At 39.3% G+C, this 144,179-nt stretch overlaps 2 long non-coding RNA genes across 2 annotated transcripts in view; both read right to left on the bottom strand.

The window, feature by feature from the left end:
- Nucleotides 1-13,255, bottom strand: part of LOC141423104 (uncharacterized) — a 22,800-nt gene extending 9,545 nt beyond the window's left edge. The window contains exon 1 of the long non-coding RNA XR_012447759.1: nt 13,147-13,255. This is a non-coding gene — a long non-coding RNA (uncharacterized lncRNA). The remainder of the gene's footprint in view (nt 1-13,146) is intronic.
- Nucleotides 13,256-47,824: 34,569 nt separating this feature from the next.
- LOC109674755 (uncharacterized) lies at nt 47,825-137,393 on the bottom strand. The gene is made up of 6 exons (XR_012447758.1): nt 137,287-137,393; nt 130,672-130,761; nt 125,696-125,822; nt 124,799-124,876; nt 111,500-111,590; nt 47,825-51,472 (listed from the first exon to the last, which is right to left on the bottom strand). It is a non-coding gene; the product is annotated as an uncharacterized lncRNA (long non-coding RNA).
- Nucleotides 137,394-144,179: the final 6,786 nt, after the last annotated feature.

The following is a 144,179-nucleotide window of genomic DNA, read 5'->3' as shown; positions in this document are numbered from 1 at the left end:
CTCTGCTACATCAGAGTACATCAATTTGCTCTTCAGTCCTCACCGGAGTATTTTTCTGAATAGACTCATTAGCCTTTGCTCAAATGTATGCATGTGTTCCTAGCAAGTGGCAGCATTCTCCAATCCCCGGCAATATTAAGATAACTCCAGTGCAAACACAGAAATGTCAGTGTTGCTAAGCTTTTTAATTACATAGCCATATTACACTCATGTGACAGAAAATGCCATGTTGCAAAGTTCTACTTCCAGTCGCTTGGGCTGAAAGCAACTGCTTGTAATGAAGACAGTACAGTAGACTCAACACAAAGGTCCATGAGAGTAAAGTGGTGAGATAACTTTGATTTGGTGGGACCCTAAGAATGAAGGGGAGGAGGAACAGCCAACCCCATGATAAGTGTTGTATTCCTCAACAGAGTGGTCCAGAAAGCATCCTATTCCCTACACCTTAACCAAACAGAAGGCAGGAGGCCAGCCACTATGATGCTATGAAGCAAGCATCATAGAACTCACTTTTATAGTCTTTCCTTAAAGAGGAGGCAAGAGACCTGCTGGCATGCATATTTTCTGAGTGAGAAAAAAAACCTATTCTCAATAATATTTATAATTGTTAATTAGTTTTTAATCTTCATGGCTATCAAACACCCCCAAGGAATGCCAAACCCATCCCTCAGCATCTGCTTCCTCTCCTGCCTACTCCCAGTCTCCATATGCAGAAATTTCAAATAGTGCCTACAGTCTTAGAGTACCTTAATACAGGTGCTCCAACTGAGAGCCCTGAGGCTGCCTGCTTTCATTTCCAGCCCAAGTACATGGCTTGCAGGGAACTGTATTTGAAATGTAACCAGTGTGATACAGGAGAAGAGTGAGAGCATTGAACTCATCAGTCTAAGCTTGGCCTTGAATCCTTCACCCTGGACCTCAGATGAGTACTCTACAAGATAGAGCATTAATGCCAGTGCAACAGAGCTGTTGTTAGAAATAAATAAAAATACCTAGCATGACATTTGCCATATTATAGCTGTTTAATAAATCCTAGTCTACTGCCTTCCACTTGAGTATGAGGCAGGCGATTTATTCATCATTGTATCACCACCAGCACAGAGTTTAATATATTGTAAGGAGCTCTCCATTTTTCAAAAAATCTTTTTCGTATTCATTCCCATTATACTCAACCATATCTGCTTCCAATGTGACAGATAAAAACCCAGAAAATGTAGTGGAGTGTTGCTAAGCACCTAAGTGATTCTGGAAGGTAGTAATAAAAGGAATACATAGATAACATCCTTGACATTCAAAGGTGGTGATAGTGATGGCATAATGTCACATGAGCGAAAATATCAAGTCTCATGGAATGCTTAAACTTTCTAGATTACTAAAAATAAAGACTGTTTTCTCTGTTGTGACATAGCCATTCTCTGAAATGTGTACCAATTACCATGACTTGTAGTTTTTAAAAGGCTAGTGGATTGCCCATTTATTTTTCCAGTATTCTATATCTATGTCTCTGAGAGTGAGTGGGGTGTGGAATGGTGCAACACTGTGTGGAACAAAACAATATGCAAATACCACACCACATAGGATGTCAAAGCACCTGCTCCATTGCCCCTAATGTGGCTACACAATTTGACTAATGTAGCTGTTCTAAAGAGATTTAGAACACATCCACAGCTGCCTAGCAGAAACTCTTGGATATTAAGCATGGTAGAAAGAAGCCAGGATTAAAATCAGAAAAGATTATGCAGGACTTCCATACCATCTCCTTATTCTTACAACTGCACGTAAGTGTGCCGGTGAAAAGTATCTTTTAAATTTTTCATGTGCTCTTCACTTTGCCCTTGACTTGTGCTTCTGAAAATGGTGTGCCCACTATTTTAAAACTGAACCAGATTCCTATTGAAAATCTTACAAAACAAAAGTGAGAAGCAATGAAATTCCATAATTTCATTTTCAATGATATCAGTAAACATAATCTGTAGACTAAGAAAAATGCATGCAAGAGCTTCTAAAAGCAGCAGAGTCAAGGCACAAGAAGAAACATGAGAAGAGACTTGGGGTGGGGAAAAAGGCTAAAAACAAAAAACCATTCACTTCCTGAAGATAGATATACATTCTGGAGTAAGCTGTCATCTCTTGTTTGTCATGATGGGTGACACTGGGTAACAAGGCTGGTGGGGAAAAGCCAGCTAGGACTCAATTTTATTTGTAAAGGCAGAGGAAATAAGGCTAAACTAAAAAAATTAATATAAAAAATTCACAGATGAGCTATATTTTTATAACACAGACTGTCTGTGGCAGCAAAGCTTTTTTTAAAAAATCCTTGAATTGTGAAGCCTGGAACACATCTTTGGGCATTCTGTACCTCCCTCCCACCTCCATCAAGGAAGAACATATAACGAGCTCATCCAGAAAAAGAAAGTAGATTAAAACATGAATAACAAAAAGATAAAGATAAAACACTATTCCAAACTTACTTTAAGAAAAAAATGGAAGAATAAGTTACCAATAGATAAAAAGTCTTGCCAAAAAACAAATGCTGCCAGGGAACAGATCAGAATTGTGACCAAGCATTTTACTAGGATTCACATTCAATATTAAAGAAAGGAACACCTCCTTGAATAAGGACTACAGTGCAGATAGTCAGAAATTAAAGGAAAAGATGATAAAGCAAACAGTACTGTCTCCCTGAGTTCCTGTTAAAGAAATTACTTTAAAAAAAAGAAATTAACAGAAGTAGAGACACAGAAGTACAAAGAAAGGAAGGGTTCCCTTAACTTTAATGGCTAATATTAAGCAATAGAGGAAAGAAAGAGGAAGCTTTAAAAAAAAACATGGTCCTATTGCTGTGGATTGCATATGTCCCCTGAAAAATCCAGGAGTTGCCAATGAGTGGTATTAGAAGCTGGGCTTTCAGAAGTGATTAGGCCATGAGGTCTCCTCTCTTGTGAATAGATCTAGCTCCATTATCAACAGACTTCACAGAGAGAGTTTGTTCCTTTTCTCCTCTGCCATCTTCTGCCATGGGAGGACACAGAACTCTTCCCCTACAGAGGACAGGGGGTGCAAGGTTCCACCTTGGAAAAAGAGGACAGAGCAACCTTCATGAACCAACATGCTACACCCTGGTTGAAGACTTTCCACATCCATAATTGTGAGAAAGCAAATTTATTTTTTATAAATTACCCAATCTCAGATACTCTGTTACAGCAGCACAAAATATATAAGATAATATGCTAATTTACTCCTAGTTCATATTTGGGAACTATTACAGGCCTACAAAAGCAGAAGGCCACAGAAAGTTATAATTATGAACTAAACCATTAAAACAAAATTTTAAACCTTTATAAATTACAAACAAAAACCAATTACAAAATGAAAGACTGCTCTAAAAAGAACAAAATGTGAAATAATACAATTCAAACCAAATGAATCTATCACATCAAGAAATGTAGATGTGCTCAACTTTATGTAGTTAAAAAAGATTTTCATATTGACTCATAAAGCAAAACTGAATTCTGTGCCAAAATAATACAGAAATAGCTTTTAAAAGTAATTTTGAGAAGCAGAAAAGCAGGCTGAGTAGTTATACTATGCAATGCAGAGAAATTTTTTAAAGAATCATAGTATTAGTACTAGATCAGGTAGAATTTAGGCTGTAAGCATGAAATAAAACAAAAAGCACTTGGCAACACTAAATTTATTATTCAAATTGAAAGTTTTTTGGATAAGGTATAGTGGTCCACACCTACAATCCAAGCAATTGGGAGGCTGAAGCAAGACTATCTCAAGTTTGAGGCCAGCCTGGACCACAAAATGAGATGACTTTCTCCCATGTATGAGAAAAAAACATACGACTTTTGTCTTTCTGAGCCTGGTTTACTTCTCTTAACATGATGTCCTCCAATTGTATCCATTTACCTTCAAACGACAAGGTTTCATTATTCCTTATGGATGAAAAAAACTCCATTGTATATATGTGCCATATATTCTTTTTTATTATTATTATTATTCATATGTGCATACAAGGCTTGAGTCATTTCTCCCCCTGCCCCCACCCCCTCCCTTACCACTCACTCTGCCCCCTCCCTCCCCCCCCACCCCCTCAATACCCAGCAGAAACTATTTTGCCCTTATTTCTAATTTTGTTGTAGAGAGAGTATAAGCAATAATAGGAAGGAACAAGGGGTTTTGCTGGTTGAGATAAGGATAGCTATACAGGGCATTGACTCACATTGATTTCCTGTGCATGGGTGTTACCTTCTAGGTTAATTCTTCTTGATCTAACCTTTTCTCTAGTTCCTGGTCCCCTTTTCCTATTGGCCTCAGTTGCTTTTAAGGTATATGCTTTAGTTTCTCTGTGTTAAGAGCAACAAATGCTAGCTAATTTTTTAGGTGTCTTACCTATCCTTACCCCTTCCTTGTATGCTCTCGCTTTTATCATGTGCTCATAGTCCAATCGCATTGTTGGGTTTGCCCTTGATCTAATGTCAACTTATGAGGGAGAACATATGAGTTTTGGTCTTTTGGGCCAGGCTAACCTCACTCAGAATGATGTTCTCCAATTCCATCCATTTACCAGCGAATGATAACATTTCGTTCTTCTTCATGGCTGCATAAAATTCCATTGTGTATAGATACCACATTTTCTTAATCCATTCGTCAGTGGTGGGGCATCTTGGCTGTTTCCATAACTTGGCTATTGTGAACAGTGCCACAATAAACATGGGTGTGCAGGTGCCTCTGGAGTAACCTGTGTCACAGTCTTTTGGGTATATCCCCAAGAGTGGTATTGCTAGATCAAATGGTAGATCGATGTCTAGCTTTTTAAGTAGCCTCCAAATTTTTTTCCAGAGTGGTTGTACTAGTTTACATTCCCACCAACAGCGTAAGAGGGTTCCTTATTCCCCGCATCCTCGCCAACACCTGTTGTTGGTGGTGTTGCTAATGATGGCTATTCTAACAGGGGTGAGGTGGAATCTTAGTGTGGTTTTAATTTGCATTTCCTTTATTGCTAGAGATGGTGAGCATTTTTTCATGTGTTTTTTGGCCATTTGAATTTCTTCTTTTGAGAAAGTTCTGTTTAGTTCACTTGCCCATTTCTTTATTGGTTCATTGGTTTTGGGAGAATTTAGTTTTTTAAGTTCCCTATATATTCTGGTTATCAGTCCTTTGTCTGATGTATAGTTGGCAAATATTTTCTCCCACTCTGTGGGTGTTCTCTTCAGTTTAGAGACCATTTCGTTTGATGAACAGAAGCTTTTTAGCTTTATGAGGTCCCATTTATCTATGCTATCTCTTAGTTGCTGTGCTGCTGGGGTTTCATTGAGAAAGTTCTTACCTATACCTACTAACTCCAGAGTATTTCCTACTCTTTCCTGTATCAACTTTAGAGTTTGGGGTCTGATATTAAGATCCTTGATACATTTTGAGTTAATCTTGGTATAAGATGATATACATGGATCTAGTTTCAGTTTTTTGCAGACTGCTAACCAGTTTTCCCAGCAGTTTTTGTTGAAGAGGCTGCTATTTCTCCATCATATATTTTTAGCACCTTTGTCAAAGACAAGTTGGTTATAGTTGTGTGGCTTCATATCTGGGTCCTCTATTCTCTTCCACTGGTCTTCATGTCTGTTTTTGTGCCAGTACCATGCTGTTTTTATTGATATTACTTTGTAATATAGTTTGAAGTCAGGTATTGTGATACCTCCTGCATTGTTCTTTTGACTGAGTATTGCCTTGGCTATTCGTGGCCTCTTGTGTTTGCATATAAATTTAACAGTAGATTTTTCAATCTCTTTAATGAATGTCATTGGAATTTTGATGGGAATTGCATTAAACATGTAGACTACTTTTGGGAGTCTAGACATTTTTACTATGTTGATTCTACCAATCCATGAGCATGGGAGATCTCTCCACTTTCTATAGTATTCCTCAATCTCTTTCTTCAGAAGTGTATAGTTTTCCTTGTAGAGGTCTTTCACATCTTTTGTTAGGTTTACACCTAGGTATTTGATTTTGTTTGAGGCTATTGTAAATGGAATTGTTTTCATACATTCTTTTTCCGTTTGCTCATTGTTAGTGTATAGAAATGCTAATGATTTTTCTATGTTGATTTTATATCCTGCTACCTTGCTATAGCTATTGATGATGTCTAGAAGCTTCTGAGTAGAGATTTTTGGGTCTTTAAGGTATAGGATCATGTCATCTGCAAATAGGGATTTTATGACAGTTTCTTTACCTATTTGTATTGCTTTTATTCCTTCTTCTTGCCTAATTGCTCTGGCTAGGAATTCCAGTACTATGTTGAATAGGAGTGGAGATAGTGGGCATCCTTGTCTGGTTCCTGATTTTAGAGGGAATGGTTTCAGTTTTTCTCCATTAAGTATAATGCTGGCTGTAGGTTTGTCATATGTAGCTTTTATAATGTTGAGGTACTTTCCTTCTATTCCTAGTTTTCTTAGAGCTTTTATCATGAAATGATGTTGGATCTTATCAAAGGCTTTTTCTGCATCTATTGAGATGATCAAGTGGTTTTTGTCTTTGCTTCTGTTAATGTGGTTTATTACGTTTATTGATTTTCGTATGTTGAACCACCCCTGCATTCCTGGGATGAAGCCTACTTGGTCGTGGTGAATAATATTTTTGATGTGTTGCTGAATTCAGTTTGCTGTTATTTTGTTGAGGATTTTTGCATCAATGTTCATTAAGGAGATTGGCCTATAGTTCTCCTTTTTGGAGGTGTCTTTGCCTGGTTTTGGGATAAGTGTAAACATGGCTTCATAAAATGTGTTTGGCAGTTTTCCTTCCCTTTCTATTTTATGGAACAGTTTAAGGAGGGTTGGTATCAGTTCTTCTTTAAAGGTCTGATAGAATTCAGCAGAGAATCCATCAGGTCCTGGACTTTTCTTTTTGGGGAGACTCTTGATTGCTGCTTCAATTTCGTTTTGTGTTATAGGTCTATTCAGGTGATTAATTTCCACTTGGTTCAGTTTTGGATGATCATATGTATCTAGAAATCTGTCCATTTCTTTAAGATTTTCAAATTTATTTGAATGTAGGTTCTCAAAGTAGTCTCTGATGATTTCCTGGACTTCCATGGTGTTTGTTGTTATCTCCCCTTTTGCATTCCTGATTCTACTAATTTGGGTTTTTTCTCTCCTCATTTTAGTCAGGTTTGCCAGGGGTCTATCGATCTTGTTTATTTTTTCAAAGAACCAACTTTTTGTTTCATTAATTCTTTGTATGGTTTTTTTGGTTTCTATTTCGTTGATTTCAGCTCTTATTTTTATTATTTCTCTCCTTCTATTTGTTTTGGGATTTGCTTGTTCTTGTTTTTCTAGGAGTTTGAGATGTATCATTAGGTCATTGATTTGGGATCTTTCATTGTTTTTAATATATGCACTCATGGCTATAAACTTTCCTCTCAAGACTGCCTTAGCTGTGTCCCATAGGTTCCGGTAAGTTGTGTTTTCATTTTCATTGACTTCCAGGTACTTTTTAATTTCCTCTTTTATTTCATTGATGATCCATTCTTCATTAAGTAATGAGTTATTTAGTTTCCACCTGTTTGCATGTTTTTTGTCTTTACTTTTGTTGTTGAGTTCTACTTTTACTGCATTGTGATCAGATAGTATGCACAGTATTATTTCTATTTTCTTATATTTGCTGAGGCTTGCTTTGTGCCCTAGGATATGATCTATTTTGGGGAAGGTTCCATGGGCTGCTGAGAAGAAGGTATATTGTGTAGAGGTTGGATGAAATGTTCTCTAGACATCTACTAGGTCCATTTGATCAATTGCATATTTTAGATCTTGGATTTCTTTATTGAGTTTTTGTTTGGATGACCTATCTATTGATGATAATGGGGTGTTAAAGTCTCCCACAACCACTGTGTTGGCGTTTATATATGCTTTTAGGTCTTTCAGGGTATGTTTGATGAAATTGGGTGCGTTGACATTGGGTGCATACAGATTGATGATTATTATTTCCTTTTGGTCTATTTCCCCTTTTATTGGTATGGAATGTCCTTCTTTATCTCATTTGATCAATGTAGGTTTGAAGTCTACTTTGTCAGAGATAAGTATTGCTACTCCTGCCTGTTTTCGGGGGCCATTGGCTTGGTAAATCTTCTTCCAGCCTTTCATCCTAAGCCTATGCTTATTTCTGTCGGTGAGATAGGTCTCCTGTAAGCAACAAATTGTTGGATCTTCCTTTTTAATCCATTTTGTCAAACGGTGTCTTTTGATGGGTGAATTAAGTCCGTTAACATTAAGCGTTAGTACTGATAGGTATGTGGTGATTCCTGCCATTTAGTTGTCTTAGTTGTTTGAAGGTTTGATTGTGTGTACCTAAGTTGAGGTTACTCTCTACTGTCTTGCTTTTTCTTTTCCTGTGGTTTGGTACTGCCTGCCTTTTCATGGTTAAGTTGCGTATCACTTTCTGTGTGCAGAATCCCTTGCAGAATCTTTTCTAGTGGTGGCTTTGTGGTCACATATTGTTTTAGTTTCTGCTTATCATGGAAGACTTTTATTGCTCCATCTATTTTGAATGATAGCTTTGCTGGGTAGAGTATCCTGGGGTTGAAGTTATTTTCATTCAATGCCCGGAAGATCTCACCCCATGCTCTTCTTGCTTTTAATGTTTCTGTTGGGAAGTCTGCTGTGATTTTGATGGGTTTACCTTTGTATGTTACTTGTTTTTTCTCTCTTACAGCCTTCAATATTCTTTCCTTAGTTTCTGAACTTGTTGTTTTAATGATGCTATGTCGTGGAGTAGTTCTATTTTGATCTGGTCTGTTTGGTGTCCTGGAGGCCTCTTGCATCTGTATGGGAATATCTTTCTCTAGATTTGGCAAATTTTCTGTTATTATTTTGATGAATATATTACGCATTCCCTTCGCTTGCACCTCTTCTCCTTCTTCGATGCCCATGATTCTCAAGTTTGGTCTTTTGATGGAGTCAGTGAGTTCTTGCATTTTCTTTTCACAGGTCTTGAGTTGTTTAATTAATAGTTCTTCAGTTTTTCCTTTAATTACCATTTCATCTTCAAGTTCTGAGATTCTGTCTTCTGTTTGTTCTTCTCTGCTGGATTGGCCTTCCGTTTTGTTTTGCAGTTCTGTGTCATTCTTTTTTCTGAGGTTTTTCCATATCCTGGCAGTTTTCCTCTTTAATGTTGTCTATTTTGGTCCTGAGTTCATTTATCCATTTATTCACTGTGTTCTCTCTTTCACTTTGGTGTTTATACAGTGCTTCTATGGTTTCCTTTATTTCTTCTTTTGCTTTTTCAAATTCTCTATTTTTGTTGCCTTGGAATCTCTTGAGTGTCTCCTGTACATTTTGGTTGACCCTATCCAGTATCATCTCTATAAAATTCTCATTGAGTACTTGTAGTATGTCTTCTTTTAAATTATTCTTGTGGGCTTCATTGTGTCCTTTGGCATAGTTTATATTCATTTTGTTGGAGTCTGGCTCTGAGTTTCTGTTGTCTTCATTCCCCTCTGGTTCCTGTACTAATTTTTTGCTGTGGGGAAACTGGTTTCCCTGTTTTTTCTGTCTTCCCGTCATTGTCTTTGGTGTTGTTACTGTCCCTGTACTGTGTGCAATTGAGTATTTTCTAGCTTGTAATAATAACAATGGTAATATTTAGAATGGAAGGGTGAGCTGAGATGGAAAGCAAGAAGTTAAAGAAAAGGGGAAAACAAATACACAGACAAGAGGGAGAAAGCAGAACAAGGTTTCAGATAAGAAAGTTTCAAAGGTATAAACAGGGAGTGTTAGTGTACTAATCGACAGTAAGCTGAACAGACATTAGAGAGACAGAGAGAGGATTGAAAATCAAAGATAAAAAAATAAAAAATAAGTAAATGAAAGAAATATCTATATATGAAAATGAACTAAAATAAAATGGAAAATAGAAAATTAAAAAAAAAACAAAAACAAAAAAACCTGCAAGTTTATATGCAATGCAGTTTCAGTCTTAATAATTTGGGTGTCCATCTCAGTCTCCAGTCCTGGAGATGGTGCCTCAGATGTTGTTCTGTGGTTGTCTCATCAAAGGGGACGCATAAAATAGAGCAAAACTACACGCACACACACACACACACACACACACACACACACACACACACAAAAAGCCCCACCAAGTGTCCCAAGTTCAAATGCAATACAGTTTCAGTAAGTTTTTTGGCTTGCAGGTGTAATTTGGTTGTTCTCTCATCAAAGGTAGGGAGAAAAAGAAAAAAAAAGAGTCTGGAGACAGTTCTGAGAGTGGTATCTGCAACTGTGGCTTGCCTGCCTGCTGCTCTCAGCCTGTAGCTGGCGGCGTTATTTATGCAGATCTCTGGGGTGAACTTAGCACTCACCTGGTCCCACAGGCTTTGTTTGTTCAGAGTTCTCCTGTGTGGGAGCCTCTGCTACAAGCTTTCCCCTTTCTAAGCACTGGGAAAGGTGACACTGCCCCCACGTTGTCAGGCCTGCGTGTTTATTTACAGTTCATGTGGGAGGTGGGTCTTCCCCCCTCTCCTGTGCCGTTTTCCTCCCACCGCCACTTTCACAAGCTTTCCTGCTCCTGCTTACTGGGCGGTGCTGCTGCTCCTGCCGGCCGCCATGTTTGTTTACAGTTCACGTGGGAAGTGGGTCTTCCCTCCTCTCACAAGCTTTCCTGCTCCTGGTTGCTGGGTGCGCGCCCCGCTCCCGCCAGAGGCTCTCTGGCCAGGCCGGCTTGTTTATTTACAGTCCCGGGAAGGATTCCCTTCCCCCAATCTTCAGCGCTCAGGGCACCCCACCCTCTTTCCAGCGTGTCTTAACTGTTCTTATTGCTTAGTACTCAGTTTCTCTTTTTTTCCCGGGTGGAGGTCAGTCTGTCCAGGGGGCTATGCTGCTCTGGCCCAGGCTTGTCTGTGGGGGTACCACGGTACCGTGAAGCTCACTTGGTCCGCGTCTTCCCAAGCTGTCTGGGCCACTCGCGGCCTGGGGGCCCTCCTCGTTTCTCTGTTTAACGTGAGGTGGAGATTCTCTGTGCCGGCTGGAGATGTGGAGGGGTCAAAGTTATGCCTTTTCTCAGTGATTATGCCTGCAAAGTGTGTCTCCAGCATCTCTCCAAGATTTCACTATAGGAGGGTCGCTTTCTGCTTCCTACCTCTAGCCGCCATCTTGGAATCTCTCGTGCCACATTTTCATGATCCATTCATCAGTTGTAGGGCATCTGGGGTGTTTCTATACCTTTGCTATTGTGAGTAATGTTGCAATAAACATGAATGTGCAGGTGTCTCTGTGGTATCCTGACTTACATTCCTCTGGGTATAACCCTAGGAGTTGTATTGCTGGTTCATACAGCAGTTTTATTTTTAGTTAGACAAAATACAAATACAAGCAATACTATGAAAAACATGTTACACTTAGAAGTCATTAACAGGAGTGAAAGAGTAAAGGAAGTTAAGAAGGTGAATGTGGTTGATGTACTTTCTGTACAAGAAGAATATAGAATTTTTAAACCTATTGAAATCACCATAAGAAGGGGACTAAGGTAGAAAGGAGAAAAATAGAGAGAGTGAACCAAATGTCACAATGAAACTCCCAATATAGCTATCTTAAATAAACAAAGAAGACTTTTTACAAAAACAGAGAACAGGAAGGTAAAACAGGTCCTGTCTGAGGACTTGGTACCAATAGGAGAGCGGAGGATACAAGGAAGAGGGTAGGAGGGTGAATATGGTGGAAATATTGTGAACTCGTGTAGGAAAATGGAAAAATGAGACATGGTAAAACTATTCCAAAATGGGGGTAGTGAGGATAAAAGAGAATGTTAGAGGGGGTGAATTCAACTATGATACACAGTAAGAACTTTTGTAAATGTCACAATGTACCCCAGTACAGCAATAATATGTTAATAAAAAATAAATAAATAAAAGCAAAAATGAGATGCCATCTCAAGAAATGAAATTGAAGATTTCTGAGTTGTAAACATCAATGCAATACAAATGACAATAGCTCACACCTGTAATCCTAGCTACTCAGGAGGCAGAAATCAGGAGGATCACAGTTTGAAGCCAGTCTCAGGCAAATAGTTCATGAGACCCTATTTTGAAAAAATCCATCACAATAAGGGCTGGTAGAGTGGCTCAAGGTGTAGGCCCTGAGTTCAAACCCCAGCAATGCAAAAAAAAAAAGCAAAAAACTATGCACCAAATAACTTAGCAGCAATATTCATAAAGAATAAATCTCACAAGCTATGAAAATAACAAAGTTGCCTTAGTAAGAGAAAATGAGCCATTCTTTCTACCTTCACATCAGGTACACAGAAGGGGAAAAAATGAGCATGGATATAAAAAACCCAAATAACAACTCAAATAATGTGGTCCTCATAGATAGATATCAAATTCAGTGCCCTGAATATTCAGTTTCCATGGACTATTCATGAAAATTAACCTCAGTGGTTTCTGAGAAGTAAAAGTAGAGCAACCTGGGCTACACAGCAATGTCAAGATCTGTCTGGGCTGCATAGCAAGACCTGTCTCAAAAACTGAAAGAAAAAGAAGCAAAAATGGAACCATTTTTTCCAGTCACAATAGAATAAAGCAAAGGGAGAAGAAGAAAGGGTGCTTTCCTCTCTAAATCTTAAGACATTTTTCTCTTAAGCAGCTCTTGGATCTAAAAGGAACTCAACTGAAATTTCTAGAAAGAAAATATCTACTCATCAGGGCTATGAAAATCCACTAAAACTGTTTTAGCAAGTAATTTGTAACTTTAACCACTCACCCAATTAAGAAGAAAAGAATTCATTATACAGACCATTCCCAAAATTAGAGCAGCAAAATAAATCAATGGAAAGAAACAAATGAATATTAACAGAAATTCATGAACTAGAAACTAGGAAAGCTGAAACAATGAAACAAAACATAGCTTTTTATTGTAGGGAAAGGTAGGAGAACAATACATTTTTTGAAGGAAATACAAATTCAAAAAGTAAAAAAAATAAAATGCATAGAAAAAATAATTAAAGAATCATAAGAGAAAACTTTACAAATTTCTATAGAAAATCTAAGTAAAATACATAATTTTCTAGGAAAATACATATATTAACCAAAACCTATCCCAGGAAAAATAGGAGATTTTCCACTGGAGAAATTTTAAAAAGTTGTCAAAGAGCTACCTTTTAACAAAGAATCCAGTCCTGCCTGCTTCCTCATTCAGAGGGAAAAAAGTGAAGTTGTTTCCATATCCACACCACACTGGTTAAATCCCAAATGAAACAGACATCTAAACAAGAAAAGGAAAACACCTTAGATATATATATAACTTTTATTTGTTAATCAATCTTTGATAAAGTTAAGGTAAAAGTAGATAAGATCAGAAAACTGATAAGATAAAACAGAGGAGAAATCCTTTATAATTTTGGCAAGAGGAAAACCTTTCTATATTCAAAATTCAAAACCAGATTAATAAATTTGGCCATAAAAATTTAAATTGTAGGTGGCAAAATCCATTTGATGAGTCAAAAAAGAACTGAAAGCCTAAGGAAAATCTATGCAACTTACTTCATGAATATGAAATACCCAGCATATGGATATCCTAGATATCATAGCATATGATCTCCTAGAAATAAACATGGAAAATGTTCCAGCCCAATAGAAAAATGAGCAAACAATATGAACAGGAAATTCACAAAATGGAAATATAAATAATTCCAAGCCTCCAAATATGAGACCTTTATAATATCTACCTGACAAAAATCCAAATGTTAATATACATCACTGGTGGATGCAATCCCTTTATAAAACAATGTTAATAAATATATCTTACATATATAATATCCTTCATGTTCCCCTTGTCTCAAAAATAATCTCACAGATATAGTTGTACAGTGTTTGAAATGAAATAAGTACAAGGTTAATGACAAGGGTTTGTCACCTACTCCTGCAAAGGTGATGAGTTAAGGAGATTATAGCTTATCCTAACAGTTAGATATCTAGAACACTTCCCATATTGCTAGATGAGAAAATAAGATAAAGAACAGAGAGTGCACCTCTACATGTAAAATGGCAGAGCATGGTTTTCTGAGCTTGCACATGCATACTGATATTCTGGAAGAGGCTGACAAAAACTAATAATAGTATTTTGGGGGAAAATGATAAGGAATTGGGAATGTGGAAATAGCAATTGAAGAAGAATTTTGCTACTTACCTTCTTGATTATTTTTAACACAAAAACTAAGATATCAATGTGGATCATAAGGAAAATATCAAAATAAGTAAATAACATTGGATTGTATACTTGAAGCCCTAAGTCTTTTACTAAGTCATTTCAATAAAATAATATCCCAGTATTGTACAAATCTAAGTTTTCTTATAGTGTCATATCATGGACCAACATTTATTCTAATATAAAGAGCAATTTTCCACCAACTTACTGAAATAAGTAATGCTTGAGACTTTTTATAAATATTCAAACATTTGCATCATTTTCTCAAAGGCTAATTCTTTTTCAAGAACCATATAAAGTTGAGATTTAGTACTTTAACCTTTCTGCACCTTCACTGAAAACCTCATCTTCAAAACTGTTTGTCACTGACAAACTGGCTTGTTTTTAAACTTCAGTTTGAGTTATTTTCTAAAAAAATATTCTCTGCAAAAGAAATGTTTTATGAAATTGTGCAGGACACCTGCTAAGTAAACATAGTGGGACTGTGGAAATCACTGCATTTGGAACCAAGAAACGTGGCTTGAATGAGTGTTATTTACCTTTCCTTTAAGAGTGAGTCTAAGTGAAGTCAGATGTTGAAACTTCCATAGAGTCTTTATTGCTTCTCCATCTAGCCAAACCTCGCCATCTCACACTCATCGTTGCCTTCACAATCTAGGGAAGATTAACTGCTCTTTACTGGTCTGTGCTATGATCTGAATGTTTGTGTTGCTCCAGAATACACTCACAATGTGAAGGTGTCAGGATATGGATGATTAGGAAAATGGTCATGTCAAGAGGAAAAAGCCCTGGTAAACAGGATTAGTACTCTTAAGAACAGCAGCAAAAGAGCCAATTCTTCTCTTCCACCATTTAAGAATGAACTATCTATGATCCAGAAAGTAGGCCCTCATCAGACACAATGTGTTCTGGCACCTTGATCTTGTTGGATTATAAACAACATTTCTGTTGTTTATAATCTCCCAGTCTATGCCCAAACAGACTAATATAACTTCTATATCTTAAAGTAAGATTTCTCAACCTGGGCACTACTGACATTTTACATTTGTTTATTTATTTGGTTTTTTTTGTTTTTGTTTACTGCTGGGGAGAGCTGGCCTTTTTTATTATAGTTATTTTGCAGCTTCCCTGACTTCTACAGGGAACTAGATAACTGGTAGCACCTTCTTCAAAATCAAAAACATCACCAAACATTGTTAAATGTTCCCTGGAGGAAAACTTCTTTCCCAGTTCAAAATTGCGATCTTAGAAGGGTGACATCTGCAAAGATTTCATAAGTAGTTTATTAGAGAGCAAGGTATTTATCATAGAAATTCAATGTGAAAGAATTCCATGAAGATGCCTACACATTTATTCACTAAATGAAGTATAATCATGACTTGGTGAGTGTTTGTCCAAAGATCTCACTAAAGACCCTCTTCTCATTCTTCTGCATCATGAGAATATCTAACCTCTTATATGAAGACATTCTACTTCATGAAAGGCATTTTAATTTAGGAAATGCAACCCCATTCTTCTCCTTACTGTTATGAGTAATAAAAGAGAGATCTTTATTCAAACTCCTTACTAAATTAGATGAGGCACCACACTGGAAATGTAGACTATGCTAAAACAGTCCATCCACATGGCTATAGAAATAAACAAACAAGCAAGAAGAAGCACCAAGAGGGCTAAGGGAATACATATCCAGAATTATTATAATATGTTATCTAAAATGTCCTGTTTTGACAAAAATTTATGAGACGTGCAATGAAACAAGAATATGTATCCCTACATAAGAAAAAAACTTAAGAGGAAAAGACTTTCAATGCACCATTGTATGTTCAAAGGACTAAAGAATAACATATCTAAGAATTAAAGCAGAGGGTAAGAATGATGTCTAACTAAACAGATAATTCCAAGAAAGAGACAGGGAGTGTTACAAAAAAATCAAGTCAGGTTCTAGAGTTGAAAAGTATCATAAATAAAATGAAAAATTCACTAGAAAGTCTCAACACAGCTAGTCTCAACAACTAGCAGAAGAAAGAAAATTTTAAAATGGATGATTGAGATCTTCTAATATAAAAAACAAAATGAAAAAAGGTAAGGAAGAATGGACAGAATCTCCAAGACCCAAGGGATATCATCAAGTGTGCCAATATATGAATAGGAATCTCAGAAGGAAAAGGACAAGCAAATTAGATGGAACATATTTGAAAAAATAACAATTGAAAATGTCCTACATTTAATGAAAAACATTAATCTACATATATAAGAAGCTCAATTAACTCTAAGTAAGATACATTGTAGTAAATCAAAAACACTGTAATTGAAGGACAAAGAGAATATTTCCCCTTCATGAAAACCACAGACATCACAAGATCAGAAAACTACAGACAGATATATCTTTTGAACATAGATAAAATACTCTCAACAAAATGTTACAAACTGAATTCAATCCATTATATATTATACAACACCATGGCAAAGTGGAATTCATCCTAAGAAGTTTAGATTAATATATGAAAATAATATAATACATATCATTGAATTTTAAAAATATGACCACTTCAATAGATGCAGAAAGAGCTTTTGACATATCCAACACTCCTTCATATTAAAAGTACTCAAACTACAAATAGAAGAAAACTTTCTCAACCTAATAAAAGACTTCTATGGGCTGGTGGAGTGTCTCAAGCAGTAAGAGTGCCTGCCTAGCAATTGTGAGGCCCTGAGTTCAAAGCCCAGTGACACCAAAAAAAAAAAGACATCTATGAAAAATCCACAATTTATATCATATTTAGTGGTGAAAGATTGAAAACTTTAAACTTTAAGAACAGGAACAAGATAAGAATATCTACTGTTACCACATCTATCTAATATAGTACTTGAGGTCCTAGCCAGTGAAACAAGAAAAGAAAATTGAATAAGAGGCATCCATGTTAGAAAGGAAGAATCAAAATTACCTCTAATTGTGGATGACATAATCTTATATGTAGAAAATCTAAAATAACTAAAAAAATATTAGAAGCAATGAAAATATGCAGCTAATAGGCAGGATACAAGATCAATAATAAATAAATTATATCTCTGTACACTTACAATGAATAATGTGCAGTCCCAAAAATGAAACAAAAAACAATTCTATTTACAAAAACATTAAGCATTAAAATACTTAATAAATTTAATAAAAGGTTATAAAACCTACTCTGAAAAATAAAAAGTTTTTTTAGTGGGACTGGAGTTTGAACTCAGGACTTAGCACTTGCAAAGTAGTCATTCTACCACTTGAGCCACATCTCCAGTCCATTTTGCTCTGGTTATTTGGGATCTGGACTCTTGTGACCTTTTTGCCCAAGCTGTCCTTGGATTGCATTCCTCCCAATCTCAGCCTCCCAAATAGCTAGAGTTGCAGGTGTGAGCCACAGGTGCGCAGATAAAAAAATATTTTTAAAGACATTGAAAAAGACATAAATAAATGGAATGACATGTCATATTCATAGATCAGAATATTAATTTGGCTAAGATGAAATATTTTCAAAATTGACCTACAGGTTCAATGTAACTCCAATTAAAGTCCCACATGGTTTATTGGCAGAAATTAATAAACTAATTGTAAAAGTCAAGGGACTTAGAGCAATTAAAATGACTGTGAAAAAGAACAGCAGAGTGTGAGGACTCATTAGATCCAATTTCAAATTTTTCCACAAAGCTACAATAATCAATAGAGCATGAATTGTCATAAAGACAGATCCATAGTTCAATAGCACACAATTTAGAATGCAGAAATACACAGGTTTATGGTCAGTTGATTTTTGACAAGTCTGCCAATACCAAGTGTTGACAAAGATGTCTAACAATAGGCTCTCTTACCTACTGCTGGTCAGATTGCGATTTGGTGCAATTTTTTCAGAAAAAAAAACCTCTATAGTGAAAGTTGAAAATAGCACATCCTAGAACCCAGTAATTCTACTCCCAGGTGCACACCCAAAGAATCTCTAGCTAGATTATTCTTACAAATATAGATATACAAAAATGCTCATGGAAACATAGTTTGCAGTTTTAAAAAACACCACTGGAAACATTCAAAATGTCCATTAATAGTAGAATGGAGAGATAAATGATTTATTTGAAAGCAAATATATTTAATATGGCCCCACATGCATAATGTTCAAAAACAGACAATACTAAGCAACATGTTGTTTATGAACATACCATGTGTATAAAACTGTACAGAAAATAATAACCACAGAATCCAGAAAATTGGGGAAAACCATTGTAAAGAACTTCTAGAGTTCTGAAAATGATCATTTCTTAAGGCATATAATGGGCATTTTGTTTTCACTATTAATTCTTTTAGCTATGCATGCATCGTATATATGGAAATATCACAATGGAATCCCTTTGTACAGCTAATATATGCTAATAAAAAAGGAGGAAAAAATAAACCTTTCTAAAAACATGAGCCATCATTAGAAGTGACAGGATGTGTGCTATTGCATACATATCCCAACAAAAAGCAGAAAAGCTATCAGGACAAAAAGCTGGTGTACTACAATTCAGAACAGAATTACTCTTGAAAACAACATAAATGTAAATATTTCAGATACATTGTTCTTTACTTTTAAATAGAGGATAAAATTCCTTGAAACAAAAAATTCAAAGAGACAATATGAAATAAAAAAGGACAGGGTTTTGGCTGCCTGTTCTCAAGAAAGAAAGAAATCAGTTTATATCACTCAAAAATGGAAAATTCATGATTCTTGAAGTAAGAAAGCTTGAATTCAAACCTTAGAACTAGTTGTATGGATCCTGAGCAAGTGAAATCCCTCTCTGAGACTATTTCCTTATCTATAAAATCAAGATATAAATCTATTCAATAGTTTTTAAAAGAAAGTACGCAAAAGAATAACCTAGCCTAATAATATTCTCAGAAAAAGCACTCAATAATATCTCTCCTTTTATCCATCTCCTCACTTGTTTGTCACTGCCTTTTTCAGTCCTCTTCATCTGTCTGTCAGTCTCTCACTTAATTTTTCTCTTTAATAACAACTATATCTAACTCTTGGTTATCTGTGATAAGGGGAAGCAGGTGAATAGGAAGATTTAAAGTATACAAATTATTCAAAAGTCTCCCTAAATCATTTATTTCAATCAACTTTCCCAGCTAGAATTTTTTCACAGTTCACAGAAGAGTCTATGCTGGTGTGCTAAATTGGTTATTCTACAAAGTCAATAAAAGGAAGAAGCAAAGAGAGGAAAAAACCAAAAATCTGTAGACATAAAACATACATTTGGTTTATGGGGAAAATATTCTCAAATAATTGAGTACACATGATTCATTTGTACCAGCTCCAAACAAAGCACCAATAATGTAATGGGATGACCAAAGCAAGAAGGAGGATGGGAAGAATAAAGCATCATGACACATTGCTCTGCAAAATGGACCACTGGCTCCATTGCTAGGTCACATTCTTTCCCTGCTATGTCCTCAACCAATGCTGTCCAATAAAGGAAATGTTCCCTCTCTTGTGCTGTCCAATAGGCTAGTTCCAGAGCCACAAGTGATGACAGCACCAGTCATTACTCATAGTGCTACCAGCACAAATGAGGAACTGAGATTTATTTTATGTTATTTTGACTTATTTAAATACAAACATAAATAGCTACATGTAGATAATGGCTACCATATTGGATGTGGAGAACTGGACTAATGAAGTCATATCATCTGGTGAGTGGAAATAATTTCATTTAGACTCATTTTCTTCAGCTCATTAATGATTGTTATTTCTCTTATCATTAATCATTATCTCTTTCCTGACAGTGAGCAATTCATAATAGAGACAGACCTGTTTCCATTACTCTCTCCTCTCCTGCCCATGCTACCAGACAGCAACAAGTAACCCCAAAATGGCCAAAGGTGGAGGTGTTTTCAATGAGCCACGCTAGACTATCAATGAGGTAACGTGTTCAATAGATTTAATTTTCTCTATTCTTTGCATTAAATGATAAAATACATTCCCAGGCACATTCTCTCCGCAGCCCAGCAAGGTGTTTCCTATAATATTCCTCAGCACAGGCTCATGACTCACCCCACAGGACAAAACTTTGAGGGAGTCATTATTATTCATTCTGGATTCACTGCAATCTTGGGTCTGGAAGGAAATATTTGCATCTCAAAAAAGAAAAAATTAACTACACTTCCTTTATGAAATTCATCATGCAACATTGTTTTTCTCAGTTATGATTCTAATAATGTTTTGGACAGCAGTAAATTATAGAAAGTGCTCCAGGAAAATACTAGAATACAGTCATCTATGCTACCACATGAGTGCAGAGCTGTCCCCCAAAAAGGCAGGTAAATTGAAAATAGGAATCTCTTGGGAACCTGAATATCCTTCATGCCTGAGGGAATAACCTTCTCTCTTCTAGGAGTGAAGAACACTGATTAACTTCTATAACTTGGGTTAATGCCATTTTACACTGCTCTGGACCATCTTTCCCAATGGTAGGACATGCTACCCACTGGCCACAACCCTCTACAATCACACTTGCTTCTATGAATATTTTATCTTGGGATTTAAAGCAAGTGCTCCATGATGGAAGAAACTTTTCTTGTGGTACTGGGGTTTGAACTCAGAACCTCACTCTTGCAAGACAGGTATTCTACCACTTAAGCCATGCCCCAGCCCTTTTTTGCTTTTCTTATTTTTCATGGAGGGTCTCATGTTTTTGCCCAGGCAGATGTCCTACCTATGACCTCTGACATAGTTTGGATAACAGGCTGAACCACCACACTTGGCTTATTGATTGAGATGGAGTCTCACTAACTTTTTGACCAGCCTGGCTTAGAACTGTGAACATCCCAATCTCTGCCTCCTGAGTAGCTATGAATACAGGTGTGAGCCACTGCACCCAGCCATAATGGAAGAAACTATCTTATCCTGTTCATTCATTGTGTCTAGCAATCAACTTGTATATAGTGAATACTTATTAGATATCTATCAGTTACTTAAAGAGAAACAAACCATTATTAGAATGAATAATTCCAACCATGCCATATTACCTTTGAATGATTTAAAAGAAACTTTTAATATAGTAATAGTTAATTTACATAAGCCCTTATAATGCCCATCTTTAGTGAAAATTATATATAACAATTACAGCTTCGCTTCCTGTAGTGTTATCTCTTAGCCAAAATACTTCTTGTAGTGTTATCTCTTAGCCAAAAAAAAGTGCAATGTTAGTCCCTCCTTATATACTTCATTCCCACATCAGGACAGTAAAGACCAGGGCTTTATGGGGACTCAATAAAGGTTACTGGGTTGTTTTTTTAAAAACATTACTTTAAACAATTAAATTAATGACTCTTTTAAAAGGAGCTAAAAACTGTATGGAGTTTAGGAAAAGAGGCACTAAAGAATCAGAGTGTTGCAGTAGTTAACTATCAGAGCAGAATACCTGGTCACTAAAGTGGCATTTTCCCAGCTATGTCCTAAAGAAAATACCCACATGGTCACAATTCCATTCCTTCTGAGTCTATTCACTAATAAACCTTCAGTGTACAAAGTCTACACCACCATTAGCTTAGTACCTCCTCAATACTGGTGTGGTGGCACCAGTATTATTATGGTCAGAGGAAATCAAATTTGAGCTTGTAAATTAATAAACAAATGCCCTACTATAAGCACCTCAGTCCCAAGAGGCTCATCCAATCTGAGGCACTGACAAGTTCAGCTTCTGGTCTCAGAAAGAGAAGACCTTGGATTGCCTTCTACAGCAGTGACATTGCAAACCCTCTCAAGTAGACAGCCAACCCTTCTTTAATACCCTCACTCATTGTCTTCAGTCTCATTATTCTACGTCTGAAAACACTCAACACAGCCCAGTCTTTGGGCTGTACTTGTGAATACATTCTTCTCTCTGTGGGAGACTGAAGAGGCAGTGACAGATGGTCATTTGCCAACTTTCATCAAATGTGAAGAAGAAACTTTCCATGTCTTGGACTTTGCTTTATTTATTTTTAATTTTGAAGAAAAATATCTTCTGAATCAAATGTATCAACACTGTAGAAACCTAACTAATGGAGGGAGAGTATATTTAGTGGCTAAAGAGATATGGTAAAAATAATAGATTCACCATTTGTATTCACTTGCCATAAGAGACTAGTCAAATCCTTAACCTCTATTCCCCTCAGTGTCCTCATCTGTGAAAATAATAATACTTACATCAAGGATTATTATGAGTGTTCAAGAAGACAATATATATTTAAGTATCTGGCACTTAATGAGTATTCAAAAGTATTAAATTTCTTTCCCTCAATATAATCTTCTCTGGTTAATAGCTTTGGCATTCAGTAATATTTGCAGGGTTTGTAACATTTTGCTGAAAGAAATCATTTTAATTTATTTCAGCCACATTTTTTCTGAAATTGCAAGCTATAGTTTATCATCCTGTGTCCAATACTAGTATTATTTAAATCCAAATGCATGTATTTTTATTGTTATGTATAATGAAACATTTTTCCTGTAATCCTTTAAGGACACTTGAATTTACAACATGCATAGTCTATGTTTAGACACCTAGCACAACACTAACCTTTCTTTACAATAATTCCCTTAACAAAGTTGTTAATGTCAAGAAAGGTTGCAAGTTGTTGAGATAGACAGATAGATGATAGATAGATAGATAGATAGATATCTAAGATGACACAAAGGATTTGACCACTCATCAATATTTATTACATTGTTTCCCCTACTAGTTAGTTCCCGAAATCTGTTCTCTACCTCTGATTGAGTTTTTTGTTTCTTCGGTTCGTTTGGTTTGCTTTGGTTTGGGGGAATAGGGTCTCACTATGTAGCTGAGGCTGGTCTTGAATTCACAATCCTCTTGCCTTAGCTTCCTGAGTGCTGGGATCATGGGCACTGCAACCATGCCTGGCTCACAGCTCTGATACTCGATAACCTATGCCAATCTTTGAAATCCAGCTCCAGATTTTGATTTACACCCTATGTTCTTGAACAGAAAGAAGTTAAAGAGTATGATATGCATGATAATCACAGGCAGGAATGCACAGACCCAAGGTCTGGGTAAACATTGGGTCCGTATGAAATTATACTGTGGGCAAACAAATACCATTTTTTACATTAATTTTGGATTTTATCAATCCTTGCTGCCAACTATGTTATTTCTGAGCAAGGCACCAGAATTTGTGAGGAAAGCCACTAAATATTTTACTAGGTTATAAAAATGTTAGCAGACTGAAGGATTCCTTAATTTTACAAAGAGGCCAAAGAATCTGGCTCAAAAGTTTTGTCTCCCAGAAATTAAGTTAGTCTTACTCCTGTATCAGAAAAAATAAGTATAAAGAAACAATCCCAACTGAAGCACAATCTTAAAAAAGAGAAAACATAATCCCAAGATCACCCTGCCATTTATAGACTCAGCTCACCTGTCTCCTGATTCCCAGTTCTAACAGTCAAAGCCCTCCCTCCTCACATCTACATGCTCACAAATTCTATTCCTTTTGTGTCTGTTGCCTTGATTCCCTCCCTCTCTAATTCTATAACACCTTTAGTCCTTTTCCAGTTTCCAGAAGAATGTCAGCATTCAGATGAAGCACCTTAGGGGTTGGGCACAGTGGTACATGACTGCAATCCTACCTACACAGGAGTTAAAAATCAGGAGGACTGTGGTTCAAGCCTAGGCAAAAGGTTAATGAGAGTCCATCTCAACAAATAATATGGGCATGGTAGTGTGCCTATTGTCTCAGCACTTGGGAGGTATAAATAGTAGTATCATGTTCAGAAGCTGCTCAGCAAAAACATGAGACCCTATCTAAGCAATAACTAAAGCAAAAAAAAGGGCTGGAGGAATGGCTCAAGTGACAGAGCACTCGCCTAGCAAGCTCAAGGACCTAAGTTCAAATTCCAATATCACCAAAAAAAAAAATATGAAGCACCTCGGGATTGGAGGTGGCTTCCTGAAGACATGTGGGGAGGGTTTGTTCAGAGAGCTTGAATGCTTCCAGGATCACTTTCAGCATCTCTGGAACAACCAACAGGATTACCTTCATCAGTAACACAAAATAAAGTTAGAATATCCCTGACATCTTGAGGCAGTGGGGTGAGGGGAATCAATAGTACTACTCAAAGTACTTAAAGAATGCTTTCCCACGAAGACACCTTTTTCTTTCTCAGGAATCCCACTGAATATCATTTTCTCCAGATCATGACATGTCTTTCAAAATGTTCCTAAGTTAAGATGGGCTCGAAACATCATGCATGTTCACTGGGTGCCATGCACTTTATGTGCACCTCCTACATCTTCCCAAAGCCAACCCTGTGTGTATGCATCAGATGAAATGGAAAACTTGAGTTCAAAGAGGCTCACTAACACTCCAGGCCTCACAGTCAGTAAATGGTAGAGCCAGGGTTCTAACTGAACTAGGTTAACAGCAAAACCTAAGCCCAATCCTCAACCTCTAACTGCCTTCACACTTCGATTCTCATCAGAGTAGCCTTTCACCCAGTCCACGGAGAATGCCTCAAACATGAGTTACACTGAGGAGCTTTAAAAGTGGCAGAAGTCCAAACCATAGCAAGGGAGAGGGCTCCTGCAACCTTTTCTTTCTCCATAAATTCCTAGTATTTCCTCTGAGCAACAATGCTAATGTCCTGTGGAAAGTTTTCAGATTACTCCAACAAAGAATGTCAAGAAAATCCTATAATGTACTGATTTTTACAGTAGTTAGCAAAAATAGCAAACATGAGCTTTCAAGGGCAGGGAACTGAGCATGGTAGCACATGTCTGTGGTCCAAGCTACTCAGGAGGTGGAGATAGGAGGATCTTGGCTGGAGAGCAACCAAGGCAAAGTTATAGAGACCCTATCTGAAAAAGAAAAAAAACTAAAGCAAAAGGACTGGGGATGTGGCTCAAGTGGTTAAATCCTTGCCTAGCAAGCGTGAAGCCCTGGAGTTCAGTCCCCTTCAAATTAATTAATTAATCAGTTAATTAATTAAAATAAATAAGAGCAGAGAGGGCAGCAGGCTGGGACTTATGTCTTTAGAGTGCACATGTCAGTTTTGTAACTGAGAGTGAAGCCTAACTTCTTAGACAAAAAATACACATTCTTTCACATGGTTCCAATTATATATTTCTGAATTAAAAGCCACTGCAAATTTAATGTGCTAAAACAGGCTCCAGTCTATTACGCTCACGGATACTGTGGTCAGGAATTTGAGCAAAACATAGCATGGATGGCTTGTCTCTGCACCAGAGTGTCTGGAATCTCAGCAAGGGCCACTCAAATGGCTGGGGGAGACACACCTGGAGCCTCCTTCACTCCTACATCTGGTGCTAGGGCAAGGCTCACCTGAAGTCTGGGCTCTACTAATACTGTCAATTGAAGCACCTATGTGGACTTGGACTTCTCACAGCATGGTGACTGAGTTTCACAGGGGAAGGGCCCAAGAATGCTTATTCCAAGGGAACTGGGCAAAACATGCATGGCATCATTTCCATCATATCTTATTGTTCAAAATAGACACGAACCTGTCACAATGAATCCCCCCTGTACAACTAATATATGCTAATAAAAGTGCTTAAAAATAGCTACCAACCACCTAGACTCCCATGTCCCAGGAAATTCATCTGTCTCAAAAAAATAAGGACATTTCATCAGCCTACTTGTGAGGTAACATTAGATAAATTGCTTTTCCTTTATAAAATCCTGTTTCTTCAAATGTAAAAGGACTTTTTAAAATTTACTTGTTGACTTGCAGAAAAAACAATGGAAACTGCTCCTACCCAGTTTCAAAATGAAGAAAGTCCTGTGCAAAATGAGATGTGTGGTTCAACCCAGAAATAGGTTCAATTCTGAGTCTTCAGAACCAAGGACCAAGGACAGGAATTTTTCTTGTTCTTCATAACTGCCCCTGGTACATGCATTGTTTCAACTGGGTTTATTTAGGCTTTTGTTGTTCTACACATGGGTCTGGCTACTTGAGTGAAATAATATGGCTGACTTAGAGCTAAAGAAGAGAATGAGCAAACTAAACGTTAGCAATATTGGCTTGTGCTTTGAAAAACTGCCTTTGAGAGGCTGCATATGCACTCCACTTCTCAAAACATGTTTGGAAATTCCAAAGCTTGGGACTGACTGGTTGTTAGACCTAATTTGTAAGGCCATTCAAGACATGAGGACTCATCAGTTTGCAGTTATATTTTGTGGCCAAATGACCTTTAGTGATTTGCCTCACTTCCCATCTCTTGTTCTTGTAATTTTAGCCAAAACAGAATTTCTTGCCCTCTAGAGAAACTGGGTAGGAGCCCCTTTTTGTGTTGGTCACTCGACTTTGGCTATACAAAGTAAGAGAATGATGCTGTTTCTTCTTCTTCTAGAACCTGATGCTGCCCCAGGTCATAGGAGCCGTTTAAGACCTAGATCCAGTGAAGGTGACTTGGAGAAGGCCCACATTTTAAAAATGTTCCCAATGAGGACTTGCTTTGCACTTTCTTCTTTGCCAAATAAAAGCCTTATTCTTTAGATTTTCACCCTCCCTCCTCCCACCCCAAACAAAAAGTATTAGGAAGAAAAGGAAAGCATAAAAGCTCTGTTTTCAGCAAATTTTGAAAATATTTTCCTTTCAAAAGCTATCAGACACATTTCCTCTTCCTAATGCAAATTAGCAATCAAAGAAGAAAGAAAATGCTTCCAAACTATAACATTAATAGAGAAGACATTAAGCTTCCACAGTCAAAAAGTTGGGTGGTAATAATAACAGAATTTTTCCAATTTATCATTTAATTAAATGTTGCCAAAATTAGCATGTAGGTCCCTCTCTGGCTCAGGAGCACTTGCTCCCCACCCCTCACCCTTCCCCTACTGCCAATCCTACCCTGCCCTCCACACTGTGCCCCCTTCCCTTTATCCTCTCCAAACACCCTACATCTCTTGCACACCTGGAGACAGTAACGCTATGCAGCTTCAAAGGAGCTGAGCCAATGAAAATTCCCTTCCTAAAGGAAGTGCACTAACATATCCACGTTGGCCTTGCGAGACTGACATAATTACCTCCGAGAGGCAGGGCAGGTGGCAGCCTCCCAGCCCCAGGCCTCAGTCAGCAGGCCTCTGCTGAAATGCTCTCCCTGACATTTTGTTCAAGATGTTTCCAGCACACAAAGCCGAGCGCTGGCAACCAGCAAAGGAGCCTGTGGAGTACTCGTTAGCCTGAAATTACAGCCATCGCACACTTCTCCCTGTGGGTCTATGCCACCACTCTTCTGCTCACCTCCACAGTCAGAAGACTGTGGATGTGATCAACAGCCACACACCTCAAGGAACAGCCAGAGCAGGAGCACGTTGGGGGTGGGGGGTCTGGGGGGATGTAGTTCACTAAGGCCCAGCAGAAAAACCAGTTAAAGAATGTGCAGTGCCTGACTCTGGTCCTCCTGGGACATTCTTCTCTTCTGTTTATCATCTGTGAGAGTCATCCAGGGCAGTAGATGCAAGCTGTGTGTCTCTAGACAGATGTTGGGGTTATTACTAAGGAGAACAAAGGAGGATTGAAGCCAGAAACAGCAGAACTCTGATCCAACCAAGAATGGAATGTCTCCCTTCCTTGAGGTCCCACCTTGTCAACACCACACCTTTCAGGAACATCTGTCCATGTCCATAGCAGTCAGGATAATGTGCCAGCTGATGTAACAAACAAGGCCAAACCTCAAAGGCCTAACTTAATAAGGTGGATCTCGCTCAGAGTCATCCCATGCTTAGCCTACTGCAGGGTTTTCAGAGAGTCCCAGGGTGTGGAGTGACTCATATGGAAGAGCAAGAACCACCCAGAAGGGAGCAGGAAGTCCCAGAGGTCATTGTGGAGGAGGGGCTGAGTTCAGATGCCCACCATGTGGGCTAATGGTGGGGAGGGGAAGGCATATCAACAAGCCATCTCCACAGGTTTTCAGAGCTTTCTTCCTGAGACCTCCTTCTTCACCAGCTGCCTCCTGGCCCCCACCTCTGCCCAAGGATGCAGGGAGTTGAGGGAATTGGAGGCAGCAGAGCCCATAGGCAGCAGTTGACTGAAGCAAATTGCAGATTAGGTCTGACTTCAGTCAGACTAGAGGCTAACCAATGTACCAAAGTGATAAATCTACTTAAAAATCTCTCCTAGCTATAAATTAGGGTTATAAAGCCATCTCCTTTTACATTTTTAGACATTCAAATGACAATTGCAACAGGAAAATAACACTGTGCTCAGAAAGGCAGAAGCAGCATCTTAAGGTCACACAGCTGGGAAATGGCAGAGGCAAACTACAAAGTGAAAATGGGAGAATGAGGTATCTGAAATATTTTTCATTTTAGACTGTGCCACATCAAATACATCTCCTTGCTATGTATCTCCCCACTATTTATTTCATTGCATTTTGGTTTGGGTTCCTGGAGTTCTCTTATATCCCCTAGGGCGTATATTTACTCCAACACATAGCACCATTCTTGAAACTTGTTCTCCCCTCAAGAGAATGAAATGAAAGCTAACAAGACCATGTCTTAAGATGCCTTTATCATACAGAAGACAAACTCAAGCAGAAGTTCATATTTTTATAGTGATTATAATGACTATAATGAATACTAGACAACATAATGACAAGAATGCATTGTATGTATAATGCCTAATTAGAGCCATTTTATCATTATTTTTTTCCTAGGCCTAATGATCACAATCATCATTATTAATAACGATCTTAACCACAGGAAGACAATGATGATGATGTTGACAAGCAGTTCAGTGATGTGTTGGTGGTGTACAGAGAAGAGAACTATTTCAGCAGTCTCTTGCTGGTCACAATGACTTTATTAGTTGTGAATGACAGCTTAATTATAACTGACAAGTGGCATGGCATTACAGTGAAGGAAAAAAGGCAGCTCAGCTCAGGCCACCAAGACATCACTGGCAGCACACATACGCACGCACGCGCAGCACACATACACATGCATGCACACACAGCACAATTGATTTGAAAATATATACACAACCATAACCTCTATCACAGCTTCCAAGCAGGCACCATGATTAGTCCACTTATCCAAAAGCTCTTTGGTAGGAAGACCTAGGTCTGAGGTCCCTGTTGCCCCACTGGTATGGCTCCTGGGACCACCACAGGAGCCAGACTTGTGTTAAGACCCAGCATATCTTAACTACCCAGTGGAACAGATATTCTAAGTTTCAACCCATAGATCTAAGAGGGAACAATTAGGGTTAGGAAAAAGATAGTGAAATCTTACGTGTCTTCCCTGAGTCACCCCTAAGCCCCACAAAGGACATTCACAAGTCACCCAAGGGAGAGAAAATGGTGCTTCTTTTGCTGGCAGATGCTACCTAAATTATCATGTGAGTAACAGGAAAGCCATGGTGCTCAGGTTCAGAACTCCACAAAGCTACTCATTTCTTGAAGGATCAAACTTGGGCATCCCCTCTACACTGCTCTTCTTTGCCATCAATTTGCCCTTCCTCCCGTATACAATCCACCCTATGTGAGAGTCCAAGAACTCCTCCTTCTCTTAAGCTTCCTCAAGTGTCTTGCTTTAACTTCTACCTTCTAGCCCTTTTTTCTCACTCAAGTTTTGTCCACCCTTAGAGGCCACAGGTTAGGGCCCACTGCCACACTTAAGAGTAGGCTGAAAGTTTTCAACATCTTGGAAGTAGAGCACCTACAAGTTCTTCCTTGTGTTAACACTGGCCCTTTATTTAGTATAACCTGGATGTATTGCTATAATTCTAGGCCTCTTGTTTTCCAAGAGTGAAAAGTAAAGGAAAGAACAGGGAAAGAAACCACCCATGCCACGCTTGCTTTTGATGAGCTACATAAGTTTTTTTTTTTAACTGAATTCATCGCTAATGGACCCTTCCACACTCAAGACTGTGCACCTTCCAAGTTTCCCAAGGCTGGGGACCCTGGGCCCACATACTATTCAGCTTGCTATCTAAATAGGCTTGGTCCCAAGCTAAGGCTGTGTCACACTACAAGTATGCAACCAGTCACCAACTATCCTTATTCTCCTGAGTGTGTGGGTTCAAATCCCACTTATAATCAGAGAGAAAGAAAAATTTTATGGGAACTTGGAGGCCCGAATCTACACCATTCTGAAATCCTAGGAAACTCTGTCAAACTCTAATCTGAATGAAACAGACTGTTGAGCTCTCCAGAGGGAGAGAAGGAAATATGTGTGAGAAAGACTACAAGAAGTCACATCCACCCAATTCTTCAATTATCATTGATGGTCCTTTTCCTTAGAACACTCCTTTGTATGTTAGTTACTTTTGAATAGCTTTGACTAAATTACTTAAGAGAACAAAGAGGGTCATGATTTACTTTAGCGCATAGTTTCAGAAGATTCAGTCCATGGTTGCTTGGCCCCAGATTCTTAGGCAGAACATGATGGCAGTGGGAGTGTGTGATGGAAGAGCTTGTCCACCTCATGGTGGACAGGAAGCAGAGATAGCCAGGAATGCATAAGGTATAACTTTCAAAGGTATGCCTCCAGTGATGTACTTCCTGCAGCTAGGCCCCACCTATTAAAGTTTTCTAAAATTTCCCAACATAGCACCACCAGCTCATGATCTTGAGGGCACATTTCATATTCAAACCATAGCATCATGTTTAGCAATAATTTAGGCTTGTTCCCTACTGGAAGTCTTCCCTAATTCATTTAGCTCTAAATACTATTACAATAATAGCATATATAATGCATAATATTATAATAGTAATATATAATAAATACTATAATAGTAGCATAATATAACATATAAGATTCGTCTGTTACAAGTTTAGAATATATTGCATGTATTTTTGCTCATATGATTCTCAAAAATATGTTATCAATATTATCATGTTAATCATTATTAACACTTATTTTTCAGCTGAAGCTGAAAATCATGCAATTAGAAAATAGTGGAGCCACAACCTTTTGCTGTCTGTTATAACACTTGACCATTTACCCTCTGTAATAACCACTAGAAAAGATAGCTATTTATCATACAATTTTTTGCGGTACTGGGATTTGAACTCAGGGCCTATACCTTGAACCACTCCACCAGCCCCCTTTATTGTGTGTGATGGATTTTTCAAGATAGGGTCTCATGAACTATTTGCTGGGCTGGCTTCAAGCTGTGATCCTGCTGATCTATACCTCCTGAGTAGCTAGGATTATAGGCGTGAGTCACCAGCACCCAGCTATCATACAAACTTAGAAATATGCAGAACCATATACTTTTGACTTTGATTCTGGGCTCCACTCAATCATCATTAATAACAAACCACTTCCTGTTCCCACCCTAATAGGATACCTGTAGGATAGCAGATGCTCTGTTTTCCCTCATATGTGGAAGCTAGAATTATAATTTAAATGTATATATAAATATATATGTGATCACATATACATATGTATATATGTATATAATGACAGAACAAAATTTTGCTAGAGAGTCTATTTAAGGGGACTATGGGAGGTGGGGGAGGTGAAGAAAATGTTACAGAATGAAAAATATTGAAACAACCCATCTATATATGAATATAATATAATGCACTCACTGTTCTATAAGTTGACTATTAAGGGAACATAGTGATAGAGAATGAGTAAGTAATGGGGAGGGTTAATTTGATTAAAGCATGACATATATATGCTGAAGTACAAAGGTGAAACCCTCTTGGACTATCAATATACATTTAAAATAATGAAGGGCAGGAGGTAACAACAGGGATGGGTACCAGTAGAAAGTAGGTGGGCACAAGGAAAGGAGCAGTGAGAGTGAATATGGTGGATGTATTTTGTATCCACATATGAAAATAAAAGAATGAAACCTGTTGAAATTGTTCTAAGAAGGAGAATGATAGAGGGGGAAAATCCAACTAAGGCATATTGTAAGCACATATCCCAGTGTATCCTCCTGTACAACTATTATATGCTGATAAAATAATTTTTTAAAAAATAGTAGATGCTCAACAAGACTCATCTCTAATTGACCTGCACACAAATTGAGCAGTAGGAAGGAGGCACAATGATTAAGGATAAAAAATTGGGTACGACCTCTGCTTCAAGGAATGGTCTCAGGTGAATCACATTGCTTCTGCTATGCTATTGAAAAGATAAAGCAGCCTGGCTAAATTTTAGGATCAGAAACTAAGCCATACTGGTCCCCAGCCCAAAAGAGACATCTCCAAACAGCTGCAGAAATGTGAATGGGACACCAGTATTGTTGACCCTCCTTGCTCTGCCCTTCACTATTCATGTCAGCAGGAAAGTGAATGTGCATAGCATTACTCCAACTGGCTTTTTAAAGAATAAAGTTCTGAATTAATTTTCTACTGTTACGTAACAAATTTACCTTAGACTCCAGTGGTTTCAGGAGACATCTCTTTCTTCTCTCTGAGTGTCTGTGTCTGGAGTCCAGGTACGGTTCAGCTGTGTTCTCTAACCAGGCCTCGTAGGCTGAAGTCTTGAAGCTGTCCTGGGCTGTGTCTCATCTAGGAGCTCACCAAGGGAAGATTCTGCTTCCAAGCATTCTTGGGTTATTGACAAAACTATTTCTTCATAGTTTTCAGGCTCATGATACCTCACTTCTTCAAAGTAAACAACAGAGTGAGAGTTCTTCTGCTGCTCGGAGTCTCCAAAGAGGCCTATGGCCTCTTTTGAAGGATTAGTCCAGGCTCATCCACAAAAATCACCCTATGATTAGCTCAAATTCAACTGATGAGGGGCCTTAGATATATTTGCAAAACCCCTTTACCTTTGTCATATAATGTAATACTCATGGAAATGGCACTTAGAAGCAGGCCACAGGGAAGAGGATCATATAAACGGGAGGAGATCACTAGGGCCATCTTGAAGTTTTTCCCACTCAAATTTCTTCCATCTTCCCACAGAACTGCTTCTGCTGCCTCAAAATAAGAGAATTTAGACTCAAGTATGGATCAGGCTAATAAAAACTTGTCTCTTTCAGGGAACTCAATTTCCAGGTTAAAGTGTCTTCCTAGTTATTGATTCTATCACTCAGAGACCAACTCTCCCCCATCCTAACCGTCAAGACACAAAAGTGTTTATTTGAGCCCTTATTTTCTTCTTTTCCTTTTCTTTGAAGATGTTCCCATTATTTTCCAATAGTGATTCAGGTCATACTCTTAGTTTCCTTTCCCTCCCTCCTGTTGTTCTAACACAATAACAATAATGACAATGACAGCCCTGCTGATGACAATGTCAGACAATTCTGACAGAAGAGAAGCGCTCTCCCCCACCCCCATCAAAGACTTCCACAATCGCACATCTGTCAGGGGCTGAAGGGAAAACAAACCAAATTAAGTTTAATGTCAAATTGTATCACCTCCTATTTGTGACCTCGCTGTTTCTTTGTCTCGGGGTCTGTTGAACGTGAGGGATAGCAGCAAGTCCCTGCTTAGCATATTTCCTCTTGCCATTTCAGGTGAATGATTTCTCTCCACCAGATTTGAGATTCCAGTCAGATCCTCAATTCCATCTGGCTAGTCATTCTCATTGTCATGCAAATGTCAGCTTTACCTGGAGGCAAGAGCGTTCTTCTTAATATTTAAATTCCATCTCCTTTCCATTGATCTCTAAACAACAGCCCATCTTTGAACTTTCCTTAGAGAACTTTTTAGGGATGAAATGTCCCCCCCCCGAGATTGTTTGGTTCCTTTTTAAAAAATAGATCGAGGTGATTTGGAAACAGATAGATATAAGTGACAGAGAGTGCAATTGCCCCTCCTCTGCTTCTAGAATAGGAGTTTTGAGTGACTTTGGCTGAAGTCTGATAGAGAGTCCACTGCTGCTAGGGAAGAAAACTACTGGCAGACAGGACAAAGTCCTCACACCAGCAAGCTCCTATTTGGAGGACACCACAGGAACCAAAAGGAACCACCTGCCAAGGCACACAGTGCATACTGAGCTGGCAGCAAAAGAGGCTCAACACAGAGTGCTGCCAGCAGGAGGGCAGGCATGGAGACTGTCTTGGAAACCAGAAGTGGAATATGGATTGCTGGTCTCCCTCTCAGTCACTGAGCATCTGGAAGGCAGAGAGTGTTGACACATCAGGGTCCCAGCTAGAACTGGAGCCTGATAAGGAAATTCAATGGCCAAGAGATCCCAGCCATTCTCCCACCAATCATTTTGTCCTCTGTCTTAGTCATGTTTCCCCTCCCCCACTCCTCCACAAAGGTCCTTTACCTCAAGCAGGTATGTCATCCACCTGGCCACCTTTGAACACCTAACAAAACTAAGCCAATTAGATTCCCCAGCAGGAAAAGTGGAATTAGGGATCAGAGACTACTTGGTCTCCCTCTCTACCTGTCTGCTTCTCCCTTTCTCCCCTCTCCTCTTTTTCTTGGCATTTGAAAGATAAGTAGTTTACATAAAAGCAAACCAATAAGTGCATTTTCCAGCCTGTGCCTCTTCTCTCAGGAAAAGTCTGTAAAGTGGGAACAAGGCAAATATACAAAGAGAAGGTAAAGCGTGGGGAGGATGGTTGACCCCTATTGACCCTAAATTCCTACATTATGACTAGTTGGAACATTTGGAACCCAGAGTGACAAAGCTCTATGAAGCACACAGTGCGCGGTTCTAGAGGACAATGGGGACCACTCTTCACCTGCCTCCTTCCACCTATGAACCTCAAAGAGGTTTAGTGGCTGCTTCTAAATGTCATCAGTGGGGCTGGTGGAATGGCTCAAGCAGTAAGAGCACCTGCCTAGAAGCATGATGGTCCTGAGTTCAAACCCCAGTGCCACTAAAAAAAAGAAAATGTCATCAGTGATGGATTCCTTTCTTTCTGCTCTGCCTTTAGCTCCTTAAAACAGACAATAAGGTATTTTTGGAACCCAAAACAAGACCAAAAGATGAAAAGTTTTCTTTTAGTTTTCTAATTTATTGCCAATGTGAAAGTCAGCATTTTAAACTTTTTTATCAGAAAAATGAATGTATTCAAATGTTTGGAGCTACTTTGGACATTTTTAATTTGCCAAACAAAATGACATCAAGCCATCAGTTTCCCCTATCTCAACACTGAAGTATACGAACATAGAAAGGAGAGAAGGATGAGAAATGGAGAAAGAAGAAAAACATCTTATTTACTATGTGCACTGTTCTTAGTGCTTCCCATACATTATTGTTTTAATCCTCTCAACAGCTCCAGGGGTTAGGTACCAAACTCCAGAGGGGTGATAGAATAACAGACAAGAGAAACTCTAGAAATAGCCTGTGTTTGAATATCAGCTCTGCTATTTATTCAACAAATTTTTGCCTCAATTTCCTTGGCTATAAAATGAAGATGATATAAGTAAAACTTAAAGGAGTGAATATACATAACATTCTAAGAACACCCAACCCCTAAAGTGGGCAACCTGTGAAACCTTGGCTATTACGGGTGCTACCACTTTACAGTTGAAGAAAACTAAGGCACAGAAGAGATGTGCTTCTTCTGGGGAAAGTAAGTGGTAGAATCAGAAGTGCACTGCATAAGCACCCTACTCTATAACTTCCCAAGAGTTCTTGCTCTCAGTGCTCCCTTTGGATCTTAGGAAACTGGAGGGCTGTCACATGCTCAAAAAAGAAAGGGCATGAAAAACAGGTGAATACCATCACCTGGTCCTCCCATTGTAAGGTCCTGCCTTATTTTTCTCTACAAAATCATCCTAACATCAAGGATAATGGGAAACAGAAAGCCAAATTCCACCCTCAACAAACTAGAATTGACTTTTGAAACTTGAAATATGACAAAAGACAAAGGCATACAAAATCCATAATGAAGGATGAGATGTGGTTTGAAGACAAATGGATGCAATTGGAAGACATCACATCAAGTGAAGTAAGCCAGGCTCAGAAAACCAAAGGTCACATGTTTTTTCTTATATGTGGGAGATCAACACAATATAAATACAAGCAATATTATGAAAAACAGGTTACTCTAAGTATAGGTAAGTAGCAGGAGAGGGAAGGTAAAAGGAGTTAAGAAGGTCAATATGGTTGAAGTATTTTCTATACAAGAATGAATATAGACTTCTTAAATCTGTTGAAATTACAAGAAGAGGACTAAGCTAGAAAGGAGAAAAACAGAGGGAATGAACCAATTAAGGTTATAATACATATATACGTGGAAATGTCACAATGAAACTCCCTGCATATCTACCTTAAACAAACAAACATGCCTTTTTTTCAAAAATGGAGAACAAGAAGGCAAAACAGGTCCTATCTGGGGGTTGGTACTAGTGGCAGGGGGGAAGGGTATAAGGAAAGAGTTTAGGAAGGTGAATGTAGTGAAAATATTATATACCCATGTATAAAAATGGAAAAATAAGACCTGTTGAAACTATTCCAGGAATTGGAGGAGGGAAAGATAAAAGAGAATGATGAGGTGAGTAAATTCAACTATGATATATTGCAAGAACTTTTGTAAATATCACAATGTACCCCCAGTACAACAATAATATGATAATTTTTTAAAATCCAGGGAAGGAGTTTGTGGAACTTCAGCAGGTGCATATATCAGACAAGACTGTCAGAGCACAGTTGTGCAAACAAGATGGTGCACTCCAGGGAGAAAAATACCCTCTCCTTCTGAGCAGCATGAGGAGATCAGTAGGCTGTCAGTGGGAGTGTTGCAGGGGACAGGGGCTAGGGAGAAAACTTGCTGAACTTGCAGGAAGCATTCAATTACTGATAAAAATGGAAGACAGAGACTCTTAATTTCAAATCACCCCACACTGACAATTGCTTTTGTCTGCAGATAACTAAAAGCTAAAGTAACTCCTTCATTTTCAGTTACAAATAACCCTCAAGATAAAGCCCTTCCTTCCTTGGTAAATCCTAATGGAAAAAATAGACTCATAACGAACTTGCTTCATTCAAAGATTACTTGACAAAAGGATCAACACAGTTTTATGTAAAAGATCCCATGAAACAAAAGCAAGATAGAAATAGTAAAACAAGTAGTAAAAAGTAATCATTGATCAGAAAAAAATTTAATTGTTGACAAAGAGCAGGGAAAAATCATGAACATCACGCATGTGAAAGTGTTGGGGTTTTTTACTCCTCAGTGTAAAACAAAACAGTGGGAAAGTGTTAAAGAATTTAATTTGGTGAGTATTTCTTTTTTGTGACACCAGAAGCACAGACAACTGAAGAAAAAAAGAAGTAAATTGGACTATAATAACATTAAAAATTTATTGGGAGGATTGTGGTTCAAGGCCAACCCAGGCAAATAGTCTGTGAGACACCCATCTCCAAAAATAACCAGAGCAAAATGGGTTGAAGTTGTGGCTAAGCAGTAGAGCATCTGCTTTGAAGACCTAAGTTCAAACCCCAGTACCACAAAAATTTTTAAAAAACAGAAAATAGCAAGAATTGGCAAGGAACATTTGCACAATGTTAGTGAGAATGTAAAATGTTGCATTGGCTATGTCAGGTCACCAAAAATGAAAAATGGAATTAAAATATATCGAGAAATTTTAATTTTTGGAATATACCCAAAACAATTGAAATCAGAGTCTCAAGGAGAAATTTGTGTACCCAGGTTTATAGCAGCATTACTCACAATAGTCAAAAGTAGAAGCAAGTGTCCATACTGGTGAATGGATACATAAAGTGGAGTACATGTTTCCAATGTAGTATCATTCATCCCTAAAAAGGGAGAAAATTCTGACACAAGCTACATGGATGCCTGTTGAGATCATTAAGCTAGATGAGAAAAGCCACTCACACAAAAGACAAATACTGTATGCTTCCATTCATATGAGGTACCTGGAGTAATCAGGTTCATAGAGACAGAAAACACTTGAGTGGTTTCCTGGAACTGGGGCAAGGGTGAATGAGTAGTTGTTATTTAAAGGCTATAGAGTTTAGTTTTTCAAGATGAAAAAGTTAATGTTCTTAACTATATAGAACTGTACACTTAAAATTGGCTAAGATGGTAAATTTCGCTTTGTGTGTATTTTAATACAATTTTTAAAACCATTTTTCTTAACTTCTATATCTACATAAAAACAAAATAGCTCAAAGAAAAACTACAAAGTTTTAGCCAAATATGTAATGAATGATAACAGAAGGAGAAAAACATGCAGTGATGGGGCTCAGGAAATGTATGGGAAACATTGTAGGTCATCACAAATATGAATCTATATTGAAAGGAGCACAACGGAGAAAAGCCAGTGAATCACAGAACAAGACAAGTAGGACCAGGTGACAAAAAATAAGCAAAATTTTAAAGGATTCAAGAAACAATGACAAGGAAAGCAGATAATGGCAAACCAAAATAGGCACAATTGTATTTATCTTGAAGAAAAGAGCCACATAACTGGAAAGCAAAAAATTTAAAGAGTTTTGTAGAAATTTTTTCATTTAAAAAAGAAGACTGAGCCTGTAGATGGAAAGGATTCACTATATCCACAGAGAAGAGTGTTATAAAATGGCCAACACCAAGACATATCCTAAGTATTACACTTCAGAACTAGACATAACTTTGAGCAGCTAGGCAAATGGTCCATTCATCTTAAAGTTAAGAAAACTATTATTTTTCAAACTTTACCTCAACATCACTCAATGAAACACAACCATGAGACAGTGCTCACAAAATCCTCAGAGAAAGTGTGACCCAAGGATTTTTACATCCAATCTTACTTTTGCTTAAAGATAGAATCAATATACAAGCATTTCAAATGTGCAAGAACTCAAGGAATGAATGCTCATGCCCCTTTTTTGAAAAAACAACTATAGATAGAGGTCAAACTTCGATAGCCGAGTGACAAGAGAAATTATTACAAAAGGATGGGAGATGGTACAATGGTTAGTCTTGTTTGTCATCTTGATTGGATTGAGAGATGCCTAAGAGAGTAGCATAGCATGCTTCTGGGTGTGTCTGTGAGGGCATTTCTAGAGATGATTGGCGTGTGGGATATCAATTGAGAGGGGAGGACCCGCCTTGAATGTGGGCAGCACCATCCAATAGGCTGGGCCCAGATAGAACAAAAGAGGAAGAAGGAGGAATCCTGCTAGAGCCAGGTTTGCTCTCTCTGTGCCTCTGCTTCTCAGCTGCCATGAAGTGACCATGGCCTCCATGACCTTCTACTATGGCAGTCTACCCTACCACAGGCCTAGAAATAATGGAGCCCGCTGACCATGATGGTAACTGATGAAATTGTGAGCCAAAATTGTTTTAAATTGTTTCTCTCAGATATTCTGAGACAACAATGAGAAATGACTAACACAAATGAGCATTAACTCATTTCACTGAAGGTCTATAATCAAAAGCTATGGAAATTACACTTAGAGAATAGAATGTACGTATTATACACAATGATAATGTAAAAATATATTATTAAGAAAAATTGGGAAGAGATAGATAATGCAAAGGTAGAAAGTGATATAAGGAGGCTAATTTTGTAACATGCTGTGGTCAAAATATATCATTTAATTAAATCAACTAAGAGTAGGAGATTGAAAAGTATAAACAAAAACCCTGAAAATTGCAGAGGAGAAGAAAACCAACAAAAGTTGGGTACAGGAGGAGGAAAGATGGGAAAAGAAGAATGAAAACAAAGTGATTAGAGCAAAGTCAATAGTCTTTTTTTTATTTTATCATTTTTACATTTACTCATATGTGTACACATGATTTGGGCCACCTCCCCCGACACCTCCAGGCAGAACCTGTTCTGCCCTCTTGTTCTCCAATTTTGTAGAAGACAAAACATAAAAGATAATATGAAAATTTTGCTAGTTTGAGAGAACGATAGCTATACAGGGAGATTCCTAGTGTTGCTTCCATGCACTTGTGTATTACAACCCAAATTGGTTCATCTCTACCAGACCCCTTCACTACTTCCTAGTCCCCTTCCCATAGTGGCCTCTGCAGTTTCAGATTACTATATTCACTTCTATACAATGAGCACATCAGCCACATACAAGTTTTTGGTTTCCTTTCCTTTCCCTATCTTTCCCATGTGTGTTCTCCCCTTAGTGTGTGATCTGTGTCCAATAATATTACTGCATTTGTTTTGGCTCTATAATCTGCATATGATGGAGAACATGTGATTTTTGGCCTTCTGAGCCTAACTAACTTCGCTTAAGATGATGTTCTCCAGTTCCATCCATTTACCTGCAAATGACAAAATTTCATTCTTCTTCGTGGCTGAATAAATAATTCATTTGTCAGTATTGGGACATCTTGGCTATTTCCATAGCTTGGCTATTGTGAATAGTGCTGCAATAAACATGGGTGTTCAGGTACTTTTGTTGTAACCTGAGTCACATTCCTTCCGGTGTATTCCTAGGAATGGTATTGCTGGATTGTATGGCAGATCTATTTTTAGTTTTTTTAAGAAGGTGCCATATTGTTTTCTATAGTGGTTGTACTAGCTTACGTTTCCAGCAGCAGTGTATGAGGGTTACTTTATCCCCACATCCTCACCACCATTTGTTGTTGATGGTGTTCTTGATGCTAGCTATTCTAACAGGAGTGAGGTGGAATCTTAGTGTGGTTTTGATTTGCATTTTCTTATGGCCAGAGATGGTGAGCACTTTTTCATGTAGTTGTTTTTTTTTTTTTTTTTTTGGCCATTTGGACTTCTTCCTTTGAAAAAGTTCTGTCTGTTCAGTTGTCCATTTCTTTATTGGGCATTGATTTTTGGAGAGTTTAGTTTTCTGAGCTCCCTGTATATTCTGGTTTATCAGTCCCTTGTCTAATGTATAGCTAGCAAAGATTTTCTCCCATTCTAGGGGTGGCCTCTTCAATTTAGAGACCATTTGTTTTGTTGTACAGAAGCTTTTAATTTCATGTAGTCCTATTTCAATAGTGTCTATTGATATAAAAGAACAAATGAAGCTGGTGGAGTGGCTCAAGCATGAGGCACTGAGTTCAAATCCCAGTACCACCAAAAAATGCTTACATAAACTAAACTCTACTCTAAAAGATAAATATATACATTTTTGGGGAGTTTGGTTAGTTCAAACAAAAAACTTTGAGAAGTTGGGGCCAGTGGCTCATTCCTATAATTCTAGCTACTCCAGAGGCAGACAGAGATTGTAAGGACTACCCAGGCAAAAAGTTTGTAAGACAGCATCTCAATGGAAAAAGCTAGATATAGTGGTATGCGCCTGTCATCACAGCTACTGCAGGAAATATATATGAACTGTGGTCCAGGCCAGCCCAGGCAAAAAGATAGACCCTATCTCAAAAATAATCTGAGAAAAAAAGGGCTAGAGCTGTGGTTCAAGTGGTAGAGCACTTGCCTAGCAAGTGCAAAGGCCTGAGTTCAAACCCCAGTATCAAAAAAAAAAAAAACACTTTGGGAATAACTTTTCCAAATTTAAAATGAATTAAGGCAAATGGCTGGTAGCAGACATCTGAATGCTGCTGAGTCTCTGGGCAGAGTGGTAGTTTTGAAGAATCACTGGCTCTAGTATACACCCTCCTGCTTGTAGTCTGCTGCTATTCTGTCTGGAAAAAGTACCCCAACCCTCAGGTTACTACCAGTTCACCAGTAGCCTAGGTCATTCTGGGTGCTACCCAACTCTAATCTATTTTTAGAATGACTTATCCTAATGCTGACCTGATACAGATTCAGGGATGAGCCTCAGAGGTAAAGGAGACAGGGTTGAACTGTCTAATTTTGGTTTTGCTTTTGTTTGGGGAAGGACAGCCATTTTAGGGGAATTGGAACTCAGTCTACAAGTGTTTGACCTCCAACTTTGTCCCTTGCAAACTTTGTGAGCATGAATAGGTCAACAAGTCTCCCTGTGACCATTTCATCCTAAGTCTCCAGGTCAAGAGAGATGTCACAACATGGGGCAATTGTTGCTGTGAGGTTGGAGATAATGACTATCAAGTGCCTAGTACAGCACCTGACAAGTGACCGTTTGCTCATCACTACTATCTCAAAGCCTGTCAGGAGCTCCCCAGCTGCAGGGTGGGAGATTATAGACTTGACAGTTGAGCATCTGAGAAAGATGAAAAGCAGTCTGCTCTACTCCTCTAAGGCTCATTTCGCAGCCCAGTGTGTAGGTATACATATGCACATGTGCACACACTTGTGCACACACACACTTTTCTGGTATGTTTCCATTCAGAAACATGGAGTCCTTTCTTTACTTATCAGGGTATGCAGCCAGGGGCTCTCATGGATAGCAAGGACTCATCTTTGAATGAGCACAAACTGCAGATGGCTCTCGGGAACATCTTCTCATTAAATTCCTCATCCTCTGTCTATTTTGCTTTTTATTGACCTACCTCCACAAGGTGTCATGATCTCATCTGCTCTTAAAAACTTTTATTCCAAGTTCTCTGTTAGCCAGTCATGCAGCTGGGACAATGTTTTTGCAAATAAACATGAGCAAAATGTTTACCTAACAAAGTAGAGCTTATTTCAAATGTTTTCAAAGTGAGAAAGTAAATTACCTAGGAATTAATGCAGTATATGGATGAATAATGATGGTATATTTGAGACACGGATAATAAGAATAATTAACATTTATTTACTATGTACGTTAAGTGTTTTATATAATTTATTCCAGCAACTGTTTCCAATAACTTTATTGAGTATATGGACTTTCATGCCAGCAAGTACAAATAGGGAAACTGAGGCTCAGATAGTCCAAATAATATGCTGAATTAACACTCAGGCAGTAGGTATCAAGGCAGACCTTCTGTTGACCACTGATCCTGACTTTTCAATTCTAGGCTGTAAATACAGTGGCCATTGACCCGAACCTGTGTTCCAGATCCTCAAGCCAAGGCTCAGGTGCCTACATAGAAAGCTGCTTGAAGAGTCTCACTGACTCCAAGAACAAGCACAACTGTGTCCCTGTCACAGAAAGGTTTGGGCAGGTTGTGAACAAACTCTAGGAAAATTCTGGACATGCTTTTCCTAACTCAGAGTGTTATTCCAAAACAGAGGAAGAAAACACAAAGAAAGTCCCAAGAAAAGATAAAGTCATCTTCAAAATGTCAAAGTACTGAAACAAATGTCAAGCAAATTCATGATGACAGCTACCTGCTCCCAACATTCCCCCTCAGAGGCAATTCTCTTCCTGCCACTTCTACCCTGATAAAAATGTGTTTTCACACACAGATCTTCCAATCTTCACTTACACCATCACCATCTTCTTTTTAGAAATGCTTTTAAGAGAGCCCTTCCCTTATGCCCACACTCCTACACTGCATCCAGTACAGCTCTGTAAGGAAGTCTAAAGTCTGACTCCCACCATGTTCACAACTTGGGAGGAAGGCAGGCAACCTGCTGGCACAGCCATCTGCCGCATCTGGTGTCTTCCAGTTCCGATCTGGCCTGGCAGCTGAGGCCTTGGCTCGGCCACCCTGAGCCACACTCTCTGACCCTCTGGTCCTCAGATTACTATCTCTTCCTGCTCCAACATGCTATGAAGTAGAGTCTGTTTCAAAAGTCAAGGTTGTACAACACCAATTTTTCTCTTTTCTCCTCTGTATGGCTCTGTGGAGATTTTCTCAGTTGAAGAGTAGATCTGAGCACTTCCCTTGCTCCAGCCTTCTTCGTACTGCAGCTGAAAGGCCAGGACCTCCTGCCAGCCTATGGTCTGAGGTTCTGAGTTCTTCTGAAGTTGACAGTACCTCTATGACCATGCCAGCCATGGTTTCTTGACTTTCCGTAATATGGGAATGGCTTTCTATTATGATTCCCATCACACACACCTCACTGAATAGCCCAATTTGATTGATGAGATTGAGGTTCAAAATATCAATACCCTTTGTTGCATCTAATTTTCAAGCAATAATAATAGCAATAATGAGGGCTGACTCACTAGGACCTGTAGGCTGGTGGCTCACTTCCTGGACCCAGAAAAAGGTTAGGAATAATCTGCATGCCTCTGACAATCACGAGCTACACTGTTGATCATAGAAGTCAATTCTTCCCTCCCACATCCCTCTGGATGCTTCCTATGACAGGAGATGAAAAGAATCTCAGATGTGAGGAAGAAAGGAAAACTGGAATTTCAAGAAAGTCTGCCCAATGCCTGCACTTAGCTGCCTCCTCCCCATCATATGGGATTGAACCTTGCCGACAGAATCTATGTGGGGAACACATACTAAGTAGAAGATGAGCCACAAGTGCAAGCACTACCAAAAGTACTGTGGATCTGATGAGTCATTGCTATTCCAATCCTGTCTGATTCTCATTGGCCAGTCTGGGATCATCAGAGTCCTTCATCTGCAGGAGATAGCTGGTGATGAGACAAAATATCAAGAGGGATCAGCAGAATTCCACAAGATGCATAACAAGAGATTGCTTGGCAAGCCAAATCATCCAGTCTCTTTTTGGCTTCTAAGATAACCCTGTGGATTTGTCCTCCTTCTTATGTAACAAGGGCTTCCTATGGGACAGAAGCTAGAGGATCCAGTGTCAGAACACTGATTTTGATCCTATATGACTATTATTTAGAAGGAATATCAAGTTCCACTATCAATTCTCAAAGCAGGAAATTCTGAGACTTCTCAAGGGTCTATAGGCTGAGATAAGTATTAGCTCAAAAGGTCACAGGTATTTTTAAGGTAAATAAGTCAAAGAGAGTGCCTACCTCCAAAGTACTTCCCCAGAATCAATGTAAAAGGTGAAAACAACTATGAAAACTGAACTGATTGGTGCTTTGTTGATCTTCAAAGGTAGAATGCCTTTTTTAAAGTCTCCATCATGTTAAGAGACTGTCAGATCATGTCCAATCCTCCCTCTACCTCCCCACATTACAAATACAGGACCTGATCCTCTGAGAAATGGCACTACTTCCTCAGCATCAGATGGCTCAGTCAGGCTCTCAGTTGAGGCTGGAAGCAGGCCTCCCATTTCCCAATTCCAAGCTTCTACCTTTGCATCAGGAGCCTGCTTTCAACATGAACAGCAGACTTAGAAGGAAGTAGATTTTAAATTGCAACCTGCTGAAGTAGAAATTAATCAATCATTTGGAGAGTAGGTCTGTGCAGGGTCCCTAAACAGAGCTTTGCCTCTCAACCCCAGGCCCATATGCCACTTCCCTTTGCCAGAGGAGCTCCTGGGGTGCTGGATGTCCTTCTGCTCAGGACATTGAGCAAAGTAGGTCAAATGTAGTATTCAGCAACCTTTCCCAAGCTCTGAAGGTCACATCAGTGCTCAGCACTTTTGTACCTTTTCAAATAAATAATGAAAATGGAGATTTCTCAATATGGCATAGCTGAGCCGATTCCCTAGGAACCGCACTCACACTGCACCACGTATTGCCAGCATATGCTTCTTCTTGTAGAGCGGATGCCAAATTGATCTTACATTAGGGAATACATTTCCATAAAGAATCAAGGACATCAAGCAAGAACTTATTAGAAAATCATTCTGGGTAAGAAAATGGGCAAAGAAAAGTCCCATTAAGAATGACAACACACAACTAAAGGAAGTTTAAGGAGAAGAATTAATGCGATCATACCTCTAAAACTATGAAGGTAGATCTCAAAACGTCACCAGGTGACACAATGAAGATTGAACTACACCTTGCTGATAGATAGGAAAATGAAATATTGCATAAATTCCAATGCTGCCAAGATCTTTTAACAAAATTTCAAATAAAGTCTCAATGCTATTTGTGGTCAGCAGATTAATGGTCCTCCAAATATGTCCATATCTTAATCCTCAGAATCTATGAATATGTTACTTTAAGTGGCAAAATGACTTTGCAGATATGATGAAGAGTGAAGATCATACAGTGGGAGGATTAGTCTGGATGTTCTGGGTATGCCTAGCCTAGTTACATGGGTCCTTAAAATCAGAGAGTCTTTCCAGGCTGTGCTCTCTGACAAAAATGGTCAAAAAGATGCAGCATTGCTGCCTTTGAAGACAGAGGAAGGGCCCACGAACCAAGAAATGTGGGACACTCTGGAGGCTGGAAAGGACAAGGAAATGGATTCACCCCTCATCCTCCACACGCGAACACAAATCCTACTGACACCTTGCTGCTAGCCAAGTAAGGCCACTTCATATTTCTAACCCAAAGAATGATAAGGCAAAAACTGGTGCGGTTTTAAGACATGTTTGTGGTTTTATTTTACAGCAGCAAAAGACAATACCCTATTTTTAAACCTAACTAAATTATGAAATTGAAAAAATCATGAAATTATCCAAAGAAGAGAAAATATTTCAAAATGTTCTCAGATTGAAAAGCATTAAAGGTTAGCATCCTAGTATCATAAAAAATGTGGAAGTAAATAAATGAGCCAGAAATAGACTCTATCATATTAAATGATTTTACTCTTACAGAAAATATCAGTGAAGGAAGAAAAATTTATTTTAGAAGTTGTTTGAGGATATCTGGTTAGCAATTTTTAATTTTTTTGTTGTTTTATTATTCATATGTGCATACAAGGCTTGGGTCATTTCTCCCCCCTGCCCCCACCCCCTCCCTTACCACCAACTCTGCCCTCTACCTCTCCCAACCCCCTCAATACCCAGCATAAACTATTTTGCCCTTATCTCTAATTTTGTTGTAGAGAGAGTATAAGCAATAATAGGAAGGAACAAGGGGTTTTGCTGGTTGAGATAAGGATAGCTATACAGGGAGTTGACGCACATTAATTTCCTGTGCATCTGTGTTACCTTCTAGGTTAGTTCTTCTTGATCTAACCTTTTCTCTAGTTCCTGGTCCCCTTCTCCTATTGGCCTCAGTTGCTTTAAAAGTTTCTCTGCGTTAAGGGCAACAAATGCGAGCTACTTTTTTAGGTGTCTTACCTATCCTCACCCCTCCCTTGTGTGTGCTCACTTTTATCATGTGCTCAAAGTCCAATCCCATTGTTGTGTTTGCCCTTGATCTAATGTCCACATATGAGGGAGAACATACGATTTTTGGTCTTTTGGGCCAGACTAACCTCACTCAGAATGATGTTCTCCAATTCCATCCATTTACCAGCGAATGATAACATTTCGTTCTTCTTCATGGCTGCATAAAATTCCATTGTGTATAGATACCACATTTTCTTAATCCATACGTCAGTGGTGGGGCATCTTGGCTGTTTCCATAACTTGGCTATTGTGAATAGTGCCGCAATAAACATGGGTGTGCAGGTGCCTCTGAAGTAACCTGTGTCACAGTCTTTTGGGTATATCCCCAAGAGTGGTATTGCTGGATCAGATGGTAGATCAATGTTTAGCTTTTTAAGTAGCCTCCAAATATTTTTCCAGAGTGTTTGTACTAGTTTACATTCCCACCAACAGTGTAAGAAGGTTCCTTTTTCCCCGCATCCTCGCCAACACCTGTTGTTCGTGGTGTTGCTAATGATGGCTATTCTAACAGGGGTGAGGTGGAATCTTAGTGTGGTTTTAATTTGCATTTTCTTTATTGGTTAGCAATTTTTTAAAAATTAGTTTATATCTTCAGCTTATAGCACAAATCAAAGTAAATTTGGTATGATCAAGAAAGTAAATATTTTTAAATGAAATATGATAAATAATAAAATTATGTTTTATGTATGCAAGAATTAAAACCTTCTAAGCTTTAATTATTAAGAAAAAATTCAATTTAATTCTATAAAATCTATTTTTAACTTATAAAATATGAAAAGAAATGTTTTAAAAGAAAAACATGACATTAAAATGCCTCTAAAAAAGATAAATTGGTCTGTATTATATAAGATGCACAATTATCATATAAAAATAAGATGCTTAATAGATGTATGAGGAAAGAATAGGATCTGATTATGCAGAAGGAAGTGAGTTTAGTAAACAAACATATGCAAAAATGTTCCACCTTGCTGTGATCAAAGATAAACAAATTAAAATACTCATTAAGTATCATTTCCCACCTATTATATTAGCAAAAATAATGATAAGACTCAAGGCTAGCCAGGTTCTGATTTAGTTTGTGCATTTGTATACTGTTGACTGATCATGTTTGCAAAGCATCTTAGCTATACATATTCAAAACCATAAAATATTAATTTTCTTAGATCCAGTGATGTAGTCACGGGGAAGTTATCCTAAAGAAGTAACCCCTAAAAAGAGGAAAATATCTGTGTGTTTTTTAACTTACAATCGTTAAAAAAACTAGAGATACCAAACAGAATAGGTCTTTTACTTGATGGAACATTAGACATTCGTTAAAGTAGCAAGTATGATGTCTACATAGCAACATAGAAAATGTGAACATTAAGTATTAATTAAAGCCAAAAATATTAATTTGGGCCAGATCAAATTATCATTTTTGTACAAAATGGCCAAAAATTGAAATTTTCATATGATTCAATCTAATTGCTCTGGAATGCGTGCAAATAAGTAAAAATAAGATGTGTACCAGGCCTGTGAGGAAACAAAAGAGAAAAGGAGCTGATAGGATAGTATAGTGAGGATTAACTTAATCTCTCTTAATTGTCATGCTGTGGCAATATTATTTGCACAGTCTATTTTAATTTTAAAACATTAAGGATGCAGTTTCTCAATAGAAAAAGAGATCAGCTGCAATTTTACATCTTCATTTCATTACAAATTCAGCCTGAAATTCTTTTATTCACCAAATAAGGTTGAAGGGATTGGCCTTGCCATAAAGGAAATGCAAGTCAAAACCGCATTAAGATTCCACCTCACTTCTGTTAGAATGGTATCATCAAGAACACAAACAACAACAAATGTTGGTGAGGATATGGGGGAAAAGGAGCCCTCATACACTGCAAGAATGTAAATTAGTACAACCACTAAGGAAAAAAGTATGGAGGCTCCTCAAATAAAATAAACTAAAATAGCACTGCCATATGATCCAGCAATACCACTCCTAGGGATATATCCAAAGGAATGTGACTCAGGTTACAACAAAGGCACCTGCACACCCATGTTTATTGCAGCACTATTCACAATAGCTAAGCTATGGAAACAGCCAAGATGGCTCACTACTGACAAATGGATTAAGAAAGTGTGGTTCCTGTATACAATGGAATTTTATTCAGCCACAAAGAAGAATGAAATTTTGTTGTTTGCCAGTAAATGGATGGAACTGTAGAACATCATCTGAAGTGATATTAGCCAGGCTCAGGAGGCCATAGTCTGCATGTTGTCTCTCATATGTGGAATATAGACCCTATACAAATACAAGCAATATTATATATGCATACAAACCTATATAGAACCTATACCCAAAGTGGGGCTGGCAGAGGAGACCATGGGAGGAGGGAAAGAAGGAAAGAAAGTGAATAATAGTGAAATACATCACATGTTGTAGAAACAAGACTCAATGAAACACACTGAAAACTGTTAAGCAACACAGAATATGGGGGAAAGAGTAAGGAAGTGCAGTGGATGGGGAGGTTACATTGATGTAAGCACAATGCATGTACAGGTACAATACCAAGACAAAAATCCCACTGAACAATGAACAGACACCTAAACAAAGAAGGACAAGAATGAAAAATAGGTCACGCTAAGGGGAGAGAACTAATGGGAGGGAAAGGGCAAAAGAAAGAAGTTAAAAAGGTGAAAACAGTTTATGTACTTCCTATACAAGGATGAATATAGAATATTTAAACCTGATGAAATCATCATAAGAAGGAGACTAAGGCAGAAAGGAGAAAAATGAAGGGATGAGCCAATTTGGATATAATACATATATACATGGAAATGTCATAATGAAACTCCCTGTATAGCCATCTTAAACAAACAAAAATGTCTTTTTTTCAAAAACGAAGGACAGGAAAGTAAAAACAGGTTCTATCTGAGGGTTGGTACCAGTGGGAGGGGGAAGGACAGAAGGAAAGGATGAAGGAGAGTGAATATGGTGGAAATATTATGTACACTTGCATGAAAATGGAAAATGAGATCTGTTGAAAATGTTCTAAGGGGGAAAGGAGGATAAAGGAGAATGATGGAAGGGGTGAGTTTAACTAATATATTTTAAGCCCTTTTGTAAATGTCACAATGTACCCCCAGTACAACAATAATATGCTAATGAAAATAAAATGAAATAAAAAGATTCAAGGGATCAAGCTTCCAACTAGAATAAGAATGTGTTTTGAAAAGACTTAACAAAAAAATGTTAACTTAGAAGTACAGCAACATAGCAGAGAAAGTAAGAAACAGGTTCTGGAGCCAAGTCTCACAATGCTTGTGAGACATTTGAAAAATTACTTCATTTCACCTCAAGTTCTCTTTTCTGTAAAATGGAAACACTAATGGTATTAACATCAGGGCTGTGGTAAAGATAAGTTGAATGATGCATATCAAGTACATAATGGAGTGTCTGGAAAAAATAACTCTTCAATGAACATGAGCAAATACTGCATTATTAATGAAACATTATAAATCTTTAGATGAACAATGAACAGACTTAGAGAATAATGTTCAAGAAAAGTATTTCTATATACATTAGGTTGGAAGTGATTCCAACTTATATAATCTTTTATCTTATCTTTTCTAAAAATATTGCAACAAAACTAGCCCACACTATGGTATATAGAGTCATCTTCAGAATTACAGTGTTAGAAAATATAGATTTAGCAATAAGTGCAAATATAAATCAGAAACAAGTTTCCCTTCCCCATCCTCACCTATAAAATAAGACCAAGTGACCTCAGGTCACAGTTTTTAGAAGTGTTTGCCATAAACTCTTCTCTATTATATCTCACCATTTGTGGATGTGTGTCATATCTCTGGTATAATACAGTTTTAAAGGCTGTATTGACACTGATTACCTCTTTTGTCTGTGTAACAGACAAAAATGTCTGTGGGGACTGCCCCTGCCCACATATGGTGGATCTGTCAGCCACATGATTTCCACTTCCCCCATAGAGGGAAAGTAGAAACCCAGGGTGAATAACAAAAGCACTCTGCCACAAATATCACTTAAAAAGAAAGTATCTCTCCTTCTGAAACAGTGAGGAAAAGGTTCAGGCTAGAACTGCAGGCCCATGTTGATTGATTGAAGCAGATCCTGTGGTAGTCATCTAGTTCTCCTCCTCAGGTCAGCATACTCATTTCCTCAGACATTGGAAGTGCTGGCTGATGATGCTCTCACCAGGAATTGCTCTTTACCACAAGGACATAGTCACCAAAGTTATGCTCCTTCCAGGGAGCAGCCGAGAGTCAACAAGGCATAATAAACTCTTCGCTTCAACTTGGGAACAATTTTTGAAGGTTCCAGAGCTCGCTGTAGGGTCAACAGAGGCACATCAGTTTCTTCCTCTGCCCAATCGTCTTTCTACTTCCTCACAGATATAATTCCCCACTGCTTTTCTCAATGCATTTTATGTAACTTTCCATTCCAGTGATAGAATCTCCTAACAATTAGACAAAAAAAGACAATAAATGGGGAGATTCAAAACTGTAATTTGAAAAAAAAAACTGTAATTTGAACACCTTGATCATGCTACACCTAAGCCAACCCACACCTTGGTCAGTGGAGTCCGTTTTTTTGGTTTTTTTGTTTGTTTTTTTTTTACTTAAGCTAGTTAAAATTAGGTCTTTACTCTTTTATGAATGAAAGGATCCTAACTAGCAGACAAGTGCTATCTCATCTCCTGCAATACTTATCAAAGTGTTATGTACATGAACAGTGATTAACAAATACTTGTTGAACTTAACTACAGCATGATTATATCTGTGTCTCATTAATGACAGCTTTGTAAGGTATTCTACAAAAAAAAAAAGTAGGGGACAGAGTTACACCATGAAATAAATGTGGTAAGTGTTACACACAATACACACTTCCAGGTTTGGAATCTACTACAATATTAAAAACCCTGGGAAGTCTACAATAGTTTTTTTTTTTTAACTTAGAATAAAACCTGATTAACTTTTATTTAGGCAGAGTTTATCCTACCTGTTTCACTTCAGAAGTTTGTAAGCATGAGTATGGGAACAGTGCCCAGATGGTTTAGTTTAGCTTACAGTTTGGAGACCACCAAATTACAAACTTTCTTCAGACTGCTTACTGGCCTTCTGCTGTCCTGGGAGAATAGGCCAGGTTGCATAAGGTTTATTACCAGAGTTAGAACAGAGCAAGATTGCAGAGGAGATCAGGAGTTGAATGATGGTCGGGAAAGGGGCTTCCTAGAGACTTTGACCTACTCCAAGAGTGCTTTGAGATATTGAAGGACATTAAGCAGAGAATGAGATGAAAAAATCACACAAATCTGGTATAAAAAGGAACCCGAGGAAAAAAGTGAACCACAAAAATACAATTGGGATACTATTTCATATTAGGCAAGAGACAACTATGAGCTTGTAGTAGTAGAAACGGCAAAGCGGGTAGAAGTTCATGGTGGTAGGATGAGACGATATTATATGACAGGAGTTGTCAAAGAAGACATGCAGAGGTTCTGAACTAAGCTTATCGAGGGACAATTCACTAGGACAGAGAATATAATAGGAGCACCAAATTGAAATGGAATAGTATGAATTAAGTCATAGACGTGTTATGTCTGAGGAACAAAATTTAAGAGACTGTGCAAATCTGAAGATCAGAAGCAATGTGTTGCCAAGATTTGTAAGTGTGAGTGTTGCCTTCATCCAGTTGGTCATTGAAAACTTAAGAAAATCACTCAATAATTGTATATAGAGTAAGAAAATAAGGCATAGAATGGAAACATTTAATCACTTGTCACTGGAAGATGAGCAAAGGAAACAGAGGAACCTCCAGAGAGAGGTTCCAGGAGACTGGAACCATCAGGAGATACCACCAGGAGACTGTGGTATCCCAGAGCCAAGGTAAAACTATCCTAAGAGTAATACAGTGGTTCACTGTGTTGATCTCTGCTAAAAAGTCTCATAAGGTAAGTGCAGAAAACATCACTGGATTTAGCAATATTGGGGTCACTCCAGCTCCTAGAAAGAGCTACTATGGTGGGTGAGAGGGACAGAAGCCATATTAGGGTGGGTTGCGAAGAGTAGAAAGGAGGTAGAAAATGAAGACAGAGTACACAAAAAAATGCTCCGAAAAGTTCATATGGAAAGGGAAGAGAAGAAATCAGGCTACAGTTGCAGAGGGACAATTGTTTAAAGAAAATTTGGGGAAGAGCATATTTGTTTTGATTTTTCATGAGAGAAATTTGAAAAAACAAGGATTTGTCAAGGAGCCAAAATTTAGGATTCAGGATGGAGGAGAAATAGAAGACAATACATGATTCCTGAGACCAAGCTTGTTCTTAAGAGATTAGTGAGGACTGGAGATGTGAACTCAGAACTGATGATAAAGTTGTAGTGGAAAGTGGCATCACCCATGTGAGCATGAGAAGGACAAGATCAGAGACAATGGTCAAACATAACCTGAAGAGTAGATGAAAGAAAGGAGACTGAGAAACAATGCCATAGAGGTCACATGAGAGAGTGAAAGCTTGAGACCAGGAGTCCTTCTTCCCCTGATATCTGGTTTGCCAAAATCATCTCCTAACTGGTTCCTAACTATTGAATCCCAATTCAATATCCTCTGATTTATCACTTTGACAAGGCAAGTGGGCCAGGAGGTCAGCAAAAGTAAACACAGAGAGATGTTTGATGGGTGAAAATAACAAGCTGAGCATTCACTTAACTCCACCATTTACTTGCTGTGTAAAGCTGGGTAAGCACATTCTTTCCATTTCACCTCTCTCATGTGTAAAATAGGGCTAACATTTTATTTAAAGACTTCATAGGGTTGTCCTAAGAATTGCATGAGTTACTAGCTGTGAGAGCATTCTAAACACTTGTTCACAACCCAGGCATGAGCAATTGTTATTAATCTTGAATCGCTGTTTACTTCATGGTTCATCCTTGCTCAAATAATTCCACCGGCTCTTGATCCCAACTCCCAGCCAGGTAATGGATAGTGCTGTCACCACCCAAACTCTGTTGTCCTTTCCTTTCCAAGTCATTCTAAATCTGAGTCATACTTAAGCAAATATAATGCATTTTGCTAGTAGAGTTGGCAAGATGGGCTCCATTTGCTTTTTGGGACAGTCCTCTAATTGCACTTTGAAGTAAACAGCACACCATAAGGTGAAGATGAGAGTGTAATTTGGAAAAAGAGAACAGAAAGAAAATTGAAATGGATTCAGAAAAACAAGTACATCACACAATAATTTAAAAGAATTTGGAATATATGCAATTTCCTAAGGACATTTGGAGACTGAGCTTGCTTGATAAGTAGACCCACCACATCCTATACTGCTGTGCCTAAATTTTGTGACCCTCCATGATGTGATCCCAATACTAGTCACTGTATCTTTCAGGCAAATCATCTAATTCTCCCCTATCCCCACTAAGGAGGCTATTTCTGTCTCCACACCTGCTTTTCATGAGCCACCCCATTGCTGTACTTCACCTTATTCAGGAAGCCCAATCTCCTTTTCTGAACTTCTGTAGAACTTAAGAGTCCAAACCACAGTTCAACACATCATGAAGTGTCTTTCTGACTTTGTTATATTTCATGTACACTGTCCTGGTCTCTCTAACTAATGCCATTGACATTAAGCACCTGCTATGTTCTGGATGCTATGTATCCACTCTTATTTGAGGCAAATATTCTCCCCATTTTGCATATGAGGAAATTAAGTTTGCAGAGGTAAACTGTTTGCCCAAGGTTGGCTGCTATTAAATCCTACAGAGCACGATCATGCCTTTCAGCCCAGTATTTCTTCTTACAGGTACTGTCTCTCTTTGTTCTCCCTGTACTTCTTGACACAGTGCCAGTAACAGAAGAAACATTTGGGTCTGAAAAGAGAACACCAAAGAAAAAAACAAAACACTGCTAAAAGGAAGATAGGAGGACACCAAAGACCAACATGTCATTTCAAAATTCTACCTCATACAGAGCATACCAACCATATTCCAGGCACCAACACAGTATTCCTAACCCAATTCTTAAATGATGCTTTTCTATTCATCATTGGACAATATTGAATTTGTTAATATTTCTAATGCTGCTTTAATCAGAGCAGAATGTGATTTTTCACAACATTTTAAAACAGAACAATACTTTCTGTATCTTAGAACGTTAGCCTTCAGAAGTGTTATTTGTGTTACTGTGAGCTAACATATGCAGATTCAGCACGATTAGCCATCACCATGGTAATTTTATGTTTTTTTTGTTTTGTTTTGTTTTGTTTTCAGCTTTAGTTGCATAAGCTCATCAAGGAGATTGACACTTTATTGATGAACAAAATTCATTACCTGACTTTGGATTTAAGTGCACCAAATTTAAATAAATGTTTTCAAATCCTGACAACATTCCATTCCTGTCTCATTTCCCCAGGATAAATAAAATGTGCTATCTAGAAACAAGCAAGTACCTTTCTTTCCCTCTTCCCTAAACTGAGAGTGGCATCAAAGGTCATGGAATTCAGTGGGAACATAGGCTCTAAGAGCTGCCAGCCTCCAAGACATGTATAAGCATCAGACATGTACAGAGAGCATCAGACATGGTTTTGCGATCTGTGTATCTCCCAGATGGTGCTAGATGGTACTCAGGCAGATATCTGCAGGTGTCTTCTCAGTGCACTCCCGGTCTCCATCTTCCAGACAGACCACTCAATGCCACCTAGCAACATCATTTACAGGAATACTTTAATTGCTATCCAAATACAGCAGTCCAGATTGGGGTGTTTTCTGAATATGAAGTGATCCAGTTATTTAATATAGATTGTTTTATGGTAGTAATAAAATTTGAGTATTATGGGAAATGCCTTTTAAGAGAACCAGGTCTAAGGCCAAGGTTCTAGAAAGCTTTTAGCTGAAATGTAAATCCACTGGAAATGTGAGACTTGCCAACATTAAGGAGCAGGAGCTGTCCAGCAGAAGGCATAAGACCTAAGGAGCCTAATTTCCTGTCTCCATTTTATCCAGTGAAACTGGACAAAGAACAAAGACTTGGGGTAGAGGTTGGAGGAGGCAGGCCAATGAAAATCCCTGTATAGCTATCTTAAACAAACAAAAATTCTTTTTTTTCAAAATCAGAGAACAGGAAGGTAAAGCAGGTCCAGTCTGTAAGTTAGTACCAGTGGGCGGGGGAGGATATGAGCAAAGAGTGTAGGAGGGTGAGTGTGGTGGAAATACTATGAATTCATGCATGGAAAAAGAAAAATGAGACCTGTTGAAGTTATCCTGGAATGGGGGAAAGGTGGATAAGGAAGAATGATGGAGGGGGTGAATTCAACCATGATATATTGTAAGAACATTTATAAATGTCACAACATTCCCCCATACAACAATAATAAATGAAAAATAAAAAAAGAAGTATCAATGAAAAAGAGAATGCTTCTTGCCTATAACTGAATTCCACTCAAGAAAACTGCAAGGTGAAGGGGGAAGAATCGGAATTTTTTTAAGTGAATGTCAAACTTAGTATCTGACCAGTGATGTGACTGTGGGCAAGTCACTCTCCCTCTCCGAAGTCATTCAAGTACAGATAGTAGTACTTACCTCCCAAAGCTTCCATGAGTACTGGTGAAAGGAGGGGCTGGCTGTGGTGTGCAATGTGAGATACAAAACACCCGTGAGATGTTGTTATTGCCATGAGCATACAGTAGTGACCAAAATGACAGCAATAAAACCAAGTAGGATTCCTTTCTGGAATATTTAGATTTTGCCCACAAATAATGGGTGCTCTCTGACTTAACACACTTCCTAAGAATTAGAAATGAGGACATGTAGACATTCAGTCAGGAAGCAAAAGTCATACCAAACATTTGACAGAGAAAATTTACCAGAATTTATCAAAATTAATCACTGTCATCATGATATAAAATTGTGAACTAGGTGAGGGAGGTAGCAACTGCAAGAAGCAGCTCTCACTCTAAAGTAACTGACCTTTCTTATCTGCCTGGGACTGAGAGATTGCCAGGACATTGGACTTCAGTCTTCCAAACCCTGGAAAGTCCCAAGAAAACCATGACAAGTTGGTCATCCTTTATAAGCCCTGAGGTTGGAAGGATATTTGAATTAATACAACACTAAAATTTTAGAGAGAAGCCCCCCTGACCTGTGATATGGAGGTGACAGCTGGCTGGTGCTAGTGTCTCCAGTGAGATAGACTCTGTGACCATTGGAAAACCTCCCATCTATATTTAGTTGCTGCTATGGGAAGGAACTGGCTCTTCTGGGGAGAGGAAGCATTGCTGAAGCATGCTCACAAGAACATCCTGGAAACCAGGAGCAAATCCCCTCTCCCTCTTGTGCCCCCTACTGGCAAAGCATAAAAGGGAGCCAGTTGGCAAGGCCAAAATGTGGTTTGCAGTCTCAGCATCACTAGACAGAATGGAGGGTGATGGACTTGGAGCTGAGAGACAATAGCTTAATAACTGGCAGATAGGATATCAAACATGTTTAGGGAAGGAAATATCAGTGGTAAAACTTTAACCAAAGAAATTCTCCCTAAACTCCCAAATCTGGCCTACCTAAGCACTCAGGAGGAAGGCAATTCCTATAAAATGCTGTTCTCTCAGCATCTGCCCTCTGTCTCCTCTTCCCTTCCCAGCACTGTGGTACCCACCAAGGAACTATCTAAGACACTAACAGTCAGAGCAGCAACAGACCTGACACTAGGTAATGTCTCCTAGCCTTCTCCCAGGGAACCGTGCTGCCTACTTTGCAAACCTTTAGGCAGATGAACTGAGAGGAGCATTAGGCAGCTTTAAAAATTGATGTGGCTCATTATTCTTTCATGAGACACTGAAATCCAACAGGACAAGGCCAAAGGCATGCATGTGGGAACCACTGCATCACTCTGACCTGTGCCTTCCACACTTGTCCCTCTAAAAGATGACATTGAAAGGACCCAGCAAATACCACACACCACTCACCATCAAAGGAGGTGCCACCAGACAATCAATGGTAGTGAATGTGTGCCTCATTCACATGATTCAAGACACATGCTGGCAGTCCTTTCACCCTCCTCACCCATTACCACTGCCATGTGCACCTTTGCCTTTGCACCAGCCATGGGAGAAAAGACTGATAGCTTGTAGAAGTAGGTGTAATCTCCATTTTTGCTCCTCTGAGAGATGGTGAACCTTTTACCAGGGGTTTCCACTCACTGTATTTTCCAATTAGCACATTATTTGGCCTTAATTCTTCTTGTCCTTCTTCCTATCTTCTAATCTTCATTGTGTTCATCTTTTCTTTTTTCCTTCCCTTTGATTCATTCCTCTGTCAATCTGTCTTTCACTTTGTTCTAGGTCCAGCCTCCCTCAGTCATCTGTTGCAGTCCTTCTCTCCCTTTTCTTTCTGCTTGTCCATCTATTTATGTGCATTTTTGTGTACACATGTGTACATCTACCTGTGTACATCTATATGTGAGTGTACTATGTATTCCTGACAAGCTCCTATGCCTCCTTGTGGTCCCCACTTCTAACCTCTCATAGTAGAAAAAGAGTAAAGAACCTGTCCTCCCCGGGAAAGGGAAAGCTCAAGTTTCATCTCCTCCCTGCCATTGCTAATGAAAAGAGGGAGATGGGAGAAAGATTAGTTCAACTCAGGACACAAATATTGAATCCCAACTCTGTGTGTACTAAAGCATGTGTCAGGGATCCACAGTTCAGTCCAATCCATTTTTATTAAGATGCCAGACCACATACTCATCACTGGGGCCTCCAGAGAAATCAGATGGTGAAATGTGCCACAGGATCCATGTCATGTGGAAGACAGACCTGTGAAAGATGCAGTGTGAAGGTCATCTAAATCAGGTGGTAGCAAGATGGCGGCTAGAGGGAGGAAGCAGAAAGCGAGCCTCCTATAGTGAAATCTTGGAGAGACACTAGAGACACACTTTGCAGACATAATCACTGAGAAGAGGCATAACTTTGACCCCTCCACACCTCCAAATGGCGCAGAGAATCTCCACTTCACGTTAAACGGAGAAAACAGGAGGGCCCCCAGGCGGCCAGTCGCCGGCACCCAGATGGCTTGGGAAGACGCTGACCAGGTGAGCTTTGTGGTACTGCAGTACTCCCACAGACAAGCCTGGGCCAGAGCAGCATAGCCCCCTGGACAGACTGACCTTCCCCCCGGGGAATAAAGAGAAACTGAGTAATAAGCAATAAGAACAATAAAGACATGCAGGAAAGAGGGTAGGGCACACTGAGTGCCAAAGATTGGGGGAAGGGAATCCTTCCCTGGACTGTAAATAAACAAGCCGGTCTGGCTGGAGAGCCTCTGGCGGGAGCGGGGGCGCACACCCAGCAACCAGGAGCGGGAAAGCTTGTGAGAGTGGCAGAGGAAGGAAAACTCCACAGGAGAGGAGGGAAGACCCACTTCCCACGTGAGCTGTAAACAAACATGGCAGCTGGCAGGAGCAGCAGCACCGCCCAGTAATCAGGAGCAGGAAAGCTTGTGAAAGCGGAGGTGGGAGGAGAACTGCACAGGAGAGGGGGGAAGAACCACCTCCCACATGAACTGTAAATAAACACGCAGGCCTGAGAACATGGATGCAGTGTCATCTTTCCCAGTGCATGGAAAGGGGAAAGCTTGTACCAGAGGCTCACACACAGGAGAAATCTGAGCAAACAAAGCCTGCAGAGCCAGGTGAGTGCTAAGCTCACCCCTGAGATCTCCATAAATAATGCCTCCAGCAACAGCAGGCTGACAGCAGCAGGCAGGCAAGCCACAGTTGCAGATACCATTCTCAGAACTGTCTCCAGACTCTTTTTTTTTTTCTTTGTCTCCCTACCTTTGATGAGAGAACAACCGAATTACACCTGCAAATGGAAAAACTTATGGAAATTGTATTGCATTTGAACTTGGGAAACTTGGTGAGAGTTTTTTTGTGCGTGTGTGTGTAGTTTTGTTCTACTTCATGCATCCCCTTTGATGAGACAACTACAGAACAACATCTGAGGCACCATCTCCAGGATTGGAGACTGAGACAGACACCCAAATTATTAAGAATGAAACTTCATTGCATTTGAACTTGGAGACTTTTGGTTTTTTTAAATTTTCTATTTTTTCATTTTATTTTAATACATTTTTATAAATAGATTTTTCTTTCATTTACTTATTTTTTATTTTTATTCCTATCTTTATTTTTTTATTTTTGATTTTCAATCCTCTCTCTGTCTCTCTAATGTCTGTTCAGCTTATGGTCGATTAGTACGCTAAAGCTCCCTGTTTATACCTTTGAAACCTTCTTGTCTGATACCTTTTCTGTTTTCTCCCTCCAGTCTCTGTATTTGTTTTTCCTATTTCTTTAACTTCTTGCTTTCCATCTCAGCTCACCCTTCCATTCTAAATATTACCATTGTTATTATTACAAGCTATAAAATACTTAATTGCACACAGTACAGGGACAGTAACAACACCAAAGACAATGACGGGAAGACAGAAAAAACAGGGAAACCAGTTTCCCCACAGCAAAACATTAGTACAGGAACCAGAGGGTAATGAAGAAAACAGGTACTCAGATCCAGACTCCAACAAAATGAAGATAAACTATGCCAAAGGACCCAATGAAGCCCACAAGAATAATTTAAAAGAAGACATACTGCAGGTACTCAATGAGAATTTTATAGAGATGATACTGGATAGGGTCAACCAAAATGTAGAGGAGACACTCAAGAAATTCCAAGACAACAAAAATAGAGACTTTGAAAAGCAAAGAAGAAATAAAGGAAACCATAGAAGCACTATATAAAACACCAAAGTGAAAGAGAGAACACGATGAATAAACAGATAAGTGAACTCAGGACCAAAATAGACAACATTAAAGAGGAAAACAGCCAGGATATGGCTGCAAAATAAAACAGAAGGCCAATCCAGCAAAATAGAACAAACAGAAGACAGAATCTCAGAACTTGAAGATGAAATGGTAATTAAAGGAAAAACCGAAGAACTATTAATTAAACAACTCAAGACCTGTGAAAAGAAAATGCAAGAACTCACCGACTCCATCAAAAGACCAAACTTGAGAATCATGGGCATTGAAGAAGGAGAAGAGGTGCAAGCAAAGGGTATGCGTAACATATTTAACAAAATAATAACAGATAATTTCCCAAAATTAGAGAAAGATATTCCCATACAGATGCAAGAGGCCTCCAGGACACCAAACAGACCAGATCAAAATAGAACTACCCCACAACATATCATCATTAAAACAACAAGTACAGAAACTAAGGAAAGAATATTGAAGGCTGGAAGAGAGAAAAAACAAGTAACATACAAAGGTAAACCCATCAAAATCACAGCAGACTTCTCAACAGAAACATTAAAAGCAAGAATAGCGTGAGGTGAGATCTTCCGGACACTGAATGAAAACAACTTCAACCCCAGGATACTCTACCCAGCAAAACTATCATTCAAAATAGATGGAGCAATAAGTCTTCCATGATAAGCAGAAACTAAAACAATATGTGACCAAAAAGCCATCACTACAAAGGATTCTTCAAGGGATTCTGCACACAGAAAGTGAAACCCAACATAACCATGAAAAGACAAGCAGCACCAAACCACAGGAAAAGAAAAAGCAAGAAAGTAGAGAGTAACCTCAACTTAGGTACACACAATCAAACCTTCAAACAACTAAGACAACTAAATGGCAGGAATCACCACATACCTATCAGTACTAACGCTTAATGTTAACGGACTTATTCACCCATCAAACGGCACTGTTTGACAAAATGGATTAAAAAGGAAGATCCAACAATTTGATGCTTACAGAAGACCCACCTCATCAACAGAAATAAGCATAGGCTAAGGATGAAACGCTGGAAGAAGATTTACCAAGCCAATGGCCCCCGAAAACAAGCAGGAGTAGCAATACTTATCTCTGACAAAGTAGACTTCAAACCTACATTGATCAAATGAGATAAAGAAGGACATTCCATACTAATAAAAGGGAAAATAGATCAAAAGGAAATAATAATTATCAACCTGTATGCACCCAATGTCAACGTACCCAATTTCATCAAACATACCCTGAAAGACCTAAAAGCATATATTAACTCCAACACAGTGGTCGTGGGAGACTTTAACACTCCATTATCATCAATAGATAGGTCATCCAAACAAAAAATCAATAAAGAAATCCAAGATCTAAAATATGCAATAGATCAAATGGACCTAGTTGATGTCTACAGAACATTTCATCCAACCTCTACACAATATACCTTCTTCTCAGCAGCCCATGGAACCTTCTCCAAAATAGATCATATCCTAGGGCACAAAGCAAGTCTCAGCAAATATAAGAAAATAGAAATTATGCCGTGCATACTATATGATCACAATGCAGTAAAAGTAGAACTCAATAACAAAAGTAAAGACAAAAAACATGCAAACAGCTGGAAACTAAATAACTCATTACTTAATGAACAATGGATCATCGATGAAATAAAAGAGGAAATTAAAAAGTTCCTGGAAGTCAATGAAAATGAAAACACAGCATACCAGAACCTATGGGACACAGCTAAGGCAGTTCTGAGAGGAAAGTTTATAGCCATGAGTGCATATATTAAAAAGATTGAAAGATCCCAAATCAATGACCTAATGATACATCTCAAACTCCTAGAAAAACAAGAACAAGCAAATCCCAAAACAAATAGAAGGAGAGAAATAATAAAAATAAGAGCTGAAATCAATGAAATACAAACCAAAAAAAAGTACAAAGAATTAATGAAACAAAAAGTTGGTTCTTTGAAAAAATAAACAAGATCAATAGATCCCTGCCAAACCTGACTAAAATGAGGAGAGAAAAAACTCAAATTAGTAGAACCAAAAGGGGAAATAACAACAAACACCATGGAAGTCCAGGAAATCATCAGAGACTACTTTGAGAACTTATATTCAAATAAATTTGAAAATCTTAAAGAAATGGACAGATTTCTAGATACATATGACCATCCAAAACTGAACCAAGAGGAAATTAATCACCTGAACAGATCTATATCACAAAATGGAATTGAAGCAGCAATCAAGAGTCTCCCCAAAAAGAAAAGGCCAGGACCTGATGGATTCTCTACTGAATTCTATCAGACCTTTAAAGAAGAACTGATACCAACCCTCCTTAAACTGTTCCATGAAACAGAAAGGGAAGGAAAACTGCCAAACACATTTTATGAAGCCATGTTTACACTTATCCCAAAACCAGGCAAAGACTCCTCCAAAAAGGAACATTGACGCAAAAATCCTCCACAAAATAATGGCAAACCGAATTCAACAACACATCAAAAAGATTATTCACCACGACCAAGTAGGCTTCATCCCAGGGATGCAGGGGTGGTTCAACATACGAAAATCAATAAATGTAATAAACCACATTAACAGAAGCAAAGACAAAAACCACTTGATCATCTCAATAGATGCAGAAAAAGCCTTTGATAAGATCCAACACCATATCATGATAAAAGCTCTAAGAAAACTAGGAATAGAAGGAAAGTACCTCAACATTATAAAAGCTATATATGACAAACCTACAGCCAGCATTATACTTAATGGAGAAAAACTGAAACCATTCCCTCTAAAATCAGGAACCAGACAAGGATGCCCACTATTTCCACTCCTATTCAACATAGTACTGGAATTCCTAGCCAGAGCAATTAGGCAAGAAGAAGGAATAAAAGGAATACAAATAGGTAAAGAAACTGTCAAAATATCCCTATTTGCAGACGACATGATCCTATACCTTAAAGACCCAAAAATCTCTACTCAGAAGCTTCTAGACATCATCAATAGCTACAGCAAGGTGGCAGGATATAAAATCAACATAGAAAAATCATTAGCATTTCTATACACTAACAATGAGCAAACTGAAAAAGAATGTATGAAAACAATTCCATTTACAATAGCCTCAAAACAATCAAATACCTAGATGTAAACCTAACAAAAGATGTGAAAGACCTCTACAAGGAAAACTATACACTTCTGAAGAAAGAGATTGAGGAAGACTATAGAAAGTGGAGAGATCTCCCATGCTCATAGATTGGTAAAATCAACATAGTAAAAATGTCGATACTCCCAAAAGTAATCTACATGTTTAATGCAATTCCCATCAAAATTCCAATGACATTCATTAAAGAGATGGAAAAATCTACTGTTAAATTTATATGGAAACACAAGAGGCCACGAATAGCCAAGGCAATACTCAAGTCAAAAGAACAATGCAGGAGGTATCACAATACCTGACTTCAAACTATATTACAAAGTAATAACAATAAAAACAGCATGGTACTGGCACAAAAACAGACATGAAGACCAGTGGAACAGAACAGAGGACCCAGATATGAAGCCACACAACTATAACCAACTTGTCTTTGACAAAGGAGCTAAAAATATATGATGGAGAAATAGCAGCCTCTTCAACAAAAACTGCTGGGAAAACTGGTTAGCAGTCTGCAAAAAACTGAAACTAGATCCATGTTTATCACCCTATGCCAGTATTAACTCAAAATGGATCAAGGATCTTAATATCATTCCACAAACTCTAAAGTTGATACAGGAAAGAGTAGGAAATACTCTGGAGTTAGTAGGTATAGGTAAGAACTTTCTCAACAAAACCCCAGCAGCACAGCAACTAAGAGATAGCATAGATAAATGGGACCTCAAAAAACTAAAAAGCTTCTGTTCATCAAACGAAATGGTCTCTAAATTGAAGAGAACACCCACAGAGTGGGAGAAAATATTTGCCAACTATACATCAGACAAAGGACTGATAACCAGAATATATAGGGAACTTAAAAAACTAAATTCTCCCAAAACTAATGAACCAATAAAGAAATGGGCAAGTGAACTAAACAGAACTTTCTCAAAAGAAGAAATTCAAATGGCAAAAAACACATGAAAAAATGCTCACCATCTCTAGCAATAAAGGAAATGCAAATTAAAACCACGCTAAGATTCCACCTCACCCCTGTTAGAATAGCCATCATTAGCAACACCACGAACAACAGGTGTTGGCGAGGATGCGGGGAAAAAGGAACCCTCTTACACTGTTGGTGGGAATGTAAACTAGTACAAACACTCTGGAAAAATATTTGGAGGTTACTTAAAAAGCTGGACATTGATCTACCATTTGATCTAGCAATACCACTCTTGGGGATATACCCAAAAGACTGTGACACAGGTTACTCCAGAGGCAACTGCACACCCATGTTTATTGCAGCACTATTCACAATAGCCAAGTTATGGAAATAGCCAAGATGCCCCAGCACTGACGAATGGATTAAGAAAATGTGGTATCTATACACAATGGAATTTTATGCAGCCATGAAGAAGAACGAAATGTCATCATTCACTGGTAAATGGATGGAATTGGAGAACATCATTCTGAGTGAGGTTAGCCTGGCCCAAAAGACCAAAAATCGTATGTTCTCCCTCATATGTGGACATTAGATCAAGGGCAAACACAACAATGGGATTGGACTTTGAGCACATGATAAAAGCGAGAGCACACAAGGGAGGGGTGAGGATAGGTAAGACACCTAAAAAATTAGTTAGCATTTGTTGCCATTAACGCAGAGAAACTAAAGCAGATACCTTAAAAGCAACTGAGGCCAATAGGAAAAGGGGACCAGGAACTAGAGAAAAGGAGAGATCAAAAAGAATTAACCTAGAAGGTAACACCCACACACAGGAAATCAATGTGAGTCAATGCCCTGTATAGCTATCCTTATCTCAACCAGCAAAAACCCTTGTTCCTTCCTATTATTACTTATACTCTCTCTTCAACAAAATTAGAAATAAGGGCAAAATAGTTTCTGCTGGGTATTGAGGGGGTAGGCGGGAGGGGGAGGGGGCAGAGTGGGTGGTAAGGGAGGGTTGGGGGCAGGGGGGGAGAAATGACCTAAGCCTTTAATGCACATATAAATAATAAATAAATAAATAAAATAAATCCGGTGGTAAAGGAGGCTGTCAAGAAATGCCTCCTGGAGGAGGTGATGCTACATCTTGAAGAAGGTGGTGTTAACAAGGAGTAGGAGAGACAGAAAAGCAAATAACATACAGGCAAAAAGCAGCTCCAAGTACATAGGGACACAAAAAGCAGGACTCAACTACTGGAGCACCCAGACTGGCATGGGTAGTGGAGGGAGGGGCTGCAGAGTTGGGGGTGTGCAGGCCATGCAGGACCTCAGAGTTGGGCTGTGGGGTGCCACCAACAACCATCCCATCCCCTGCAGCACTCCTTCCATAGCAAGCACCTTCCTTAATGCGCCTGCCACCCAATGCCTGAAGGCAGCCTCTGGCCACAGCTCTTGCTTAGGCTTTATGCAGGGAGACCAGAGCAGCAGGTAATTAGCACCCCTGGGAACACACTCAGCCAATGATTAATGGGAGAAACCTGGATTTATAATCCCTTGAGCATCATTGCTGAGGCACCTCTATACTATCTGTGGAGACACAGTTGAGGACTGAGCTCCTACTGCCAAGGTGGTAATATGTTCACCAGCACACCCCATATTGGCCGCCTGTCCCTTCTCAGCGCATGTACCCAACACCCTCCCAAATAAACTCAATGATTTTCCTAGCATCTGTTTCTACTACAACTCAACCTCCTACATGCATGAGGGTGCTCATGAAAACCTGAACAGAAGAGCAGTCAGTTGGATTTATGCTGTAGAAAGACACTCCAGGGGTCAGTTTGGAGAACAGATGTGAAGCACAAGATGAAGAGAACTATTTAAGAGCCTTCCCCAACATTCTAGGCTAGACATGTGGAGGAGCTCAGTGGGATGAGGACAGCAGGAGAACAGAGGAAGGGGCAGGTTTCGCATACAGAGAAAGAGATGGGTTTAAGGTTGAAAGGTTGCAGTCCCTTCCTTTAAGAAGTCAACAGATTCCCATAACGCAGTATGGTAACAATCAAGAAAAAGATGAATTCTTGCACCAAAGAGCCCCATACAAACTGCCTAATCAAGACAGGGGGTTGAGAAGGCAACATGGAAAGTGTCCTTGAGATGGCAGTGAAAAATGAGGAAGTAAAAAATGAGGAAGAGTTAGCAAGAAAGGGGGAAAGGGGCTTCAGGGTGGGTCAGGGACAGATGTTAAGGGACCAGGAATAGTCAAGATGGTCCAGGTGCAAAATAAAGGATGAAGAAACCCTGAGGAGGGCCTGGAACCCACGCCAAGCCTCCAGTCTCCTTCTCTTGGTGACCTTGCCTTCACTGGGCTCCACCTGGGCACAGGTCCAATCATGAGAGTTGAGTAGGGGACCCACAGGCCAGAATCCCAGAGAAGCCAAGGGCCCCCAGCAGTCTTGTGAAAGGAAATTTGCATCTGGACTGTGGGGCTGGATCCTTGCCACCTCCAGGTTGGCAGCCCCCTGCTGCCAACCCCTTGCTCCACCCCCTGGTCTGTTGGGATACTGGTGTCAGCAAATGTCAGAGAATTTCAGACAGCTCCTGATGGAGATATGGAAGAACATCAATAATGGAATCCCACATAGTCCAAAACTGTTTAGGCAAAGACTCAGCTCATGTTCAATGAGCTTCCCCTCAGGAAGTCTGAAATACAGCACTGTTGGTTTAGTGGTTTGTTGCCCCTAGCTTCCCTGCTTAGCTTCTATGCAAGAAGTAATGGACAAAACAATGGCCAGGAAAAGACAGCAATGAGAAGGCAGGTGTCAGATGAATCAAGAGTGCAGAAGTCAACCCCAGAGGAAACTCCCTAGGAGCACCTGGGCTGTCTTCTGCCCTCCATTGATGTTCTACCAAATGGCTCTTTACATGTTCACCAGCATTCAAAGATAGGAAAGAACGGGCATTTGTGGACAGCTTTCTGTATGACACAATTGTCAACTGTGCAAAGTGGGCATTCTAGTGCCTGTGATACAGGTAAGGAAAACACTGCAAAAAGGTTCAGGAATTTGCCTGAGGCCACTCAACTTATAAATAGCAATCAGAATTCAAATTCAGATCTGATTCAGTCAGTTCACATCTTTTTTTACCAGTAAGAATCAATTTGATTTGTCATGGATTTGGAACATTCTCCACTATCTTTCTGACTTTCTATTTAAAATTGCTGTGTAAACCAGCTCAGTGGTTAGTGGACATTACAAAAATTTTTGTCTTTTTTTTTTTTTTGCAGTTTTGGAATGGAACCCAGGGCCTTGTGCATGCAACATAAGCACTCTACCACTGAGATATACTCCCAGCTCAGTCTTTGGTGTTTTTTTTTAAAGAAACAAATGTTAAGAAGTACTTCAAGGGAGGGTAAGTGTGGTAGGATTCATCTGTAATCCCATCTACTCAGAAGGTAAAGGGAGGAGAATTGAGAGCTAACCTTGGACCAGGCAATATTAATGACACCCTATTTGAAAAACAAGCTAGCCAGAGGGTGGCTCAAGCAGTAGAGCACTTACCTAGTAAGCACATGCCCTGAGTTCAAATTCCAGGACCACCAAAAAAATAAAATCAGGCCAGGCACTGTTGGCTCATGCCTATAATCCTAGTTACTTGGGAGTGAAATATGGAGAATCACATCTCCAGGCCAACCTAGGCAAAAAAGTTCATGAGACCCATCTCAACTGAAAAAAGCTGGCCATGGTGGCACATACCTGTCATCCTAGCTACAGTAGAAATCAAAATAAGGAGAATCACAGTCCAGGCTGCCCTGGACAAGCAAAAACTGAGGCCCTAAATAAATAACCAAAATAACCAAAGTGAAAAGGGCTGGAGGTCTGCCACACAAATCTGAAGCCCTGAGTTTAAACCCCAGTACCACCAAAAAGATTAAAACAAACATAAAAAGTAAAAGGGCAGAAGGTGTGTCTCAAGTGGTAGTGTGCTAGTGGGTGGTCCTGAATTCCCAGTACTGCAAAAGAAGAAAGAAGAGAAGGAGGAGGAGGAGGAAGAGGAGGAGGAGAAGGAATAGCAGGAAGAGGAGGCAGAGGAGGAAGAAGTAGTTGTTCAAAGGCATTCCTCACTTTAAAAAGATGGAAAGTGTGTGCTCCTGACTTCTACCTATTTACTTATCTCCTAGTGTCCTCCTTATGGGAATCGTCTAAGAATTTGTTCTAAACCCCTCATTCCTTTCCAGATGCATTCTAGGCAAAGTGTGACTTCAGAGTCAGACCTGAACATGACATTGGCTCTGCCACATAATAAGTATGTGACACATTGGACAAGTCCCTCGCCCACTCTGAGCTTCAGTGTCCTCATGTGTAAGTCCAGTACTTCACGAGGTTTGTTACAAGGATTAAATGAAGTGACATAGTATGGTGTGGATGATGAACCATTAATCCCTTCCTGTCCTTCCCACTTGCCTCCTCATGACTACCCTCTCTGTCACTGCCTTCAGGAACCAACAGTCTCGGAACAAAGACAATGTATCTCTTGATTTGCTTGTCCAGAAATTGAAGTTCTTAGCTCATTTCCATCTGTGTTTCAATGTGCCTAGAAGGTGTTCCTTAAGTTCTGCTTGGGTTACAGAAAAGCAGATGTCAGTCTTGTGAGAGGGGAATCCCCTTTGCAGAAATTGTACCTTCCCAGGGGCCACGCTGAGGTACAAAGTTCAAGAAATAAGCATGTTTTGATTAAAACAGAAAATGAATCACATAATTCTGCACCACACAGTGAAGTCTAATAGAGAAAGTTTTAATTTGGGAATTGGTTAAATCCTGCTCGATTAAGTCATGTAATGAAGTTGAGTCAAAGAAAGGAAGGTCTCAGGAGAGGCACCTTAGGCCTGGGGGGAAAGGTGGTGGGTGAGTGCTGGTCTTGCTCTGGTAGGCAGAGCTTGGGGTGCACTCTAAGAGGGCTGAACCCATCAGGGCTGAGGCTGCTGCTGGGTCCATCGAACTTGTGTGAAGAAATGATTTGAGACTCAGTATAACCCAGGTAACTTTCCTCCAAAACTGGCCAAAACTTAGGAATCTGGCAGCTTACAGTTCATAGTCTAAGAGGGTCCCTATTCCACACACAAAACTTGGAAACACCTAAATTGAGTCACAATTAAGAAAATGAGAAGAGCAATAACAAAGGACTATTATAATTCCCTTTCTATCTGCACTAACTAAGTGACCAGGCCTTTGTCCTGCTCTTGGCATAAGCCAGATGGACAGTGCTGGCAGGCTGCAGGTGGAGGGACAGCCCAGACTATCTGAATCTGCAACTTCCCCATCCTCTCATGCACCAGCCATGCCTCTCTCAGAAGGCATCTCTGGCTGCATGGCTGCATGTTGTAGATATCCACGCCTATCCATCAAAGTACCCTTTCTCCATCATTTCAAATGAAGAAACTGCTAGGTAAAGGCAAAATCAGAGAGCAGAAAAATGCAACTTTGGGAACCAGGAAGACCTGAGTTGAAATCTCAGACCTGGAACCTCCTATCTTATAACTATAGGCCAGTCAACCTTAGTGTGATCAACTGTTTCACCAAGACCAAAGGAGCTCCCAGGAGGCTACTAGGAAAGTCCTAGGAGCCAGGATGTGCTGGTTATCCTCCTTTCTACTGTAAGCATGCTCCAAGAAAACCTATAAAGGACTAGAGAGTGGAAACTAGAGGACCTTGTTAAATTCTTGTCACTCTGTCCTGGATGCTCTCCTTTGTTTTAAAAAAGTCAACAATGACAAGGGAAAGAAAAATCAGCAGGAAAGCAATAGATATGGTGGAAGAAAAGATGAACCATGGGGATGGGAAGGCAGAGGCAGGAACCACAGCCCACAGAGCCCCCGTTGTAAGGTTCATCAGAACCTTGCAAAAATCCAGCCCAGCATTATGATGATTTGTGAGGTGTGTGGCAGAGTGACAGAATGAAAACAGCTCCTTCTCTGGGCACTCAGCTCAGAAATCACCAGAAGCAATGCTCAGGGCACCGTCTGTTCTATGGCCTTCTTTTCATCCTGTTCCCTAAATACTGACAAGCCGTCCCCTCCCTACTGCATATTTTTGAGAGCTGGCAGGAGGACAGGGCCTGCATAATGTCGATTGCACCAAACCTCCTGGAGCAGGAACCATTGCAATGACAACATTTAAGTCAAGGTGTCCTTGCAGGTGACATCCACACAGCATATTCTTGCTCTCTGCCTGTGCCTGACAGGCATAAGTTTTTGCTATAACTGCATACTTGCCAGATACCGTCAGGTGGAGATTTCCACTGCTCCTTTTTGAAAGAGACTTAATTGTTGCTACCCAAGTGTCAAGTGCATCTCTCTGTGCAGAAGGGAAATGAGGGAAACTACACTGTTCAGATATGAAACAGGTTCCATCCAAATGAGGTGTCTCAACAGGGTATCAGCAGCCAGGAGGGTAGTTCTTATAATCACCCAAGGGATGAAGAGGTCCAATAGGTTTGACACTGAACGTCAAGAATTTCAGAGGACATGTTGGCAGGAACCTGAGGAAGAGACTGAACCAGAAATTAAGTGGCCCAAATTCTAGTGCATTCCTGGCTCTGTTCTCTGCATGACTGTATGACCTTAAGGAGTCACTGAAATTCTGTGTGATGGTTTGTCTTCCGAAACAAAATGAAGACATGCATGCAAATATCCTTCTTATCTAGTATACAGGCTTCTTATGAGGAAGCAGGTATAAAAATCAGTTTATAGACACTAAGGTGGTTCTGGAAACATTAAGGTGGCCAAAAACTGGAAGCAATCCAATAACAGTAGAATGGATAAATTATGGTATATTCATATAATTGAGTACTAAACACAAATTTTAAAAGAACAAACTGCTGCCACATATCGTACATGGGTAGAGTTTGCACACAAAATAAAAGAGGCCAGAGAGGAAACACTACATATTGTCTGATTCCACCTATCTGAGGATCAAGAACAGAAAAACAAACCTATGGTGATAGAAATCAGAAGACTGGAAGTTGAGGGAAAAAACAAGAATTGCCTGGGAAGGAACAAAAGAACCCTCTGGATATTAGAATGTTCTGTATCATGATCTGGACAGTAGTTACATGGGCACTCCAATATGTAAAAATGTAGAAGCTGTATACTTGATATCTGAGCACCATACTGTATTTACGTAATACCTCAATTTAAAAGTCTAAAGAAGTAGACAAAAACCAGAAGCCCTCTGTGTGGTAGATTCACAGTTAGGAAATTAGTTCTGTGCTGATTCATCCTTCTCTGTATCCCCAACAATTCTTGAAAATTAAAGTGCAAAATATATGGCATTTCAAAACGGGAGGCACGGCCATGTACCATTTAAAAGCAAAATGTACACGTGTGCTCTCACACAAATGCAAAAGACACTGCCAGCCCCTGGCTACTAACAGAGATGAAAATCTCTAAATGATCCACTGCCAGGCTCCATCACGCTGATTTGTTTCTGATCCAAGCGGAAGGAAAGCAGAGACTCTGCAGTAAGACTGAAAGTGCTGCTCTGCTTGACAGAGGAAAATATGATTAGAATGCACTGAGGTGGAAATAATGACTCTCCTCCCCCCAGGACCAGCCGGCCCTCCCACCTGCACCCACCACAAGCCTTGCATTGCTAACTGTGGGGCATTGGGAGGCCAGTGGCATCTTAAATCCATCCTGACTCATCATGCAATCAGATAATATACAACCTAAAAACCCCAAACACTTCCAGAAGAATGACACATTTGAGCATGCAGCACAGACATCTCCGTGCCCCCCAGTAACTAGCAGGAATCCTAAAGTCAGCTTTCCTAGAAGCAGCTGAGGCAGAGATTAGGGGGAGAGGAGTGTCAGGGGGTGGAGCTTATTGAGAGGATGCTCTCATGAAAAACCCATAGAGATTGAGGTTAAGTAGAGGAATCCCACAGAAAGTTCTGGAACATGAACCAGGCCGCAGTTCATCCTTCAGTGTTCACTTCCTGGCAGGACAGAGGTGAGTATGTTCTTTTATCTACCAGCAGAGGTCCGTTCTCCTGAGTGGGGCACTGGGACCCATGAGCAACCAATGCTCACAGCAGCTGGGGTTGCCCTGTAGCTATCAATCAAGGAGATCCTGGCTAGGCACCAGCAGGCCTTAAACACCACCTGTGTGCTGATACTCCAAGTTCCTATCTCCAGCCAGACCTCTCCTCTCAACTTCAGACTCATACATCTGCTGCATTTGTTCCACGCTGAGTGCCTCTGCATCTTCCTTTTGCCTGCAAATGGTCAATCTGAGTCCTCCAACTGTTCAGCCTGATTTCTTTGACTCTCTCTCCAGCCCATCAGCAAATCCTGTTGGCTCTCCCTTCAAAATATGTCAGAATTGGACAACCTCTCTTTACTCTCACCACCATCCTTATCCAAGCCACCATGCTATCTTCCCTAGAATGTTCCAATAGCCTCCTAGCAGGTCTCCTTGACTTATCTTTAGTCCCCCCAAGACCTGTCTTCAACACAGCTGCTGAGTGAGACTTCTGGGGAAACAGAATGGCATCATTCTTCTGTGCAAAGACCTCAAATGGCCCTTGTCTCATGCAGAGAAAAGCCAATGCCCACACCACACCCCTGAAGGCTCTGTGAGACCTATGCCCCACCCATGTGCCCCATGTCTCATTGATCTCCACTTAATTCACCCACTCCCTCTTGCTATTCCTCACACACTTCAGGCATGGGCCCCTCTAAGCTTTTGTACCTGCTGACTCCCCTACCCAGAATGCACTTCACCAGCCTTATGACCCCTTACTGCCATCAGGTCTCAACCTGATGATCATCTCAATGATGATTTCCCTTTCACCCCAAAGCCTCCCCTACCCCAGCATCTCACACTCCCCTTTCCTGATTTAGCATTTTTATCTTTAGTACTTATCATTACCACCTAAAATGCTGCATATATTTTACTTATTTTTCCCTATGATCTGTTTCTCCCAATAGAAGTGAGAATGGAGATCTTTGGGGGATTTTCCCTTATTACTATAACTCCAGTGTCTAGAACAGTGACTGGCATAGAGAAGGTACTCAATAAATGTTAGTTGAATGAGTGAATTTGAATGAATCAATGAATGAGTGAATGAAATACATAAATGCATATATGAAATATTTGGAGAAACTATGTCAGTGGTATTATGCATATTTTATCATCTTAGTTTAACTGTCTCTGAGGATTTTTCTAAATTTTCTACAATCAAATTTAATTACATATGTGATTTCTATGTTTATATGATGCTTTTGAACCCCTTTTCCAGAGTCCTCACCTTCCAATACTTCACTGGTTAACCAGGAAATCCTATTCCCAAAACAGTCCCTGAGATGTGCCAAAGAGCAGATTAGTCTGCTTCATTCTCAGCACTAGGAAATCCAGAGTGAGAAACATGAGGGTGACAGGCAGGAGATGGGCCCAGGTGCCCTGAGGAATCCTGTTATCTAACACAGGGCTTCTGATCCTGCCTCAGCTGGGAATGTGGTAGGAAAGGCAAATTCTTGATCCCCATCTCAGACCAACTGAATCAAACCCTGGGAAAGAACCCAGTAAGCATGTTCTAAGGAAGCTTCCAGATGATTCTGATGTGCACTGAGCTTTGAAATCAACATACATAAGTCATTCAAAGCAGAATTCCAGGCAGAAACTGGGTGGTGGGAATCAATTTGGTGTCTCTAAGCCTGGGACAGTATAAAGAGAGAGGAATCAAGGATGTCATTGGTTCAGGCAAAGGAAATATGGTGACTGTCAGGAATGTAATAGATTTGTCCAATTATAAAATAACCCCAGTCTGTATTTGCTCATTTCATCTACCTTCTGTCTGACACAGAGCCTGCCACACATTAAATATTTGTTGACTGAATTAAAAGTAAATGTATTTGTGAATTAGCCACATAAATTATGTAATATGTCATGGTTCTATTTGTGCTACAATGGTAAAAAAATGTACAATTTTCCTCAAGATAGAAATCCCTGGAAAAACTCTGAGCACGGTCTTGCCAAATGACCCATGACTAGGCTGTCTAATGCTCTGTGCTGTCCTCAGCCTTTTCAGTCCTGAGATGTCTGCAGACTAAGTTGCCAGATAAAATACAAGATGTCCAGTAAAGTTTGAATTTCAGGTAAAGTACAATAAATCTTTAGTTTAAGTATATATCAAATATTGCAAAGGGCCTGCTGATACTAAAAAAAATCATTATTTACCTAAAATTCAAATATAAATGTCATTTGCTCAGTCCAACAAGGCTAAGTAGACTAAATTTTGTCCTTGGAACAAACCAATAAATGTCTCCCTATATCCCAACACCTGAGGGGAAGAGAGGCTCTCCCTTCACTTCTGGAAGGCATGCATACCTCATGGGCACCAGGCTTTGCTCCCTTGGACAGTGTGCTCACATTCTCCCAGGTCTACAGACTTTTCTATTTTCCTTAGATTCTTGTTTCCATCCCGAATTCCAGCCTTCCAACACTTTTTAAGTACAGTTTGTCCTTCAAGCCTCATTACCTCTCTGTGGAAACCTTCTGTGAAAAGATACACACACACACACACACACACACACACACACCTCTCCTGAGCATTCTGCCCAGTAGATGGCTTTCAAAAGTGTTTTATAAAAAGTGAATGAATGAATAAATGAATGAATACATGCAGAGTAACTTCCCTGGGAGGAAAGGGGAAGTGTTCAAATCCTTGGAAAGCAACCTAGGGTACACTCAAACTAGTGGGGAAAGGAAGAGTCCTACATCTTTCTGGATTTAAAAATCTCTCTCCCTCAGGGCACATCAGTAGCCAGGGAGAACATGACTTAGGAGGGCAAACATGCCCCCATCTTGCAGCATGGAGGCTAACAAAACACTTGGTAGACAGAGTGGAACTTGGGTACATTCTCCAAGGCCAGACTGTGAACCTGGCCAGACTTGACCCCCAATTCTGTCCACACATGTGGATGTGGTTTTTCTCTCTCCATTTTCTAGGTTCCACAATTCACTCTACTAAACGTGGTTTAACAAGAGCCAAGTTCTTCACTTGCTGAGCCTCCTCCTGACTCCCAGGTTGGAGGTTATCTCTTTGTTGGATGATAACCTGTATTTCCCTCCTAATTTCAGCATGAATTCTGAACACCTGTTCTTAATGATATTCCATGAAATGTTCCCCAATTAAAGCCTAAGAGAACAATGAAAATCAAAGACCATCTGCAAATGGAGAATTATACATTCAACAGCAACAGCAACACTAGGTGATGGGATGGGTTGTTAAATCACCAAACATATATATCCAGTGCAGAATAAAAAAGCACACCTCTGAAACATTTATGGCTGAGATTTAGAACTACTAGAGCTGAGACATTCGGAGATAAGTGTCCCAGGATAGCTTTCACCTGGCTCTGAGGCCTCAGCTCAGAGCCAAGGAAGGCAGCTTTCATAGCTCTCCAGGTAATACCCAGGAAAGCAATTTGTCTCAAGAGATGCTAGAGGAATCTGTGTGGCTTCAAGACAAGGCTAAGGAAGAAGAGAATATTTCAATGAGTATAGTTGCTTCCTCTTCTAAACTTTCCATATTAATTCTAGAGGAAGAGGAAGGGCCCACTTATCAGTAAGGTAAAACTCTGACCTTCTTTTGTGTCTGCACTACATTTGGAACTTGGTATCAGAAAGGAGGTCTTGCTGTGGAGGGTGGCTCTATTCAACTGAGGGAGTTGTTTGCACTCTCTGTAGGTGAAAGCTTGGTCCCTAGCTTAAACAATGTGACATCCACTTTCTAGTCACTTTACTTTATCACTAGAACCATTTAGCAGTGCTCTACCATCTTTTGTCATGGCATGTCTCTATCTTTTCACTGACATGCACAAATCACGGAAAGCCAAAATTTATTTGCTTGAAGATGCAAGATAAGAGAAGGTGAATCCAAGCATTAGCATTGATGGCAAGAAGTCCAGCAAAGCCCTCCAGTGCTGGAGTGTGCCAAAAACAGAGACACTCATGTGGGAGGAAACAGGGAGACTTCAGACCTCTGACCTCTAGGCAAAAGCTTCTCCCCTCCCCCCAATAAGCCAGCAGATTTCCACAGATGGGGAAGGACTAAAATTAGTTACCACAAAGAAACTCACAAAGAAGCCAACAAGAGAAGAATCCTTCTCTTTCTTACCCAAGTCTTGTTCAGACTGTGTGATAGGGTGACCAGGGTAGAAGCAGCCAGTACCCCAGTTCCATGTTCTGGTCAGTATGAAGACCTTAGTAAAGTTCCTAAGAACCTATTTGCTAGCTGAGTCCTTCCTTTCCTCTTCTCCTGAAGATTTCAAGACCCAAAAATCTCACAACTGCTTAAAAAAAAAAGAAGGGTTGCTTAAACCAGTCCCCCTTATTTGTGAGTCTTGCAAGAAAAATCCCTCAAGCCATGTCTGGCTTTAGAATTGGAAATTTCCTGCCATTCTGGAATGCTCCAAATAAGACAAAGGCCAAGGGCTTTCTTGTAAGCTTCATTTTCCAGTAAAAGCAAAAGAGCTAAGAAATGTAAATCTCCACAAATGACTCAACGCCTCAAGCTGAAGACAATTCGGATATGGGCCTTTGTTTTCACCCACAATGAACTATAAAATTGCTTCAAATCTCCATTTCACTTTCTCCTCAGGGATATGTGCTACTTTTGCTCAAGGTTTTGAGGATGGAGAGCCAGCCTTCTCATGGTTATAGGCTGAGAGAAGAAAAATGGCCACAATTGCCTCATCCCCAAGCACCCCTCCCCATTCCTCCTCATCTTTACATTCAGCAAAGCACCAGACATGCAGTTTACTCTACCAGTCAACCAGAGAAGTATTTTGTGTTTCCCTGGACAGGGGGTCATGGGGAGATCATCTCCACAGAGCACCAACAATGTGCCTATCTGTGTGCTCATACTTTACTCCTATACCTACAAAATATCAAAGTGATGCTAAGATATGAAACTTATTGTCCTGTTTACAAATGAGAAAACAGCCAATGTCTTCCATCTCCCTCCAGCTCAAAGTGGAAGACAGATCACAGTGGTGGTCTGGGGCAGCCAGGGCTGGAATGTAAAGATATCTCCTTCTGGATGGTTTAAACTTGTTTTGCAGTTTTCTAAAACTCACTTAAACTCCCTGTTGGAACTATTAATATTATCAGTTCTCCTAAATTGGAATAATCTTGTCTATTCATCCCCTCCCTCTTTCCTGTTTCCTTGTCCTGTGGTGCTGCTGAATTAGATAATGTCTGGAAAGCTCTCTGAGTTCCTTGAAGGGAAGTTTCAATAAACACAAGTTATTAACCTTCATAGTACCCAGAGTTTTGAATGAAGAAGTTATAGAAATTATCATAAGTCCTGCTGGGGTTTGATAATGAATAGAAGCTTTACTGAATCTTCAAATACTTCCTTTTCTTCCCAGGAGCAAAGGTGAGCCCCTCCAGCTAGAATGGGCTTTAATTCCAATGCGAGTTTCAGGCTCTTCATTCTTCTGATGTAAAGGAAGGTCAAGTGCCTCCATCCAGAGCCTTCACGGTGACTTCATGGAGGATCTGAGTGACAGGGGCCAGAGGCTTCTGAACAGCACACCTCCATCATTCTTTGGATCTGACTCCCACGGTAGGCAAACAATGGTCTCACAGTGCCTGGCAGAATAGAAGATGCCACTGCTGAGAAGTCACAGACCTGGACACTCAGTTTTCAGAGGGTCTCATTCTTCACCACTCCTGTTCTCTCTTACCAAGAGTGTGATTATCATGGGTCAGAGAAGGACCTGTCTTTGCCCACCCAAGGCACACAGCAAGTGGGAATTAAGCTGTGCCTCTCCTCTTGAGACTGTACTGTGAGTGAAGACTGTACTGAGAGTGAAAGAGAGATAGAATAGAGACCTCCTCTCCTGGGTCTGGATCATTCAAATGAAAACCAAGAGCAAGAATGGAAGAATGGAAGATGTTGTATTAGGTATTCTTCCTGCCACTGTGACCTGACAGAACAATTTAAAAGGAGGAATTATTTATTTTGATCATTGTGTCAGAGGGTTCAGTCCATGGTCACTCGGCCCCATGCATTTGTGCATAACATCATGGCAGCATCTGTGTGTGGTAGATGAGCTTCTTCTCCTCATGATGGAAGAAAGCACAAAGAGACCAGACAGGCCAGACACAAGGTAAATCCAAAGAACATCCCCCAGTGACCTACCTCCTTCTTCTCCTAAAGTTTCTAGAACCTCCAGCTATGGGACCAAGCTCCTAATACATGAGCTTTTCTGGGGGGACAATTCATATCCAAACTGCAACAGGTATGGCAGTCCAATGGCAAAGTTCTCATCTTATTATCAATGACCTCCCACCATTCTCCTTACCTTACCCTTCATTCAGCTTTACTCTGGGTTCACAATGCACCAACATGGACAGTAGTTGCTGGACATCTCCACACCATCCATTGTTCAAGACTGCAGTCCTGAAAGGATTCTTCCCTTCCTTCATGTTCTGTTATTCCTACTAAAATCATAAATTTAGGGGATGATGGAATGGTTCAAGTAGTAGAGTGCCTGCTTAGCAAGTGTGAGGCCGATTTCAAAGCCCAGTACCACCACCAAAATAAAAAACAAAAGCATTAAAATCATAAACTTAGAGTGAGGATATGCAGAAACACATCTGATCACCACACTGGACTTGATGGGTCTGACCTACCAGCATTAACTGCCAAAAATCTTATTTATGAAGAACCTGGATGTCCTCTGGGAAGAATTGTGATGTATAGTTTGAGATGAACCCCAAAAGTCTGGAGTGGAGACTTGAGATAAGGCAAACATATCTCCTGTCTCTGGAGAAACATATGTAGGAGAGGGAGGTTCTTTGAAGGGAGGGAATACCTGAATTGAAGGACTGGGCTCTTTTCTGAAGCACTGGTTTGAGGCTGGTAGAGTGTCCACTTTTGACGGCAGTATTTGCGTTTTGTTTGTTTTGTTTTGCTTTGATTTTGAATCAAGGTCTAGCTACGCTGCCCAGGCTGGTCTCAAACTCCTGGGCTCAAGTGCTCCTCTCACTTCATCCTCCAGAGTAGCTGAAAACATAGGTGTGCATCCTGGCACTCAACTTGAGGACAGTATTTGTAAGTTTCTCCTGATCCCATCCCAGGACCAAGTTCCTTGAGGCAGAAGAAATAAGAAAATCTAAAGATCTAAGACTTTCCCTTTAGAAGCTATCACACTTGAGGGCAGCAAAGCCTTTGCCAATCATAGGCCAACTAGACCTTCCATGGTCCCCACCAAATGGAGTCCCTACACCCTGTCATAGAGATCTGCACCCCCAGCAGCTATAGGAAAGCTTTTCTGTTATCCAGTGAAATTGCTGGAGCCTTAGAAACAGACAGGCCTGGAGGCCCCAGTCATTCCCTGGGAAGGCCTCAAAAGCAATTGTACTAAGCTTTGTAGTGTGCTGGCATGTATTGTGCTATGTGCTCCAAAAGCAAAAGACTTATTTTTATTACCATTATGATTATTGTTCATCCTTGACCATGTTGTCTAAGTGCCAAGAATTTTGTAATCACACAGATGTGAATCCAAATGTTTACATGCCCTTTAGCAAAGTACCTAACCTCTGCTTCCTCATCTGATAAGTGGGGTAGTAAGGGCACCTACTTACAGTAATGTTGTGAGATTTGACTTTGTTAATGGCATGTGAACTGCTCAGTAGAGTGTCTGGCACATGGTGAGCACCCAACAGCGAACAGCAGCTCTAATTATTGACAAAGTATAAGTAAGACAACACGAACAGTGTGAAGGAATCTGAACAAGGAAGAGACATGATGAATTAGAAAGGTTTCCCTTTCCTAGCTGGGCACCAGTGGCTCATACCTGTAATCCTAGCTACTTGGAAGGCTGAGGTCCAGAGTATTGTGGTTTAAAGCCAGCCCCAGGCAAATAGTTCACAAAACCCCCATCTCTAAAATAACCTGAACAAAATGGACTGGAGGTGTGGCTCAAGTGGCAGAGTGCCTGCTTTGCAAGTGTAAAGCCCTGAGTTCAAATCCCAACCCCACAAAAAAAAAAGGAAAGAAAGAAAAGAGTTCCCTTTCTTAGGCAACCAGAGCCAAAAGTCAGAAGATATAGCAGTCTGGCTATGTGGAAGATGAACCATGTCAAGAAAGAGAGGTTTAAGCAGGGTGAGAAATAAGACTGTCTTGCAGAAAGGATCTTGAACTTGAGGCATGAGGGTCAGACCAACTACAGTGGGACACATCACACCCCTTCTGGAGTCTAGGATTTTAGCAACTTCACTTATGTTTACCCCTGGACAAGGGCTTACTCCACCATATTCTCTCTGTCCCTCCTGATGGGACACTGGGTTACCTGGGTTGTGATTCACCCAGGAAGAGGAGGACTCTCACCAGGCTGTGGTTAGACCAGGTTCAAATTACTAGCAGAAGTCTTAGATGAGAAAATCTCCGAGTCATTGTTTGGCACCAAAATGCACTCCTAGCTGCCTTTTCTAAACCATCAGACCAGAGAGTGGACATCTTCTCTATTAACTATAGAGCATATCTTGAAAACCCACTCCTGGAGAAACAGCCTATTTTTCTCAACCTCCAATAATGACAGCCTTTGTGTATTAAGAGAAATGTCCTGCAGATGAGGGTACTCAGAAGGGGGTTGCCTTGATTAAAGTAAGTTGTTCTGCCAGAAAGTCTTGAATACGTTCCCTTGGTTTGGGGTGGTTAGTGCAGTGCAAGGCAGCAGGCAACATGAATTGCCTCTTATCTAATTGGAAAACTCCCACCGAGTGTAGAAGTACTCATTTAGACAGGCAGATCAATAAAAGAAACGGAGTGGATGGCCATGGAGATGTTATGGAGACAAGATGCTCCTCTATACAGAGATGCTTAATAAAAATGAGCTCGGCCCAGCTGCAGGAGAAACCTGGAACCCTCTCCCGACTCAAGGAGGCAGCAGTTCCATCCATGTGCAGACATTTCCCATGAGGGATGTGGACTCTTTCCCTTCTCTCTGTCGCCATCCAGGTGCTCTGGTTGAAGGAGGGGAGAGACAGGAAGAGGAATCTTGGAAATTTGACTTAGATTTGTCTAGCATTTCTCAAAATGGCATTCCCCTGTCCTGGACAAAAGTGGAAAAAGCAAAAGGCAGAGATCCACAAGAAATGGTTAGAAAAGCACAGAGAGCTGAAGAAGGAGATCAGCCTCCCTCTCATTCTATTTGTGTCAAACTACTTCATGAGCTTCTGTTTTAAGAAATCCCCAGAAGAAACCCTCATTTCTCCCTACCTCTCTACTTATCACTGAGTTAAGGGTCTAAATTTTCTTCCTATTTCCCCATTGCCACCCTCCCAAGCTTTTATCAATCCCATCCTTGCCGTCGTCCCTGCTTTCTCTCCTACCCTCACTGTACACACAGGAGGCCTTCACAACTGAGCCCATGTCTCCTTTAAAATGTTAAGGAGGCCACGGCACTAAAGCTGATTCCCCTCTAAAGGAAAAATGCTCTGCGCCCATAGGTCCAGACACAGAAGTGAACATAGTATGTGCATGTGTGTGCCTACTTATACAGTAGCAGTTTAGGGGTGTCTCTTTTACACTGGGGAAATTATGAGGAAGCTAGGAACCCTGCTTTTGATTCCTCTGTCCCTCCTTTGACTCTCCTGAAGATGGTCCTGTCTGGACAGAGGCTATGAGAGGGGACCTTCTGGCACTCAGCTTTAATAAAGGCCCTTTCTCTTGCATAGTCATATGGTGAAGGCATGAAGGCACCAGCTCATACCTGGTCCATGTGTCAGTTGCCATGGAAATGACTACAGAGTCGCAAATAAGGCAGTATTATGTTCCCTCAGTAGGACCAGAAAAGAGCTAGAAGCTAGAGAGCAAAAGGAAGAGGAAGAAAGAAAGAGACAGAGCCAAAGAGAGAAAGCAAGTGAGAAAAAGAATAGAAACACTATCTATCAATAGTGATCCTGAAAGGAAACACAAAGAGATAGAGTGCTGTTTAAGAGAAAGTCAATTTCAGACATGATGAAGCAAGAAAAAGGGAGCTGGTATTGTCTTCTTTGAGGAAATTTTATTTTCAAAGAGGGAGGGAGGAAGAGGGTAACCCATTCCCCAGTGACCATTGTACATCTCCCTCCTGTCCACTGACTTCTTTCTCTCCTCTCTCATTGACTAATGATGCAAAAAGCCTAATAAGGGAGGATTGGAGGACACAGTGGTGCAGGAGACAACAGGCAGTAGGAGGCAGGCCAAGCCTCTAAATGCAGAAAGGACTAGCTCTGGTGCTCAGCAGAAAACTTGCAGCCTCTTGGTCCCTGGCTGTTTAACAAGTTTCATACCAAACTTCCACCCTTCTACAAAGCTCTAAACCCTCCAGGATCACTGGAGCTGCTTTCAGTGCCCTTATTAAGATTTCTTTCCCAAGTTGAATGCCACTAGAGGGGAAAATGGCCACATTGTCTTCCTAAGGTCATTTTTTTCATTCAAAGCCTCATTGGTTTCCTTGCTGTAGACAAAAGCCTGAGAATCAAGACCTAGATTCAGACTGTACAAGCACATAAAAAACACAAGCTCATTTACACTAAGCTATAAGCCTTTATGTAGGGCAAGGAATGCTAAAGTTGTTCCTTTTCCATGCTGGCTTTTATGGATGTGTGTATACAGAATTCAAGGTGTACAGTACATTTGAACAACACACAAGTTTCTTGCAATCTTCCAATCCGTTATCAAAATTAACACATTAAATTCAAAATTATTAGTCTCACATGCTCTCTCTCAGCCTCATTTCCTTTACAGTAACCACTACAAATAGTCAGCCTTAGCCTAGAGTCTAGAGTCTGTGCAGTGTGGTTTAAAGCACACTACAAGTCTTACCAAACCAAAATTTCTCCCCAATCGCTTAACATCCATCCCTAAAGCCCCATATGCATGTCTTCAAAATACCTATCTATTCAAAAGCAAAGACATTAGGGCATGCTACCCTAACGTTTCAATATGAATGTGTTTTCAGATTAACTAAGGAAGTTGGACTTCCTAAATTCTGCTGCACATCGTGGAGGACAAGATGTGTGCATCTGTCTCTTTGATGTGGGAAATGTTTTATATAGAATCCAACACATGACTCATAGATTAGCCACTTGAGGGTCACCTTCAAGAAAGAAAATACTCTATATGAATTCACACTGTCATTGCCACATGTTTTGGCCTCAAGTTCCTGTCTAAAATCACTGCCTTGGTAAGTTGGGCTAGACCATATGTCCCCATTTCATTCAAAGAACTTCAGTGCCCTGGACGCAGGCCCATGATTGGTCTGCCTCTTAATCTTCAGCCACTAATCTTGATCCTGGAAGACAAACTCAAGGGAACAATAGCATTTCTCTCTGTGGTGTAAAGGCTCTCAACCTGGGCCTCCCCAGAATGGGTTACTCCCACCCAGGAGCAGCTCAGGCTCCCCACACAGCGTTACCAACATGGCAACTCTGAGCACTGCCAAGCAGGTAAAAGAGCTTGCAGTTCTTTGTCCATCTCTCCAAAGACTCCCTGACATGAGACAATGGCTCCAAACCACCCGTGGTCTTGACTGCAGTTTATTCTTTTTTTCCAGCCCTGTGGAGTGGGAAATGGAGAGACGAGTCTTGAGCTAACTCAAGAAGCCAACCTCAGAGTCAGGGAGAGCAACTCAGGCAGGTGGCCAGCATCCTGCTGAAGGTCTCCCCAAGTACCTGAAGTGATGGGAAGGCATAGAAACTAATTTTCTGATTGGGACTGATAATTATTTGGTTAACCAAAACCTTGGCTAGTATATAGAAAAATCACAAAAAATAAAAATGATGGCTGAGTGTGGCAGCTCATGTCTGCAATCCCAGCTACTTAGGAGATTGAGATTGGGAGGATTGCAGTTCGAGGTCAGACTGGGCAAAAAAGTTAGCAAGACCTCACCTCAACAAAAGAGCTGGCATGGTGGTGGCACACATCAGATATACAGGAGAAATGTGGTCCAGGCCCCCCTGGGCAAAAATCATGAGACCGTATTTGAAAAATAACTAAAGCAAAGAGTGCTCAAGTGATAGAGTACCTGCTAAGCAAGTTCAAGACCTGGGTTCAAAACTCATTACCATAAAAAATAAATAAGTAGGGCCGGTGGAGTGGTTCAGCAGTAGAGTGCCTGCCTAGCGAGTGTAAGATCCTAAGTTCAAACCCCAGTGCCACCAAAAAAAGAAAACTCACAAAAATAAATAAAATGACTCATACTACCCTAGTTTTGTTTTCAAATTTATAGTTTTTTTGAGCAAAAATAGGGCAGCACTTTGGACCAAAGTTCATTCAGAATACTCCCACCTACAAAATGGTGCATTTCTGACCATAAAAACAAGAAATGATGGACAAAAAGTAACTGACTGGCATGGCTGGGCACATGCCTTATTCAGCAGCCTTCAGTCTCAGACTGCCTGAGGCTCAGTTGTTCAGTTACCACACTATCTTCTTAGGTTAAGTTACAACCTCCTTATACACCAAGAAAGAATTGTGGTTCATTGTATATGGAGACCACTTTGAAACAAATTTTATTTCTCAAGTATGGAGGCAGGTTTAGGCCAAATTTATTTCAGTTTAACAATTGCCTCCCTTTTTGTCATCCATTCAACTTTGAGATACTGACAAAAAACAAACATAGACAGTGATTTCATCTTCTGCACCCATCATAACAGATTTACTTGACTTCAGTATATTCTCAGCTTCACGATGTTAGTTAGATGACTCTTATGTTTTGCATTCTTGTTATTCCAACAGTAATGAGATTTTCTGATGTACAAAGGACAACAGTATATGAGTGTTTTAGACTTTTGAGTGAGCACAATACACAATGCCAAGAAAATGAAATACACTTCACCAGGAGTCTCCAGGAATCAAACCAATCAAAATCAAACAATTCAAAATTCAACAGCATCCAAGTCCCATTGGTCATAGTCCTCATTTACCCTCAGTAGTTTACTGTAACTTAAAACTTAAACATGCTTTTTTTCTGCTAACTTTTCAGACAAGGCCAAGGTATTTTCTTTGAATATTATAACATTGATAAAAATTATCCATTATCTTTCTGCTAAAGCCACTTTCATAACTCATTATCTGCAATTTCTAGTTTCTATTTTCTTATAGAAAAGTAAAATGTAAAGTCACTGATGAAGCAATGTGTACAGTCCTCCCACATTTTATTTTTCCACAATCATTTATAGTTGTCTCACCCATACCTAATTCAACAGCAATTTTTAGCAACTTACACTTATTGAATCTTTTCTAAGCATGCAATTTTGTTTTCATAGAATATGCTCGCTTTTCATGCTCAGTGCTTGTTGGTTTACATAGTATGTAATTAACTTGCACAATTACATCAGTTAATCTAGTAAATTGGTTTAGTAGAAATTGTTAACAGAAGTTCAAATTGCTGGGGGTGTTTCTCTGAACTCTCTCAACCTAAGAAGTTTACCTGAAATTGACCTTTAAGAAAAATAAATTTTGAAAATCAGAGTTGAATTGTCATAGATTGAGAACTATTTGTGCAACAATGAAGAAAAATAGTTTGTAAAGATATGAAAGCAGCAGAGGGAAGACTGAAATTCTGGTTTGGAGGAAATAATCATATCCTCTCCCTGAAAATGACTAAAAAACTGGAAAATATTACCAAGACAACCACTCAGGACCTGGAAATCAACTGAAAAGCATTTATTCATGAACTCTGCTGACTTCAGAAAAGAACAGTAGGAATCTGTACCATCTTTGCCTGAGACTGGTCCTATCCACCTGTTCTCACCTCTCAGTTCATTAGTACATTAGTTTACCAGGATGGATGGGCTGTGGATAACCAACAGTTTTATTGCCAAGAGGAGTAACTTGACTTGGAGCTAAATGTCAAAACCTGGTACCCAGCATATGTTAAGTAGCAATTTCAATGATGAGCAAACAGGGAAGGTCAGCATTTACCACAGTCTGAGGTTATGTTCCTATTTGAGGTGTCAGAGTAGAGGACTACCCAGAAATTTCATAGGGAAATATATATATATATTATATATATATAAATAATATATATATAATATATATATATATAAATAATATATATATAAATTATATATATATATGATATATTCATAGAGATACTTGAAGGTCTTCCCCAGGTCCCCCAGAGAGATCCTTACAAAAAGCTGTCTGAACTGTGAATACTCCTGAAACAACATAGATGCATCAGCCTTGGGGAGAAACCTTTCTGACCCAAGGCATATGAACACAGTCTCTGAAAATCACTGGCTGGCCACTAAGCTATGCAGACCAAGGACAAAAAAACAAAAACAAGAAAAAAAATGTTAAGTGGGCAAAGATTTAAAAAATTGAGCGAGAAAAGATACCAGTAGCCACACACCACAAGGTAGAAAGATCATATCAGAAAGGTACTAGACAATGAAAAACCCTCAGAAAGAGAGAGATCACAATCCACATTTTCTACAGTACATTATCTAAAATTTCCAGATACCAAAAATCTATAAGACATAAGAATAAATTAAAAACTATGACTCATATGCAACAACAAAAGAAATTGTCTGGGTGTCCATAGATTTTGCATATTGCAGACAAAAATTACTAAGTAGTTATTATAAGTTCATTCAAAGAATGAGAGAAAATTAAAGAATTAGTGAAAAATATGACAATGACCAAAACATTGAGGATCTCAACACATACAAAATATAAAAGAGTACCAAATAAAAATCTCAACAGTAAAAAGTGTAATAAAAATCTAAAAATTACTGGAGGGGTAAATAGTAGATTTGAGATGGAAGAAGAAAGAATCAAGGAATTTAAAAAGAAAGCAATCAAAATTATTCAATCTGGAGACTAAGGGTATTGCTCAGTGGTAGAGTTCATGCTTAGCATGCATTAGGCCCTGAGTGCAATCTCTAGCACCAAAAACAAACTAACAAACAAAAGAAAAATTCAACCTGGAGGATAAAATAAAGATTTAGAAAAAATTTCTAATTTTTCTAATTTTTTTAGAAAAAATTAACAGAGCCTCAGAAACTCTTGAGGCAACATTAAGACACACTAGCACAAGTGTGATGGAAGTTCCTTCAAAATCAGAGAAAGAAAAAGATAGAAAAAAGATTTTTTTAATAAAACAATGGCACAGTACTTCTCAAAGTTAATTTAGAACATTAACCTGAAGATCCTTGAAGCTCAATAAACTCCAAGAAAGATAAAAATGATAAGATTCATACCTGTACATATTATAACCAAAATGTTGAAATCCAAAGGCAAAAAGAAAAATCTTGAAAGCAGCAATATAAAATCAAATTTAATTTTATATGTAAGGTGCTGAAAACATAAAGCTGTTAACCAAAACTCAAAACTATCCTTCTAAAGAAGTGAAGTAAATACTTACAAATTTATTTTCTAAACAAAAAAGGAAAGAACAAGACAATTCATTGCTACCACATGTGTCCTATAAGAAACACATCTTGGGGGGAGATTCCAAGATGGCAGCTAGAGGGAGGAAGCAGAAAGCGTGCTTCCTAAAGTAAAATCTTGGAGAGACGCTGGAGACACACCTTACAGGAAAAACCACCGAAAAGAGGCAAAACTCTGACACTTCCGCACCCCCAGCCCGCACATAGCATCCCCACTCCACTGTAAACAGAGAAACCAGGAGGGCTCCCGCACCACCAGATGCCAGATCCTACTGGCTCAAGAGAAGCAGACCACCAGGTGAGCTAAGCAGCACACAGTACTCCCACAAATAACCCTGGGCCAGACCAGCATAGCCCCCTGGACAGACTGACCCCCACTCAGGGAAAAAAGAGAAAAAAAACTGAATAATAAAAAACAATAACAAAAAGACATGTAGCAAAGAGGGCGGGGTGCCCTGAGCACTGAAGGAGAGAGGGCAACCCCTCACAGAACTGTAAAAAAACAAGCCAGCCAGAGAAGGCAGGAGTGGCGGCACCCACCCAGCAACCTTGGACAGTAAACTTGTAACAATGTTGTGAGGAGGGTCCCACTGGAGAGGGGGAAGGGGCACTTCCCACGCGATCTGTAAATAAACAAGCCAGCTGGAGAAGACGGGTGTAGTGCCACCTTCCCCAGTGTCCTTGCAGAAGGGAAGGCTTGTAACAGTGGCCGGGCCACCAAGGAGAACTCTAAATAAACAAAGCTTGCGGGGATAAGTGAGTGTAAACCTCACTCCTGAGATCTGCAATCAATAAGCCCTCCAGCAACAGCTGGCTGACAGAAACGGGCAGGTGAGCCATAGCCTCAGATAGACATTCACAAAGCTGTCTCCAGACTCTTTTTTTTTCTTTTTTTCTCTTCCTTTGATGAGACAATGACAGAATTAGAACTGGAAGCTGAAGGACTAACTGAAATTGTATTGCATTTGAACTTGGGATTCTTGTTTTGTTTTGGTTTTGGTTTTTGGTTTTTTGATTGTTTTTTCTGTTTGTCTGATTTGTTTTGTTGCTTTTTCCCCTTTGATAAGACAATGACTGAACCACTTCTGAGACACTATCCCCAGGATTGGAGGCTGAGGGACTAACACCAAAATTATTAAGACTGAAACTTTATTGCATTTGAAATTAGGGATTTTTTTAATCCTCTCTCTGTCTTTCTAATGCTTGTTTAGCTTACCGTTGATTAGCACACTATCTCTCCCTGTTTATTTCTTTGCCACTGGTTTTTTTTTGTTGTTGTTGTTTGTTTTAGTTGCTTAGTTATTTGTTTGTTTTTCCCTTTTCCTTTACCTTCTTTACTTTCCTCTCCTCTCACCCTTCAATTCTAGATATCACCATTGTTATTATTACAAGCTAGACAATACTGAATTACTCACAGAACAGGGACAGTAACAATAGAAAGGGCAATGACAGGAAGACAGAAAAAAGAGGCAAACCAGTTTCCCCCAAGTAATAAAAAAGTACAGAAGCCAGAGGAAAATGAAGAAAACAGATACTCAGATCCAGACTCCAACAAAACAAAGATAAACTATGCCAAAGAACCCAATGAAGCCCACAAGAACAATCTGAAAGAAGAAATAATGCAAGTAATCAATGAGAATTTTATAGAGATGATACTGGATATGGTCAACCAAAATGTACAGGAGACACTCAAGAAATACCAAGACAACAAAAATAGAAATTTGAGAAAGCACAAGAACAAATAAAAGAAACTTTAGAAGCACTGTATAAACACCAAACTGAAACAAAGAACAAGATAAATAAAGAGATAAATGAACTCAGAATGAAAATAGACAATATTACAGAGGAAGAAACTCATAATATGGAAAACCTCAGAAAAAAGAACTAAACAGAAATGCAAAACAAAATGGAAGGCCAATCCAGTAGAACAGAACAAACAGAAGAAAGAATCTCAGAAATCAAAGATGAAATGGTAAATAAAGGAAAAACTGAAGAACTATTAGTTAAACAACTAAAGACATGTGAAAAGAAAATGCAAGAACTCACCGACTCCATCAAAAGAACAAACCTGAGAATCATGGGCATTGAAGAAGGAGAAGAGGTGCAAACAAAGGGAATGCGTAATATATTCAACAAAATAATTAAAGAAAATTTCCCAAATCTAGAAAAATCTATGCCCATACAGCTGCAAGAGGCCTCCAGAACACCAAACAGACCACACCAAAATAGAACTACCCCAAGGCATATTATCATTAAAACAACAAGTACAGAGAAATCCTAGATCTAAAATATACAATAGATCAAATGGACCTAGTTGATGTCTACAGAACATTCCATCCAACTTCTACACAATATACATTCTTCTCAGCAGCCCACGGAACCTTCTCAAAAATAGATCATTTCCTAGAGCACAAAACAAGCCTCAGCAAATATAAGAAAATAGAAATTATACCATGCATTCTATCTGATCACAATGCAATAAAACTAGAACTCAACAACAAAAATAAAGACAAAAAACATGCAAACAGCTGGAAACTGAATAACTCATTCCTTAATGAACAATGAGTCATTGATAAAATAAAAGAGAAAATTAAAAAGTTCCTGGAAGTCAATTAAAATGAAAACATAACATACCGGAACCTATAGGGCACAGCAAAGGCAGTCCTGAGAGGAAAGTTTATAGCCATGGGTGCATATATTAAAAACAATGAAAGATACCAAATCAATGACCTAATGATACATCTCAAACTCCTAGAAAAACAAGAACAAGCAAATCCCAAAACAAATAGAAGGAGAGAAATAAGAAAAATAAGAGTTGATATCAATGAAATAGAAACCACAAAAACCATAAAAAGAATTAATGAAACAAAAAGTTGAAAAAATAAACAAGATCAATACATCCTTGCAAACCAAAATGAGGAGAGAAAAAACCCAAATTAGTAAAATCAGGAATGCAAAAGGGGAGATAACAACAAACACCATGGAAGTCCAGGAAATCATCAGAGACTACTTTGAGAACCTGTATTCAAACAAATTCGAAAATCTTAAAGAAATGGACAGATTTCTACATACTTATGATCATCCAAAACTGAACCAAGAGGACATTAATCACCTGAATAGATGTATAACACAAAATGAAATTGAAGCAGCAATCAAGAGTCTCCCTAAAAGGAAAAGTCTAGGACCTGATGGATTCTCTGCTGAATTCTATCAGACCATTAAAGAAGAACTAATACCAACCCTCCTTAAACTGTTCCATGAAATAGAAAGGGAAGGAAAACTGCCTAACACATTTTATGAAGCCAGTATTACACTTATCCCAAAACCAGGCAAAGACACCTCCAAAAAGGAGAACTATAGGCCAATCTCCTTAATGAACACTGATGCAAAAATCCTCAATAAAATAATGGCAAACCAAACTCAACAACACATCAAAATGATCATTCACCACCACATAGTAGACTTCATCCCAGTAATGCAGGGGTGGTTCAACATACGAAATCAATAAATGTAATAAACCACATTAACAGAAGCAAAGACAAAAACCACTTGATCATCTCAATAGATGCAGAAAAAGCCTTTGATAAGATCCAACACCATTTCATGATAAAAGCTGTAAGAAAACCAAGAATTGAAGGAAAGTACCTCAACATTATAAAAGCTATATGTGACAAACCTACAGCCAGCATTATACTTAATGGTGAAAAACTGAAACCATTCCCTCTAAAATCAGGAACCAGACAAGGATGCCCACTATTTCTACTCCTATTCAACATAGTACTGGAATTCCTAGCCAGAGCAATTAGGCAAGAAGAAGGAATAAAAGGAATACAAATAGGTAAAGAAACTGTCAAAATATCCCTATTTGCAGATGACATGATCTTATACCTTAAAGACCCAAAAAACTCTACTCAAAAGCTCCTAGACACCATCAACAGCTATAGCAAGGTAGCAGGATATAAAATCAACATATAAAAATCATTAGCATTTCTATATACTAATAATGAACAAACTGCAAAAGAATGTATGAAAACAATTCCATTTACAATAGCCTCAAAAAAAATCAAATACCTAGATGTAAACCTAACAAAGGATGTGAACGATCTCTACAAGGAAAACTATACACTTCGGAAGAAAGAGATTGAGGAAGACTATAGAAAGTGGAGAGATCTCCCATGCTTTTGGATTGGTAGAATCAACATAGTAAATACGTCTATACTCCCAAAAGTAATCTACATGTTTAATGCAATTCTCATCAAATTTCCAATGACATTCATTAAAGAGATTGAAAAATCTACCATTAAATTTATAGGAAACACAAGAGGCCACGAATAGCCAAGGCAATACTCAGTCAAAAGAACAATGCAGGAGGTATCACAATACCTGACTTCAAACTATATTACAAAGCAATAACAATAAAAACAGCATGGTACTGGCACAAAAACAGACATGAAGACCAGTGGAACAGAATAGAGGACCCAGATATGAAGCCACACAACTATAACCAACTTATCTTTGACAAAGGTGCTAAAAATATATGATAGAGAAAAGACAGCCTCTTCAACAAAAACTGCTGGGAAAACTGGTTAGCAGTCTGAAAAAAGTGAAACGAGATCCATATTTATCACCCTATGCCAGTATTAACTCAAAATGGATCAAGGATCTTAACATCAGGCCACAAACTCTAAAGTTGGTATAGGAAAGAGTAGGAAATACTTTGGAACTAATAGGTATAGGCAAGAATTTTCTCAATGAAACCCCAGCAGCACAGCAACTAAGAGATAGCATAGATAAATGGGACCTCATAAAACTAAAAAGCTTCTGTTCATCAAAAGAAATGGTCTCTAAACTGAAGAGAACACCCACAGAGTGGGAGAAAATATTTGCCAATTATACATCAGACAAAGGACTGATAACCAGAATATACAGGGAACTTAAAAAACTAAATTCTCCCAAAACTAATGAACCAATAAAGAAATGGGCAAGTGAACTAAACAGAACTTTCTCAAAAGAAGAAATTCAAATGGCCAGAAAACACATGAAAAAATGCTCACCATCTCTAGCAATAAAGGAAATGCAAATTAAAACCACACTAAGATTCCACCTCACCCCTGTTAGAATAGCCATCATCAGCAACACCACCAACAACAGGTGTTGGCGAGGATGCGGGGAAAAAGGAACCCTCTTACACTGTTGGTGGGAATGTAGACTAGTACAACCACTCTGGAAAAAAATTTGGAGGCTACTTACAAAGCTGGACATCGATCTACCATTTGATCCAGCAATACCACTCTTGGGGATATACCCAAAAGACTGTTACTCCAGAGGCACCTGCACATCCATGTTTATTGCGGCACTATTCACAATAGCCAAGTTATGGAAACAGCCAAGATGCCCCACCACTGACGAATGGATTAAGAAAATGTGGTATCTATACACAATGGAATTTTATGCAGCCATGAAGAAGAACGAAATGTTATCATTCGCTGGTAAATGGATGGAATTGGAGAACATCATTCTGAGTGAGATTAGCCTGGCTCAAAAGACCAAAAATCGTATGTTCTCCCTCATATGTGGACATTAGATCAAGGGCAAACACAACAAGGGGATTGGACTATGAGCACATGATAAACGCCAGAGCACACAAGGGAGGGGTGAGGATAGGTAAGACACCTAAAAAACTAGCTAGCATTTGTTGCCCTTAATGCAGAGAAACTAAAGCAGATACCTTAAAGCAACTGAGGCCAATAGGAAAAGGGGACCAGGAACTAGAGAAAAGGTTAGATTAAAAAGAATTAACCTAGAAGGTAACACCCACGCACAGGAAATCAATGTGAGTCAATGCCCTGTATAGCTATCCTTATCTCAACCAGCAAAACCCCTTGTTCCTTCCTATTATTGCTTATACTCTCTCTACAACAAAATTAGAGATAAGGGCAAAATAGTTTCTGCTGGGTATTGAGGGGGGGAGCGGGAGGGGGTGGAGTGGGTGGTAAGGGAGGGGGTGGGGGCAGGGGGGAGAAATAAACCAAGCCTTGTATGCACATATGAATAATAAAAGAAAAATGAAAAAAAATATATATATATATGATAGAGAAAAGACAGCCTCTTCAACAAAAACTGCTGGGAAAACTGGTTAGCAGTCTGAAAAAAGTGAAACGAGATCCATATTTACCACCCTATGCCAGTATTAACTCAAAATGGATCAAGGATCTTAACATCAGGCCACAAACTCTAAAGTTGGTATAGGAAAGAGTAGGAAATACTTTGGAACTAATAGGTATAGGCAAGAACTTTCTCAATGTAACCGCAGCAGCTCAGAAACTAAGAGATAGCATAGATAAATGGGACCTCATAAAACTAAAAAGTTTCTGCTCAACAAAAGAAATGGTCTCTAATCTGAAGAGACCACCCACAGAGTGGGAGAAAATATTTGCCAGCTACACATCAGACAAAGGACTGATAACCAGAATAAATGGGGAACTCAAAAAACTAAATTCTCCCAAAATTAATGAACCAATAAAGAAATGGGCAAGTGAACTAAACAGAACTTTCTCAAAAGAAGAAATTCAAATGGCCAAAAAACACATGAAAAAATGCTCACCCTCCCTAGCAATAAAGGAAATGCAAATTAAAACCACACTATGATTCCACCTCACCCCTGTTAGACTAGCCATCATTAGCAACACCACTAACAACAGGTGTTGGCAAGGATGCGGGGAAAAAGGAACCCTCTTAAACTGTTGGTGGGAATGTAAACTAGTACAACCACTCTGGAAAAAAATTTGGAGGTTTCTTAAAAATATAAACGTAGATCTACCATATGATCCAGCAATACCACTCTTGGGGATATACCCAAAAGAATGTGACTCAAGTTACTCCAGAGGCACCTGCACAACATGTTTATTGCAGCACCATTCACAGTAGCCAAGTTATGGAAACAGCCAAGATGCCCCACTACTGACAAATGGATTAAGAAAATGTGGTTCTTGGGGATATACCCAAAAGACTGTGACACAAGTTACTCCAGAGGCACCTGCACACCCATGTTTATTGCGGCACTATTCACAATAGCCAAGTTATGGAAACAGCCAAGATGCCCCACTACTGATGAATGGATCAAGAAAATGTGGTATCTATACACAATGGAATTTTATGCAGCCATGAAGAAGAAAGAAATGTTATCATTCGCTGGTAAATGGATGGAATTGGAGAACATCATTCTGAGTGAGGTTAGCCTGGCCCAAAAGACCAAAAATCGTATGTTCTCCCTCATATGTGGACATTAGATCAAGGGCAAACATAACAAGGGGATTGGACTTTGAGCACATGATAAAAGCAAGAGCACACAAGGGAGGGGTGAGGATAGGTAAGACACCTAAAAAATTAGCATTTGTTGCCCTTAACGCAGAGAAACTAAAGCAGATACCTTAAAAGCATCTGAGGCCAATAGAAGAAGGGGACCAGGAACTAGAGAAAAGGTTAGATCAAGAAGAATTAACCTAGAAGGTAACACACACGCACAGGAAATTAATGTGAGTCAACTCCCTGTATAGCTATCCTTATCTCAACCAGCAAAACACTTTATCCTCATATTATTGCTTATACTCTCTCTTCAACAAAATTAGAGATAAGGGCAAAATTGTTTCTGCTGGGTATGCAGGGGGTTAGGGGGAGAGGGAAAGGGCGGAGTGGGTGGTAAGGGAGGGTGTGGGGGCAGGGTGGAGAAATGACCCAAGCCTTGTATGCACATATGAATAATAAAAAAAATTGGGGCCAAAAAAATGTGATATTTACACACGATGGAATTTTATACAGCCATGAAGAACAAAATGTTATCATTCACAGGTAAATGGATGGAATTGGAGAACATCATTCTGAGTGAGGTTAGCCTGGCCCAAAAGACAAAAAATTGTATGTTCTCCCTCATATGCAGACATTAGATCAAGGGCAAACACAACAAGGGGATTGGACTTTGATCACATGATAAAGTGAGAGCACACAAGGAAGGTATGAGGATAGGTAAGACACCCAAAAAACTAGATAGCATTTGTTGCCCTCAACACAGAGTAACTAATGCAGATACTTTAAAGCAACAGAGGCCAATAGGAGAAGGGGACCAGGAAGTAGAGAAAAGATTAGTTCAAGAAGAATTAATTTAGAAGGTAACACACCTGTACAGGAAAGCAATGTGAGTCAACTCCCTGTATAGCTATCCCCTCATCTCAACTAGCAAAAGCCCTTGGTCCTTCCTATTATTGCTTATACTCTCTCTTCAACAAAATTAGAGATAAGGGCAAAATAGTTTCTGCCTGGAAAGGAGGGGGTAGGGGAGGAGAGGGAGGGGTTGGGGTGGTTAAGGGAGGGGGCACGTGGAAGAGGGGAGAAATGACCCAAACATTGTATGTACATATGAATAAAAAAAAAAGAAACAGTACAGGGAGATTTCAGGACAGAGGGAAATTATAACAGACAATAATCTAGAATCTACAGTAAGAAATAAAGCCTACCAGAATTGGTAAATATGTTGATAAGTATAAAATACTGCAATTATATTGCTTTTCTTTTTTTCCTCTTAACTTCTTTAAATGATAGATTATATAACTAAATAACCAGATTATTGATGTAACGTATACGACAATAAGGAGGGACACACAGGAAGCAAAAGGAAGTAGAGGTATAATAAAGCAGTTAGTTCCCAAAATTTATTTTATTTGTATATTAATCTGAGGCAGGTGGTAATAAAGTGGTATGGTTATAATCCTTAGAGCAACTACTAAAAAAAATTCAAAAATTATACAAAAGAAACACAGGCTAATTAAATAGGCACATTAAAAACACTTATTAGCACAAAAGAAGACTGTAAAGGATGAACAGGGGAGGAGAGATGTAATACATAGAAAACCAGTAGCAAAATGGCAGACATAAATCCAACCTTACAAACAATGACATTAAATGTGAGTGTGATGTTTATCACGCTTAAAAGACAGATATTACTAGAAACGGTGAATAAATAAAATCAATTATGTTGTGTACAGGTGACACACTTTAGATTTAAAGACATAGCAGGTTGAAAGTAAAGGTTGGAAAATAAATACCATGCAGACAGTCACCGTTAGTGAGCCTGATGGCTATATCAAGGAAAAAATAGACTTAGACAAAATAATTTAGAGACAACAAGGGAAATTTCAAAGTGACAAAAGGGTCAATACATGAGGAAGACATAACAATTGTGTCCACAGCTAACAACAGAGCCCTAAAATACATAAAACAAAAAAAGGAGCATAATTGAAAAAGGAATCCAAAAACAACAGATGTCAATATTGCATTCTCAATAATAGAACTTAAGACACTACTATCAACCAATTTGATTGACATTCACAGAGTACAGAGTATGCCATCCAATGACAACAGAATGCATATTATTTTCAACTGTACTTGATACATTCTCCAACATACACTATATACCACAAATGTCAATAAAATTTAAACTGAAATGAAAATTATTCAAAGCATAACTCTAAATTCAACAAAACTAAATTAGAAATTAACAAAATAATTAGAAACCTCCAAATATTTGGAAATTAAATAACATCCTTTTAAATAATATATCAATAAAAGAAAATCAAAATAGAGGTTAGAAAATATTTTCAATTGAAAAAAATGAAAACACAATCTATCAAAACATGGGATATAGGTAAAGCCACATGCTATAATCAGAACACCTAGATCAGAAAAGAAAAAACATAGCATATTTAAAAGTCATAGCATATTTAAAAACCAAAGCAAATAGAATAAAGGAATTAATACAGACTAGAATGAAAAATCAATGAAATAGAAAACAGGAAAGCAACAGGGAAATCAAATTCAAATTGAGGCTTTAAAATGATCAACAAAGTTGACCAAGATTTTCACTAAGATGAACAAGAAGAGAAGAAAGATGAGTTAAATCACCAAAACCAGAAATGGAAGAGGTAACAAATCAGCACCATCCCTAGGGAGAGTAAAAGAGATTTAAGGCAACATTTTGCCAATAAATTGGATCGCTTAGATGAAATAACCAGATTCCTAGAGAGACTCAAATTGCAAAAACTTTGAAGTAGAAAATTTGAATAAGCCTATTACTAATAAAGAAATTTATTTTGTTATTTAAAAAATCTTAGCATACAGAAAAGTCTGGATGGTTTCACTGGTTTGTTTAACCAAATGTTTAAAGAACAAATAGTATCAATTTTTCAAAACTTCTTTCAGAAAGTAACAGAGGAGGGAAAATGTCAACTCATTCATTATGTGAATATTACCGAGATACCAAAGCAAGACAAAAATATCACAAGACTAATAGCACTCATTGACATAAACACAAAAATTCTTAACAAAATATTAGCAATTCAAATCCAGCAACAAAGAAAAGGGATTATATACCATGACTGACTGGGATTTGTGCAAGGAATGTGAGATTGGGTTAACATCCAAAAGTCAATTAGTACAATATAACATATTAATAAAATAAAGACCGAAATTATTGTCTTATTAGGCATAGAAAAAGCACTGGACAAAACTGAATACTTACTACTGATTTTTTTAATTTTTAAAAATTCTCAAATAACTATCAATAGAAGGAAATTTTCTCAATCTATTAATTAACATCATGAAAAATACAGCAAACATGCTTAATACTAAGAACAGAATGCTTCCCCCAAAAATCAGAAAGAAGGCAAGCATGTCAACTCTTGACACTACTTTACAACACTGCACTAGAGGTTCTAGCCAATGAAATATGGAAAAGAAAGAAAGAAGAGAAGGAGAGAGAGAGAGAGGAGGAAAAGAAGGGATGAAACAAATTCATTACCAATCCCAAGGAAGGACTCCCACTGCCCCAGAAGGCAACAGAGACTGTCACTTATGCTAACCCCAACATCAGCAGTCAAATACTTCAACTCACCATATCCTGGGCTGTAGTATTGCCATGCTTGAGTCTAGTGAGAAACAATACACTCAAAAGGTCTATGAAGCATGTTTTGGTCGGGGGGTGGGTTGGGGGAGAGGGTTGTTTGTTTTTACTTACAGATATGTAGCAAGGGTCAAAGGAAACCCAGGATCTGTTGTGAGCCGGTCTCCCAAGTTTCAAGAACACAGCTCCTGGTGCCCTACTTGCATCACAGCTGAAGGATCCAGAAAGGAAGCCTGCCCCTGTTTATATGCCTCAGGGATGATGCAACACACTGGGCAGTTTTGGAGGACATACTGCTTCCAAGAGAGAAAGGCACAAAGCCCAGGTTGACCCAGGCAGTTCCTCTCTAACTCAAGATGTTGCAGACAGGAGCAGGGCCCTGGCCTTGCTCAGGGCAGTGCATTCCTGCCACATCTACAGTTATTCTTGAAAACTATAAGCAAGAAAGTATTGGGAGAGCTGGATGAGCCCAATGCTACCTGGAGCACTATCCTACAGAAGGAAGGAGGATCATCCCAACTAAAAAGGAAGCGTTGGAAACTGTCTTTAGTAGAAGATGGGCATGAAATGGAAATATTAGAAAATTCTGAAAATAATATCAGACATCTCACTCCAGAGAAGTTACAAAATTGAAACAGAGAACTCTAGATTAGAATTGAAATTATTAGTGTGAACTCATGGTGTTTGACATTGGAGAATTTTAAGCAACTGAAGCAACTGTAAGCTGATATGACAGTTTTTAAATTTCTGTAATTCTTTCATTGAAAATTTCATTAACAAACTTAATTAAATCATTAAAAAAATGATGGGCATGATCCTGTATATATAAGGTCCTGAGGAATACACACACACACCAAAAAAAAAAAAAAAACTAATAGAATAAGTTATACTCTGGTTTCTCTTCAGATCGTATAAATCTTTCGCCTTTTACTAATAGAATAAGTTGCGAGATCACAGTTACAAAATCAATATGCAAAAATCAATTGTATTCCTATACAGTCTCAGTAAATAATCTGAAAATGAAATTGTTTAAAAATTTCATTCACAAGAGTATCAAAAATTAAGAATGAATTAGACAAAAGTAGACACTAAATCCAATAAAATATTCCTGAGGTAATTTAAAGATCTAGAGAAATGAGAGTCCTCCTATGTTAATGGACTAGAAGACTTTTATTAAGATAGAAATTCTCACCAAATAGATCTGGACATACGACACAAGCCCTATAACTGTCATAGCAGCTTTTTGTGGAAATTGACGAACTGATTTTAAATTTTATATTAAAATTCAAAGACCTAGAGTAACTAAATTAAGCTTGAAAAAAGACTAAGTTGAAGAATTTAAGTTACCTGATTTCAAGATTTACTATAAAGCTACAGTGATAAAAGCTACATGATAAAAGCTTTAGCACACAAGGGAGGGGTGAGGATAGGTAAGACACCTAAAAAATTAGTTAGCATTTGTTGCCCTTAACGCAGAGAAACTAAAGCAGATAAACTTAAGCAGATACCTTAAAAGCAACTGAGGCCAATAGGAAAAGGGGACCAGGAAATAGAGAAAAGGTGAGATCAAAAAGAATTAACCTAGAAGGTAACACACATGCACAGGAAATCAATGTGAGTCAACTCTCTGTATAGCTATCCTTATCTCTACCAGCAGAAACCCTTGTTCCTTCCTATTATGGCTTATACTCTCTCTACAACAAAATTAGAAATAAGAGCAAAATAGTTTCTGCTGGGTATTGAGGGGGTAGGGGGGAGAAGGAGGGGGCGGAGTGGGTGGTAAGGGAGGGTGTGGGGGCAGGGGGGAGAAATGACCCAAGCCTTGTATGCACATATGAATAATAAAAAAAGACATTGTTGTATGGTTATAAAGATTGGCAAATAGATTAATGGATCAGAATATAAATTCATAGATAAATCCTTATATTTATGACCAACTGATTTTTTTTCACAAACATACCAAAACAATTCGATGAGGATAGGAGTCTTTTTAATAAGTGATATTAAGATAGATAGATAGATAGATAGATAGATAGACACTTGCAAGAAAAAAATAAAAGGCAAAACAAAATCTTAGTCTCTGACCTCAAGTTACACACAAAAGTTCATAAAACTTCTAAAATAAAAATTACAAGATATTATCCACATACATAAATAACTCCTAAAAGCCAATTTAAAAAACCAATTTTAAATGTTGAAAACACTTCACTAAAGAAAATGTGCAAATGATTTCTAATCACCTGAAAAGAGGGTCAACATTTCTACCCTTAGAGAAAGGAAAATTGAAAACACAACTAAATACCAGTACATATCCACTAGAACATGGACAATCAAAAAGGCAATATTTTTTATTAGTCAGACTTTCATCACTGTGACAAACACCTGTGAGAAACAACTCAAAGGAAGGAGTTACTTATTTGGCTCCCAGTTTCAAAGGTGTCAGTTCATGGCCACTTGAGCAGAACATCATGGTGGTGGGAGAGTGCAGTTGGAGGAGATTCTTTATTTTATGGCATTCAAGAAGCAGAGAGCAAGGAAGGGACCAGGTATAACCTTCAGTGGCACGTCCCTAGTGACCTACATCCTCCAACAAGATCCCAACCCTTAGTTTTCTAAAACCTCCCAAATTAGTGCCACCAGCACTGAATGTTCAGCACATGAGCCTGTGGGAAGCAATTCATACTCAAACCATAGAAATACCAAGTGTTGATGGAGATATGGAGAGACTTGAATCTCATGTGTTGCTGGTGAAGTGAAATGGTATAGCCAGTTTGAAAATCAGGTTGTCAATTTCCTAACATGTCAAACATTGCTGATCATGGTGGTGTACATCTATAATCCCAGTACCTTGGAGGCTGAGGCAAGAGGACCACAAGTTCAAGGCTAGCCTGAGCTACACAGAGAAACCCCAGCTCAAAATACAAAATACAAACCAACAAAAAAAAGTTATGCTCTCAAAATAAAAACCAACAAAAAATATTGAGTATAATATTTAATAATTTTACTCAATAATTTTACTCCTAGGAATCTAAGAGAAATGAAAACATGTCTACACAAAAGACTTATACTCAAATGTTCAAAACGGCCTTATTCACCATAGTACAGTTGTAAACAAGTAAGCAAATTGTGATGTATCCATACAGTAAAATATTCAGAAATAAAAGAAATAAAATAATACCCTACAATATGGATAAACATCAAAGTCAAAAATCATTATGCTGAGGGAAAGAAGCCCAACAAAAGACAGCACATCATATGTTACCATATATATTAAATGTCCAGGAAAGACAAACTTAGGGAGACAAACACACCAGATAAGTGGTTGCCAGGGCTGGAGTTGGGAGGAAAAACTGACTACAAACTGGTTGTTATGGTTTGGACAAAAAATGGCCCCACCAGCTCAAGCGTTGCAGACTTGGCCCAAGCTGATGGCACTATTGAGAGGTGATTCTGCCATGAGGGTACCAACTTCATCAATGTGTTGATCCATTGATGGTTTTATACTGAGTGGGCTATTAGGTGGGGCCTGGTTGGAGGAAGTAGATCACTAAGATCATGCCTTTAAAAGGTATGTTTTGGCCCAGCCCTTTCTCCTCCTACTTTTTTTCTTTCTCTCTTCCTTTCTCCCTCCCTCCCTCTCTCTCCTTCTTCCTCACCTCCTCCTTCTTTCCTTCTCTCCTTCTCCTTCTTATTCTTTTCAACCATCATAAGGTGAGCAGCTTTGCACACAATGCCCCCCTACCATAATGTTCTGCCTTGCCACAGGGCCTAAGAACAATGGAGCCAGCTCACCATGGACTGAAAAGCACAAACTAAAATAAATCTTTCCCCCTAAAGTTGTTTTCTGATGTATTTTGTCACAGCAACAAAAAATGACTAACACAGGTTCTACATTTTTTTTAATATTGAATCAAGTTCAAGTAGTGTTTATCCCAAAGGTAAAAAAATAGTTCAACATTTAAAAATTCAGCAATGTAATTGACCTCATTTATAGATTAGTAGGGAAAAAAATCATAAACAATTCTCCCAATTGATACAGGAAAAAAATTTGATAGTGTTCAGCAACTCTTTAAAACGGAAGGCAAATCTCTAAACCAACCAGAAAGAGAAGGGGGCTATTAATAGAAAGAAATGCATTTCTATAAGATAGGAAAAAGAAAAGCCACAAAATCCATTACTTTATAACTCAACAACCAACTAGAAAATATAATAAAAAGAATTAACCTTCACAATAGCAACAAAAAACATGAAGTACCTAGAGAGTTTAACTAATGTTTCACTCTGGAAGAAATTTTTATTTTAATAAATGACAAAGAAAAAGAGCTGCAGAAATGAAATGGAGGGCTGGTAGAGTGGCTCAAGTGGTAGAGCACCTGCCTAGCAAGCATAAGGCCTTGAGTTTGAATCCTAGTACTGCCAAAATACAAAGAGCAAGAAATGAAGTGGTATCCCACAGTCTTATCAAATGACAAACATGTCATTTCTTTAGCAAGTAATCTCCAAACTATCTCTACAATCGCGATCAAATTTCCACTTGATCTTTTAGCATTTAATCATAAGCGTCTCTATAAAAAAATGAAGTCTCCAAAAATTAGGTCAAAACAGAAAAACAGATTGGGAATTTACCAAAGCTATTATTTTAAAATATAGCTTATTTCAGGGCAAACACAAACAAACAGAAATGGAGACAGGTAGCCCAATGTTATATAGAAATATATAATAAATATATATGTTAAAGATGCCACAGATCAGTGGAGAAGGATTGGGAAGTTATATTAGAAAAATTCATTCATTATATTTTTAAAATATAACTGAAACTCTAACACCATATAGACAAAGGTGGATTCCATATGGAAAGTACTCAAATGTTAAAGATGAAGTTAATAGATGAAAATGGAGTAGAATATATTTGTCCTATAAAGGTACTTAAGGTCGTCTTAAAACCCTAAACACAGAAAAAACAAGGCAAAATTTTTTTTCACAAAATTGATTACTTAAAAATTAATGCTTTCTGGTCAATAAAGAATACTATGTAGCAGGCACCAGTGGCACATGCTTGTATTCCTAGCTACTCAGGAGGCAGAGCTCAAAGTCAGCCCAGGCAAATAGTTTGTTAGACTCTATTTCAAGAATACCCAACACAAAAAGGGCTGGTGGAGTGACTCAAAGTGGTAGAGCGTCTGCCTAGCAAGTGGAAGGCCATAAGTTCAAACCCCAGTACAGCCAAAAAAAATAGAACACTAGAATACTGTGGATGGATAAAATTCACAGATAACAGACTGTGATAAAGAATTTGTACTGTCCAAAATGGATCAGGGACTAACGCATAAATGCACAGGGAACATGTGCAAAGAAAAAGTTGGTGATCCCCATAGAAGAATTGGTGAAACTGTCAACAGGCACAGTATATAAAAGGAAACTCAAAATACCAGCATGGAAGTAACACTCAAACTCAGTCATAAGAGAACACAAATTAAAACAACATTATATCAAAGAGAGACTTCTACCCACATGCGTATTAAAGCATTATTCACAATAGCAAAGAAATGGTATCAGCCTAGGTGCCTATCAGATGAATAAAGAAAATGTGTTACAGATACACAGTGGACTATTATCCAGCCATTAAAAAAACAATTAAATCCTGTCATTTGTTCCAACATGTATAGAACAGAAGGACATCATATTAAGTGAAATGAGTAAAACACAAAAAAACATATATTGCATGTTCTCATTTGTGGAAGCTAAAAAAGACATTCTTATAGTAGAGCATAAAATCGTGGTCATGACTGTTGGGAAGAAGGGGGCGGGGCATAGAGAGAGGTTAGATAATGGGCACCAAGGAACACCTGTAACAGAAATCAGTTCTAGTATACTACGGAACAGCAAGGTAACTAGTTTACAGCAATATGTGATATATTTTATATTTCTATTAATAAATAAATAAAAGGAGACAAGTTTCCCAACACATGGAAATAATAGATGCTTAAGGAGATGGGAACACTAATTATCTTGGTTTAATCACTACACTTTTTATACATGTATCAAGTTATCATATCCATAAATACATGCAAATATTATGTCAATTTAATTTTTTAAGAGATCCATAAAGTCAGAATTCCTTGCAGTAGCAGGGAATTAGAGACAGATGGGTCTACATCACTGCAGAGCTGAGTGAGAAGAAGGAAGGAAAGCATCCCAGAAGTAAACTGAGGCACTAATGACAATAAATTGAATGTGTCCTGGCAACACAGATGGACCTTTTTAAAAATTAGGTCAGTAAAAAAAGAAACAGAATGCGACCTATCCCAAATGCTGTTCCCATAAACTTTAAGTTCAGGTACATAAAACAATACAAGTAATACAGGGTTCAGTAAAGACCAAAAAAAAATATTGCACAATGTTAGAATCTTTGCTCATGGAGGGGGCTACAGAATCAGAAAATTAAAATTAAAGAGAATTAGATAGATAGATAGATAGATAGATAAAGAACCTGCCTTTATTGGATTTAATAATTCCCTAATTTTCTTTCTGATTGATACCAAAGTCTGTTAATGATTTCCAAGAGTAATTTCGTTTGTTTTTGGTGGCACTGGGGTTTGAACTGAGGGACTCACACTTGCTAGGCAGGTACTCTTACTGTGTGAGCCACTCTACCAGCTCTTTTTTGTGAAAGATTTTTTTTTTCCCCAAGATATGGTCTCATGGACTATTCACCCTGAGCTGACTTCGAACTGCAATCCTCTTAATCTCTGCCTCCAGAATACCAAGATTACAGGCTCCAAGAGTAATTTTTAAATTCTTATTTTGATTTATTAGATCACATATTAGGTGTCTGTGATAATAAGACATCACAAAATTTAAAAACAGAGCTTTACTTGAACTTTCATTTTCAGTTCATAGGGAATAGAATGATGGGATCGCTACAGTCTTTAACATGACTCTTCAGGTTGAGAACTCTTTGCGTTGCCTCTTACCAGCTCTACAAACTTTGCAAGAAAATTAAAGTGAAGCCAACACTTTCTTTCCTCATAAGTGTGCTATCCTGGTTTTTTTTCAACTTTCTTTATTGCTTTTCCTTCAAACTCTAGACCTAGTTTTTGGGTTTTTTAACAACTCAACTGCAAGCTAGAGAGACACACATCCTCCTACAGCAATTCTCCATTGGAATATGTGAAAAGACTAAACAGATTGTGAAATAACCTCATGTATGCCAAACATGTGGGTGTGTTCACTTGTCAGTTCTATATTATCACCAAGATTTTGTAGATGCAATTTCATTGGGAGGAGGATACAAATGAGAACTTCCAGATACTCAATAAATTCTCCATTTACTAATAGTGAATAATTTTTACACTCTATTGCCTAGAATAGGAAGATCTCAACTTTCTTTGTAGTGTGTCAAAAAGTTTCGTAAAGAAGAGAGTATATTCTAACCATGTGTTAGAAGCTTTGTGACTAGAAGAGGACATACAGACAGCACCATAGGATCCACAGCAAGGTTCAGGCCAGCCCATCCTAAGAGTCCCCCCAGAATCCCCTAAAAACCACAGTGGCAGCCTGCAGTCTGGGTCAGCATCTCTCCTGACATCCTTCTCACTGCCGCTGCCCAACCCACAACCAGCTCTGTCCCCTTCCACAGCATGCCTGCAGAAGACTACCACCCATGGAGCTGCACCCTCCCCGTACTGACTTCCTCCTAAACCTACCAGCCTCCTGGTAGCTTTAATCTACAACTGTTGATAAGTCAACTATGGTTGAGAAAACTTTCACTGTTCTGTGATTTATGGTAATTTGTGCTTAATTCTTAAACACAAAATTGCCAACCAAATGCTTAAGAAAATACCCTGCTGTAGGCAGATTAAGAACTTCTTTGAATTCCAAAAGTAAATGTGCTTCTGTTAAAGCAGCCTCAGGAAACCATGGAAGGAAGCCTGAGCACCAGGTAACATGGAAGGAACCAGGCAGTTCTTTATCAGCTACATTCAGGCCTGCATGTTAGAGACTTCACCTTTTGGAGCACTAACGTAGGCAGGTCCTCCATAGCCTGCTATACTAGATTCCTGATTTATTCTGCAGCCTGGCCACCAAGGTAGAGTAAACTCCCCAGCCAGAAAGGAAGAGAGTTCTCTGTCTCCCCGTCACATGCTCAATCCAGGCTCACACTTGCCAACTTCAGAGAACTCTTATCAACTGGAGCCCTCAGGAGCTCCTCAGACCTCAAGAAATCTTCCCGCTCAGAAAGAATAAAGGTTGAATATTTTACCTAGATGGGTGTTTTATTTATATTCCAGTGTTCTATTTAGAGTCAGCCTGGTCCCCTTGAATTCATCAGGGCAAATTCATACCAACCCATAGACAGGAGTGCTCTGTGCTACTTCATCCAAGTGACTACCTCCTTCACAGCTGCCACAAACATTTGGGGACAAGATGGACTCACATGGGCATTTAAAAACAATTTTTATGCTTTTCTGATAACATTGCAACTCTCACTTGAAACATTCCCTAAGAAGTCTAATAGCACTCATTTTCAAACGGTAATTGTACAAATTTTTATCTCCCTAAAATTTATAGGACTCCCAGGATGAAAGAAGCAGACCTGGAGGACAAACAGGACAGGGCCTGTCATCTCTGCCACTGACCTCCCTCACACTATCACAACCACCAGCCTTTCCAAACAAGTCTGTCTTACCCACAAGCCTCTCTCCTGCCTCTCTTGGAACAAACTATACTTGAACAGTTTTAATATTTACAAAAGTATGCATGGACATTATTCAAAATTAAAGAAAAGCCACCAATATATTCACTGCCTAGCAATAGTCATTATTGATAATAATGTCAATAATGGTCAACTTAATAAATACTACTGACATAGTTAATATTTCACTCCATATGCATGTAGACATTTCATATACTATAGTATATGTATTTTATATTCTATTTGATTTTGTTAATATTATTTTCTAAGGATTGCCAATTTTATGAACTATTCTTCAGAGTCACAGGTTTTAACAGCCACAAAAAAACTTCATTCTATGGCTATACAGCAATACTTAGTTTTTTTTAACTGTACAAACAATATGTGAAGTACATACAGATTTAAATAAATAAGAACCATATAAACAGCAATAGCAAATTAACATATTGCTATTGGCCTCTAGATTTTTCAAGAGCATATAAAGGTGAATGTGGATTTCACTATATCTCCTATTTTCTCATCTGATCATTTATTAATATAAAATATATGCTTTTTAAATTCTAAAGCATAGTTCTCTGTGTTATTATTTTAGTTGATTAATATATTTCATTGTATAGACTTACCATGACGTCTTCATTCATATAGTTAGCCTATTTCAATTACTAGATAGCATTAACAACATTCATCTTTGTACATGCATCTTTATATTCTTATCCAGTTAGTGTATTAGTAAAAATTCCTAGAAGTGCTATTGTCAAAGTACACTTTGCACATAAGCATTTTCATTCATATCAACAAATTCTCAAAAAAAAAAAATTCTGTGGGCTGGTGGAGTGGCTCAAGTGGTAGAGCAGCTGCCTAGCAAGCATCAGGCCCTGAGTTCAAACCCCACTACTACCAAAAATGAAAAAGAAAACAAATTTTCCTTACAAAGAATCACTTTCAGAGCAGCCATCACTGGTGATTAAGAGTGCTCGTGTCCCCACATCTTAAACAATACTTGATATGATTATTGCTTTTAAATTTTTCCAATCTGACAGTGAAAATAAAATATTTCATTATTTCAATTTGCTTTTGTTTGATTAACACAAAGATTGAATTTTTCATATGTTTATTATTAAAATTAGCCAATGTGTTATTAGATTGTTCATCTTTTCTTATTGACTTACAGATCTCTTTTTATTAAAATTATTAACATCATATATACTATAAATATTTTTCCAATTTGCCATTTGAAATCCAATATTTTATGGCATTATTTATGCTTTCATAAGAAAAAATATATCTCAGGATTTGGGGTTCTGGAAACATGGTAAACTGAACTCACATAGCCCTTTTCCTGCCTCCAATCAATATATTCAAAAAGAAACCACAGACTAAAACAAAAAACCTTTTATTAAAAGAAGGAAGCAGAAATTCCTTGGTCAAAAACAAAGGGGCAGAATAAAGCCATTCACCAATCCCATGACACACCAGCAACATATCAGAGTGAACACAGGCCCTGGGGATCTTGTTTTAATAGATCTGGAGGAATGAAAGAAATGGCTTTGAATCCATAGAAGATAGGGCACGAAAACAGAAATCACTGCCAAAAACCAAACGATAGAAAAGCTATTATCTTTGTATAGAAGAAATAATAAAAGAGTAAAAAAATACTATACCCAGTGAATCAGGAAAACAGTAAGATAGCTTGTCTTTAACACTGAGTAAGACAAAAAATTTCTCCCACAAAGAAACAAAGGTCAAAATCCTTACATTACACATGGATGTGGGATAGAAAAGTATAACTGCTAGAAGGTAACAGAAATCTCCACATACAGAAATAAACAACAACAATTTATAGATCCTAAGAAAGAAAAAATTTCCCCAAACATCTGGCCAAGTCAAATTAAAACTCACTCTGTAGTAATTCTTTAATGATCCAGCATCCATGAGACTTAAACAGGAAAAAAGGAAAGAAAAAACGACAAGTAAAAGCTCTGCTGAAAATAAACATACAAATAAAAACTTAAAACTACAATCAGAATTGTACTCCCCGCACTCAGCAGGATCAAAAAGTTCAAGGCCAGTGTAGGCTACATAGAGAGACCCTGTCTTAAAAAAAAAAAACTCACAGTGATACAAAGTACATATAGGGCACAGTAGAATCTGTGAAAAAGAACAATCTTAAAGACATATAATTATCTTTAAAATGATTTTAGAGATAAAGGAAGAATAATAAAAGTATAAGGAAAGAATGACAAAAATGAAAAAAAACTGGCAGTGAATTTCCAGAAATTAAATAATTTTAGTCATTATAATTAAAATTTCATTGCACTAGACAAACAAAAACTTAAGCACAACTGAAAAGTTAGTCAATTGGAGAAGAGATGAGGAAATTAACAAAAGAAAGAGATAGGAGCTGTCAAACAAGCTGGGGATATAACTTAAGAAGTAGAGTACCTGCCTAGCAAGTGCAAGGCCCTGGGTTCAATCCTCAGTACTGCAAAGAAATTAATTCTTAAAAACAATCAGCCATGTGCTGGTGGCTTATGCCAATAATCCCAGCTACTTGGGAGGTTGAAATCAGAGGATCATGGTTCAAGGCCAGTTTAGGCAAAAGGTTCATAAGACCACACTTCAACCAATGGCTGGGCTCAGTGGTGTGGGCCTGTTATCCCAAGCTATGAAAGAGGTTGAGATCAGGAGGATCACTGTTCTAGTCTAGGCTGGGCAAAAAAAAAAAAAGAGTCATGAGACCTCATCTCAGATTTATTTAGCTGGGAATGGTGGCATGTGCCTGTCATCCCAGCTATGGCAGGAAGCAAATGGGAGAATCACAGTCCAGGTTGATCTGGGCAAAAAGCGAGACACTATCATAAAAATAATCAGAGTAAAAAGGGCTGAAGGCATGGCTCAAGTAGAACTCAAGCCTGCCTCGCAAGCATGAAACACTGAGTTCAATCCCCAGGACCACCAAAAAAGAAAGAAAAGAGAAAGGGAAGGAGGGAGGGGGAGAGAGACAGAGAGAAAGAGAGGGAAGGAAGGAAGAGAGGAAGATGGATTTGGGGAAAGAATTTAAATGTTCTAAAATCCCTGAATTGTTCAGAATAAGGTTATTGTTGTTCTAATGAACTATGCATGTTAAAAATTAAAATGTAACCTATAAAATAATGGGAATAGAATGAATAAATTTTAAAAACAGTTGAAGGTTAAAAAGAGCAATAAAGATAATCATATTATCCTGAAGAACAGGAAACAAGAAACAGAAAACAATCAGGGTAAATAGAAAACAAAATAAAATGTAGCTAAAAACTCAAATATCCATAGTCATGTAATTCCTCTGTGTTTCCAACTAAGGGTGGGGGAGGAGTCTGATGTAACAACATGAATAACAGAAGGGGAAGGCTAAGCAAAAAATTACAAATATAGAACAAGAGATAAACATCTGTATCCGTCTTGTTCTGTTGGTGCTGCAGTAATGAAATGCCTTAGGTTGATTAATTAATCAAGAAAATTTTATTGCTCACAGGTCTGGAGGCTGGGAAGTTCAAAATCAAGGCAACAGCAGATCTGCCCGGAGGACTTGCTCTCTGGGATGGCAGATTCCTTGCGTGCTCACTGGGGGAAACAAAGACGCTTTCTCAAATCCAGCTCTAAATACCAGCATAGTGAGGATGAGATTTTAACATAGGAATTTTTGGGGGTAGGGACATAAATATTCATACCATATCACTATCTATGTAGATATCAAAAAACAGGTCACATTTATAGATATATTCTCAATAGGGATAAAAAGGGCAATTTATAAATAATAATTACTCACACATATAGAGCATTCACTACACATCAGACACTGATCTAAGGTGCCTTTTGTATGCATTGATCTATCTAATACTCCCGATGTTCCCCTAGAGCATAATTCTTTTTACAGGTGAGAACACAGTTGCCGTGGCCATTGCCGAGGCCCAGAGCTAGGAACTGGAATAGCCACAATGCAAACCCTGCCAGCCTGGCTCCAGTATATAAACCCTGCATTTTTTTCTGCCAATTCAGCTTCAAATATATGAGTCACACATTTACAGAATTGCAAGAAAAAATGACCAGATCCATAATCATAATAGAAATTTTAATATGCATGTCTCAGTATCTAATTAAGCAAATAAAAATTAAGGAAGATGTAGAACACAATTAAAATACTTGATCTAATGGCTCTATATAAAATGCCATTGCCAACAATTAGAGACTACATGCTCTATTCAACCTGCATGAAACATTTACAAAAATAGATCACATAAAAGGTTGCAAAGCAATTTGCTATAAATCCCAGAAAATGAAGAACATAGAGGCCATGATCTCTGACTAAAATGTAATTAAGTTAGAAATCAATGATGGACGATAACCCCAAATAACCCATATATTTAGACATTTTAAAACATACTGTTAAATATATTATGGGTCAAAGAACAAATCCTAATGTACACAATAAAATCTTTAGAAAAATGATGATAAAAATAATATATCAAAAGTTAGAGGGGGGAAGTTAAAGTAGTATGTAGAGCAAACTGACATTCTAAATGTGTATATTAGAAAAGAAGGAAAATTAAAAATTAATGAGTTTCAATGTTCAAATAAAGATAGAAAAGCAACTGCTCAAGAATACATAAAGAGAGAAAATGATAAAGTAAGAGCAATTAATAAGATAAAAACACTCCAGTAAGTTGCTGCTTCTGGAAGATTCCTTAAAACTAGTCCTGACAGAAGGGAAGGCAAACCACACCAACTTGCAGAGCTGGGAGATCAGGGTGTCTGCCTACCATCCTGTGGTCTTCATCACGCTTCTTGACCTCTCTGGGCAGCAATTTGCTCATCTAGAGTCAGTCAGTCAGACAAACTCGGAATCTCAGCAGTCTCCCTTTCAGAGACAATGTACTAAGAAGGAAATAGCTGAAATTGTAAAGCCACTGGTTATTTGAGAGGAGAAATAAGTTATGATCTTTCTGCAATAACTTTACAGTATAACCAGGAAGTGAGAAGAAGCACTCAAACAGCAGCCCCTCCCTGGGCCAGCTGGAATTGCCCTAGGAAAGTGCTAGAAAATTCCCAGAAGAACAAAGAAATCATATTTACTCCACAGCCTCTGTCTGAGAAATTCATAACTAACAGCTGCAAGGTTCTAAGACTATTGAATGTCATGTGCGTCTGAAGCCCCAAACAGCAAGTTTGAGACACAGAGCTCCCAGCAAAGAGCAGACATTCAGAAACACATGAATAAATGAACTAAGATGACTCAAAATGCAAAGTAGTTCATACAAAGAGGTACTAATCCAGATTTTAGGATACAATTGATTGCTGAGTTCACTTAAAACACACACATACACACGGTCTAAATTCCAAAGTCTTTGAATGAGATGAAATCATGATGGGCACTCTGACTGACTAGAATAACAGACCAGCATTTCTCATTGCTTATGGGTACCCAGGCAGTAGGAAGCACAAGAACCACAGGTAGTAAAATACAGCCCAGAATTTTCTTGGATCTCTCTACTTAGAGAACAACAGGTTAAACACAGTCAAGGACTTGATAAAGAGATATTTATTATGCCCCGATCCCGTGAGATATGTGCTCTCCTTACCACAAGCACACCATAGTGTTTAATTTTATCTGTGTTAAATCACATTTGTGAAGGCCCTGTTTCTAAAGGGTCAAGGAGATAAGACGTGCTAACGGCCCTCTAGTGAAGAGGTCATATAAGAAGATTCCAAGGCCCCTGTGCCCAGCGGTGCACAGATAGTGAACAGGAGTGTCAAAAGTTACGGAAAGGTGAATCTTAAATTTATAAAGTAATGATAATAAGCATCAAAAATGTAAGAATCAATACAGATTTTAAAAAAAAAAAGTAAGATGAAACTGTGAGCTCCCTGCTGCTGTCAGCAAATGAAGAAGCTCAAATCATCCCCCGAACCTCTCAGTTAATGGAGCTCATCCCCGTGTGACTTGAGTGTGTGTCCTTCCAAAGCAGATCCCTCTCCTGCTATCACTATTACCCCTGACAGTGAGAGCAGCCAAGTTTCTTGGGCCCTTAATGCCACATTCCCTGTGTCAGCCCCCTTTACTGTGGGCACACTAATGGCATATCTTTGGGGTAGATCCAGAAGAATAAATCTGGCAAGCAGTTTTCTGTTTCCTGTCTCAGATCAGAACTGGAAAGGCAGAAAAATTCTCTCAGAGGAAGAAGGCTGTGTAATTGATGCAGGCTTTCTGAAATTCAGCTATTTAAAGGAACATCTCCAATAGGCACTGGCCAGGCTCAGTTTTCCTAAGCACTCAGATTACACACAGGGCAGCTTGTATGGAATATTAAGCAGAGGACCAAACCTGCAGCATGCCAGCCATACAACACTGCCCTTTCCAGGAGCTCAAGGGCTGGCTGCTTCTTGGTGACATAGATCTTGGCTAAGAGCTGCAGATCTTTCTGCCCCGCTCTCCTTTCTCTTATATACTTGTCTCTCCCTTGCTGCCTGCCAGCTTATACCCAACATCAGTCCCTGATCGGCAACTCTGCCAGGCCAGCCAGAGAAAACCAGATCCATAGTTTACCCAGGCAAGGGAGGGGAAGAACTCTAAAGGTTTTCTCTTTAATAGAAGTCCACAGGACCCCATTTACCATCCATTCTTTCAATAACATTTCAAAATACTAGAAGTTAACTCGAAATCATTTTTACAACTTATGTTCTTATTCTAAGAAAAAAAATCTCAGGATGAAACACAAAAGAAAAATGCTTCTTTATGTCTCTGTTACCTCCCTGAGCTCCTGCCCTGCCTCCCTCTCCTTCCAGCCCTTTTTACTTCCAGGTGTGTATTGGACAGTCAGAACAGCTTTAAATTCCATAGCATCATGTGTTTTTTAAATGTCAGTCTTTAAAGGGCACCACTGCCAATGGTTCCATTGAATTGCAGGGATTTAATTACCTAAATGAAGTACATTCGAAGAAATGCATGTAGGCTTTTTTATTCTTTCCACAACTCACTTCAATTTGTATTTTTCCCCTTCTAATTGAAATTAATTTCCCTTGCTGTTTTGTGTTACAAAACACCTGGATGGGGTTATTATTCTGGAAAGGTAATTATAAAATTAGAAGGCTAACCACGATGCAGATTTCCTAAATCGCAGGTGGCAATGGTGCCAAGTGCCTATGAAACGGAAAATATTCACAAGCGCAGACTAAATTCTCCTACAACATTCACAATCCTAGAGATGCCTCAAGTCAGGTGATGCCTACACACTTCGTTGTCAGAGAGGATAAGGTGGGTGCTATAATAGACTGCCCTGATCTCTTCTTAAGACTGAAGAACAATTCCCCCAGTGCTTGGGGTGCTCCAACAGATGACTCTTAGCTGTCAGCCCTGTAGGAACTGCTTTGCCCAAAGTGTTGTCTGCTTCTCCGAGCAGTTTGCTCCATTTCTTGGTTCACCTGGGGCCTTCTCACTCCACCTGGATCCCAACTCCAGAGCTCCCCATGGAATCATCCCAAGGATGTTACCTTATGCCCAGTCCTGCCTCTTCTCCTCCCCTTCCCTTCCCTTCCTGTCCCTTCCTTTCCCTCTCCTTCTTTTCTCTTCCTTTTGACAGATGTGGATCCCATCCACAGTCCCTACAAAGCCACCTGCATAACTGCCCAGGGAACCAACTTGTAAGAAAAGGGAGAGTGAATGAACAACAACAAAAAAATGATCTTACATTCATTGAGTCTTCCACTTGAGTGAACATCAGCCATCTTAGTTTGTTGCTAAGACTTTCTCAGACCTATGAGGACCAGCCCAGTGGCCTAAAGTCCAAGAAATAACAGATGACAGTCATAGGAGCTAATCAGAGGAAGAAGAGTTCATTGGCAGCCTGTGTTAACAGGCTTGAGCTGCTCACATTTTTGACCCAATAAATGAAATTTTAATTTCTTCTTATAACCTATCTCATTCCCCAAATAATAGAGGTGAACTACACAAGCACTTATGATTCAGCATATCAAATATGCTATTGTGGCAAAATAAAGACAATATAAAGCCAGACTTAAGGCAAATCCAAATGAGTGGCGATAATTATGGTAAGGCTGATTAAGCCTTCAGCGACCACAATGCCCATGTAGACAATTCAGACAGCAGCAAATATAGACCAAACACAAACCATACATCTGCACTGAAATTAAAATAACTTTTCCCCAGATTTCCTGATTGTAAAATTCTCCATGGAAATATTGAACTTGAGAAAGTAAAGCAATAAATTCGGGGGTCACCTGATCATATGTTTGCACTGCCTGTTAAGTAACCTAGGTAGCTGACCACAATGCCCATGTAGACAATTCAGACAGCAGCAAATATAGACCAAACACAAACCATACATCTGCATTGAAATTAAAATAACTTTTCCCCAGATTTCCTGATTGTAAAATCCTCCATGGAAATATTGAACTTGAGAAAGTAAAGCAATAAATTCGGGGGTCACCTGATCATATGTTTGCACTGCCTGTTAAGTAACCTAGGTAGCTGAGGTTTTCTACCATGGCTGAGAATGGACTGATCGTCTGGCTTTGGGAAGAACGCTGGCCAAACACTGTGTATAATTAATGATGCAGATGATAGTACAGAACTGAAGTCGTTCCTGGGGTCTTGGCCTGAGAAAACACCTAATGAATATTTTCCATTTGATGGGCACCTGGCACCATTGCCACCTGCGATTTAGGAAACACACATGTGAGGTGGTGTTGGAGAGATACAGAGTCTGAAAATACACCTGAACTGCCAGTCCTGCAGCATCTCCCCCAGAAGGCTGAAAGAATCATTTGAAACACAATGCAAAAAACAACAACAAAAAAACTCATTGTAAAGGGCCTAGAACAAGTTGGTCTAAGCACTGGTGGTGTAGATAGATTCAAAGATTAAAAAAAAAAACAGAACCTTTAAAGAGGTAAAATGCCAGTGTATCTGTCTCTGTCTGTTTAGGCTGTTACATACCAAACGCATAAACAACAGACATTTTTTACAGGTCTGAAAGCTGGAAGTTCAAGACCAAAGTGCCAGTAGATTCAGATCTTGGTAAAGACCTACTTCCTATTATATGAACAACTGCTGGCAGATTTCTACTTGTGTCCTCCCACTCCAGAGAGAGGGCAAGAGGGCTCTAGTAAGTCTTGCCCTTCTTCTTTTTAGTGGTACTGGGGTTGAACTCAGGGCCTCAGTCCTGTTAGACAGATACTCGCTCTCTTGAGCCAGTCCACCAGCCCAGTCTTTCCCTTCTTATCTAAACCCAATTACATCCTTCCAAAGGCTTCATCTACAACTATCATCCCACTGGTGCTTGGGTATCAACACAAGCTTTGAAGAACACAACCATTCTCTCCATAACAATAACCTTCGAGCAACCCTCTATGGAGGTTATTTCCCCAAATCTTTGAAAAAATGAAGCAGCAGAATTGCTGGTTACAATTTATACTGGCTGTGTAGGCAGAGCCTTATGCACTGACAATCAACTGGCGTGGCTGTGACCAGGAGGGCTTACACATTAAAAGAGCCATCTGGCCAAGGAAGGGCCCCACCTTTGCTTTGTACTGGGTCATGACAGGCCCAAGGTTCTCCATAGAAGGAATTTTTCCAATGTAAGAATAAAACGCCATGAAGACCTTGATACATCTGGCCATGGAGTTCTATGCCACAGTGACTTTTAGTCTAAAAAACTTATTTCTGAAGCAGACAATACAGATTGTTAAACACAGACATTTTAAAAATGAAAACCATTAGGAAAGCAATCATGATCCATATAATATGTGATTTTTAGACCCAGAAATATATTTTTTTTAAAAAATCAGCCTAAATGTCAGAAAATGATGTACACAAAGACATTTGCTATCAGTTCTTTATAATAGTGATAACCTAGAAGCAACCTGAATGACCGGCTTAGTCCATTTGGACTTCTATAACAAAATACTGTAAGTGGGTAGCATGTAAATACCAGAAATTTATTTCTCACAGTTCTGGGGACTAGGAAATCCAACTTCAAGCCACCAGCATATTGAGCATTTGATGACTTTTTTTTTCCTAGAACCCAGGGCCTCATGCAAGACAAGTGCTCTACCACTAAGCTGCATCCAGCCCAAGGACATGCTTTCTAGTACATAGATGACAACTTCTAGCTTTGGCCTCTTTTTTGGGGGGTGGGGGAGGGCCTCCCTAATCACCCTAACACCATCACCTTGAGGTTAGAATTTTTCAACAGATGAATTTTGGAGGAACACATACACTCAGACCATAGCAATGCCCTTCAGTAGAAGAATAGTTAAGTAAGTAAAGTATCTCCACATAATGACTAGCAAAAAAGAACAGTCAATGACAAAAATTAATTGCTAATTATGTTATGATATTTGGTTTTAAAATGTTAAGATAAATATTGTATTTACTATAGGAATATAACTGGGCTTTAAAAACTAAAAACATGATAAAATGGCTAGAAAAATATATGACAAAGTTTGGTAACAATACTTACATTATTGCTACTGTATCTCTTTTTTTCTATTAAAAAAAACTAAGTTTTGGGCTAGAAGTATGGCTCAAGCAGTGGAGCACCTGCCTTGCAAGTGCAAAGCCCTGAGTTCAAACCCTACTACAGCCAAAAAGAAATTGTTTACAAAAACTAAATTTTAAAACTTTTATTGTAAAAGTATTTATGTAATAAATATGAAAGAATAAAAACACAATGTGTAGGATAGTGAGAGGCCTCAGAGGTTCACAGAATTTCAGTAGCATCCAAACTAGAGCAGAGCAAAGAGTGCAGGAAGAGGATCCCGTCCACCTGGTCCACCTGCCTAAGTAAAGAAACCACATTCGAGTGAGGGCTGGCACACTGCCACACTGAGACGCTGGAGTGGTTTGCTTGAGGGTTAGTGGATGCTCAGGTATCTGGTGAGACACTGTTTCTTGGAATGTTTATAAGGGTGTTCCACAACAGATGGGCATTTGACAGTGGACTGAGAAAGGAGGCTCAGCCCTCACTCATGGTGGGCAGGACCATCCAAGCAGAACAAAAAGGAGAACAAAGGTGAGTCTTCTCTCTCTCTCTCTCTCTCTCTCTCTCTCTCTCTCTCTCTCTCTCTCTCTCTCTTTCTCTCTCTCTCTCTCTCTCTTCTATGGAGCCAGAACACCAACTCTTCTTCTGCCTTGAACAGTTTTCAGGCCTTCAGACTAAGATAGAGAGCAACACAACTGGCTTCCCTGGCTCCCAGGCCCCAGTTTGGAAACAACATTGTGGAACTTGCAGGTTGCATTACTGACCATAAAGCGATTCCCATGGTGAATCCCTGCTCGTAGATAGCTAGACATAGATAGGCATATGGGCATACATACAGATCTATTGGCTGGCATCTCTGAAGAACCCTGACTAATGCAGAGCCCTTCCTTCCCAGCTGAACAACCCCAGGGCTTGGTTCAAACTTGGCTAATACTTGAGTCATATTTAATTTCCTAAGTCAGTACCTGAATGAAATGAACCCACTGCTACATTTCAGTCTCACCAAAGTCTCCAACTCCAGAAAGAAAAAAAAAATGAAGCAACCATAGAAGAAAAAAATAATAGATGTAAATGACAAGTCTCAGTTTCCCTGTGTGAAATCCCACAGCAATTTCACAGTACTGCCTCTCATTTCCCCTGTGGGAAGTGAAACAAGAAAGAAGTACTTGTCTCTACAAAAAAAGTAAGCTATGGAGACATCATTTCAAAACTGAAATTTAGAACATGTGGATTTGACAACAGAGTATGGTGGTGAGAACCTGTAAGCCCAGCACTCAGGAGGCTGAGAAAGGAGGATCACCAGTTCAAAGCCAGTCTTGGTGAGAAGCAAGACCCTGTCTTAAAAATAAACGATGGGTGTGACTGATGGGAAAGAACGTTTGAAGTTGTAGCTACTAATGCCTAGCAGCCTTTCTCTGGCGATCAGAGTGTGGCATCAGAAGCTGTCTCCTCAAAACTATTCACAACATGTATGGGCAAAACCATTTTCAAGTATTTCCCGGTAGGAGACAGTGAGTAGAGCAGGATGTTAGGTGACAAAATGGCAGACTTTCTGAAATATTTTTGAGGTTTGGGTAGATATGAAAGAGAATCAAACTACAGTTGTTGAAGGAAATCTGAGCTGAAGAGTCATGATACAACCAAGAACTTTGGTGCCATGGGCTGAGACAAGAGCGAGGACTTCAGGAGACCCTTGAAGTCCCCTGTAGGGCTGAGTCTCTGACAGTGTGTTGTGGACAGTGCCTTCCCCACAGACCTCTGAATTCACATCCAGGTTCTTTCTGCTGACAAGCTTCCCCAAAACTGTCCCTTGCCCTCCCCTGTCTGAGAAGCCAGCATTGGCAATTGTTCCCTTGGTTCATCTTTCCTGTGATATAAACAACCTTAGGATAGACATTATTATAGGCTATGACTAGACTCCTACGGAAGTTCTGGATGTTTCCTGATTTTGTGAGAGGAAGAGAAGAGGTGGGATGAGGATATTGACTGCCTAAACGGTTGTGGAAAGACTTTTGAGAGGGCTGTGATAGATCCTGCTGCAGGCAGGTCCTCACCCACCCCATTGCTAGGGCCCGATTCCTTCTGCTCCGCATTATAACAGGGAAAGGGTTAGTTGGGCCAGCATCTGTCACCTACTCCACCAAGACTCCCTGTTGCTTCCTTTAAACTCTAGAGTATCTCACTCTACGGCAAAGTAAATAGAGCACAGCTAGGAAAACTTGGATTGTGGTTCTGGAATGGATCCATGACGATAATGAGGACCTCCCTCCAAAGGACAGAGCTGGGTAGAAGTAGGTGGTGGGATCACAACCTTTCCTGAGGACCTGTGACCACTAGCCCATGACCTCAGTTGAGGGTGAGGACATGTGTAAACCAAACTGTGAGCTCAAGAAACACAGGCCTCATACCCAGGTACTCACCACTGTACCCCCAGCACAGGACTTGATATCAAGTAGGAGCCCTCAGCCCTTTGCTGGATCAAAAGAATAGACTGTTAATCTCCAGGGTTGATCATGGCTTCTCTGTGGTACCCACACATCCTCTGTTCCTGCTGGTGTTAGAGAAAATCTATAAACACCAATCGGCCTTTTCCCTCAAAGAGAGACTTTCTTTTGGGGAATCTCAGGAGCTTGACAGCTATAATATGGAGTTTTGGGACAGGCTGACAGAATAGCCCTCCAAGGCCAGGCTGCAGAACCTGTTTCCCTCCACTCTGCTGTCCAGCAGACATCTGGAGAATGGGGGTTTGGCCTTCAGAAGACAGAGATGGCCATGCTATAGCCCACCTCTTGAGGTGCCCCAGAAATGGCCACAAGGCTCTGTTCTGCTCTCTCTCTCTGGGCTCTCCCCTGCAGCCATCAACCAGCACTCTCCTTACACTCTGCAAAGTTTACTTGGCAAAACTTTGTCTTTTCTGTGTTTTTGCAATTTTCTATAATAAGCTTACACTGATTTTATAACGGGAAAAGCCCACTCTAAATTGTTCAAAATAAATTGAAATTTCCTAAGGTGAGGAAAACTGTGCCAGCCTTGCTGCTCATGGCTGTGAATCCAGGGAGTTTATTTTGGCTCCATAAACACCCACTCCAGAGTCCATATGGCCTATGCATAAGTAAATGCATTCTACTTTTTTAAAGGACCATGCACAATTTCACTCTGCATTTCAAATAAGAATACTTGTCAGGGTTTTTTTTTTGGGGGGTGGGGTTTGAGAGGGAGAGAGAGAAAGAGAAAAAAAAATCATTCCCAAGGTCTGCAGAATAATCCTTCCTTTCCTCATGTTCCATCCCTGGAAATCATCTTTTAAGGAATCAACTGTGGATTATCAGAACCATCTCCCACAGAGCCACCCTGGACAAATGCTGCCTGAGGTGTACTCTCAATCTTTCCTTCTGCCCCTGTCTCCCCATGGTGCCCGTTCATCCTCACACTCACTCAACAAATGACCAAGTGTCACTCTTTGCCAGGCACTGCATTAGGCTCTGGGATACAGCAAGGAACAAACAAACCAAAAATATTCACACCCTGTAAAGCCCATGTCAGAAACACAGGGGGATTCATGGTGCCAATTATGAATAGCCTTACACTGAAAAAAAAAAAAAAAGGAAGGAAGGATGCATCACTAGGATATATCCCTGGAGAGATTTTTTTTTTTTTTTTTTTGGTGATACTGATATTTTGCTCTTGCTAGACGGGGACTCTACAGCTTGACGCACTTCATCAGCTCTTTTTTCTCTAGTTATTTTTGAGACAGTATCTCACCTTTCGTCCAGCCTGGACTGGTATGCAATCCTCCTAATTTATACTTTCCTCCATAGCCGAGATAACAGTCATGCACCACCATGCCCAGCTTTTATTCATCTAGATGGGGATCTCATGAAAGATTTTTTGGAGGGTGGTGTTTAAGGGGTTTTGTTTTGTTTTTATTCTCTGTGTTTTTACACAGGCTGGCCTGGAACCATGATTTTCCCAATCTCAGACTCACTGGGCTCCAAAACTGTCCTTCGCTTCCTATTACCTAAGTGGCTGCTCCCCACTGCTCTTTAATGCACAGTTGAGGTTGCAGGCCACTAACACTAAAAATATACCACTTCCTTCTCTGCCCCTCCATCTCCTCTCCCAGTTTAAGCATTGCCCTCAACCTAGCATGAGAGGCTGTGTGTCTCCCAGCCTGAAAAAAAAAGAGACCTGTAAATCCTTCCTCTCAGAGTTCCTCCTCTAAGGAGCTTACATCCTAGTTATTTTCGTTTGCCTGAAAAATCTTAAATCAATAGCTTGCCTAGAATAAATGTGACCTTTAAAATAGAGGTATCCCCACACAGACTCTCAGTCTCTTGGCCTTACCCCTCTTCCTCCTTCCCACTACTTTCTCTCCTTCTTGTCCTACATACATGCATATATCCCCAGTTGGCCCCACAGACACACTGAGCCATTCCACATAGAAGACAATCCTCTAAGACAATCCCTGCTGCCCTCCTCACCCACCTGCACCTGCTTTCCCATTTCTCTCCTATCTTCCCCAGGTGAAGTCCTCCACCTGCAAGCTCTTTCTCCTACATTCCTTCCCTTCTTCTCCCCACCACCACCACCACCACCACCACAGCCACGGTCATCTGCTTCTAGAAGATTACCAATGGGCTCTTGATCATTGAATCACAGCACTTTCACCTGGTCCCTGATGTCTTTCTCTCCCTAGTAATCCTGAATACTACCTTTAATACTGACAGTGGCTGCCACTGACTGATCCCTTAAGATGTCCCATGTGTTATGCTAAGCTTTTTATGATCCTTGTCTCATTTAATCTTCAACCCTATGACCCTATGCAATAGCAGCTAAAAGAATCTCCAAAGAGGGACACTCTGTTGAGAGGCAGCATCAGTCTCCTCCCTTGGAGTCTAGCACTACTTTAGCCAACAGAATGCAGTGGAAATACAGCTGTGCCACCTACAAACCCAGGGCTTGACAGCCTCTCCTGCACATTGGCTCCATCTAGAACCCTGAACTGTCACAGTGGAAAGACAGCATCCAGAGGCCTCCAAGTCCTCATCCCATCTCCAGTCTTCTGTCCTCACTGCAGATCTCCTGGAGCAGAGGCAAAAGTACCTCCACCTGGTCCTGCACAGATTGCAAATTCTTAAGTGCAACAAATGATATTGGCCTTTTTGGACATGAATTTGTGTGTAGTTTGTGATGCAGCAAACAGGACATGGGAATTACATCATGTTACAATAATTATTAGTATCCTTTTTCACAGCTAAGAAGACAGGGCCTCTAAGAGGTCACTCAGCTAGTCTCTCAACCACTGAACCCAATCCTCCCCATCCCAGGACTCTTCACTTTGGATCTCTCTCTTCAGTCATTCTTCTTTCTTCACTTGGAGTGGGAAGAAGAGGGGAAATTCAACAAGATGGCAAAAGCCAAGTACTCAGCACTATGTCTGGCCTATAATACACAAAGACCAAAGGGCCATTGTTCTTGCCCTTTTTGACTGAGGATGTGATTCTGGTTCATAGTGCTAGCTCTCATTCCTCTGCTGTCAACTGTTCCAAACTCAGCAAAATACCAGCCCTCTATTGCTATTATCCACTGACAGGTCCCCTGAGGAAGTCAAAGGGGGTCTCTGTGCAGACAAGAGATTCCAATGGAAGGCATCAGCTCCTATCCCCTGCCAGACTGAAGCCTCCCTCGTGGTTCACTTTTCAGTACCAATCTTACCATTTCCTATGAATCAAAAATGCCCTTCTATCTTATTCAGTTCTGACCAGCCACTGGCTCCCTGCTGCATATTTCTCCCTGTCTCCATATCATGAACGCCACACTGCTTCGATCATCTTCACACCACCTGGGCTGTACCTAAGTCTGTATACTCCCCCACTCCCATCCCCAAATCCAGACCCTGCCCATTGCTACACCAGTCTCACCAAAATATCAAGTTCTTACTATGTAGTTGTCTTCAAAATGCCCTCAGCCATACCCATAACTGTGGGTTCAAGTTCAAAATCCTCAGCTTGGTCCTGGAGTGACTCCTATGTGGGCCCACCATACCCAACCTGTCTACCCCAGGCCCTGCTACTTGCTGGGTTGCCCCTCTGCCCTCATACAGTCCCTCAATCCTTGCCAGAGCACTCTCTCCCACCAGTACCAGGACTGTCCTAGGGAGAGGGTGAGATCAGATGGAGCCTAACATCCAAGAAACCTAGATCTCCCAGGTCAACCTGCTCTATAAACTTGAGGAATATTTAGTTATAAAGGCAATTGTTATGCCAGTCTTACCTTGTTAATTATCTAGGGCACATGCACATTTCTCCAGACTGGCTGCAGTGCACTACTTTCTCAATATATGATTGGCACCTTGAATAAAAGAATAATGCAGACAGCAGGTGGTTAATGTCAAAAGAAATGAAAATGAAAGAGTCCACTCCTAGTCTTGCCCTCACCCTATTCTTTCTTATTTGGGAATGTGAAATAAGTGTATGGATGAATATGTATCTGATCTAGTCATGGATAACTATGTATCTGAAAATTTTATCCAGTGTTTTAGTGGAAGCATTGAGTCCATAATGAAGGATACTTTGGAAAGAAAGGTTGTGAGGGTTTTTTAACCACTTTATGATTTCTAGAGTACAGTGGTTATCACTGTGGACTGAAACACACCAACAGGCATAGATAGCAATAATAGAGATTACTTCTATAAGTACTGCAGGTAAGAATTCTCAAAAGCAGTTTGGCCAAATCTTTCATTTCCAAAAACCTTTGGCTTCCAAGAGCTGGATGAAAGCAATCAGTTAAAATTAATAATAATTAATAATGCTTTGTGTGATCAGTCCTTCCCATGAAAGGGGCAAGAGTTCCGCTGAGGCCAGGAAATCAGAGGAAGTGGAAAGTCATTGCAGGTAACAGAAAAAGTTGCCAACATCACATTACTTCACAGGTATTCAATCAATCAATTCAATTGATTGATTAACTGATTAGTTAATTTCCTGGATGGATGGTCAAGAACAAAACTAATGAGTGTTGATAAAAATTGATAAGTAAATGGTCCCCAAATAGTTCTGCCACTCCATGGCAGACAGAAATGCAGGACCATTCTACTCTCAGGACATGAGCCCTTAGGTATTTGTGGAAACCTCTCACCCAAAAGGGAAGGGACCGGTACTTCAAAGTAGTTACCTGGGTCTACCAAAATGACTTTGTCTTCCAAACCAGGCCTCTTGCTATTATTTCTAAAATGCCACGTCTCACAGGACACTAAAGATGCAACAAAGCACAGCGAACACAGTCCCTCCAAACAGAGGCCCTGGAAAACAAAAAAATAGTAAGAACCTGATCTCTGGAGCCAATAAACCCAAGGATTGATGTCACCAAATGGGATACTCAATGGTTTTTACAGCAACAATAGCAACATCCTGTACGTACAGGGTGGACCCCAGTCATCTCTGTCTCAACAAAACCTTGAGGTGGTTCTGATGCATTCTGAAGATTGAGAACCACTGGTAAAACTACGTCATAACAAGACAATTAAAAACATACTTGTTCTTTCTTCTTGTAAGTGGTACAGAGCAAGTCCCTTCCCCAAGGGCTCAGAACTTCATGGAGAAAAACTCCTCTTGTTACCTGTGCTGCAGTCATTAGGCCTTGGCACAACTGCTCTTCTGCCAAAAGTTCCTCTTCTTCACCATCCTCCTTTACCTCTACCTTTGCCTAGCCAACTCCTTCTTGAACATTAAATTTTGTCTCTGGCCACTGTTTACCCATACTGCCTATCACACAGGGTACACTGGAGCAATGCTACATGAGCCTCCACAAGCTAATTTCTTCAGCTCTTCCCAAGTCAGTGTCCCTGTCACAATACAGATAGTTTCAAATCAACTGTGGTAGGAGTGTTTACACCACAGATATTGTCAAGTGCTCCAATTTAAGGTGTTTTATTACCAAAACAACATTGCCAGCTCAGTACCTGGTATGTCGTGGATATTCCATTACAATGATGGAATGAAGGTAAAATGATAAATGAGGAATATCAAGACCAATATCTATCGTATGTTCTCCCTCATATGTGGACATTAGATCAAGGGCAAACACAACAAGGGGATTAAACTTTGATCACATGATGAGGCGAGAGCACACAGGGGAGGTATGAGGATAGGTAAGATGCCTAAAAAACTAGATAGCATTTTTTGCCCTCAATGCAGAGAAACTAAAGCAGATACTTTAAAGCAACTGAGGCCAATAGGAGAAGGGGACCAGGAACTAGAGAAAAGTTTAGTTCAAGAAGAATTAACCTAGAAGGTAACACACATGCACAGGAAATCAATGTGAGTCAACTCCCTGTATAGCTATTCTTATCTCAACTAGCAAAAACCCTTGGTCTTTCCTATTATTGCTTATACTCTCTCTACAACAAAAGTAGAGATAAGGGCAAAATAGTTTCTGCCAAGTAGCGAGGGGGTGGGGAGGAGAGGTAAGGGATGGGGGGGGTAAGGGAGGGGGTGGGGGAAGGGGGGAGAAATGACCAAAATATTGTATGCACATATGAATTAAAAAAAAGACCAATATCTACAAGTTAACTATTCCCCTGGGGGTTTAAGTGCACTTGTCCCTTTTGAGGACAATCATTTTCATCACAACATCAAATTGTCAGAAATCTATGTCCTCTATTCCACACACAAATATAATATAAGCTAAATCACATCTCAGTGAAAACATTTTCCTGGCATCTTTGTGGAACAGGCATTCTAGACTGCTTACACTAGTCCATCGGATGTTGAGGATGTATGAGGATGTACCCTTAAGTGAAATGCCATAGGTGGCAGGAAGATAATGCAAATGTATGGGGTGGCCTTCTGGAAGACTCCCTGGCATATATAAGGCCCACATAGGAGCATTCAAAATAAGAATATTGTTCTTAAATTAATCTCTGCACCTCTAACAAAAACCTGGGCTGGCCAACATCCTCCACAGCCTCAGAGACCACCAGGGCTTTCTGCATTGTGGTCTCATTCTCCTTCAAAGCCCTGCTCATCTTCAGTCATTGTGGCACTAGGGACTTGCCACAGTTGATCATGAGGCTTCTCTACACTTCTCTATCTTCCACATTCCTCTGTCTCTCCATCTCTCTGTCTCCCTTTGTCCATCCCACATTCCTCAGCGCTGAAGAAAGTGAGGGTCACGGGGCTCCTTCCATCAGTTGGCAGCAAACTCAACACTGAATATCAGGCCTACACCATCAGTCTGGGGTCCATGCCAGCTGCTTTCAGATACTTTCTCTGCAATTTGATATTTCTGGATTTTTAAACAATATTTATATTCCTTGAGGGATACTGGAGAACCAGCCTACAGAGAAACAAGATTTTATAGTACAACAACTTAACCACACACTTATGTTGTAATGGACTTTTGAGTATTTTGCTGAATTCAGATTTGGAAGAAAAGAAGTGAAATTAAATTAAAGGAGTCATGTGCATGTCATCTCCTCTTTAACCTGTGATACTTCTGTGTTCTCAAAAAGTGGTAAAGCAAGACAGCCAAAAAGTTCATAAAAATATAGAAGAGAAAAATACAGAAGTATATAGTTAGTTGATCAAATGAATACAGACCACTGTCACACCAGCTAGAGAAGACACGCTTCTTTCAATCTGAGATGGAAATCTTTTAAAGGAGAACAAAAGTATCTCTACAACTTCATAATATGAAAAGACATCTTAAGATATTAAAAGTCAAAACACAACAGAAAAAAATTGATATGCATAAGCAACATTAAAATTAAAATTTCTACATCAAAAGACTGAAAACTGGAAAAAATTAAAATATTTGACAACACACCAATGTAAAACTTTAATAAATCAAAAAATTCTGTAAACAAAATATAAATGATGATTGAAATTGAGTGATAGATTCATGAGGCTCATCATACTACTGTATTTTTATGTACTTTTTATATTTTCCATGATTAAATATTTTAAATGCATATAGAAAATTAAAGGGCTAGTGGCAAATGAAAAATATTGCTATATATGAGAGATAAGGCAATAACTCATAATATCTAAGGAGTTCTTACATTTCAACTTAGAATTGATGTCTATCAATGAAAAGATGGGCAAAGGATATGAATTAGCAACTTAATGCACAACAGAGAAAGTATGCATAATACGTAGTGCTCAGTGCGCAATAAATAAGGAAAGATTTTGGTCACCAATAATCAAAGATATTACAATTAAAATGGAAATACCTGGTGTTTCACTCATCAAATAATTTAGAAGATAATACCTTGTTTCTAAGTCTAGAACAAAGCCATCTCCATTTGTATTCCTCATTGTACTACAGATTTTAACTAGCTCAGTAAGAGAAAAAATAACAGCATAAGTACTAGAAAGAAAATAATAAGGTCTGGCAGAGTGGCTCAATTGGTAGAGTGCCTGCCTAGCAAGCTTGAGGCACTGAGTTCAAAACACCCAGTACCACCAAAAACAAAAATAAAACAACACAGAAAGAAAATAATATTGTCATTGTCCAAAAATAACATGACAGTATACATGAAAAATTCAAAATTATCCACAAACTTCAAGATTAATAAATAAATTTATCATGACTATTAAAGATCAATTCTCAAAGCTTTAATTGCATTTATATATGACAGTAACAATTATAAAACAAAAATGTTTTTAGATACCATTACAATAGCACCAAAAATTATTAAATATCTAGGAGTAAATCTAAAGAAATACATATGAGAACATTAACAGAAAAGTACAAAACATTATTGAGAGAAATTAAAGAAAGCCTATATGAATGGAGATAAATTCTATGTTTCATAGATTGGAAGTTTCAGTATTATAAAAATCTAGATTTTCCTCAAAATGATAATCCTTATCAAAATTACATTAGGGATTGGTATGGGTATGTGCACACAAGTGCATGCTTGCATATGTGTATGCATGCAAGAGTGTGAAAACTGACAAAACCAATGCTAGAATTAGGTGAAAAGGCAAAAAGCCAAAGGTAGCCAATACAATTTTGAAGAACAAAGATGAAAAACGCATACAGCAGACATCAAAATTTATCATAAAGGCACTGTAAGAGAGAGAGTATAGTCTTTGTGAGAAAAATAGACCAATGGATCTCAATAGACAATCCAGAGACAAACAACAATAAACAGGCTAGAAACTGATTTATGACAAAGATGTACTACAACAGCAGTGGAGAAAAGACATTTCCAATAAGTGGTACTGTATCAAATAGATACCTGTATCCACTTAAAGATAGAGCTCCAGATATAAAAGGCAAAATAATACATGCATCTGTACATACTCCATAAAGAATCCTCACACCAGCCTCCCTGGGTCATGGTCCCTTTGGATTTATTTTCCACACAGCTGACCAAGTGATCTTCTTAAATCACAAATTGAATGTTAGCCTATGTTCAACAGTTTGCCAATGCTCTCAAAATAAAGACCAAAGTATTTGTCACAGCCTATGAGACTCTATCCAAGCTGGCTTCTATCACGTTCTTTAGCCTCAGCTTTTCATTTCCTCCATGTTCATTCACCATGTGGCCATTGTGACTTCTTTCAGCCCTTCAAAAACACAAACACTTGTCTGCCTCAGGGCATTAATACCTTCTATTTCTTCTGCCTGTCTTGTTGTCTTCATTCTCCTCTCACTCTTCACCTACATTCTTTTTTCTCTTTTGGATGTCAACTAAAATATCACTTCCACAAAGAGATCTTCCCTTACCACTTCTCAAGCTAAAAGCAGGTGTCCCTACTATATTCCTTTATAGTGCACTGAAACTTTCTTTAATTGGTTTTGAGTGTTCATTCATTTCATCCTTGGATTCCTCAGTACACTTTTAGCATCACAAGGGCAGAATTTTTTTAATCATAATTTTATCCCCATGCCTAGCAAAGTGCCAGTCTTAACCTACAGACTCAGTAAATAGATGTCAATTGAGTGACATCACATCATTCTTAGTCTGAATAAAATAAAAGAATTTGCCATATTTCAAATTAGCCAAGAATGACAGAAAACACAAAATAGTATCCCAAAGAAGATAGATATTAATTTCTCTCCAATATAAAAGAAATCTAAAGGTAGGAAGGTACCTATCCTCCAACTGTTACCATCACAAATACTTATTTCTTACTCACGTGATAGTAGGCTGGCTGTCATGACCCTGTTCCATGTGTTTTCTTCATCAGCCTCAGGCTGAGGATCAGGCCCTTTTGCGACATGCTGTGCTTGAGAGACAGAAAAGGAGTAAAAGACTTGTCAAATGCACAGAAGATTTTAACACCACAGATTGGGCATGGCACTTGCTTCTGCTCACACCTGATTGACCATAACAAGTTATATTGCTAAGCCTAAAAAATGAAGGGGAGGTCTACAGAGAGGTCTTCTAACCACTGACTCCTGCTAAGAATGAATGAGTCCCCTATAGGAATAAGGGAGTAAATGATGGAGAACGGCTGACCACAGAAGGCATTGGGGACCCACAGTCCTTAACTTTACTCTTGGGGCACCCCTGGCCCATGATTTCTACTGCATTCTACAAGATGGCTGTACCATACCTAGCTAGCACACATGCATTCTAACTAACAGGAATGTAGAGAAAAAAAGGAGTCTACCAGCTCACATTTGCTTAAATCCCTCTGGTAAATCTTAGTTATACGGATAGCTGAGGAAAATGAAATCTTTATTGCAGGAAGCCATGTGTCCAGAGAAAAGCTAAGAACTGGAGCTAATAAAGAAGGTAAAAGGCAATTTGAAGAACAGCAGGCATCTCTGCTTGTAGAATCCACTCCTTTTCCATTGAAATCCCAAAATCTGTGAGGAAAATAATCATCCTTCTATCTGCACCACCAGAAAGAACCCAAAACCAGGAAGCCAAGCATATTACACACACATATTGAATAAACATTTAATCATGAATACCTAAAGTGTGCTAGAAGCTCATGACATGAGAATCAGACCTGGATCCTTCCTTCCAGAAGCTCACTTTCTGTGATCCTCTCTGTCAGTTACTTATTGCTGTACAGAAAACCATTCTAAAACTCAGTGGCTAGAAGTGAGTTTTTACTGCCACCCATGAGTTGATAGATGATTCTTCACAGCTGAGCCATACTTGTCTGATCTCAGTTGGGCTCACTCACACATTCCTCACTCGAACTGACATTCTCTCTCCATACTCCAGCAAGCTCGCTTGGGAGTGAGCTTGAAAGTGGAATCTCAGGACAGGCAGATAAGTGAACCAGAGTTCTTGAACTCCACACTCAGAAGTGGCAGCCATCACTTCCTCCAAAGTTGACTGGCAAAGTGATTCACATGCCAGTCCAGATTCAGAAGTGGAGAAATGGACTTCACCTCTTTATGGGAGGTATTGCAAAGGCAGTTTGCAAAGGTCATAGACAAAGAGAGGGAGATGATAGGGAGCACTTTTGCAATCTACAGTAGTCACATTTTCATTTTCAAGGTTTTCCTTTATATAATAGATATGATATGATATAATAATCTATGCCACTAGTAGAAACCAAAGACTTGTCTTACCCTCCAGGAACCAGCCCAACAGTTTTGTTTTTAATTTATTCTGTCTTGTTCACAAAAGTTACTTGAATTCTCAGGGGACTTGTAGAGCAACAATAAAAAATGAGGAATCATGGTGGTGTGTAGTGTGACCTCTTCTGCAAAAACAAAATACACTGGAGTGGAACTAATGATTTCTTTCGGAATTCACTTAGATATTTCAACCAAGACTAGAATGTTCCACCAGGGAACAGTGTTCAAGTTCAAATATTTTATGCATGCATATTAATCATATTTAATTCATGTCCATATATATAACCATATTTGGTACAACACAAATATATAATCAATATAAAAGCGAAAGTAATAAATGGCATATCAATCTTTTGTGCTAATTTCAGCCAAATAACCATTGAAAAGATTCTGGAATAGAGAAATGAATGGGTTCAAGATATTCTTTGAATACCATAAAAATATCATGAGAGTTGGTATCCATAAGAAAATAACCATTCCAGTTTCAAAGCTGAAATAATCACTTTGAAAGAAATTATGCCTAAAACAATAAGATTATCAGGCACAGCATGTCAGTGGTAAAACCATTTTAGAGAAAACTCTGCACTCTGCTTCATCTGGGGTCACACCATCAGCACTCTTCATAAATACTCTATTGGATGTAAACAGGGAAAAAAATGATGTACTGATTTTAAACTTGGAAGAATAAAGTCTGCTTAGAAAAGTGGCTGGCTTCGGGACACAAGCAGTGTTAGGGAACACTTTCCAACAGGAAGAAGCTGACTGAGAAAGGAGAAATAACAGCAGTATTTGCAGTCTGACCTCCAAGGCAATGACCAAAGTACCCCAAAACCAGGGGTTAATTTGGGAATTTTGGGAAAGACTTTAGAGTTGTTTGCATTAGCCAGAACTAGGTGCTTGCTTGAATTCCTTCTACCAGTCTTCTTTGTTTTTTCCTTTTTCTTTTTCTTTTTTTCAGTACTGGGGTTTTAACTCAGGGTCTTTCACTAGTTAGGCAAGCACTCTACCACTTAAACCATGTTCCTAGCCCTGTTTTGTTTTAGTTGTTTTTCAAATAGGGTCCTAAATTTTTGCCTGGGGCAGGCTTCAGGCTGAGATCCTCCTACATTTGCATCACATGTAGCTGGGATTACAGGCAGTTCCACTACACCCAGCTTATTTGCTGAGAGAAGGTCTTACTAACTTTTTGCTGGGGCTGGCCTCCAACCATAGTCTGACCAATCTCTGCTTCCCAGTGAACTGGGGTTATAGGTGTGTGCTACTATAGACAACATTTCTACCAGCTTTCTTGATACAGAGCAGAATATTCACTGCCTCTCATGTCAGTCCTTTGCAAGCCCGAACTGAAATGGTAGCATGGGAAATCACTTGCAATAATGACCCAGTTTGTTCACACATCCCTCCGTCAGAGCCTTCCATACTGGTTCTAGGCTTAACCACCTAGCTTACTTCAGCCAATGAGGCAAAAACAGATGTGACACACACAGGGACTTGACAGACATTCGCTCTCTGAAGCCTCTTCCCTCGCTGCTCCAGGTTCCTGGATTCCTGCTACCATGTGAACAAGATCATGCAGCTACTAGAGGATGAGGTTACACTACCCCATTGCCCTTGTGGCCCCGGCCAGTGGCTGGCTAGTGGCCAGGTATGTGAATGAAGCCATACAGAACCAGTCAGACCCACGCTGACCCCAGACCATGATCAAATCCAGCCTAGTTCAGAAGAACCACCCTCTCCCAAAACATGAGCTAATTAAGTGGTTGTTATTTTAAGCCAATGTAGCATTTTGTTATGTGGCAAAGAAGGGCTAATGCAGATGATCTAGTTATGTCATCACCATCTGTGAAGGGACACTCATGACTCCACTACCCACTCATCTGGATGGAACCTGAGTGGAGGCCTGCCTAGGCATGCATTGTGGGTGAAGAGTGCTGGGGTGGCTTCTTCACAGGCCCCATGGTAACAGAGATCACGGCTCCCAGGCACACCTGCTCACCTGTGCCTCCTAGAAGTAGAGCTGGACCAAGGGGTCGTCTTAATCTTTTCAGTCACACCAGCATCTCCAACTGCATCTTCACATGCTGACTGGGGCTCAATGCAGTCCCATTGAACTTCATCTCCCAGCTATCCCTAGACTGTAAGCCCCTGAAGACTACAGTGGCTCTGGTTGAATTAATTAGGGTGAAGATGTCAGCTCAGGCCAAGGATACCAGGTCAACTACCAAAGACACAATCAGGAGTCTGGGTGAAATTGGGGTCAGGTAGATGAAGCTCAGGGGTGAGGCAAAGGCTTAGCCAACAGGATTCAGCCCAACAGGCTCTGAATTGGGAGAGGATATGGTTTCATATATGTGGCAAAAGAAGGTGTGGCCATGGTTTTTGGCCAGGACTTGTTTTAAGTGCACCTAGTGCACTTGGCAGAGATGAATTCTTGGAGAGAAGGAATGATCATGTGGGTGGCAGAGGATGCCAGGCAAGCCATGCCACTAGGAGGCTAAACTGGGTCAAAAACTTGAGAGGACAATGACAGTATGGCAGGCCAGCCAGGAGCAAACACAGTCTGCAAAGAAACAATCTCAGCCAGAGCATGTCCTCAAACAGGAGGCCATTCTTATGGTATTCCTGGAAAACAGGACAGAGCCTGTGGCCACTCTCAGCATGACCCCTGAGCTCACTACAGCATGACCTCTGAGCCTGGGGTGACCACTAGATCCCTCAATGCTCCAAACCCTAGGCTTTCTGAAGATCTTCTTATGAGGTGCCAGCAGCCAAAGACCACCCACCCAGGGCTTGTGATGCTCCAGGCTTTCTGCCTGAAAGCTTGCAGGGCATCCTCTACTTCCACTCGGGCACACTCCAGTTCCCTGAGCCTCCATTGCAGTGGCCACCACAAGCCAAAGGCCACATCCTGATAACCCCTCATCAAGTTGTCTAATCTCACTGAGTGTCCATCTTCACCCCAATGATGGAGTGAATGATATCTATCTTGCAGCATTGTTGTAAGAACTGTGAATTCCAGAGCATGTGGGAGGTGGCAGTTGTGAAAACCAAGAGTTTATTATGTCTAATGTATTTTTAAGAACATGGTAGATACAAAGCACTTATGGTTTCATTCTTCCTGCTTCTCTTAATGTGGAAACTATAGGATTTAAGCCTTTTCTATTAACATATTAACAGTACAGATTTATCAATTAGCATAGAGGTTAATGGCACAGACAGACTTTGGTTTCAAATCCTAGCACTACCATTAAATTAGGTATTTGACCTTGGAAAAAACTACTTAATCTCTCCTCCTAGTTTTCTTATCTGCAAAATCAACCTGACGACATTTTCAATGTTTTGAAGAAATAATGAGTTACACACCACACAGCAATGTGCACAACACCATGCATACGATAAGGGTTCATTTATAAATGTTTGCTAGTATTACCCCTTCATAGCCATTCTTATTCTCACTTTTATTATTTCAGTTACTGGGAGGACCATGGTGATAAAGCATAAAATGAGCAACTGGAAAGGGGAGAGAGGAAAAAGCCACATCCCCAAGCTGTGCCCCTTTGTCTTTGTCTCAGACTTGCTGTTGGGACAGGACAGAAGATGCTCCTAGGAATAGCCCATGGGCCCCTGCTGGCCCAAGAGCCCTCCAGAGTGGCAATCTCAGGTCCCACTCTGAGGAACAAGGCAAGGTGCTAACAAAGGCAATCACGTCACTCCCAGTTTAAAGCCATGTGATTGCTGAGCATTGCAGTGGGGACAAAATCTAAACTGCCAGTCCTGCACACTTATCACCACTTATCACTACGTTGTTGGCTTACTCCCATAGTTAGGATCTGTCCTTCCCACTAAGATGCAAGTTCTAGGGGTAGGCAGATCATCAAGCATCACTTGTGGCTGTATCCCAGCACCCAGAATTGAGTTGACTACTCATTTATGTAGTCAACACATAAATGTTTAATTAATGAACATTAATTAATGCAAACAATAATCCTGTATGAGCTCTGTAAATTAAGAATTTATAGGAAATTTTGTGTGTATCTCAAACGAGTTTAATATCACCCCACTGTAATTAATGAATATTGGCTACATGGATGAAAAAATGAGTGAATTTACATGTCTATGCCTGAAAATAAATTGTCAGGCACTGAAAAGCCAATTTCTAATCAATATCTAATCTAATCAGAAAGCCAATGTCATCAGACATTTAGACATTCCTGTGCCAGGGTCTCAGTTTCATCCCTGCTGCAATAAAGGACCTGAGCCTCTCTGTCCAGAATGAGCAACTCAGTGACAGTCTGGACTGGTGTCTGGCATCAGGTACTAAACAAGAAACAAAAATGGCTGAGTCCTGCTTCTAGACTGGCCACCAGCTGGCTTTGAAACCTTGAGCAAGCTGCATCGTTCTGTGATTTCCCTTCCTCCTCCAAAAACAAGAGCATTGAAATAATCTAAGCTCCCTTCAACACTCAAAAGAAATTTGGTGTATCCAACCACTCATAAACCGTATACTTGACTGAAAGCCATTCACTGAAGGAGTCACACACTTGGAAGCCTGCCCTTCCCACAGCAGGAGTCTTGGAGCCCCAGCCCAATGCAGCAGAGGCTCCCCAGATGGGGTGCAGAGCCCCCCACTCAGAAGCGAAGATCCTGCCATCCAAGGCCCATTACCTTAAAGTGTACTTGTGTGTTTGCCTGGCTTTGTATTTCCTTTGTGCAACTCTAAATACCACTGAAAAGAGAAGACAAAACTCGATGACAAAGTTTTCTTTCTCTCTAGTGAGAGAGTCAGGCTGGCTCCCCATTTTTCAGCTGACCCAGAATTGCTAATTTTGCTGATTTCCTACTGTAACTGCCTCCTCATTTACTGCACAGTGGAGGTCTGATTCCTTCCTACTGAGACAAGTAGTTTTGCCTGCTCCTTTGGGCTTTTAGCATTCTTCCAAATTATTCTGATTGATATAGACCTCCATCCATGCTAATTATGCATAGCTTCTCTTATAAGTGTAGTTTCCAAGGCAACAGCAAGGGAGAACAGGTGTGCAGAAAGCTGTGCTATATTAAATGACAGTTACCCTCTGCCTCTCCTATGCAGATTGCTTTTCTCTGCATTTATTTATAGCAGGCAGTAATTAATCTGTGTGAATCTCGTTGATGGGGTGGGGGTGGGGAAAGGGATGCAGAATGATTAACAAGAGTCCTAATTATCCTCATACCTTTGAATCTGAGAATTTCTTCACCATTAGATAATTCCAAAGTAGAATTGTTGAACTTTCACTTGTACAAAGATGCCATTACACAGAATTCAAGACTATCATCTGTAAAAGGAAACAGTTTTTTAGCTGCTTTAGTGCTGATGTGGGCACCTATGTCATGCCATTTTGAGGAGGGCTCAAAAAGTGGGCCCCAGGGCTCTCTTAAACTACTGCCAAGATATAAAATTATATCAGGCCAGTGCCTCAGGCTCCAGGGACTTCCTAGTGATGCAGAAATGCCACCACAAAGCAGGAAAAGCAGGGCAGCATCACTTGAGACTGGCCTCCCGTGGGTCCCAGAATGCTGATGAATTGAGAGAAGTGTTCAAGGAGACAGCAGACCTGGGCCTAGTCCAGAGCCAACACTGCTTTTCTGTAAGATTTGGATAACCCATTTTGCCTCTCTGAGCTTCAGTGTTAAGCCAGAAAAATCTCTTGGGTTTTTTTCTAGCTCCCAGGAATTGCAATCTATATGTCAGATTGAGCTAAAGTTTGCTGCAGTGACAAATAATCCCAAAACTTTAATGGCTTCATATTTTACTTCCAATTCATATCCATCATGGGTCATCTAGGGACTCCTTTTTGCCATTATCTCCAAGGCTGATGGAATAGCCACTCGGAAACAGTGTTCTGGGTAGGGAAGGCAAGGGGTCATACCAGCAGTTGATCATTGGTCATTGGTCAGAAGTGGTCATGTGGCCTCACCTAACCACAAGAGGCTAGAAAATACAATCCTGCCATGTGCCAGGAAGACAGAGAGCTGGACCTATGTGGTGATCAATATTAATGGTTGTGATGTGACCTTTCTATACACACTGCGAAATTCTCCATGTGCTTTGTGTAGACCCCTGGGTAATAATGGCAACTTTGTAAGACATGCAGAAAAAATGGGAGTGCCTTCACAATGAGAGAATATACCAAAGTCACTGGAACACTGTGTTGATTTATGAATGACTTTTCTCTTCTATTTTCTACATTTATGACAATGCTGTAAGATTGGCCTGTAATTTAAAAGATTAATTTTTCTGCCCTAATATATATGTATTGAAAGCCTGTTTAATTTGGGAACTGTGTGAGTCACTGTGGGAAATATATAAATGGCCAAGTCAGGTTCATCTGTGGCTATTTTTGATAGTATGAGCATGTGGCACTGGTGGAAGGATGGAGAAAAGTCAAAATGCTAAACAATCAAGGGTGAAGGTGATTCCAAGATGGCGACTATAGGGAGGAAGCAGAAAGAGTGCTTCCTAAAGTAAAATCTTGGAGAGATGATAGAGAACACCTTGCAGGAAAAACCACCAAGAAGAGGTAAAACTCCAACACAATCACACCCCCAGCCCACACATACCATCTCCACTCCACATTAAACAGAGAAACCAGGAGGGCTCTTATACCACCATATGCCAGCGCCTAACCTGCTTGGGAGAAGCAGACCACCAGGTGAGCTAAGCAGCATGTGGTACTCCCACAGACAACCCTGGGCCAGATCAGCATAGACCCCTGGACAGACCAACCCCCACCCAGGGAAAAAAAAAACAAACTGAATAATAAACAACAAAAAGACACATAGCAAGGAGGGTGGGGCACCCTGAACACCAAAGGGGGTGAGGGGAATCCCTCACAGAACTGTAAATAAACAAGCCAGGCCAGAGAAGGCAGGAGTGGCAGCACACGACCAGCAAACAGGAGCGGGAAAGCTTGTAAAAGCGGCAGTGGGAGGAAAACTCCACAGGAAAGGGGGAAAGTGTCACTTCCCATGTGAACTGTAAATAAACATGCAGGCCTGAGAAAGCGGGTGCAGTTTCACCTCCCCCAGTGTGCTTGGAAAGGGGAAAGCTTGTAACAGTGGCGGTCGGGCCCAGGAGAACTCCAAGTAAACAAAGCCTGCGGGGCCAGGTGAGTATTAGGCTCACCCCTGAGATCTGCATAAATAACGCCTCCAGCAACAGCAGGCTGACAGCAGCAGACAGGTGAGCCACAGCCTCAGATAGCCATTCACAGAACTGTCTCCAGACTCTTTTTTTTCACTCTTCCTTTGATGAGACAACAACTGAACTATACCTACATGCTGAAAAACTTACTGAAACTGTAATGCATCTGAACTTGGGACACTTTGTTGTGGTTTTTTTTTTCCTTTTTTGGTTTTTTTCCCTTTTGATGAGACAATGTCAGAACTACTTCTGAGACACCATCTCCAGGATTTGAGGCTGAGGAACTAAAACTAAAATTATTAAGACTGAAACTTTATTACATTTGAACTTGGAGATTTTTTTTAATTATTTTATTTTATTATTTTTATTTTTTTAATTTTTTTTTAATCCTCTGTCTGTCTCTCTAATGCCTGTTTAGTTTACTGTTGATTAGTACACTATCTCTCCCTGTTTATATCTTTGACACAGTTTTTTGTTTGGTTGGTTTGGTTTTTTACTTGTTTGTTTATTTGTTTTTCCCTTTTTGTTTACCTTCTTTGCTTTCCCTCTCTTCTCACCCTTCCATTCTAAATATCACCATTGTTATTATTACAAGCTAGAAAATGCTTAATTTCACACAGTACAGGGACAATAACAATACCAAGGGAAATGATGGGAAGACAGAAAAAACAGGGAAACCAGTTTCCCCACAGCAAAAAATTAGTATAGGAACCAGAGGTAAATGAAGAAAAACATACTCAGATACTGACCCCAACAAAACGAAGATAAACTATGCCAAAGAACCCTATGAAGCCCGCAAGAATACTCTGAAAGATGAAATTCTCCAAGTAATCAATGAGAATTTTATACAGATGATATTGGATGTGGTCAACCAAAACATACAGAAGACACACAAGAAATTCCAAGACAACAAAAATAGAAAATTACAGAAAGCACAAGAAGAAATAAAAGAAACCATAGAAGGACTATATAAACACCAAAGTGAAACAAAGAACACGATTAATAAAGAGATAAATGAACTCAGGATGAAAATAGACAACATTAAACAGGAAGTGACTCATGATATGGAAAACCTCAGAAAACAGAATGAAACAGAAATGCAAAATGAAATGGAAGGTCAATCCAGCAGAATAGAGCAAACAGAAGACAGAATCTCAGAACTTGAAGATTAAATGGTAATTAAAGGAAAAACTGAAGAACTATTAGTTAAACAACTCAAGACCTGTGATAAGAAAATGTAAGAACTCACTAACTCCATGAAAAGACCAAACCTGAGAATCATGGGCATTGAAGTAGCAGAAGAAGGGCAAGGAAAGGGAATGTGTAATATATTCAAAAAAAATTATAGAAAATTTCCCAAAAGAGAAATCTATGCCCATACAGATGCAAGAGGCCTCCAGAACACCAAACACACCAACCAAAATAGATCTACCCCACAGCATATTATCATTAAAACAACAAATACAGAGGCTCGAGAAAGAATGCAAGGCTGTAAGAGAGAAAAAACAAATAACATACAAAGGGAAACCCATCAAAATCACAGCAGACTTCTCAACAGAAACATTAAGAACAAGAAGATCTTGGGGTGAGATCTTCTGGGAACTGAATGAAAATAACTTCAACCCTAGGATACTCTACCCAGCAAAACTATCATTCAAACTAGATGGAGCAATAAAAGTCTTCCATGATAAGCAGAAACTAAAGCAATATGTGACCACAAAGCCACCACTACAAAAGATTCTTCAAGGGATTCTGCACACAGAAAGTGAAATTGAACATAACCATGAAAGGGCAGGCAGCACCAAACTACAGGAAAAGAAAATGCAAGAAAGTAAAGAGTAACATCGATTCAGCTACACACAATCAAACCATCAAACAACTAAGACAACTAAATGACAGGAATCACCACATACCTATCAGTACTAACACTTAATGTTAATGGACTTAATTCACCCATCAAAAGGCACAATTTGACGAACTAGATTGAAAAGGAAGATCCAACAATTTGTTGCTTACAGGAGACCCATCTCACTGACAGAAATAAGCATAGGCTTAGAATGAAAGGCTGGAAGAAGATTTACCAAGCCAGTGGTCCCCAGCAACAGGCAGGAGTAGCAATACTTATCTCTGACAAGGTACACTTCAAACCTACATTGCTCAAATGAGATAAGGAAGAACATTCCATGCTAATAAAAGGGGAAATAGACCAAAAGGAAATAACAATTATCAACCTATATGCACCCAATGTCAATGCACCCAATTTCATCAAACATACCCTGAAGGACCTAAAAGCATATATTAACTCCAACACAGTGGTCGTGGGAGACTTTACCACCCCATTATCATCAATAGATAGGTCATCCAAACAAAAAAATCAATAAAGAAATCCTAGATCTAAAATATACAACAGATCAAATAGACCTACTTGATGTCTAGAAAATATTCCATTCAACTTCTACACAATATACATTCTTCTCAGCAGCCCACGGAACCTTCTACAAAATAGATCATATCCTCAGGCACAAAGCAAGCCTCAGCAAATATAAGAAAATAGAAATAATACCATGCATTCTATCTGATCACAATGCAATAAAACTAGAACTCAACAACAAATATAAAGACAAAAAACATGCATATAGCTGCAAACTGAATAACTCATGGCTTAATGAACACTGGGTCATTGATGAAATAAAAGAAGAAATTAAAAATTTCCTGGAAGTCAATGAAAATGAAAACACAACCTACCAGAACCTATGGGACACAGTAAAGGCAGTTCAGAGAGGAAAGTTTATAGCCATGAGTGCATATATTAAAAAGACTGAAAGATCTCAAATCAATGACCTAATGATATATCTCAAACTCCAAGAAAAACAAGAACAAGCAAATCCCAAAACTAATAGGAGAGAAATAATAAAAATAAGAGCTGAAATCAATGAAATAGAAACCAAAAAACCCATACAAAGAATTAAAGAAACAAAAACTTGCTTCTTTGAAAAAATAAACAAGATCAACAGACCCCTGGCAAACCTGACTAAAATGAGGAGAGAAAACACCCAAATTAGCAAAATCAGGAATACAAAAGGGGAGATAACAACAAACACCATGGAAGTCAAAGAAATCATCAGAAACTACTTTGAGAGCCTATATTCAAATAATTTCAAAAATCTTAGAGAAATGGACAGATTACTAGATACAAATGATCATCCAAAACGGAACCAAGAGGACATTAATAAACTGAATAGATCTATAACACAAAATGAAATTGAAGCAGCAATCAAGAGTCTCCCCAAAAGAAAAGTCAGGACCTGATGGATTCTCTGCTGAATTCTATCAGACCTTTAAAGAAGAACTAATAACAACCCTCCTTAAACTGTTCCATGAAATAGAAAGGGAATGAAAACTGCCTAATTCATTTTATGAAGCCAGTATTACACTTATCCCAAAATCAAGCAAAGACACCTCCAAAAAGGAGAAATATAGGCCACCCTTCTAAATGAACATTGATGCAAAAATCCTCAATAAAACAATGACAAACAGAATTCAACAACACATCAAAATGATCATTCACCACGACCAAGTAGGCTTCATCCCAGGAATGCAGGGGTGGTTCAACATATGAAAATCAATAAATGTAATAAACTACATTAACAGAAGCAAAGACAAAAACCACTTGATCATCTCAATAGATGCAGAAAAAACCTTTGATAAGATCCAACATCATTTCATGATAAAAGCTCTAATAAAACTAGGAATAGAAGGAAAGTACCTCAACATTATAAAAGCTATAGATGACAAACCTACAGCCAGCATTATACTTAACGGAGACAAATTAAAACCATTCCCTCTAAAATCAGGAACCAGACAAGGTTGCCCAATATCTCCACTCCTATTCAACATAGTACTGGAATTCTTAGCCAGAGCAATTAGGCAAGAAGAAGGAATATAAGGAATACAAAAAGGTAAAGAAACTGTCAAAATATCCCTGTTTGCAGATGACATGATCCTATACCTTAAAGACCCAAAAGACTCTACTCAGAAGCTTCTAGACATCATCAATAGATACAGCAAGGTAGCAGGATATAAAATCCACATAGAAAAATCATTAGCATTTATAAACACTAATAAGGAGCAAACTGAAAAAGAATGTATGAAAACAATTCCATTTACAATAGCCTCAAACAAAATCAAATACCGAGGTATAAACCTAACAAAAGATGTGAATGATCTCTACAAGGAAAATTATAAACTCCTGAAGAAAGAGATTGAGGAAGACTATAGAAAGTGGAGAGATCTCCCATGCTCATGGATTGGCAGAATCAACATAGTAAAAATGTCGATACTCCCAAAAGTAATCTACATGTTTAATGCAATTCCATCAAAATTCCAATGACATTCATTAAAGAGATTGAAAAATCTACCGTTAAATTTATATGGAAACACAAGAGGCCACGAATAGCCAAGGCAATACTCAGTCAAAAGAATAATGCTTGAGGTATCACGAGACCTGACTTCAAACAATATTACAAAGCAATAACAATAAAAACAGCATGATACTGGCACAAAAACAGACATGAACATCAGTGGAACAGAATAGAGGACCCAGATATGAAGCCACACAACTATAACCAAATTGTCTTTGACAAAGGAGCTAAAAATATACAATGGAGAAATAGCAGCCTCTTCAACAAAAACTGCTGGGAAAACTGGTTAGCAGTCTGCAAAAAACTGAAACTAGATGCAGGTATATCACACTATACCAATATTAACTCAAAATGGATCGAGGATCTTAATATCAGACCCCAAACTCTAAAGTTGATGCAGGAAAGATAGGAAATACTCTGGAGTTAGTAGGTATAGGTAAGAACTTTCTCAATGAAACCCCAGCAGCACAGCAACTAAGAGATAGCACAGATAAATAGCACC

This window comes from Castor canadensis, chromosome 5 (assembly GCF_047511655.1).
Source record: "Castor canadensis chromosome 5, mCasCan1.hap1v2, whole genome shotgun sequence".
Classification (NCBI taxonomy): domain Eukaryota; kingdom Metazoa; phylum Chordata; class Mammalia; order Rodentia; family Castoridae; genus Castor; species Castor canadensis.
Note: the sequence above shows the minus strand (reverse complement) of the source record. Positions and strands in the feature narration are given on the sequence as shown.